Source organism: Carassius auratus, chromosome 21 (genome assembly GCF_003368295.1).
Source record: "Carassius auratus strain Wakin chromosome 21, ASM336829v1, whole genome shotgun sequence".
Taxonomy (NCBI): Eukaryota; Metazoa; Chordata; class Actinopteri; order Cypriniformes; family Cyprinidae; genus Carassius; species Carassius auratus.
In genome coordinates this window covers 21,976,333-22,120,511 of record NC_039263.1, presented here as the reverse complement: position 1 = coordinate 22,120,511, position 144,179 = coordinate 21,976,333, and the positions used below count along the sequence as shown (strand labels likewise).

At 36.5% G+C, this 144,179-nt stretch overlaps 1 protein-coding gene across 2 annotated transcripts; it reads left to right on the top strand.

The window, feature by feature from the left end:
- Window positions 1-35,345: 35,345 nt before the first annotated feature.
- On the top strand, window positions 35,346-119,411 carry col5a1 (procollagen, type V, alpha 1). Of its 2 annotated transcripts, none has more exons than XM_026196762.1 (66): window positions 35,346-35,729; window positions 54,428-54,595; window positions 60,028-60,241; window positions 61,822-61,984; window positions 72,265-72,396; window positions 75,486-75,599; window positions 76,315-76,887; window positions 77,793-78,254; window positions 78,569-78,625; window positions 81,700-81,741; window positions 82,154-82,216; window positions 82,745-82,819; window positions 84,367-84,459; window positions 84,549-84,605; window positions 84,693-84,746; window positions 84,829-84,882; window positions 84,966-85,019; window positions 85,198-85,251; window positions 86,078-86,131; window positions 86,240-86,284; window positions 87,065-87,118; window positions 87,311-87,355; window positions 87,426-87,479; window positions 87,561-87,605; window positions 88,769-88,822; window positions 89,062-89,106; window positions 89,221-89,274; window positions 90,902-90,946; window positions 91,287-91,340; window positions 92,692-92,799; window positions 92,890-92,943; window positions 93,259-93,312; window positions 95,161-95,205; window positions 95,311-95,364; window positions 95,884-95,928; window positions 96,022-96,075; window positions 96,177-96,230; window positions 96,311-96,364; window positions 99,306-99,413; window positions 99,525-99,614; window positions 99,816-99,869; window positions 100,891-100,998; window positions 101,083-101,190; window positions 102,578-102,631; window positions 102,867-102,920; window positions 103,003-103,110; window positions 104,002-104,055; window positions 104,153-104,260; window positions 107,512-107,565; window positions 107,656-107,763; window positions 108,493-108,546; window positions 108,631-108,684; window positions 108,785-108,838; window positions 108,948-109,001; window positions 109,108-109,215; window positions 110,163-110,216; window positions 110,306-110,359; window positions 110,576-110,683; window positions 110,790-110,843; window positions 111,357-111,392; window positions 111,501-111,554; window positions 111,923-112,184; window positions 112,702-112,814; window positions 114,258-114,326; window positions 116,542-116,775; window positions 116,892-119,411. In XM_026196762.1, the coding sequence occupies exons 1-66, from the start codon at window positions 35,627-35,629 to the stop codon at window positions 117,036-117,038; spliced, it is 6,120 nt and encodes a 2,039-aa protein (XP_026052547.1). In that variant the 5' UTR covers window positions 35,346-35,626; the 3' UTR covers window positions 117,039-119,411. The 2 variants fall into 2 exon arrangements, with proteins under 2 accessions (XP_026052547.1, XP_026052546.1); XM_026196761.1 differs by lacking the exon at window positions 114,258-114,326 and adding an exon at window positions 114,137-114,205 and having other exon boundaries at window positions 35,347-35,729.
- The last annotated feature ends 24,768 nt before the right edge of the window (window positions 119,412-144,179 follow it).

The following is a 144,179-nucleotide window of genomic DNA, read 5'->3' as shown; positions in this document are numbered from 1 at the left end:
ACTACTCTATAGGTACTCAAGATTAACAGGATATTGAGTGAAAACGAGCATTTCACCCCCCCTTAAAAAAACAAAAAAAAATCGACTTTTTGTAAAACATCACTCATGCTTTTTTACCCCCAAAACACTGTATGAACAGCCACTTAAAGAATCTGTAAAAAAAATAAAAATAAAGGATTAAAACGTACTTTCCCACATTAGAACATGTTATTGTCACCTTGTTCCTGTGGTGTAGCCCCGCCCCCCGCAAAACCTCATTGGTCTTCATATAGCTGAAATGTGTTCTGATTGGTTGTTGTGGACAGACAATGTATTTGATTCTGGGAGGTTTATAGTGTCAATTTGAAATTAATTTAGAATTTTCTTTCAGAACTCTTGTATAGTTAACATTGTTTTTTTTGTAACCCTTAGCATAGCACCCAAAGATTAAAAGTGGTTTGCATGCAAGTATCAGCAGAAAATTTGCTACTGTAGACCATATTTTTGACATTTTATGTCATATTCTCTGTTAGTGAGATGTGACCTCAGCCTGAAGCCTTCTTTTGGACAACATAGAAAAGATATTAGCAAGTCGTCCAGCTATCAGTTGTAAATCTCAAGATTTGAATGGTCAACTCGTCCAAAACAAACAGCAGAGTTTTGGGGTCCCTTGTTTGTAGCTGGTCTCTAGGCGCGGATGTTTTCTTGTTGTTCTGTATCTGTTTTTGTGGTGTTGTGTGAATGTTTTCTTCTCTTCTGGCTGCAAGAGAAGTTTCAGTGTTACTGGCGCTATTTCTTGTCCGTTCCTGCCAGAACTAGGACCCAGCGGACCCAAACCAATTTCATCATCACTGCGGGACTGAGTCACACTGCTACTCAGCAGAGATAGAGAGAGAAAGATCTACTCGGCCAAAAATACATGAATACTACACACCAGGTGGGAATAAAGTGAAAAGTAAATAACAAAACAGGACGAAGGACAAAGATCTAGAAGGTTCAAGAAAGCTTTCTTTCTGGTCTGACCTGGTCAGACCTTTAGACACAGGCAAGCACCACTCCTGTTTTCTTCAGAATAAGCAATCTAGTTAGTCATACTAACCACATGCGATATTAGCTAATGCAATCTTATCAGTTTAATATGGTTTTAATCAAACCCTTTTTTTTTTTGGTTTCTGGCAGATGGACCATGACATTTAAAATCCCAAGTCTCAAATACTGCCGAGACAAGTTATTTCCAGAGAAGGTGAGGGTTAGAACTGTTTCCCAGAGCAGTGTGGTTTAAAGATTTAAAGTCTTACAAAGCGTACAATATCTTTGTGTGAGCCAGGGCTATTACAGTTAATGAAAACTAAAAGCATAAAAAATCAATGTAAATGAAATCTTATTTTAGTTCAGCTAGCTGCCCAGGCAATATTTTTATTTTAGTTAATTTGATGTACTGCAATAACTAAAACTGAAATAAAAAATGAATAAAAACTGCACAGAAAAAAAAGAGAGAACAAAATTACTGAAAGCTAAAATGTATGCAAACTTAAAATAAAAGTAAATATGAATTAAAAACCAAGAGTTTGTGTGTATCACAGTAATACTAAAATAATGCTGATGTGGGAAAAATTAAGTAATATTTGTATCAGTCTGATTCATAAGCAAATTGTTCAAACCAATATTGTGCATGGATCAATTTGCTGAATCAGACATTGCTACCATTTTCCTGAACATACACAAGCTTAGAGACTAATGAACAAACAACTTTCATCTATAGTAGGAATGAACTACTTTTATGATGCTTTAATTTTTTTTCAGTCATATGGATTTCGATATTTCGGGCTCCAGTCCTTATTGTCCTTAATTGTGTTGAAAACCATGAGCAAAGATCATTTGTGTGATCTTTTCCACAGAAGAATGAAGTCATTCAGTAATGATGGTAATGGTTGTACTATCCCTTTAAGAGGTTAATGACATCGTCGAGTGTTTCAGACCACAGTATCTGTATCATCATGTCTTGCAGTAGACCGTCAGACCACCTCCAGCATACTGAGCGCTGTGGCCAGTGACCGCATCTCCCACCCCCTTCAGAAAGATGGGCTGATGGATGGAAAGTCAGAATGATGACTGTTTTTTCTCAATTTTGCTCTCTCTGCACCATGATCCCCCTCTCCCCTGGTCTTTCTTTCATGTCCTGCCGAAGATATACTACTTCCTGCCCGAATGTACACGTGGAACTCTTCTCATGTGCGTCTTCCTTCTATCCCTCTTATATTGTATTTCCTTCCCTTTCTTGTTCATATATTCACTTTATCTCTTATTAATTTTCATCTATCTACACACATTCTCTCTCTCTCTTTCTCTCTCTCTCTCTCTCTCTGTGTGTGTGTGTGTGTTTTCCTATGTTAATTCTATTCAGGTTTTTGAAACGGACTACAAACTACTAATTTTAAAAACTTCTGTTTTCCAATGCATTTGATTTGACCTTTGGACTGCTATTACACAAAAGCTGTTATTATCGGCCCACAGTCTTTAATATTATTTGATCAGATTGGCAAAAGTGTTTTTTTTTTTGTTTAAAATTGGATTAAAAATGCAAAATAACAGTTTTCATTTTGATTGAAGTCACTTGTTAAATCAACGACATGATTTGATTAAACAATGAGACTAGTTTTCTGTTCTGGAGATAAATTCCTCTACCACTAGTTTTATTGCAATTGCTGCAAGATGTGGCTTTACTGAGAGAATAGTCCTAGTGGTTTCCTTTTGGGGATTAATTTAGGATCGCTATATGATGACACATTTACACTAATGACCTTTTATTCACTATGTACTCTTGCTCTTTTATTTGATGGCTGAGGACTTTCTGGCTCCATCCACGTGTGTGTGTGTGTGTGCCAGACTCGTGCGCTTTACCTCGTCCTGACCGCTCCAAGGTCTCTCAGCTCCACTGAAAGCCCCATGTTTACCTTTCCAGCAATTTCTCATTGATTTCATTAGCTGTGATTAGTTGATGGTTGGTTTGTGTGATTGGTTGTTTGCGGGGGAAATGTTCTGCTCATGTTTATACTGGCACAGATTCGTACCACTTCCAGAACCATGTGATACAGAACTGAGTCATCAATAATTACTGTGTTTATTAGACTGTGAATACTAAAATACAGCATCAATTTAGAAATGCAATTATAATGACATTTTCGGAAGAAAATTGACTGGTGTTTTCCCATGCAGAACCTACGTCCACAATGCAGCGGTGCGATGTGAAGTCGCTAAAGCGTTGTTATGTTGTTCCTAAGTTGGTGTGGGTATTTTTTTGTGTTTTGCTATGTTGCAGTGTGTTTCTAGGGTATTCTTGGTTGTTGCTAACTGATTTCTTTTATTTTCTTGGTTGCGTTGCAGTGCAGTTGCTTGGCTGTTGCTGAAAAGTTGTTATTGTATCTCTATGCAGTCGCTAGGGTTTTACTTTTGCAGTCGCAAGGGTGTTGCTGTATAGTTTTGAGGTGTTCTGAATTGTTAACTGGGTTGTTAAAGCTAAGCTAACTGCTTTTCCACTTCGATCCGACTTCTAGCCATGAAATACGTTTAGAAAAGCAATAAAATCAAGTCAGATGATTTGAGGAATAATTTACGTCTGGAGCACAAACCGAGCAGGGCTACAGGCCAACGTTTATTTTTTAGTGTTAGAGGTTTGCTCAGCTCACTAACACTAAATACTAATGTGATGCTTGACTCCACTAATGAGATGGGTTGATGAGTGATTTATGTTTTGTTTATCAGACTCTTGTGTATTGTTTGTATATTTAAAGGCACATGTGGGAGGCCTGTAAGAAACATCTCAACCTTAGACAGATATCCAGCTCTTACTGACTTTTTAAGGCAGAACCGTATGAATACAGTGGAGCTACAGTAAGACCATCTTGCTGCTAAATCAGGCAAAACCTCCTTAAAAGGTCATTGAGGATACAGGCTTTATGCATTTTTGTTGCCCAGTTGAAATAAATGCCCCCTGCTCACTTGCAAACTATTTTCAAATGCGGTGGAGACTGCCAGTGGAGAAATATGGAGTAATCATCCGTAGTCGTCATTGAGGATGGGCAGTTTGCAGGAGAAAGAGAGAATATTGGCGATATCCTGGAAAGTGTTTGGTGAATATTGGTGTTGGCCGCTGGTTTGGACTCCTGGGTCAGAGTAATGGGCCGCTTTTCTGCAGAACTGTCAATCTTAACTCCATCTGCTTTAATAAATACAGTGTGAGGTTTTTCTGCATGATGCTCCAGTTAGTTATTCCTCTTAAAAAGTGACTCAGAGCTTCAGATGTTCTGATTTTCCCTTGAAATAACATTTGCTTTAACATCGCTTTTAAAAAGACACTTGTTTCAAGCTTGGCAGAGGTCGATGACATCATACGTAATTTTGATTATTAAACTGAAAGAGCTGACTTCATCGTAAGAGACCCAAAAGACTCTTTCTTTTGAATTTTAATGAGTTGATTCATGAAACTATGAATGTATTCATTAATTTATCCACTGACAACTATTTCCTTTAAAAATAGTATGAACAAGAGGAGTGGCTGGCCGCACACCGATCCACTCAAGACTGGATGTCTACAGAAATTATTTTATTTTTCAAATTGCATCGTGCAAAAAGGTGCAAAGTGCATGTGGGTTAAAACAGACTAGACACCAGCAAACGTTTCAGCGCATTGCTATCTTCAGTGCTCATTTAGCAAACAACACTCACCCTTTTCAAGCAAGTCAGCAATTAAGGACAAAATCTCAATTGTCTCAAGTAGAATTACAAACAAGTATACACATTTCAAATGAACAACTTCCAATGATAATACAGCATTACAGACTTGTAATGACCTGTAATGACTTGTAATTACAGACCATTGGCTCTACGTACCTGTAGTACAAGGACCTGCAGTACTAGAACTTTTTTTTTCTGTTTGGAGCGCTACATATTTGTTCCTAGTTTTAAAAATAGTTCTACATTACTACTTTTTATGGTAATACAATAGTACCTTTTTAGGGTAATTCAAATCCCATGGCACACACACACACACACACATATATATATATATATATATTATTATTATTTTTTTTATTTTATTTTTTGATATATGCTATGGTATTCCCAGGAATTATTTTGGAATTATTAATTTTATTACCATATTATGAATTTATAGCTATTTACCATTTTATTGAAATAGGTTAGTTAAGCTTTTTGTATCATAGGTAAGATATTTTCCATTGTTCCATAGTATATTTTTATGATTAAAAATGGTTTAAGGCATATTATTATTCTGTTTATTTGTTAATTGATTTTGTATGCATATAATGTTCACAATGTTCCTGCCACACAGTGAAAATCACAAAAAGATGTACGTCTAAAGATGTACTTGTGTGTTTGTACTGAATGACTTGCTTTGTGCATCCTTCGCTCAGATTTATTTACAGTGGTGTTGCCGAGTGACGATCCAAACACGGCCCCTTCTCCACACAATCCCATCAGTGCTATAAAGCTTGCTGACCCATTTGACTTCACACACACACACACACACACACACACACACACACACACACACACACACACACACACACACATCTGGACTGAGGCAACTCAATGCCTTTGGGATGTCCAGGTGCAGTTGGGAGTTTGAAGTCAATGAGAGAGAGAGAATGTGTCTGCATGAGAAAGAAACATTGTGTGTTGCTACAGTATGCGGTTTCTGAATGTGTTCTACATTGAAAAGAGTGTGTTGTCAAGCAGTCACCGAGATGTTTTTTTTAATGGGTTCCTAGTCATTGTTGTTGTAGCTGCAGAGGTGTTAATGCAGTGCTATGCAGTTTCTAGGGTATTTTGCGTGGTTGCTGAGGTTTTTGAGTAGTTGGGCAGTTGATAAACTGTTCTGGGTGTTCACTGTATGTCTGAATATGAGTAAATCTGAAGATGTTTTATTTTTAAGAGTGACTAACTGGAAGGTCAGTAAAGGGCCAATGGCAACAAACCCTCAACATCTACAAGAGCTCTTCACTTTATTTATAGTCTGTTTGAGATGCTGTTATAGTAGTAGTAGTATTTGTAGATGTAGTGTGGGAGAGTACGTGTCTTCACACCCTTAAAACTGCTTTTCACAACCATCTATCAGTCTTTCTCTTTTTGTTTCCTCCCCTTCTCTACATCCAAGGCAAATGTTCCCCCTTTTATATCTTCCTCTTTGGCTTTTGTGTGTGTGTGTGTGTCTGATTGTTGGATGCAGAGACAGTGCAGGAAGCAGAGCCCATGATGACATCACCACCCCTCTGTTCCAGCGCACATCTGGAAATGCTCAAGTTTCAGAACGAAAGAGAGAGAGAACCGCAAGAACGTGAGGGAAGAGTACAAACGCGCTTGGCATATCTGCACCACCAGCACAGATAGTGAAAGGAGGAGGAGAGAATAGGGAAGGAGAGAGAGATGGAGGTCTGCTGCTGGACAGAACTAGGGTATGAATGATCAGAATCAGAATCAGAATGAGCTTTATTGACAGATATGTTTACAGATATGAAGAATTTGTTTTCATGACAGAAATAAAGAGAATAAAAAATAGAACTAAGTAAATAAGGAATAACAATCTACAAATTGACAATCAAATCTGTTATATTTATCTTATCTCCTGTTATAATCAAATATGTGTTAAATATCCAATGTTTAATGTTTTAACCCCTCCAAAGAAAGTCCAAAGAAATGAAATAATAAACAATCTTAATTATATTACACAGGCTGTGGAATGAATGGTTTAGTGCAGAATCCTGCGGTCTGATTTTCTGTATAATGACAGTAAACCATATAATTAACTGTTGTCCCAAGCAAATTATTTCACTTCTTTAAGATGTTTGGCCAGTGGAGAGAACTATTACACATTCTGAGAAAAAGAGACATTGTGATTGTGTCTGAGGAGGGAGGACGAATATTGACGACTCAATTCCCACAGCTGATTCTGCTCTTTCGAATACAGGCAGACTGATCCGATGGAGATTTCAGGACTAAAACCCGGTTCTGTAGTGTCTCGGACTTGGTGGGTGGGTGGGAATTCTGACAGCTGGCCGGAGGAAATCCTGTTTCCAGTCCACAATTATTATTTTTTTCCGTTTCACCTCCACAGACATGCACAAACACCTCTCCTGCACCCATTTGGAAGCCATTAACTCATGAGGACATCCAGTTAAGGAAACCAGTCGTATCTCCCCTTGTTTCATTTTTGTTATCATTTGGTACTGGTCTGTGTTTGCCTTATTGGCATTTCATTCTGAAAAAATAAAATAAATAATTATCGTTAACAAAACATGAAAAATTCACTTTCAGCCAAAAATACTGTGATACTGTTGTGAATTTGTCATTAAATTTGGATTATTTACAGTATGGTGCAGTTATGTGTTGTGATGCAGATTGAGCAACTTGTGATGTTAAGTATTGTAAAACTAAAGAAAAACTTCAAGTAGTCATTTTCAGATACAAATGGAATTAAATTATTTATGCACGAGTAAAACTAATTTATATAAAACAAAGAAGTGTTTTTTTTTCATATCCCATGCATACCTGTCAAGTTTTGGATTTGAAAATAAGGGAAATTTTCCAGCGCCCATTGCGAGCAGTCCCACCACCCCAACAAAGCTCCAGTATCCCTTACATTTTAAGACAGGTGTTATAGCCCAAATTAAAACACAAAAGGGTATATATGAAGAGCATTTATTTAAAGGCTTATTTGCATATTTTCTGTTAATTTAACATTGCTTGTCTTTACATTTACATTTTATTTTAATTCCACACATTCTTTTCATTTCATATTGCTTTTCTTTAACAGTTTTTCTTTTCATTTCACATAACTTTTCTTTTACTCTTTTAGTGAGTTGTTGTACCAATTTGTTGCAGACTTTGCATTCTTTAAAAAAGTAAATTCGCTGTCCCATTTATCACGGTATTTACACATGGGTTTTGTTTTTTTGGCAGGTGTGCCTTCACTCTCTATTGTAGAATCCATCATCCGTCTCTGTTTTTTCTTTTGTTGTTGTTGTTTTTCCCACGTTATAACTCATGTCATCTGACCTCACACACCCCTCGCGACAGGCTACTACAGGTGGAAGTTATCGCGAGACTAGTGACAGAGCTCAGATTGGGAATGTTTTTATTATTATTATTTTAAAAAAATAAAATAAATAAAAATACGGGAGATTTACGGGAAAATACTAATACGGGAGGACGGCGGGAAAGAAGGGTAAAATACGTGACTTTCCCGGCCAAAACGGGATACTTGACAGGTATGATCCCATGGCGGTGTGCTCTGTTTCTCTGTAACTGTGAGTAAAAGGGTTCGTATGGGGACCAGGAGAGTGTCTGCATGCAGTGTCTCTTATGGCCACTAGTGGGCAGATCTTCCTCAAACTCCACAAGCGGTCACGTGACAAGCTCCGCAAATGAAATCATTACCACACAGGCAGCATCTGGGTTTGCCTTTCTCCCTTTTACTGAGTCTCCCACAATGCATTACTTTGTAAAGAGTACACGTTTTAGAAAAGAACAGCACAGCAAACATAAATGTAATCAATATTTGTAAAGATAGTGCTTTTGACATCTTTTAAAAAAATTATAATCATGCTCTTTAAAAAAAGAAAAGAATTTATGAGTCATATTTTGGTGCTTTTGAATCCATACACAGTGTTAGTCATAAAACAGACATCATCCACTCCCATAGATGATTATATATTTGGAATAGGCCAACAAACTCTTTCATCTCTTGTTCTTTGTTTGTGTACCAAAGACATGGGGAAAAAACTAGAGAATGAAATTAGTCACTGCAAGCATAAGCGACGAATCGGTCCGCGCTGCTAGCATGTAACATTGCGGTGTACAGCCCAGATGACAATAACGTTGCATTCTCTCTTTCTTTCCATCTTTATCTGTCCTCGACCCTCTCCAAATCTGCACGTTTCTGGATAAACTAACTCATTCATTGTTATTTTTCCCCCCTCAAAGGCAACACACAGAGAAACGTGAATGTACACTCACTCCTTCTGTAGTCTGGAAGAGAGATGGTGAAATGATTTGCTTGACCCACGGGATAAGGTGGAAAGAATGTACCACAGATGGTTAACACGTTAAAGAGGAGAGAGGGAAAAAAGAGAAGGGAGCGAGAGAAAGAGGGAGTGAAAGAAGCAGAAACGGCTGATGGGGGGTGGGTTGCTTATTTGTGTGTCATTTTTTCCACATTCTTGTTGTGTGACCAATCCAGCCGCCAGTTCAGATCTCACCCACTCTCTGTTCTGTCTGATTTTTCCATCTGTTTCTCGCTCCAGGGGAGCTCTGTGAAGTCGCCTCTGAGGGGCAGAGCGGTGCCCAGACAAAGTGCTCCAAGCAGGGATTCCCCTGGTCTTTACTTCCCTGATCCACGTTCAGCCTGCTGGCTGTGAGTTCTGCACTTTTCAGGTGGTTGGCTTGGAGTTTTAGAACATTGATATGATTCACTGTCAGAACTTTTCAGAGGGATAAATGTAGGATCCTGGGGTTATACACTCACTATCAGTTTTAGAAGATTCACATGGGCCATTGTCAGTTCAGAAATTTTACGTGGGATATAGTATGTAGGTTCAAGTATTTGCACACTGCCTAATGTTGAACTTTGAGTTGGTTTTTTGTGTTCACAAAACATTCACACAGTTCACATACTTTCAGGGTGATAAATGTGGCTTCTTAAGTTTATACACTTGCTATAAGTTTGGGAAGTTGTGGCCTAGTGGTTAGAGAGTTTGACTCCTAACCCTAAGGTTGTGGGTTCGAGTCTCAGGCTGACAATACCACGACTGAGGTGCCCTTTAGCAAGGCACCAATTTATGTGGAAACCACTTCTAACAGACTTACTGCTGTAGGTTTTTGGGTTCTAGAACATTCACGTGGTTCACTGTTAGTTCTATAACTTTGTGGGAGTTCTAGGGGTTATACACTTGTCATCAGTTCTAGAAGATTTATGTAGTTCATTGTGAGTTCTAAAACTGTCTGTTGGATATATGTGGGTTTTAGTCCTTCATACTTCGAAAGTGAAACTTTCATTGATTTTTGAGTTCTAGAATATCCACATGGTTTACTGTCAGTTCTATAGCTTTCGGGGTGATGTACGTTATAGGATTTGAATGATTGCTCTCAGTTTGAGAACTACAGCAAGCTGTTCAATTGCATGTCACTACCACATTATTGGGAAAGGCGGTTTGCAAAAAATCATTAAAAAACCTTTAAACTCATTTTTGCAGGTGAAGCTGGATCACAAATGACTTGCGCAAAGATTGATGCATTTAGGTAGATCAGGGGCGCATTCCCTTCAAAAACAAATGTAATCCACTGCGTCTTCGTCATTGTGGGGAAGTCGTGTTCTGGGTGTTCACTGTATGTCTGAATATGATAAGCCTAGTGGTTAATAGAGTTTGACTCCTAACCCTAGGGTTGTGGGTTCGAGTCTTGGGCCAGCAATACCATGACTTAGGTGCCCTTGAGCAAGGCACTGAAGCCCCAACTGCTCCCCGGGCGCTGCAGCATAAATGGCTGCCCACTGCTCCGGGTGTGTGTTCACAGTGTGTGTGTGTGTGTTCACTGCTCTGTGTGTGTGCAGTTCGGATGTTAAATGCAGAGCATGAATTCTGAGTATGGGTCACCATACTTGGCTGAATGTCATGTAACTTTCACTTTCTTTCACCTTCACTTCAGCGGCTCAGATATCTGGAGTAAATGATGACTGCTATGTTCATTATTACATCCAACAACAAAACACCTCAATCGCTTAGTCGGAGACATTCTTGTCTACACCTGCTCAGGCGGTGAAGCATTGGCGGACTGATGGCAGGTCTAAGGTACGACACCAATCTGTGCTGAGACTTTGCTAGTGTCAATCAAACAATCGTGGGAGGGGCCTGACTGTATGATGTCACACTGACAGGCATCTTTGATTGGCTCAATTTGAGAAAGGGGAAATGATGTAACAAGATTAAAAAAAAAAACTCTGGGTGTATCTTTGTCATTGGTGGTTGTGTACACAGTTAAAACAACTTGTAAAAGTGCATGTAGCATCCGATGGCCACCTTAAAACATATCTCCAACTAGACAACCAATCATCTTTGGGAGTTTTGTTATGAACAAACCAGCATAGCAAATCAACAAGATTTATTTACAGCCTAGCTTGAGGGGGTAGAGGATGGTAAGGAGAGGCTGGAAGTCTGTGTCCCAGGGTATGATCCCTCTGTCTGGAATGACTCAACAGGAAAACATCCCTACTCAGGGTTCCACATCAGCAGCCCCCCTTTGACATTCACGGGTGATTTCTGAGAGGTTGTGTGTGTGTGTTAGTGTTTACAGAAGAAGCTGTCTGGAAAAAGAATCACCTCTCCATTGCTGTCATCCATCAACACTAAACTAAACACACACATGCACACCAATCTAGACACACTAACCTAGAGACAACCAGCTAAATGAAGCAATTCAGCAAAGCTGGACTGTAAAATAACAATGTTTGGCAGTAAATCAGAACATATCCGGACGTTGACACATCAACCAAAACTACACACATTTACCCCCACATTTCTCCACTATCTCATTGCCTTTCCATATGTTTCCCCTCTTTTCCCTCCCTCAATGTTGATCCTGGGGTTTTAGGAGTCGCTTAATAATGGAAAAAAAAGCCAGAGAATATTTTCCAGCTCTCAAAACCCCAGAGCCCTCAGTGATTTTATGGAGTGAGTCAGGCTGTCTACTGAAAAGAGGGAGAGGGGGGCATGAATAAAGAAAAAATGGTGCGAAAAGTCAATTGTCTTTATACAGCAGGAGAAAACATGAAGAACATTCTCTCCCATGCTCACTTAATCAAATGTTTCTGACTATCTCGTTGAAGTTGAATGTTCCCTCCGTGTTTCTCAATCTCTCTCTCTCTCTCTTTCTAGCTGGACGTTCTCCATGGATTTCTTGGCTCCTGTGGTTCTCAAACCTAAGGACTGAAAGAGAAAGAGAGAGAAGTTAAGACGTATACGGAACAGAAGAACAACTGAGGTCTGATGAAAGAGAGCCTTCATGATCATCATAATTTTGGAAATGTATCATGAATACCATGGTATTTTCTAAAGTACCATGTAAATACATATTTCACTACAAAAAAAGTACTGTAGTGGTGTCAAATGAAATGATTATACTATAGTACCGAATTTTATGTACCATGGTTTGTATGCAGTATTCCAATGGTGCATGTTCAGAATATCCCAATAATATAAGTGACATATACGAAATACCATGATAGTACCATGGTACAGTACTTATCTAAAATATCATGGCAGTATAGGGGTATATATCCAAAATATCAAAATAATACAATGGTACGTGTCCAAAATACACTGGTACAGTTACAAAAAATCATATTAGTACCATTGTCCAGAATAGCATGATAGTGCCATAGTGCTTTTTGTAGGCAAGCTATTTTTGCTACTTCAAGGTGCTTTAGATACTGTAATTTTAAAGAATTACTATATATATATATATATATATATATATACATATGTCTTAAATCATGCTAGCACCATTGTACCTGTTTAAAGTCCTCATTGTCATCTGAGAGTCTTTAATGGCTGTCTATGGTGATGTCAGTCTGGAATGTTCTGTCAGGTTTCACTGAAAGGGAAAAACAGCAGAGGAAAGTTGTACTTTGCGTTAAATTGTCATAAATCATGGTTAATGTCACACCTGCTGACATCCAAATGACACAGGCGTCCCCAGGCCAAGGCTTTTCAAATACAGCAGTCCTTTAGTGAACGTGTGTGTGTGTGTGTTCCCAGGCCACAATCCAGAGGAATCTGTCAAACGGTTCAAAACTGACCTGCTCCTCATCTGAGCTGTGATTTACACTGCTGTTGTGTCCGTGTCTCTGAGTGAGAGGACTGACAGTGACCATTACTGAACCCTAAATGGTGTCCCACCGCACCGCAGCCCCAGCGGAGAGAAGCCAGCTGATTATAGGTTTTAAACTGCAAGCGTGCCGTGTGTTCTTTACTGACGGCTGAGAAGTTTCTGTCTGCACAAATGTGGATGCTGGTTTTATGGTATAGACATATTATATGTTTCAAACTCACCATGTCTTTCTCTTCAATCAGAAAAGCATCACATTCACTTGTATAGGAAGCTAGTGCAACAGAGTTTGAGAAGTGTGAATCTCAGGAAAATTTGCAACATGGTATTATATTTTGTACGGAGCCCCACACATGACATGCAAGAAAAAATAAATAAATTGTGGTCACGATTTACTAATTAGTTCCCTCAATGTACTTAAATGTGCGCACAATTACTATTGCGTTCCCTCGATTTAATAAATTGTGTGCACGATTTAGCAAATCAATGGAACAAATTAGTAAATCGAGCACACAGTTTATAAATCGAGTGAACAAAATATGTATGAATATTTATCAATATACTTCTTTTCACATAGTAATGATTTTTTGCATTACAGTAAAATGAATTGGGCGATGTTAAATTTAGAAATTAAGTTAAGAAATTAAGTTTATGTGTTACTTTGTGGCATTATTTTTTGTAATATGTCTGAACTTTTTTAATTTTAAAACTCAACTTTTTCTCAATTGTGAAAATTCCCATAAAATTGTATTTATAAAACATACAATAAATTATATTCACAGCACAGAGACAGCACTCATTAAGATAAATGATATTCGCTTAAATTCTTGCTTAAATTCTGATTCTGGCAAAATATCAGTGCTGATATTGCTAGATCTCAGTGCTGCGTTTGACACTGTCAATTATTACATATTTCTAGAGAGACTGGAAAACTGGGTCGGACTTTCTGGGATGGTGCTCAAATGGTTCAGGTCATACTTAGAAGGGAGAGGCTATTACTGTATGTGAGTCGAAGAGAGCATAAGTGTAAGTGGATGTCCATGACATGCGTAGTCCCACAAGGCTCGATTCTAGCACTGCTCTTGTTTAGCCTGTATATGCTCACAGCTATGCTGATGATACCCAGATTTAGCTAACTTTATCTAACTTTGAAATTTCTTCAGTTAAACAAGGAAAAACTGCCATTGCATTTGGAAACAAAGTTGAAGTTCTCAAGGTGAATGTACAGTATACCTTGCCTCTAGGGGTCTAACAACTAAGAATCAAGTCAGGAATCTTGGTGTGGTTCTGAAGAAAAACCTTATTTTCAGTAGTCATGTCAAAGCATACTATCATCTTAAAACCATTGGAAAAATTTGATTAGTTTTGTTTCCAGTGAAGACTTGGAGAAACTTGTTCATGGCTTCATCAGCAGCAGGGTGGACTATTGTAATGGGCTCCTCACCGGCCTTCCCAAGAAGACCATTAGACAGCTGCAGCTCATCCAGAACGCTGCTGCCAGGATTCTGACTAGAACCAGAAAATCTGAGCTTATTACACCAGTCCTCAGGTCCTTAAACTGGCTTCCAGTTACATTTAGGATTGATTTTAAAGTACTTTTACTTGTTTATAAATCACTCAATGACCTAGGACCGAAATACATTGCAGATATGTTCACTGAATATAAACCTAACAGACCACTCAGATCATTAGGATCGAGTCAGTTAGAAATACCAAGAGTTCACACAAAAATAGTTATTATGATCCCGCAGTTGGAATCAGCTTCCAGAAGAGATCAGATGTGCTAAAACATTAGCCACTTTTCAATCTCAAAACTCATCTGTTTAGCTGTGAATTTACTGAATGAGCACTGTGCTACATCCGAACTGACTGCACTGTATTTTATGCAACCCCAAATGATTGCACTTTTAAATTTATTTTAAATCAGTTTTTTAATTCCTTGTTTTATTTTTGTGATTGCTTAATAATTTTTTATGATTATTTTACTTTCATGTAAAGCACTTTGAATTACCATTGTGTACAAAATGTGCTATATAAATAAACTTGCCTTGTCTTGCCTATATATATTTAAATATATACATATTGTTTTATATAATTACTTTTAGCACGTCACAGTGATAAACTGGTCAAATGTGCTTAATTACTGTGAAAATAATGTTACAATGTTCAAAATTGGCTTCACCCTGTTTGATTAATGGTCTGTTCTGATGTGATGTAGGAAATGTAGGTTTCTGTTGTAATCTAATCCTGTTTCTCTCTCTCCTCTCATCCTCCTCTTATTTGTCTTTTCTGCTGTCTAATTCTCAGTTTTTCTCCATTTCAGACCAGTTGTCATTTGTCTCTGGAAAAAAGTTTGGAAACTCTCAATAGTTCCAGGAAAGCTCTTTACATTCTCGCCAGAGGAGGGGTGTGGGGTCTATCCCGCACTCACCCACCCCGCTTTCATCACATCCAGCCCCCTGAGAGGAGTCCAGATCAGGCAGAACCAGGTCCTCAGGAGCAGAGCGTGTTATGTGTAAAAAGCTCTGACACAAATTCAGTGCCACGTGAGTCATTTTGTCTGAAGGAATCTTGTCTGTCTCTCTTCACTGGCCGGTCTTTCTCTCGTTTATAACTTATGTGTGCTGCTCTTTCAGCATTTCCAAAGTCCATCCCCTTCGCTGTGATTGGCTGTTTTGGGTGGCTCAGGTGTGCTTTCATTGGCTCGGTTTAACGTTAGGCTCCAGGTGAAATAGCAGAGCTCCAGTCATGCGTAAAGGTCCCAAGACACACACACACACACACACACACACACACACACACACACACACACAGCTAGATCACAGTACATACCACAAACACACAAAGCAATGCAAAAATGGCATAAAATCTGAACCAGTATTACATAGAAGCTACATTGATAAATACACATGTATTGGAAGTTGATGCAAAGTCCAAAAGAAGCACAGAAGTTTGTTCTGTGCATTCACCATGCGTCCCCCACCCTCCTGCTGGACCGTGCAGCGAGCTCAGATGATGTCAGAGAGAGAGAGCACATATGTTTCTGCTGTTACAGCAACTGTATGGGGAAAGAAAGGGGGAGGGAGAGAAAAGAAGAAAGCAGAGAGAGGAGGAAAAAAGAGATATCAGAGACAGGAGGGGCTGAGGGAACTGCTAGGTGGACCCTGTCTGTAATAAGCCACGCCCCTCTTTGGTAAACCACACCCTCTCTCACTGCACTGGATGTTAACGAATAGAAGTTCTCTCTTTTCTGACTTTTCTTCTTCTACAGTGTTAGTAAAGCTACAGTTTAAACTATTTATAATTTGTAGTAGTTAAATATTTTAAAATGTAATATTTAGACTAATAAAATAGCTTTTTAAAAATATGTATTAATTTAATAATATTTAATGATTTCAAAATAAACCAGTTTATTTGGTTACTGATTTGTTAAATTATAAAATGTTGTCCATAATCTTAACTACGCTTAAAAATAAAAATAAAAAGCATACTAATGTAGTATATAAATAATATTATTATTGGTTTATGTTTCTTATCCTGTTGGAAAATAGTTTTTAAGCATAAAAGTATCAATATTATTAAATTAGGTTTGTGCTTAAAAGTGAAATTTACTTATTGAAAAATATACATAAATATACAAATTTCACAGAGACTTAAATGATTCAATGAATCTTTTTTTTGAGTAATTCATTAAAAAGAATAAATGAATAAACTGATTCACTTGCATCTTGGCTGTATGCAATACAATGTGACAAAAACAGCCATGTTGCATTTTATTGCAAAGTGCCATTAAGCCAAATTACATTGCTTTGTTGCATCATCAGCGGTCACTGTGTCATGTCACTGTAATTGCCAGCTCTCATTGAAAATAAATCACTTATAATTGCTTCTTTGCTGCAAATTGGTAAAAGTGCATAACTGTTTTCTGGTTAGTTCTTCCCCAAAACTAGTTCCTTATGCATTCTTTTGTGTCTGTGTTTTGCATTTCTTTCAGATAAACACATGTTGAGAACAAAGTGGGACTTTAACCCTCTCTAAAGTCTTCAGAACTCTCTCTGTATATCCTGCAGTCCATGTTGCATCCGCTCAGGCCATGAGAAAGTTTCAGAAACATGGTCTGTTTGTAAACGTCTTCATGAGTGTTGATCGGATCTGGAGAGGAGCAGCTGTTTTTTTATGGCTTTAAATTTATGGCTTGGTGGTTGTTATGAATTGGGTGTTTGCTATGATAATGATTTGAAGTTCAGTGACTCATTCATGTTCCCCTCGTCATGATTCACCACAAGGAAACGTCGCGTAACGTGCAATGTGTTGCACTATGTTACAATAATTAGTTGCATTAATCCTGTTTTCATTATGCCAACGAAGCATGCGAATGCAGTCGCCTGAAGACTCAATCAGTGTGTAAAGAATTAATTGTTTATAGTTGTGTAATGTAGCATTGATTAGGTTTGCACACGCTGACTCTCTGACCCTGTTTGCATGTTTAGAAGCACTTGGATTGCAGGTTAAAATGATTAAATGTTTCACCGACAGTGACACATGAAATAAAGCTGTTCAGAGCTCCAGATTACAAAGTTCAAAAACCCAAAGGCAATTTTCCTAAAGATTAGACTACAAGTGAGAGCTGGGTGTGTGTGTACATTTGCGTAAGCTGATGTCATGCAGACCGGCAACTTTATGATATATAACTCTTAAAGGGACAGTTTACATCCCAAAATTGTATGAACTTACATTCATGCACTGAAAAACAATTAATTCTTTTTTTTTAAGTATATATTTATATATAACGTGTAATTGTATTATGCATATAACAAATGCATCTAAATATATAATCCATAAATATATATACATATACATATACATATACATATAAAATTCAGAGAATCTGGAACAATCTCTGTGCGTAAGGGTCAAGGCTGTAAAACCATACTGGATGCCCGTGATCTTCGGGCCCTTAGACGACACTACATCACATACAGGAATGCTGTATGTATACTCTATAGGTCAAAAAAGAAGCCATATCTAAACATGATTTAGAAGCACAGGTTCTTTGTGCAAAGGCTCATTTAAAATGGACTGTGGCAATGTGGATAACTGTTCTGTGGTCAGACGAATCAAAATTTGAAGTTCTTTTTGGAAAACTGGGACACCATGTCATCCGGGCTAAAGAGGACAAGACCACATGCTGCATCAATTACAACATCACGGCTGCGTAGAAGAAGGATCCGGGTACTGAAATGGCCAGCCTGCAGTCCAGATCTTTCACCCATAGAAAATATTTGACACATCATAAAGAGGAAGATGTGACAAAGAAGACCTAAGACGGTTGAGCAACTAGAAGCCTGTATTAGACAAGAATGGGACACTTTCCTATTCCTAAACTTGAGCAACTTGTCTCCTCAGTCCCCAGACGTTTGCAGAAGAAGAGGGGATGTCACACAGTGGTAAACATGGCCTTGTCCCAACTTTTTTGAAATGTGTTGATGCCATGAAATATAAAATCAACTTATTTGTCCATTTAAATGATCCCTTTTCTCAGTTTAAACATTTGATATGTCATCTATGTTGTATTCTGTATAAAATATTGAAATTTGAAACTTCCACATCATTGCATTCTGTTTTTATTCACAATTTGTACAGTGTCCCAACTTTTTTGGAATCCGGTTTTGTATATATATATATCAAACGTTTCTTTCACTTCTCATTGGCAGAAAAGAGAGTGACTTTGGGCAAACGTGAAACAGACTTTAAACCTGGTGGACAATTATTTAAGATGAACCTTTCCAAACACTGTTAAAAACATTCATTTCCTGTTTCCACCACACACATAAACAAACACACACACGCGTGACATGACACATGTTTACAAACCAAATTTGATTGAAAGATGCCTGTCCTCATTATTCCTTGGGAAAAGACAATACACAGTATAATTCTCTAAAATAAACACGCACTCAAATGAATCAAGAAGGTTTATTTTTGCAACCGCATTTTATACTGAATGTACATTGGAAATATTACTTGTCTTTGCCAGTTTGAAGTGGTCGCTGGAGCTTCTCTCTGGTCCAAGCTGGCACAGATCTTTGATCCACTGGGCTCCAAAACCTGGCATGACCACCCTAAGCTTGTATGACCTGTTTTTTCCTAGCAGGAACTGCTGATGTGGTTTTTCAGCTGGTGCGTGACATGTTACAGATGTAGTCCCCCTTGCGCAGCTCTGTAACTGGCCTCACTGGGCTCATTGCGGAGCTGCTCTGTGGGGTTCACCTTAACTGAGTGGTGTTCTCCAATCTTTATTCACAAGCACAACCTACAAAGTCATGTATTACTCATATTTCCCCCTCTAATGTTGAATCCAGTGGGGACATACTAGTAATCACACACACACACTTCCCAGCAGCATGAGTAACCAGACCTGAGTAGAAAATCCACTGCAGCTCTAGTACTTCAATATAACCTCATTAGGAAAAATCAACATCCGCACAATGAAATACAGAGACACTTAATCATACTGGAAACCTGTAATGTAATGCTCACCAAGTCAACTGACTAACCTTAAAAGGTCCCCTGTCCAAATATATCCCAACAAGTATGCCAAAAGCAGTAAGTGAAATGTGTATTAGCTATGTAAAATTAAGTTGATTTTGTTTTATTATTTTATTGAGCTCCATAATCTTAATGGAGATTTTATATTTTATTTTATTGAAATTCAAAACTTAAGAAACTTTTTATTTTACAATAAAATGTGTAGATTATTTTACTGCTATTCCATCTAAATGGAGATTTAAAACATAATAGCGTTATTTTTTTTATTTGATTGTATTTTTGCAAAATAATCTCATTGGTGTTATGAACAGGCCAATAAACTATTTATTTTATAGATTTTAAATGTCATTTCAAGACAGATTTTGGTTTTAATGAAAGGTATATAAGAGGGAATGTTTAATTTGGTCTTGAAAGTATAAGTTTTGTATGGAGAATGAGGGATCAAAACTGTTATATGTGTTTTTCTTCTATGCAGTTGTTCTTTGCATGCCTCTCTTGTAAAGTAATGATCAGGGAGAACAGTTATTTTATTTGCCACATCAGACACAGGCCGTCTTTACATCTGCAGTGGGTATGTAGGTGATGTTTGTGTGTATGTAAATGGTTTCTATCCCCTAAGTGTCCTTAATAAATGTTTATTTTGTCTGATCCAGGGCTTTCATCATCATGGGGAGAGCATGTTGTGTTGGTGCACGTGTGCATGAGTGTACGAGCGGCATGTCGTCTTCTTCAATATGACTGTGAAATTGTCATGCAAAATTAAAAAAGAGAAAGCAAGCAAGAATATAATGAGGTAAAATGTTTATTGAGTGACACAATTTTTAATTGATTATTGAACAGAAATAGATTATTATTTATTAATTTATATAGGCAAACATGCTCAAAATGTCCTCTTATTGATCATTACATATCTAAAGGAATAGTTCATCCAAAAATAAAAATGAGCAGAAATTTAACTCGTCCTCAGGCTGGATGTAGATGATTTTTATTTCTTCATCAGATTTGGAGAAATGTAACATTACATCACTTGCTCACCAGTGGATCCTCTGCAGTGAATGGGTGCCGTCAGAATGAGAGTCCAAACATCTGATGAAAGCATCACAATAATCCACAAGTCTTGTAAAGCCAAAAGCGTTGAGCTTGTAATAAATAAATCCATCATTAACATGTTTTTATCTTCAAGTTCTCTATCTGTAATATTGCTTTCTCCATTGGAAAAGTTGTCTTGTCTGAACCAGGGGAGAAATATGCACAGACCAAGCACTGTTTACAGTCCGAAACAATTCTAAAAAACAAATAAAATAAAAATATGTCATTGAATTTTGACGTGAGAGGACAAAAGGTGATGAACTTCTTCACTGGAAGAAGAGGTATTATGGATTATGGATACATATTTTGACCAGAAGTGATGCTTAAAATGCCATGATGGATTTGTTTATTACAAACAAGCATACAAACACTTTTTTTTTTTTTTTGCATGACATTAACTGATGGACTGGAGTGGTGCGGATTACTGTGATGTTTTTATCAGCTGTTTGGACTCACTGCAGAGGATCCTTTGATGAGCAATGATGCCAAGATAAAGTGTGAGTACATTTTAATTTTTGTGTGAACTATTCCGTAATTGTAAATGAATCAGTTGAAAATCCAGATGTGCACCATGTGATGTGGTTGTTCTTATTATTTCATGCGTTTGTTTGAAAGGAGATTCCAGTGTGTTGACAACAGCTGTTGACTCACACACTGGTGGTCTGTAGATCAACACAGCGAGACTAGAGATTGCTGATTAGCTTCACCCTCAACTGTTCTCAAACAAACAAACCAAAAATATCTAATTCTTGCATTTAATGTTTGATGTAAACATCCTTTGAATGGCTGTAGGTGATCTGAGTTATTTTAGGCTGTTGACTACCAGGTGGGGCTGTTTATTTGCCGGTTCCAGTAGCACTTTTCAGTTATTTCGCTAGTTCATATGTTTATGTAATCTGTGACACCAAACTACACACCGCAAGCAACTTCTTAACCAAAGTTTTATTGTGTTACTGGCTTCTAGTATAGACACGGAAATATAATTAGTCTGAATAATGCATTGAATAAAACATCTTTTTGTTTTGAGGCCTAAAATAATGTTAGTGTAGTCATGCAGTTGAGGTTTATGGCTTGGTATATTGTCGTCTTTAGGTAAAACCATCACAATTGCAACCGAACTAGACTGATCACAATGCAGTTTCACTGTATGAAACACTGAAGTTTTTTTGTTCCTCAGTAAACAGCCATGTGTCAAATAGGTTCCGAGGTGAATCAAATGTCCTGTAGAAAGTAAATGACTGAATTTTGACTGATGGTTCATGCAACAGTATTTTAGATGATATTTTAGAAAATCAAATAGCTCAAAATTCACTTGATTGGACACTAACATCCACAAACACTAACTTAACATAAGTACAAGAAGAGGTCAAATGGAGATTGTACCACTTTTTGTCTCATTCTCTCTGGTTATGTATTAGAGAAGATTCTAGACCATATGGCTTTTCCATCATCCCTCTGTACAGAAAGAGAACACAAACCTCCAACCCTCTCCCTTTCTCTCTCTCTCTCTCTCTCTCTCTCTTTCTCAGGTCCATATGGAGCAATCCGAGCCGATCCGGCGTGCTGCTCTGCCCAACGTGCCTTTGTGGGAATAACGTAATCAAAAGTGGGTTTGTATCGGGGGGAAAAACAATTGTGTATGTCTCTTTTGCCATATAATTATATATCCATTCACAAACCTCCAACCCTCTTTCATTCTCTCTCTCTCTCTCTCTTTCTCAGGTCCGTATGGAGCAATCTTAGCCACTCCGGCGTCCTGCTCTGCCCATCGTGCCTTTGTGGGAATAACGTAATCAGAAGTGGGTTTGTATCGGGGGAAAAAACAATTGTGTGAATGTCTCTTTTACCATATAATTATATGTCCATTCAGCGGGGAGAGGGAAACTCTCTCTCTCTCTCTCTCTCTCTGTCTGTGTTTGTGTTTAGAGTTCACAGTTTCTTCTCTTGAGGCTGCTGTATTCAGAATTTCCAAGTGTGAGCGGCCAAAAGTTAACAAGACATTTATCATACATCATACCACACGCTCCCTAACCAACACACATTACATGATCAGAGGGAGAGGTGAGGATGGAAGTTTAGGAACAACCTGAACCTTCTTTACAAATCCATCCATCCATCCTATTTCTGTTTCTTTCTATCTGTCTTCTGTCTGTCTGTCTGTCTTTCTTAATGATACCAAGCATGTTTACACAGATATACAGGATCTCCTGCAGCACGATGGGAATCTTTGGGAGTTTCTGAAAGCGACAGCATCTGTTGGGCACATGTGCTGAAAGGTGAGTGAGTTTGCTAAATTCATGGCCTTTAAAATTGCCCTTACAGGATGGAACCGATCAGTTTTTTAGCTGTAAATCTTCTCGTTATCAGTGTAGTTCCACTCTCAGCTGTTTTCCTGGCCGAGAATATGACCTTTGACCTTCCCCTCTTGAAATTCAGTTGAAGGGTTTAATCTCACCTAGAGGACGAGAAGTTTGTTTAGTGAGTTTTAGCAGCACAAAAGGCTGATGGGTAATTGTTAGGGGAGGACTGTCTGAGCTGAATGACATGAAGGATCTGCGTTTTCTCTGAGTTACAGATGTTCCTCCGAACATCATGTGCTCTCAGTTTATCTGACCGCAGTCTTGGGATGTTACGAAGCAGATGCTCTGAAACTTTTCAACTCCGATTTGTCATTCATCCACTGATCTGCAGAAATGACACAGAAAAATAGGATTTTGTATCTGAATTTGTTTATTTCATTTAAAAGAGGATGAGCTCCTCTTTTGGTGGGTTTGATGTTCATTGAGGAGGTTAATGTCATGATGTCCTGCAGCTTTACAGTAGCTCAGCAGTGCTGAAGACAGAATGCGACTAAACTGTATATAGAAAGCATTTGGACAAAATTTCAAACCAATGTGTTTACAGTACACAAGCAACGGACGATTAAGATGGCTGACTCCACTGTGTTACCATCTCTCACTCTCTCTCTCTCAGGCACACACACACACGCATGCACACACACACACACACATGCACGCGCGATGGGCATGTACTACTGGAAAAACTCCACATTTGAACATTCAATAGCAAATACTTAAACTAATAACAAAACATACTTACAGTAGCTGATTCAGGAGCACCAGTTTTAGGGGGGCGTGGGAGAGTCTTAACTTGGATAAAGAATATCTCTTCAAATTTGAGATGTTAGTCTTTCCAACTTTACAGTTCTTCTTTATGCACCAGGAGCTTGCAACACTCCAAAGGGAAAGGAAAATGTATATATATGACCCCTTTAAAGCAACAAAATTACACAGAAATGAGTTCTTGATGATCACTTTTTGTTTATTCATCACTTTGTATTTTCAGAATTATTCAGCAGCATTTTTTGAATTCTGTGACACTTTTTGGAATCTTCAGAGTAACTGAAGTTGCTGTAGAACATCTCAAATGCTTTTGGAAAACAGCTGAATGAAATAATGCTGACTCAGTCAATGCGTGGCTGTTTCATGTGTTCACGTCCCCCGCGGGTGCTTCCACCGCAGAGATTCCACACCACTCACTGGTGGAAAAACACGGAGGACTTTAAACCAGGTCTGGAGAAACCTCTCACGCTCATTCATGAAGGCTGATGAAGCTCCAGATGTGTGGAGTGCTTTTTATAGCATCTATTACTGGCACAGACATGAACATCTTATAGCTGGAGTCACTTTTAGGAACTCAATGTCCTGTTCCAAAAGACACTCTAATGAGTCCAGCGTGTGTTCTGACCGACTAACAAACTCCACCAAGTTAATGTGCTACTGAAAGACACTCAGATGTGATGGCAATTTTTAGGTCATACAGCAAATTTTAAGTCGGAGTCATGTTGTTCCTGAACACAGTTTTACTTGTTTTCAAGCAAGTTTTCACAGTGTTGACTACGCACAAAATCCCCATCTAACGGGGAACATTCTCAGAACTTTGGCTAACATTCTTGCAACTACAATTTATGAACAAAATTCTTCCAGTCGCATTAAATGGAATGTTTTTTCAAACTTATCCGGTCTTTAATTAAAGTTCTCAATATTAGCACAACTATTCATCATTCATAGATTTTTTACATTTTAGTTAATCTAACACTTTTAAAGACATTTTATTATGTTCAGAGAACCAGATGTTCCCATAATGTTTGCAAGATTATAAATGGAATCTTTGTATAATCAAAAAGGTTATTTAAAAAATAAACTGACATTTGAATTAAGTTTTCGTAAAGGGACAGGTTGTAGGACCTGCCACGAGAGGGCGCAATACCAAAACAATAACAATCGCGTGGTTTGATGACGCTAAGGAGCGTGGAATGATGGGATTTGTTGTCTTCTACCCAACCGCTGACGGCCATCAATCAGACCGAAAGATAAGTCATGGATTTAACGGATGCAAAGACGTGATCAGACTATGGATCAGACGTGTCCTCGTGCGGGTCTAGAGATGCGATGCCCTGCGTTTAGCGTGTATGCCCCATAAAACTAATCTTGTTGATCGTTATTATGGCATATGTTTTCTGTAAAGAAACGAATCAAAACAACTCACCTGTTGAGTAAAACACAAGTGAAATCGGCATCTCTTTCTAGTAAAAGTTTGTCGCAAAGCTCTCTCCATCTAGAAAATGCAACACTGATATTAAACCTCACTCTTTCTCTCCTCTTGTCCCAATCTCTCCTTGGGTCGTTTGGTTGTCCCGTACACTTACGTTTACAGGAGCTGTCCTCGTCAACAGAACCAGCGGCAGACGGTAAACAGTAATTATGTTCCATAAATAAGTAACACAATCCACCATAGAACGTGCAAGAAGAAGTAAATAAGGAACTGCTTGAAACATGCTAGTGGTTTGCTGGACGCTAGACACTACTTCTGCATTTGTCCACGACACTGTTGTCATGTGGTGTCTACGTCAGTAAAGGCAGTAACAAAGGTTAACTAACGTCATTGACAGGCGACTGCACTGCCCCGTGTCACTGTTTAGAATGGGGGATTTTCTCATGATTTACAAGTAGTTGAAAACATTAGAGATATTGTTAGTAATCAGCTGGACAAAATATATAACACTTGCCTAGTGGTTTTTGGATATTTTGCTGCAAATATCTTACAAATTGAACCTTTAACTTAATGGAAAATTTAGCAAAACATTCTTAGAACACATTTTATTACATTTACATTAAATACAACATAAAATAGAACATTCAAATTAGTCTTATTTAGTGTAATTGTCTCTTAGTTTTTTCTTCATTCGAGTCCTTTAGTCTAAATATACTCTGATGTGACTATTCCTGAGAATCTCTTCTTTAATGGTCTCTCCTTATTTTAGAACATGAAGTGTGTGTGAATCTGAATTACTCGACACACAGCCTCAGATCTGCCCTTCAAAACATGCCTTCTGCGACCGCACACAATTAACAGCAACCACACACACTGGATCTGAATCTGGATCAGTTTTAAGCAGCCACACGTATACACGCTGACACATGAGTGCTGTTCTCGGATCAGTGCTGGTGGACACACAGGGAGGAGTGCAGACAGTCAGTGAGACATGTTCAATTAACATCCCAGGCGACAACTTTCTGTGCTTTCATGTGAGAAAGCACTAAAAAAGCAGTTTGACTATGATGCTGATGCTGCTTTTAATTGCAAATTTTACTACGATCTTATTAGCACTTATGCAATGATTTGCAGTCAACAACTGTGGGGAGCGAACATTTAAACAACGAAAATGATTGGAGTCTGATAATCATCAGGTCAATTTTTCAAATAGGGCAAAAAGATCAACTGAGTTAATTCAACTAAAATTAAATATAGAAATGTTTGCAGGGTTAAGCTGTGTGTTCATTTGACTAGAAAAACCAGAGACCAAAAATGTAAAGCATTTTTCCGTTATGAGGCAGATGAGACTTCTGCATTCAGGACAAAGGTGGGTAAGATGTTCTTGTCTGACCCACAGTTTAATACACATGTCAAGGTTTCGGTTAGTTTGGACTTTCAGGCCATGTCCACACATAAACTGAGTATTAAAAAAGTCCCTGTCCACATGAAAATGCAAACACATGCTATGAAGCACTGTCAGGAGCATGCTAAACCAATAGGTAAAGCCATGTTGGCAATCAGAAACTGAAAAAGTTTCCTGTGGGCAGAGAATACAGCGCAGGCTCTGATGTCACAAGCCAAAAACCCTGGTTTCGTCGTCGACATGCTAACACTGCAGCCAGGGTTTTTGAAAATCTTCATCCTGGCAGGCATTTTCAAAAATGTTTCGTTTTCAGTGACCTGTTGAACTTGCAAGGGGTAAAGAGCTAGGGCAAGTTCAAGCTCAAACCGGTTTAAACGATTTGGTTTGAACGACATGTTTCCTGGAAACGATGTGCAACAGGGTTTGAGTGAGTTTTCTCTTGTTTGTTGGGTGTCACAACTGAATTGCCTTGAGGCTAGTAACGATATGCATACTGGAAAACAAGTGTAGTAGAAACGAAAATATGTATAAAAGAGGAAGAGGAACACTTTAAAGAAAGCCAATAGACTTGCAAGTGTGTATAAGATCTCTCCAAGACACTGGGAAAAAACTTATGACTGCTCTCTTGACAACCTCAAGTTTTACAATGCCATTTTTTGATCAAAAAACACTGAAGGTAAATGCCATCAGTGCTGTCATTCTCTCTGTTGCTGAAAAAATGCTGGAACAAGACTTTGTGTGTTCTTGCGATAAGGATTTCAGAAATGTTGAAGTCTTTTTTCATTTTTTGATTCCTATTCTTTTCTGCCTGGTCGTGCTTCATCAATTATTAGCTGAATATGAGCAACAAAGCTACATCGTGATCAAGACCTTCTTATTTTCAGCTTTTTTGTGGATTGTATTACTTCTAATTGATGGTAGATACGTTGCATGTGCATTAATTTCACCACATCCTCCATGTAACAACACAATAGATGTGAAAGTACTTCAATCAGCTCCAGAATTTTTTCTATCTAAGGTAAGTAAAAATACAACTTGTGGCTACACTGCAAAACGGTTTGACATAATTCTGAATGTACAGTGTATATATCTGATCTCCTGATCTTTCATTTAGCATGCATTACTATGGTTAGGGTGAGCTGAAATATCCATTATGATGATTTTCATCAATTAATAGCACGTCTCAAAATCAGCAAATAGAAACATTTGTGAATATCATTGGAGTAATTACCAATTACTATTGCCTTAATAAATATAATGAATGAATATCATGAAACTGATCACATATTTTGGTATCGTCCCAGCTTGTAGGTTTTTGGCTGTTATACACTATGCTTCTACTAGCCTTCCTTACTACAGTTGTTGGACGCGTGAAAAAATGGTGCAACCGGAGGAACAATGCAGATACAGCATTATACAACAGAATGAATCCTGAAAACACTTACGGGACAAGGGAAATAAGCCAGAGCGTGGACAGTTCCTGAACAAAACAATCAGGAAACCACGATTGAAAAAGGCTGTTAAAACCAGATCAGTTATAGTTTAAGAAAAGTGTTACCTGTAATATACAGAGTAAAGTGAAACACCATTGATTTTCGTTGCTTATGTTATTGTTGTACACTAAAATGATTCCTTATAAATTCATCATAAACTGCAAATAATGACACACTGTATGAATACATTGATGCTGTCTTAAATATATGCAAATTCAATTATACTTTGTGACCATATGATAGAACGGGTCGACATTTTAAACCACAGGTTAATGGCTCATTTTTGGTTAACTTTTTTGCAATCTAATGTTTTTTGTTTTTTTTTGAATTATTAGTAGAATCTAACAGTTGCCTAACTGCATTTCTGATTTCAAATTCTGCATCTGTAAAAACAAAAAAACTACTGACTGCTGATAAATAATGTGGTTATATGATTTTAATCTTTCATTTTCTTTACTTGTTGACAAATTGATGCAGACTTATTCTGTGTGTCTTGTTAAAAGCATTGCTGAAGACAACCACATAACACACAGGTAATAAAATAAAATAAAACTTATTCAGTTTGCAAAGTTGAGTTCACATATATAACCCTGCTATAGGTAAGTACGCAGGTTCATTTGAATAAATACAGTCAAGAAATCATTAATTAATTTTGGGATGTTTTGTAATTAGAAAAATACTTTCGCTTTTTGCTTAGTTTATGCAGTTTAATTTAGTCAAACCAGAGGAATTTTTCAGATCATGCTAAAGAAAAAAACACCACAAGTTCTATATCCTACACTGTAAGGCTGATGTTCCTCTTGACAATGAAGGATCCACAAAACCTGCTGATGGGACAATATTGAGGGTCATTTCTACACCTCCCCGCCATATTTCAGTTTAAATATTGGAGGAAAACTTGGTTTAGTGAAATGTTTCAATCATACAATCATAATACAATCCAGCGCACGACTCTTATAGACCGAATGTTTTTACTTTCACTTTCTCTTAACATAAAGTCTATTGTTAGTCTTTTGTAATATCCCTTTAAGACCTTTAATTTGTTAATGACATCATCCTCCAGGAAGTGACATCATTTTGGAGGGAAAACAACAGCACAAACATCACTAAGTAATGGAAGTGATGGATTCTGTGATTTTTGTGGTGTTTGTTGGTTTGTGTTTCCAGTAAGATATTCTCATATTTTTTTTCTATTGTGTAAATAATCACATTTTAATAAAAGAAAAGGTCCCTGAGGCTGACCAGAGCTTATTTGAGACCCCTCTTGTTTCACACTTACCTTCAATTTTTTTCTTTTTTACCTTTAGTTTAGGCATATAAAGTGTGATTTTAAATCTATGAAAAGAGGCTATAATATAAAGAGCATAACAGATTAGTCACTCACTCTAACGGCTCTTTAGAGAAGATTTTCAGTCAAAGATTTCCTCAGGATCCATCTGCATCTCCACAGCCTTCTGCAAACAGACATCGAGGGCTGAGGCCAAGGGATTAGGTCATTAACCGATGACATTTATCAGAAATCTAACAACATTTAGACTAGCCTTTCTGCACTTGGAGTGAATTCAGCACAAAGGACCTGAGCCAAACACGCTGGAGATTCCCTCGAAGGCCCTGATGAATCGCACCGAGCTCAAATGAGAGGAGTGAGCAGTGAAGGGTAAAGGCACAGACGGTTTCCACATGTTCAGACACTGCTACTCTTGACAGATGAAGCTATATTTGATGTTACGTCTTCAAATAGTTCTTCAAACGCGGTAATGAAATGGAAAGAAATGCTATTTTTGACTTGACCTCACCTTTAATGCTTTCTTAAAGTTCAAACTCAGCTGGTTTAGATATCGTTTTGGAAATGCTAAGTCATCAACTAAAAAGTTTTAAAAGTATGCAGGCATTTAGTATAGAGTTCAAGACCTATTTGCATTTTGTTTGCAAAATGTTTGAATTTTTATTCAGGTCAACAATGTAAATAAGACGTATGCTCAGAAGAAACATTTGTGTTTGTGCATGATCAGTCCTGATCTAAAACGGCAGATTCCAAATCAAACTGTTTGTGGAATATAAAATGCATGAAAACTTTGATGGCTAATTCTATAATTGCTCGTCTCTCATTGCTTTGCATGTCCTGTTAAATTCACCTACATGAGTTTAAGCCGTCAGATGCAGATTTATTAATAAGCACTTATTCATATTAGCGTAATGTTGACTGATGACACCTGAGGGAACCTGATGGATGAGCCGCTGATGTTCTGGGCGAAGAGAAATCGCACTTTGCCAATCTTTCCATCACTGTTATTTTCAGTGTTCTTTTGGAAAGTGTTTCCCCTGATCTTCTGCTGTGTTTTTCCTGGACATCTGAGAGCACTAAAGAACATCAAAGTCTTATATTATTACATTTTATTTGTTTCGTGTGAGATGGATGAAGCACCGTTCCAGTATTTTGAGTGTTGTGGATTACTTGTGGATTATTGTGATGTTATTATCAGCTGTTTGGACTCTCATTCTGACGGCACCCATTCACTGCAGAGGATCCATTGGTGAGCAAGTGATGGAATGCTGAATTTCTCCAAATCTGATGAAGAAACAAACTCGTCTGCATCTTGGATGACCTTTAAGTGTTTAACATGTGAAGATTTTTAAAAATCTAGACTGATTGGAAATATTATCCAAGCAAAAGGCAGCTGCCTTAGTGTTTAGCACACTGAATCCAGTGATGAATATTGTTTACATTTATGAGTTTTGTTCTGGCTTGTTTCGTCTGGTCATGTTTAGTAACTCTTGCTTTTCCATAATTAATAATTTCTGGAGTTTAGAACACGTGCATGTGAATCTCAGATTGTACTTTGGCTGAATCCTCTGCATCAGTCATTAACACTGACTTCCTCTTCAATGATTCTTTCCATATTCAAATCACAGGATTTTTTTTTTTTTAGTTCTCTTTGTTCATTTTTCCATCTCCTCCTCTCTGTCTCTTGTCCCTTTGAGTATTCATAATTATTTTGTTTTCCTCTCCGTCGAGCATCTGTTATTAAACCTCAACCACGGGAGCAGTAGAATATTTTCACGATCATTAGAGAAAATTTGGACCAATCACAGCTCAGCTTTGTGCCACGAATTGTGACATTTTGACCAATGTTAAGCATGAATGTTGGGTTAGGGGTTTTTATAGAGGATCCATGCATTTGGCAACTGCATTTCACATGAAAAAGTTTAGAAATTCTGAAAACAGCAGCATGTTATTTTGTTGTCAAACACACGCAATGCATTGATCCGAAAATAATGAGAAACGAGGACGTTTTTCATTTATTATTTGAAATATTTCAAGTGGTATTTTAAAGAGTAAATATTTCAAAGGTTTGGATATGATTATGATTTTTTAAAAAGAAAATTATGAATTTATGCATGCATTAAATTGATCAAAAGTGTGAGAAAATACATTTTTATTTCAAATAAATGTTGTTTATCCTGAACAAATATATCACAATTTTTACCAAAAATGTTCTGAAGGATCATGTGACTCTAAAGACTGGAGTAATGATGTTGAAAATTCAGCTTTGATCACAGGAATTACATTTTAAAATATAGAAAATTAGAAAACAGGTATTTTAAATTATTATAATATTGCATAATATTTATGTTTTTGTATTTTATGATCAGATTAATGCACCTTTGGTGAGCAGGAGAAACGTATTTCCTACACATTAAAAATTTATTTACTTTAATAAATGTGTTTTTTAAAAAGATGATTTTAGGTTAAACTGTGAGACAACTTTTGAAACTTATTTCACAAGCAGTGTCAGAAGCATTTGAATATTTCCCAATTAACCCTTTATTTTATTGTTTAAGAATAAATTGTATTTGAAGAGGCTATCACACATATTAAATCTGTACCACAAATTGGGTTTTTTTCTCAAAAATTCCCATTATAAATCCCAAATAATATAATGCATAGGTTGACATACTGTATCTCTCTCTCTCTTTGTCTCTCTCTGTGTTGGGTGTTTTAGTGTTAATATGTTAATAAATATGTGTGTGAGTGTGATGTTTGCTCGTGTGTGTCTGTGCATGCTTGGGCAGCTGTGAATGGCTGTTCATCAATCTCTGGTTTGAAGGGTTATGTTGGATGGATGAGGAGGCAGCAGTGATTTCTGGCATGCATCTGTATGTGTGTAAATGTGTGCATTGTGTGTAAACGTGGCTCTTGCTGTGTGTGTGGTGTGTACGTATGTTCCCTGTGTATTTGTGAAGATCCATAATCCTGCTGAATGATCGGGGCTTTGATGAACATATAAGAGCCAAGGAATGTGTGCTGGTATGTCCCGGCATGTAACGGAGAGAGATGGAGAGAAGACGTCTGCCATAAAGAGTCACAGAGTGCATTATGAATGCTGTACTGTATATGTCATAATCCAGTCACTGATATCTGCCATGTGTGTGTGTGTGTGTGTGTGTTTAGACAATGATGGTTTGGACTTATATAGCCTTATAACATCTGAAACTCATAAACATTCTCCTTTACCAATTTGCACATACAGAGCTGAACACAATACAAATTATGATATAAGTGTTATCGTTTTTAGTTTCTTTGATTTTTGCTTTGAAATGAATTGAATTTAGCTTAATTAAAATTATTTTATTTTATAGTTTTGTTTTGAAAAAAATAAATAAAATGAATAATAAAAAAAGAAATTATATATATATATATATATATATATATATATATATATATATATATATATATATATATATATATATATATATATATATATATATATATATATATATATATACACAAATCCTATAAACTATTTATTTTGCCTGCATTTCTCATTTTCATTAAGTTACACTTCTTGCACTAAATAAACTGAAACTAATAAATAGAAATTAATAAGACATTTAAAAGAACAGCCTAATCAAAATGGCAAAAATTGCTAAATTACTACAAATTTAACTAAAGTTAAAGTGAAAACAGAACGTAAAAATAAGATTAAATTCAATAGATGAAAATACAAATCAAATAAAGTTTAGTAGATGAAAACAAACAAAAACTAATGTGTGTGTGTGTGTGAGACGGTATTTATATTTACAGACACAAAAAGAGTCTGTAAAAATAGGACCCAGTGTGCTGTGTTAATATGAACGATTTTTTTTTAATCTTTGCATTGTCAGGTTTTAGGGTTAAGGGAAATATAGGCTACACATTTTTCTGGCAGGGTATAATTAAACTGAAAGCTGAAAATGTACAACAAAAATTGTTAAATAGTCAAAATGTTAATAAATACCACAATGGTATATAAATAATAATTAGATGTTCAGAACTCGCAATCACATAGAAATTGAGTATTATTAAAGTAACTCAAAAAAAAACAGCAACAGCAAACTAAATGTTTTATTAACCTAAAGCCAATTATAGTCCCATTTAACATTTAGTGAGTTAATTTTGGCCCTTTTGTCTGTGTGTGTGTGGGCATGTTTTTGTGACATATCAGGACACAACTCTGTATAATGACATGGGTATGACACAGGTATTAGAAGGAGAGGGTGACTTTTTTGAGAAAGTAAAAATGCACAAAGTTTCCTGTGAGGGTTAGGGTTAGGTGTAGGGTTGGTGAAGGGCGATAGAATATACAGTTTCTACATTATAAAAACCATTACGCCTATGGGAGGTCCCCACTTTTCACAAAAACAAACGTGTGTGTGTGTGTGTGTTTTGCAGGCTTGTAGAGGAGTGTGTGCCCCACGCTGGCACATAGACACCCTCCAGAAAAGGATCTGTATTCTTCACACTGGCGTAACCTGAGGTGAAGTGAGACATCAGTGCACACAACACGTGTAACCTGGAGCTCTATGAGTCTGGGATTCTGTCAACACGTCATTCTGTTCTGTAAACCTGAGCTGAACTATCATAACACCGCTGGCACACTTACAGTCAATACAAAATCAAAATCAATGCCATATACTTCCTCAGTAACATCCGGGGTCTTACTGCACTTGACTGATTAGTCCATGTGTTCCAAAGAAAGAAAATATTAGTCTTTGTAATCATTCATCAAAAAGCTCCGCCTCTAAAATGTCTTTCCTTTTATAGATACATATATACTGGTCAGAATTAATTAATTCTTATTATTTTTGTTTATTTATTTTTTGTCACATGGGACAATCAGTTCACAAAGCACAAAATGAATATACTGTACTTGCCATATTATTGCTATGTAATTCATTATTAGATCTCTTTTTTCCTCCTCTTCTCTAGCTTGTTTATTTACATGTCTACTAAACCTGACAATGTATATTATTGAGTTTGTCAATTGCTTTGCATAAATGCATAAGTGTGGATAAAAGCATAATGCAATAAGTCTCATTATATATGTGATATGGGTTGCAAAAGGCTATTCACATTGACTTTATGCTGACTTAATACACTAACCAAGGCTGTATTAATTACATCCAGTTGTAGTATTTAGATTTTATACAAGCAAAATGAGATTTTCCATATGTATTAACTTAGACAAGACTGCAGTTGAGTTTGTCATAATATTGCATGATATCTACATTCATGCACTTATTTAAAACTTGATTGACTGATTAATTGATTTATTTGATTTTTTTCATTTTGTTGTACATGTAACGTGAACAGGATTCCTGTCCCTTCTATACATTCGGACCCGTGTCGAAAGGTCATCACCCTTGTGGCCTTGTGTGCTCCAGCTGTCGCATACGTCAGGAGCTCCTGAATCGTTTCAGCCCTAAAATAGCCTGCAAACTTTAATTTTAGGAACCGACTTGGAATAACCCTGGGCTCCCATTCACAGCACTGTTCCTAGGCTAGAACAGTTCACAAGGATAGGTAAGACAAGAAGATTCAATTACAAGGAATATTGGTATCTAATCAATATTCCAGGTGCATTTACTCATTTATTTCAGAAAGCACTCGTGTTGCAAGCAATTAGATGACCGTTGTTGTAAAAACAAACCCCTTCTGGGTGATGCAAAGTCTATTTTAAGTTATATATGTTCAGTTTTCCATGTGTTTTTAATGTTATAACGCCACTTTCGACGCCAGACACATAAAGAACTGTTTTTTCTCCATAATTTATTTAGGACATTATATTTACAAGTGTCTTTTAACTGGATAATTGCCCTAAAGGTTTTCTGCTGCTGGTACACCCATCAAATTAGACGAGTAAAAAAAATAAAATAGTAAAAGACAGACTGCAATGGACTCAATTCTTGCAGGAAAAGAGAGAGAGTGTCCCACACTGTAAAGTTCCCACCTACCCACAGCGCCAGCCAATAAGAAGCCGCGCATTGTAGGCGCTGCTTTCCGATTGGCCGCTCGCCGCATGACTGACGGTCCGTGTGAATGAAAGTTTTTTTCCCACTTTGGCTCCGCGAAGTTTCAGTGACGGGGGCATCACTGCAGCGCACTGCAGGGAAGGAAAGAACAGAAGGGAAAAGAAGGGAGAGAGGTGCCCCATCCATCCATCTATCCATCCACTGAATGTTCCCGCAGGACTTTATTAACGTATGGCTGCATGAGAGGCTTTGAGCTGTGGCGCTTTCTCTCTCCGGGACTGTTGGGTTAATGCTACTGTCCTGATTTTAAGCAGTTGTCAATAATAATATAGCCGAACTCTTCGCGTCAGGACGGGCGCAGGTGGTCATGGATACACCTATCAGATGGAAAGTAAAGCGGAGGTTTAAGGAGTTGCGGCTGTCGGTGCTCCTAGTATTCCTGATGTTTGTCGCCTCACGAGTCAGCGCAGGTAAGCGGCGAATCAGCTGTATCCAAACTGTTACTTTGTGTCTCGGGCCGCGCTCACCAGGAGCTGTGCTTCTCCACGGTCAAGTCCGCTGTCCCTGGAGGGGATGGTAGGGGCCCTAGAGTGGGGTTTTTTCAACAGGGGACTTCAAGAGTTTCGTTTTTGCAGGGAAACTTTAACGCAGCGGCGAATAACGGAATCAGGGACGTTTTCCGTTCAGTCAATAGAACAGCTGCGCGAGGAGATCGTGATGCAGCATCTATTGTGGCATGCAACTCTTTTATGCTGCTCCTAGTTGGTATAAAACTCACTCTTATGATGCAAATGAGTAAATAAACATAAAATAAAGTTGAAATCTGGAGTTCCATGCGACTGTTTAGGGTTTTGATGTTTGCATTATAAGTTCTTCACTTCATGGTATTGGCTTTGGCATCTGCAAAGCATCATAGATGGTCTAGTTTTCTAGAAGCAGATCAAAAAGTGGATCTGTGGATTGAAACTTGTCAGTTAGAATCAAGTTCCTTTAGAAAACCATTTGTGTAGTGATGCTTCACCGGAATCTTTAGGGTTGTATGACATCAGGACCGATTTTGGTTTCAGACTCTGTGTGATGGGTGAAAATAAACCATGCAATCTAGATTTTTTAGACTTTTTGGGAGATGTTTCACATGCTTTTTAGGGGATCTGGCAGAAAGTAGTTTTCCTCCAGCAGGCGTGCTGACTGCTGAACGTAATTGGAAAAATATGCAGGCTGAGAAACACACCATGAGAGAAAGAGAGAGAGAGAGACAGAGAGAGAGAGACAGAGTGAAGTTTATGTTTTTCCATAGGCTCATAAAACGAACCAATCACTCTGGCACTCTGTTTAGTGAAAAACTGATAAATGCTTGTTAGTCTTAAGTCTTAGCTCCTGGTGGATGGTCTGTAATGAAGAACATCAGTGGGTCAGGGTGGAGTCGCCGCGTGTCTTCTCTAGTAGATCAGAGATGCTCGAGGTGAAGATCGCAATTATCTTGTAAACCACCTATAGAAGGATTTACCCAGGAGACTATGTAAAACAGTTATTGTACATGCATCACACACACCCGATCTCATCTGCAATATGCCATTAGCAAACACCCAAGACTTTTTTTAAATCATGCATGCAATATGCATAAAAATGTCTTTTTTTTTCACACAAGAGCCAACTTTCTATGGTTGCATCAGTTGTTTGACATCTGGTTTTCGTGTCACTTCATTACGAAGCTCTGTGCATCACACTCATATTTGATAGTTTATTAGTTGTGAACGTGAATCTGTGGTTTGTACAGTAACAACGGAGCCAAAGCAGACAGGATATGATCACTCATTCTCATCCTCTTCGTTTCTCCAGCCTGTCCCAGGGAGTACCCCTCTCTCTCTCTCTCTCTCCCTCTGTCTTTTTCTTCAGGCTAGAGGGGGAGGGATAGAGGGAGGGGGTTGGAAATTCTGCTCCGCATGTGTGATTAGCTTCGTGTCTGGTCATGGCCGCTTGGCTGCTCATTATAGTGATGGAATTATTGAGAACATTTTGGTCCAGGAACTTCTCAAGAACACGCTGACTTACAGTTTTTAATAGAGAATTATTCTGGCAATGATACCAAATCTTAGCAGATGCTCTAAGCAAGATTCCAGTTAGAAGAGTTTTATAACCTGATTATATAATCTCTAGTTTTTTTTAAAGAACCCAGAAAGCACAACACTGAACTGAAGACTCTATTGTGAGACACAAAGAGGTTTTTAATCTTTGAGTGAACCACATCACAACTCAAGAGCCTTTGTTAGGTCATGGAAAACCTGGAATCTTAAAACAGACCTGCTGGAAATGTCATAGAAATTAACATTTTCGGGTTATGTTAAGCTCCGAAATATTTCACAGAAATTGATTTTTATAACCCTAATCATGAACATCTGGGAAAACCATGGAAATTCATTGGTCAAATGGTGTGAAAACTTGTTTTAACAGCCAAAGGTGTTTTTTTGCTGCCCTTGAGAGCCATTAATTTTCAGCGTCTGTTTTAACTGTTAAATCACTCCACTTAATCGCTTTTGCTTGAATGAGTCAGGGCTGAATTAATCGGAGTGATTCATCGACTTGATTGATTGTTTTATATATTAAGAACATCTGTCACTGAGCATCTGTTGAGTACATTTCTATACAAACATGCTCATTAGTCACATCAGATTGAAATTTTGCCTATTAGTTGTTTAGTTCGCTTCAAAATCTAGCTTGCTTTGGGCTGTGTTCTAAATACAGCTGTGACACCCTATTTAGTGCACTTAGGGCCTATAATACACACGACGCAATGTGACGCAAGGTGCAGCGCAAGTGTGTTTGCTAGTATCAGTCTGGTGCCGTTCGCATTTTCCCATCCAGTGCCACGTTGTTTAATTAGCAAATGCATTTGCACCAATTTGTGCGCCCATGGGCGTGCTGGTCTAAAAAAGGTGTGATCAGGTGCATTCCTGGGCGCATTGCTATTTAACGAGCTGAAAATAGACTGCTCCATAGACCAACTCAAACCTGGTCAAAGTCTAAAGTCAATGGCGCGATATTTTTTTGTTATTTAAAGAGTGCGTTGGTAGAAAATGCGCCTCTGGGCGGGTCCATAGTGCGCGACGACTTTGCTTATTACACACAGGGATGCGCATCACACAAACAGGACAAATATTAAAAACTAAAGGATTACAGTGTAAAAGAATATTGTTGTGTAGGCTACATAAATATAAAAATTTAATGATCATGTATTCCACCAACAAATTCCGCCATGTAAATATCGCATCTCGCTCTTAAAAGGAATGGGAGATGACACTCAGGCTGGTGTATTGAACGTTACGCCCATTACTCCTTAAGAGAATAGGGACAACCCATTCCCAAAATGCGCACGGACCGTTTTTCCATCGTTAAAATAGCAAAAGTGGATTTGGACACGCCCTGAGTGCACCTGCGCAGCGCGCTTTACACTTTGTGTTTAGATCATTAAAATAGGGCCCTTCATTTCTGTATGCTTCCAATTTTATTTAGAGCACACATGTAGTGGGATAATGCAGAAAAGATGGTGGACTTGATCTGCAGCCAGACTGGCAGGGATACACAGCAACACTCACTGCTTCCACGACATGTGGCCTGACAGTGATGTCATGCAGTGGGCGGGACTAACCCAATGGCATCTGTAGGTACAGAATGATGTGCTGAGTTTATGGTGGGACTAGCGGTGCATTGTGGGATACAGTGGTGCTGTTTAGTCACAGTAGACTGAAGCTTGTAAAGTCAAAAATGGCTGATGGGGATGCTGCTGCACTTCCTGTGTAGGGCCGTTCTGCTTTATTACTCACACTAGTGCTGTTTTATGAGAGTTTTACGAACACTCTCGATGAACCGGCCTCGCTCATTCAGCCTGCTGGGTGTGTGCTTCACGTTTGAGACTAAACAAATTCTTTTTAACAAATGGCATGTTGTTTCGATTGTTTATTGCCCACGTGTGTTGTCTCTGGTTTTGGTTACTCTTGTTGCTGTTGTGTTCTTCAGACCCATGAGAGGAGAAACTCTGGAACGTTTGGAGCTAAACTTTCACACCGTTGGAGCCTTCCAAAATGTTTCTTGAGTAATGAGAGCAAGCTGTCCATTTCAGCCGTCTCGATTCCTCATTCAGAGTTTGATTCAGTGAGAATCGTAGAGAGAAATATTAACATTGAGGAGAAATTAGGTTTGTGTTGCCTTTGGCTCCATGGCTCCCATTAACAGAACAAGCAGTGTCCCCCTTTGGATGTTAAAAGGTACCAGTCAAGTTCCAAGAGGAAGAAGATGAAGGGTTTCCCACCTAATCAAACTCCCAGAATCCCCATTTCAAACTAACTAGTGTGCAAGATTAAGATTAGTACACTCCAAATCACTCCTAGCTGAATGGTGTATTATTGAAGATGGATTTTTTTTTTAAGTATGAATGAGTTTCATGCTCTGAATATTAAATAGTATGCATGGTTAAGAGTTAACTTCCTAAATCTTAGTATGCAGAAAATAGTATGTCAATAGTGACGGGCTGCCATAATATGCAAGTATGCATCTGTTTACATACTATCTCTCTTATATAGCATTCAATATTATAGTGAAGTGAAAATGATATCATAGTATGTCAAAAGTGACTGAATTGCATAGTATTTACAAGTTATTCTTTTAAGTTTGGATCAGTCTCATGTTCTCCATATGAAACTTTATAAAAGATTCAAAGTAAACCACCTAAATCACAGTATGTCAGTAGTGACTGATATAGCATGAAATATTAAAATTAGTGCATATCAAATAATTTTTTTACAAATGTTTTAAAAATTGTATGTCACAGTGACTGGGGTGTGTAGTATTGGCAATGCATTTTATAAGCATGCATTAGTCTCATGCTCTCCATATCAAATAGTTTGCCAGATTAAGGCATATTATGTCAATATAATTAGTATAACACAGTATGAGGTTATGCATCTATTCACATGCTATCTATCTTACATAACATGCAATATTAAAATGAGTGCACCTCTCAGTTCAATTATTCTTATTCACTATGCAAGATAAAGATTGGCTTGTCCCAAATCATAGAAAATGGTCAAATGTGTAACATACTACACACTTCAGAGTATGCATGTTTTCACTTACTATCAATCTTATGTAGTATTCAATATTAGAATGAGTGCATTCCAAGTCATGGTACTGCATGCTGAAATAGGTTTGAAGGATGTATAATGCATAGATGGAGTCTTTGCAAACTTGTGTCAATCCATAATTTTATGGCAATGTAGTGTGTATGCTGTGCTGGCTTGCGTCGTACTTAAAAGCATGAACGTTTCCTTTGAAAGCACAGTATGCACTTTTTAAAGTTGGTAGAAGTATGTGAATAGTTACCGTGTCAGCAGTTATGATTCTGGGTGTGTTACGTAAGACCAGATGAGACCACCCCTTAACCCCGTATAAGCCTTCAGCATGTCTCAGGATCACAGGACAGAAATGTCATATGTTTTGTGCTGTATTAGACAGTGCTGTTTTTGTGGCCAAATGTAGAAGTTGGTTTGTGTGGTTTGGGCTTTATAGTGTGTGTTTTAGAGTCACATTGTTTTATGATTGCAAGCGTTTCAAGTCTCCCTTCAATCTAAAGCCACATTTGGGAGGGTGATAGCTGGTGAAACCTTCAAGGTCTGAGTTCACACACTATAAAAACCAGATATTGCCTCTTTCAGACGTGAGGACCAAACCCTGACCCACATGTCTGCTGGGTTCAAATACACATAAAGTTCACTGGAGTTGTTGGACTCCATTATATATATGAAACACACTGAAGACAAGAGAGCAAATGAGATTTTTTAATTCAATTGTTGTGGAGATAAATACATTATTTACAAAATGCATAAAAACATAAATTATAATATTGTGTATTTTAAAATAAAAATTATAAAAACTTTTATTGTAGTGATTCAGTTCATATTCACGAAACAATGCGATAATTGCAATGATCTACAGATGGAAGATAATGTATTTAAAAAATGTTAACATTGAGCGATGAATCAAATGAATTTAGCGATTCATAATCTGAACCAGTTAACTGAATCGAATCGTGTGAATTGCTAAAATGAATCTTCTAATGTGAAAGGGGGTTGAGTGTTCAGGACTGTGCGTGTATGTTCCTGTTTCAGAGAGAAATGGCAGGGGAAAGTGAAAAAAATGAGCGATTGAGGGGGAAGAAAGGAGGTGAGTTATAGTAGTTATTGACAGCAGACCTACAGGAGATGAGGTCACGAGGTCAGAGGTTAAAGGTGGCATACTGTGGGTGGTGACCTTCAGATTATGACCATCCTTGAGGTTTACAGTGCTCCAGCCTGAGACCCAGCATCTGGAAAACACATCACTTTAAGTGCAGACACAGACAGAGATCCATTTCACACTGTTTTGACATGAAAAGAGATACCTGTACTTAAAGTGTCACATTATAAATGTCTTTACGTCCTTTAATCGAATCCAGCATTTTATGAATAAAAGTAAAGTAAGTGTCAGTCATCCCAACTTTTTGAGCAGTAGTAAATGTAGTGGTAATGATTTTGACACTAACCCTAAGTCTTACAGTTTTTCATGTCAGCTTAAATCATTTAACTTGTCATGAAGAAATATGTGACCCTGGAGCACAAAACCAGTTTAAGTGTTTGGGATTATATTTGTAGCAATAGCCAAAAATACATTGAGTGGGTCAAAATGATCAATTTTTCTTTTATGCCAAAATCATTAGGATATTAAGTAAATATCATTTTCCATGAAGATATTTAGCAAATTTCCTACTGTAAATATATGAAAACTTAATTTTTGATTAGTAATATGCATTGCTTAGAATTCATTTGGACAAATTCAAAGGTGATTTCTCAGTATTTCGATTTTTCTGCACAGATTTTCAAATAGCGTATCTCAGCCAAATATCCTAACAAACCATATATCAATGGAAAGATTATTTATTCAGCTTTAAGATGATGTTTATCTCTCAATTTCGAAAATGTGACACTTAAGACTTAAGTTTTGTGGCCCAGGGTCACATATGTTATTGTGCAATTTTTGCAGATGATAAAAACGGACCAGAACTGTATCTGTAAACCAGAATATCATAGAGACTTGTGCATGGGCCACATGCTAAAAACCTCTCAGAACATCTTAGTAACTGGATAGCAACCACATAGAATGCCAAATAACTCCTTTTGCTACTTGCAACATTTTTAAAACCTCCCAGATCAACTCAGCAAATGCAATAGCAACTCCCTAGAAACCACATAGCAACATTCTAAAACCTCTCAGAATAGCTGCTAAGCAAGCCCCTAGCATAACAACCCCCTGGCAACCACATAAACACCTTAAAAATCCCACCTTTTAGAACACATTAGAAACTGCATAGAATACCCAGAAACCCCATAGCAGCCCTTTTACAGCATTGCAACACCTTATTAAATAAATAGAAGACCCTAGAAAGTTCTCAACCTAACAACATTCTGAAAGTCCTCAGAGCACCGCAGTGGTGAGTTCTGCATGGGTTTTTTATGAAATCAGTCTAGTTGCATTAGGATCGTGTTGGATGGTCAGGGTTTTAGTCTTCAGGATTACACCTGGTCTTGATACAGCCCACCACCCCTGCTGCTCACACACACACACACACATTGTTGTCTGCCATGCATGCGTGCAAGTGTGTGTGTTTAGATCTCTGGTTCCCAGAGTTTTAGAGTTGAAGTTTTGAGTATTGTATTTCTGTCTACTCGGTTCTGTATGAATGGACTCTTTCACAGAGCTTTTAAATGGACGCCATGTTTGGGCTTTGCTAAGGCTTTGTTGTGATTAATTGAGGGGGGTCAGTGTGTGTGTGTGTGTGTGTCTGGCACCCCTCCGAAGCCTGAGGTTCCCCTGGGCTGTTATGAATCTCACACATGTGCACACACTTCCTTTAGAATAACATTCCCTACATACCTGTGCTTGAGCCACTAACTCAGTGTCAGCATGACTAGAGCACCCCAGAGCATCATGGGATAGGTGTGTTTTTGCAGTGAAAAGCCACAGATGGAGCAGCATCGCTGGTTTTCTTTTATTTCCTGGCGTTTGGGATTCGAGCATTGAGAGAGCGAGAGTTTGTGTTCTCACATCTGGAAGCTATAGCCGTCATTGTGATGTCTGCTGATCCCAGAGAAAAAGAGGGAAAAAAGAGCAGGGGAAAAAAGGAAAAATGTCTTCCAGATGTTTTCTTCCCTCCCCTCGCTGTGGAGTAGCAGAGGAATAAAATACTGTTTCATTAAGACAGAAGAAAAATACACGTTCCTCACATAGAAAAAGTGAGATGGAGGGTCGCAAAACGTGCTCCGAATTCACACCAATCACAAAACAGCACAAAGGGCCCATGGAGACCCACTGACCTGACCCGCTTTTTATTTGTAGGTTTATGCTTGCATATCTGTTTATTTGTGTGTTTTTGCACGTGTAAGATGGAAAGAGAGGGTGGGACACGTCCATCTGCTTTTCAAGGTTTTTGCTTTAGAGTATTTGAAATGTTTTTCTAACACAGTAAACAATCTCAAAAAGAATTTGTCATTCTGTTAAGTGTTAACACGTTCTGAATGAAAGGAGTGTTTTGCATTATGAGATTTTATCACTGAAGGTCAGTGAGTGAGTGACCCTCCTGCCAAATGACTTCCACTGCAAAAAAATCATGACCCCACCCCCCCCACCCCCAACCATGATAATTATCAAAACATCTTTAATTTATCTAGATCATTGTACAATTGTACAATTTACTGTGTGTGTGTGTGTGTGTGTGGTGACCTCTTTTGTGGCATGTAAGAACCCTAACCAAGCATACGTTTTGCTATAATACCATAGTTTCCGTACTATTGTTATTGCAAGATTAGGGAAACAGTGTTTATTGTTTGGTGTGTTTTCTTTTTTTTATTCAACAATCGTCAAAAATACCCATTTACCTGAATTACAGAAACAATAACTGTAGTAATGATGGTATTTTGCTAGAAACTATGACTGCTGTGGTAAATGTTTGTAAGGGTCAGTACACATGATCTTTCATAAGGTTATCATTATCCTGTTGATGAGGAATCACTGGAGGGCAGCAGTTGGTCCTGTAATGCTTCATTTGAGCAGTATGCTAAAGGTCACGTGTGTGTGTGTGTGTGTATTTTACAATGCTTTGCCATGCTGTACATATCAAACAACCACTCACACACTCACACGAGTATTTTATTTTATTTTACATGTTAGAGATGACCATCATATGTATCAGATTTTATTTTACTAGGGATGACCATTATATATGTGCCCTTTTAGTTTTGTTTAATTTAAATTAAAAAAATTTTTATTTTTTTTTTATCAAGTATGTTCCCATTGGCTGTGATTTTGTCACTCAATGCACCACTTAATGTGGACAGAAAAATGATGTGTTGCACCTAATGTGCATAAAATGCACAAACACTATAGCAAGCAATTTTGTGCCATGCATCCAGTACAAGACAGTATGACATCATCAGCTCCTGCACACCTGGAATACGTTCATGCAAATTAAAGTTTTTGTGTTCTGTCAATACCTGCTGGTTTTTCTGGGTTACACCGATACGTGGAGTGGGTAATGAGTGATCAATAATGTTCAGTGGGTTATTCATGAGATGTTTAGGGAACCCTGCAGGTCCAGACATGCGAGAAGAACTTTAGGATTCTGGAGTGGTGCGCGGAAAGCTGACATTCCTTCCATTGGCCTCATACTGAGAATATAAAATAGTCTCTCTCTCTTTCTGCAGTAGCACATTATGAACCGGCCACAAAAACCACAGAAACGTTCAGCTCTCTCCAGAAAGAATCAAACACACACACACACACACACACACACACTTCACTCATGCTCGAGTGCAGGACAGAGAGGCTCTTGTTCCAGAGTTGTAATAATCTATACTATATGTCGTGTCGCATATGACTGAAGTCATGTTAATGAAGCTGTGATGATGTCTTTTGATGAGCTGTTTTATGATTCATTATTTTTCAGCTTTTATGATCTTGGTTTTGTGGTGCAGAAATAACTGCAACAGAATATAAACATAAAAGATGATTATGTTAGAGTTAAATGAACATTTTCTTTGTACGAGGTGCCAAAGAAATACAATGTTTTTTATGTTACCCTGGTTATACTATACTTTTTGTGTGGTAATACCTTGTTTTTTGTTTATGATACCATTGTAATACTGTGATTTTAGATGTACCACAATTATACCATGATTATTTGGACATTTATTTTGTGTATTTTGCTTAAAACAAGTGTATTTTGCTTATCTGACGGCAACAAGTAAAATAATTTTATTAAGCCCTACTCCACAGGCAGATCATTTTACTTGGTGTAAGCAAAATTCACTAAATGCTGTTTTTTTCCCACTAGAAACAAGTCTATCTTGTGTCATTTTGCTTACCAAGTGCATTCTAATTTAAGAATTTTTTTTGATATTTTGTCTGGAAACAAGACAAAAATACTAAGTAAGATTACCATTGTACCATTTTAATCATGTGCTTTTACATGTACCATGATTAAACCATGCTTTTTGCACATTTACCTTGGTAAAACCATATTTTCTCTACACAGCACCTTTATCATACTTTGTTTTTACATGTACTATGATAATACCATGTTTTTTTGTACATTTACCACGGTAAAATCATGTTTTTTGTACATGGTACCATGATAATACCATGCTTTGTGTACATGTACCATGGTAATATTGTATATTTGTACATGTTACCCTGGTAATAAATAGATTTTTGTACACGGTACTATTGAATTACCATGTTTAACCATGCTTCTTTGCACATTTACCATTTTTTTGTACACGGTACCATATTAATACTTAATTTCTTTGAACATGTCCTATGCTAATACCATGTCTACAATCATATATGGTAATCATTCAAGGACATAATTTATGTCGAAATCAATCAGATACTATCTTTGTACCGTGGTAGCATCTCAGTATTTTTATTGTGCTGAAGTTTTCTTCAAATCTGTCTGCTTTGATCTTAGCACGAAGCGGGTTTTTATAGGTTTGGATGAAGTTGTAGTTGACTTTGATTATTGTGTTGTGCTTTTAATGTGTGTGTGCGAGGTGACTCTGTTTGCACTAAATGTGTGTTTGATTTCACGGTAAGGGATGCACACTGTTTTCTTCAAAGTGTGCATTTATCCCTGCATGTGCCGATTAAATTGGACGCATTTGTACTTGAATTGTGTGTGTGATTGAGTTGTGGTACAGCATCACATGAGTCATGGTTTCCAGCGTCTAAAGCTCATGCTGAACACCAGCCAGCCATTCAGTCAGAGAACGTGAGCTGTTCAACATGGAAAAACTCTACACAGGCTGTTTGCTGAAATAAAGGCTTTATTAGACAATCAAATCTGATTAAAGTGTCTACGTTTGTGTGTGTGTGTGTGTGTGTGTGTGTGTGTGTGTGTGAATGTTGCAGACAGACGAAACAGTTTTTGCTGAATCAGTCGGTCTTGATTGCTGCTCTAGTTAGTGGAAACCAATGAACACCACAAAGTCTAACCAAACCACTAAACCATACCATTATGGTGTACTTCAAAAAGCCCTCTGAAAGAGCGAGAGAGAGAAAGCAGAATATATATATATATATATACATAAAACATGTTTAAATGTGTGCCAAAGGAGAGGAAATCAACTTAAGAAGAAGTAAGAAGCTCAACGCACCTGGTTCAATACCTGGCTTTTTACCCGTTTGCCCTCTGAGCCCTGCCCTCCCTCTCATTACAGCTCTGTCCATGTCAAAGCTCAGCTGGTGTACAGTGACCTCCTGCATGTGGAAGAAGTGAGGTGGTAATATAAAAGGCCATCAGCATCCGTGCACCCACAGGGCACTCCTCCCACTTGATTGGCTGCTGTTGGTCGAGGAGCTGTCAATCACTCAGATTAACCTATCATTAAACTGTCAGCACAGGCTTCCTAACAGCCTCTCAAAACAACAGGGTAGCAATTCAATACCATTGCAACCATTCAGAACTCTTTAGTAATCATTCAGGACAGCACAGCAACCAATAACAGCCATTCAGAACACCATAGAAACTTTACACTAGAATACACAACCAATAAACGTGTTAGCAACTGCTTAGCAATGCCCTAGAAACACTCAGGCCCCGTCCACACGAAGCTGGAGCTTACCCCAATCCGATCTTTTTTTTCCTCCTTAAGAAATATCCGTGTCCACACGAAACCGCAAAATGATGTAGTATACATGCCAGACCAGTATGTGGCGCTGTAATTCTGCCACAGAGATACACTAAAAACAGAGAAGAAGACTTGGACTATGCTCATAAACATTGCGCGTGGTACACAAACGAACATGGAACAATACATTTATTAATCTGTGTTAATGTTAGTTAATAAAAAGACAATCGTTCAGTGTTTGTTCATGTTTTTGTTGCTGTTACGTGACGTAGAGGTGTCTGACTAGGGGGGAGACGTGGGCTGATGACGTCATCGTTTCAGAAAATATACGGATTAGCCGTCCAGACGAAAACGCTAAGACGGCATTTTAAAATTTATCCACTTTGGGACCCGGTTTCAAAAAATATCGGTTCCACCTTGCGAAAACGCCGGATCCGTGTGGACGAAACGCCTATCCGATAAAATTTTTTGCGTATTCACAGAAACACGTTTCCGTGTGGACGGGGCCTCAGAGCACCAAGTTCAACTTAACAACTACACTGCAACACCCTGACAAACACTCAAAACACCTATAAACCACATAGCAGCATGTTTTCTTCAGAAAATCTTAATAGATGCACCACTGCCCCCACCAAACACACACACACACACACACACACACACACACACACACACACACACACACACACACACTCATGCTCGCTCAGTGTCACTTCAGCTTTGAACAAACAATGTGTTTGATGAGTGATGTGTTTGAGAAAAGGCCTGTAAACTGTTGTCTCATGCAAATCTCTCTCTCTCTCTCTCTGTCTCTCTTTCTGAAGTCATTGCTTCAGAGATCTTACATTTTCCTGAAGTGCTTCCAAACCACTGAAATGTGTCAGAATCAAATGCCACTGTAAAGCTGCGGCCCATCGCCGCATGCTTTCAATCAGCGATTAGCGCCATTTTTAGGGTCTGACTGAGGGTCAGATTCTCACGGATTTATCTGAAGTAGCAGCGTATGTGAGCGGTTCCTCCATCTTGACGGTGTGATGTGGTTTTTGTAGTTTAATGCAGCATATGTTTCTGATATATGGAACATTCTAGGCATCCTGGAACACTCCGAACCCATCTCGCTTCAGATTCCGTTGCACAGAGCCGCTGTAACCATCAGACGCTTCACTCGCTCCAGATGTTCTGTAGATACACACAGTCAAGTTTTGGGAAGCAACCATGCTTTTGGGTCTGGGTGAGAATGTTGCATTGTGGACATTTCTTTCAAATGGTTGTGGCTATTAGTGTTAATACTTTATAATAACTTTAATGCTAACTTTAATGCTAACTCGTGTCTGATTGTGTGTTCAAGAGCAGCTACACAGCTGGACTCCAAACTGTTTCCCAACCCTGCATGCAGATTGAAAGAAACGTGCATGTCCTGCTCAAGCGGAGGTCATGAGGATTCAGTTTAAACAGAATGACCTCAGTGACCCCGGCGGAGCTGAAGCTCAGAGCCAATCGGCCGCCCTCCGCTGAAACCAAACATGATTCTGGGCTGAATACTGAACACTGGTTTGATTCTGTGATGGAGATCTGGGCTGGCATCATGTGATGGGTTCGTCGTTAATTACCCGTCCTCAGCGAGAGGTCAACCTCAGAAGAGGTTTAGTGGGAAAGAAATTACACACTGCAATTTTTAAGCTACAGAGACTTCATTTTGTCTATAATTTCAACTTTAGATGTACTTCTTATTTTAGTAGACTTTATAACCTACATCTAAAGACTGCATAATAACTGCATATGATATTACCATTCATATATTTCTGTTTAAACTGTGTGCATTAAACTGATCAAGAGTGACAGTGAAGATATGTTTCAAAATATGTATTTTTCAAATAAATGCTGTTTATTTGAAAAAAATAAAATAAAATAAAAATAATATGAGCAGCACAGCTGTTTCAACTTTGATAATAAAGTTTCTTGAGCAGTAAAATCTGCATATTAGAAGACTGGAAAAAAATGATGCTGAAAATTCAGCTTTGATCACAGGAATAAAAAACATTTTCAAATATATTCACATAGAAAACAGTCATTTGAAATTGCAATAATATTTCAAAATATTACTGTTTTTTATTTTATTTGTGTTTCTGATCAAATAAAGGGAACTTATTTTGGTGATCAACATAAAAAAAAAAAAAAAAAAACTTTTTAACAGTAGTGTATATAATATTCTTATGTGAATATATGATTGCATTTAGAATTTTGGTATGTCTTTTTAAATCTGCATTCATCTGCATGCAAACCAAATTTCATTCATACAAACTTAACAAATGTAGACTTGCCTGAAACGTTCACATTTTTCTTGCTGCTTTGGCAGCACAGTCATTTCCTTCAGGAAATTCAGATCAAGTATTAGCCTTACAGTAAAGCTCTTTAATTCAATATGATTTGGTTTAATGAGCTTCTGAGAAGCTTAAACGTTTATAAAGTGATCAAACAGTCATGTTTTGACCTGTTATGATCTTTTAGGCATGTTCAAAAGAGATTTGCTGTTTTTCTTTTTAATTATTGTACATTATATGTGCATAATTTCAGTAGTTTTTTTTTTCAAACCAATGTTAATTTATTACTTTTTTGCTTTACAACTATTTTTACATTTTAAAGCAGAAAGTCTCTAACTTTTAATTTGAATGTTTATATCTAGAACAGGGTCAGATTTCTGAAAATAGGAGTTGTTGGTGTGTGTGTGTGTGTGTGTGTGTGTGTGTGTGTGTGAAGCAGTGTGTATTTTGTGTGGCATGCGGTTTTGGATCCGGTTGTTTTGATGTGTTTTTCTGTTTGGGACTGTGTGTGTGTGCGTGGCATCTGTTATGCTGTCAATATGTAATTCAAAGTTGACACTGAAGCCCAGCACGTTTAATGCTGAGACAAACGGAGAGATTAGTCATTACATTCATTTGATTTATGCTTATTTCCTGTGTATTTGAATTGCTGACATTTTTGTCTGATTATAATAATCTCAGGAAACGTGTGTGTGGCGGCTGATGTTTAGGAACAGGAATTGGTCTTTCTAATAAGTGTGCTTTTATGAATGGGAGTGTTTGCACACACCTGAGTTGCGGTCTGTAGGGTGTTTGCTGAGGGAAATACTGCGGTGACGGAGTAAATCTCTACAGGTGATGTTTGTGTTCCCCTGGGACGGGTCTTTAAGAGGGCAAACACACACACACGCAGTGTAAACACTCCTGCTGAGTGACTGTAAGGTGAACCCGAGTGCGTCACCTGAGCAGGTCCTGTATGTGCGGGTGATTTTAACATGACATTTTACAGGATGTTGAGAGATCCTACTTAACCTGAGCTGTAAAACATGTTGTAAAACATCAGATTTAATTACAGTCTAAATATGTAGATAATAATACAAAATTCTATATCTGGTTAATTTAAAAAAAGTGGCTAAATGGTAAAAAAAAACATGAATTTAAAGGAAAAAGACTGTAAAAATGCTACAGTAAAAACCTACTTCTACTTCTTATATACGGTGAAAAACTGTAATGGACATTACATGTAATTTTACAGTAGTATACCGTTTTTAGGAAGTGGAAAAAGACTGTATAATTTACAGTGAATAACCGCAAAATGACATTCCCAGAATTCCCTGTAACATTTCAAATTCAATTTGTTTTTTAAATAATTATAATTCTTCCTATTTTTTGGGTTGGTAAATTAACATTATAGCAGTTAATAAAATTATGGTATTTAACTGTAAATTTAAGTTAAAACCGTAAAATGTTCTACTGTATTTTTTAGAGTAAAATTCCAGCAACCACAGCTGGCATTTTTATAGTGTAAGTCACTTGTGACAGTGTGCTACAGTGATTTATTTATTTATTTATTTTTATCATAGTAAGAGGTATTTTAGACCTGAAACCCTTGATCCAGTACGAATTAGAGTCAGAACTCAGAATGTCATTATTCATTCATAAAGATAAAGGTTCCAATTAGAACACACACATTTGCATCTCAGGGATACGTGACATTCTACAATATATTCAAATAGAAAACACTTATTTTAAATTGCAATAATATTTAGCAATTTTACTCCTTTTACTGTATTTATAATCAAATAAATGCAGCCTTGATGAGCAGAAGAACTTCTAAAATAATAAAAAAATCTTACCAGTTTATAATGAAACTGTTTAAGCTTTAGAGAACCATACAGCGAAATGTTTTAGAGAAGCACTGTATTTTAAGAGTGTTGGTCTAGATGTGTTTTCTGGGTTACTGGATCACAGTGTGTCTGCAGGTCATGATTCTCTGCTGTGGGGAAAAACAGCTGCAACATCACATCCATTTACAGCTCTCCCACTAAACATCCTTAACAATATATATATATATATACACTTCTGTACGTGTAAATATTGGAGTAAATATTAGCTCTGCCTGCAAGCTCTCGTGCCCCCCCACCCCCCAAATGTTGATACGAGCAGCATCTTGTGTGTGTTTACATGATAGATAGTTCATTATATACACTCTATAGCAAAGCATTTGGGAAGTATATGTGCGACAAAGCTTTATATTGCCAACTATTACCACATGTATTTATCAAACCATCAAGTTTGACCACAATTGTGAAGTTCAGGCATGGTTTTCATTTCCACAGCTTGCTAAATGATAACAAAATATATACCATTATTTTGACTGACACAACATATTATCATCGAACTGTTAAAGTGTGTCATTTTAAGTCCTATTTATATATATTTATAAAAGAGCTCATTTTGGGGAAGCCCTCAGTTCGCCTTAAAACATTCCTTTATTGTTAAACCCTAGCAGTGTGTTTTACCTTGGCAAACCTCATTGCTACTTTGACAGGGACGGCTGAATAGCTTTGGCTAACCGGAGAACCTCAATGTGGTAACGGCGGGTTTCCACAGGTGCTTATCACAGCTCAGAAAACGAAGGAGAATATCATTGTAATCAGTTGAATTATCGCAGTTGCTGTGTAATTTTAGTATGTGCGCCTCAAACTGCAAGCATCTCTGATTATAGTGTGCTGTTCTTGATGATGTGTGCTAGTTTAATGTGTTTACATGATCTCGTCTGTTGATATTACATTTATTCTTTTATCTGACTGCTGCCAAAGTCAGTTACATGAGATTCGATGTCTGATTTACAATTGCTGCAAATGAATTCACTCGAAAATGAAATGATCTGAAGTCTTTGGTAATGTCTGGAAACATTAAAAGCTAACTCTGCTCTGAATCACTGTCTTGTTGAGTCTATGTGTTTAAAGTGAATTCATTTTGTAATATTGCCAATTATATTAGTTGCATAGTTTATTATTGTAGTCATAATGTGCATTATTTTTTTGTTGTCTTTTATACCAATCCTGAGTATTTTATAGGTTGTTCAGTAGCACTTTATTATAACTTTCATTTAAATTATATTATGTATTTGGCAGGCACTTTTATACAACTTATGGTACATTATATAATCAACTTATGTTGCTTTCATGATTCATATTTTATCAACGTTATGTATTTCATGGGAATAAAATCCAGTATTTCAGCATGACAAATGCCATGCTCTACTGTTTTAGCTACAGGAATGCTATAATACAACAAAAAATATTCTAAATGTATTTTTTTAAATAAACAATAAAGAAATTATTAATTTATAATTATTTATAATTTGTATTTTACAAAAAATATATTATTTTTTATTATTATGTATTATTTTTTATTTTAATATAAAATATTTTATACTGTATACTAGATATTTTTTCAATATAATAATATTAAAAAAAATGTTTATTTATTTTTATTTAATTAAAATAGTCTGTAATGTGAAGTACGTTTGAGTGAAAAAAAATATATACATATATATCTGGCTGAGATACAACTATTTGAAAATCTGGAATCTGACATTGCAAAAAAATCTAAATACTGATAAAATTGCTTAAACTTTTTCCAATTTAAGTCTTTAGCAATTCGTATTACTAATCAAAAATGAAGTTTTAATTTATTTATAATGGGAAATTTACCAAATATCATCATGGAACATGATCTTTACTTAATATCCCAAATATTTTTGGCATAAAATAAAATTTTATACTGTTGCCCCATATAATGTATTGTTAGCTGTTGCTACAAATATACCCCAGTGACTTATGACCAGGATCATGTTTGGTTTCATGGTGCCTTAAATAAATGACACACTTCAGTTTTAAAGTTGCTCATTTTAGATCCAAATATTTTTTTTAGTCGCTCTTCGCCAGCAGCAGTGAAATGAACAGACGGACTTTAATGTAAATACCTCAAGGAACAATGTAAATGCTGTGCAGCATCTCAGCGCTGTCTTCTCTTAGACCACATCAGACTGCACTGATCAGAATCACAGCGACTGCTCGTGATAAACACTGTCACTCTGACTTCATGGAAATAGCAGAGGAACTGTGTGTGGTCTGCACTCCATATCTCCACTAAAGAGAGTGGAAAGGTTGTGTGTGTGTGATTTGGAAGACTGTTCGTATGGTCAGCTGACCTCTAAATTTGTCGTTCTGTGGTCGCTTGTTTTGATGGTGCTTTAGGTTGCTAATGACACGTTTGTGGTTTTGTATGACTTAGGGCATTATTGCAAACAGCACACACAGTAAACAATGTATAATGCATACTAGTTTTAACTTGCATCATATTGACATGATAGTATACTAATTTGTTGTCACATTTTTTGTAAAGTTTATTTTGCATGTTTAATGTATTTATTTGTTTTTAAGAGACATTTACATTTACCTTAAATAAAAACAATAATGTAAAAAAGTACAAATATATGAAAATGCTATATAATAGAATATAATGTGTTATAGCATGAAAGCTGTTTGAATGTGTTACAGGTTTTGAGGGAGAGTTAGTGGTTTTTATATGTGTCTTGAAATGGCTGTAAACTAATTTTGTGTCTCTCTGTCTCTCTTTTTGCAGCTGAGCCAGCCGATCTTCTAAAGATTTTAGATTTTCACAGTTTGCCGGAGGGTGTAACGAAAACTACAGGCTTCTGCACACACCGGAAGTCGTCAAAAGGTCCTGATGTCGCCTACAGGGTCACAAAAGATGCACAGCTTAGCGCTCCTACTAAACAACTCTACCCCTGTGAGTACACACACACACACACATAAACACATGCAGGTGCACCTGTTTACTTTTCTTCCCCATCTTTCCAGTGTTTGGGCTGCTGCTGTCTGTTCAGAGCACACAGACTCTCTGTCCTCAATAACTCTTTCAGAAACTCTTTCATCCTCCCATCCTCACAGACATTCTGGATAATCTATTTAGGAAGATGAGAGAGATGACTCAGTGTTCTGTTAATGTGACCGCATTGGGCCAGAAACGCTGAGCCAATGCATGGTCCCATTGCATGTACAAATTTATTTGAACATTTTAACATAATTTTTTTTAAATTGTGATATAAATTATTTAATTGTAATTTCATTAAATTTAATGTCATTAAATATTTGTATAATTTTTTTTATTTTATTTTTGGCCTTTATTCTATCTGTCGCTCTCTGACCTGTCTGTGTGTAAAAATAAATTAATAAATTAAATTCAATGAATTAAGATAAAAAATTAAATAAAAAACATTTAATTTAATTTAATTTACTTTTTTTTTGGCCTTTACTCTATATGTCATTCTCTGGCCTGTCTCTGTTTAAAAATAAATAAATTAATAAATGAAATTAATTAGATAAAAAATAAAATAAATTAATTTAATTATTTTATTTTATTTTTGGCCTTTCCTGTATGTGTTGCTCTCTGATCTGTCTGTGTGTAAAATAAATAAATAAATTCAATTCAGTTCAATTAATTAAGATAAAAAAAAAACATTTAATTTAATTTAATTTACATTTTTATTTTATTTTTGGCCTTTACTCTATATGTCGCTCTCTGACCTCTCTGTGTGTAAAATAAATAAATTAATTCAATTTAATTAATTAAGATAAAAAAATTAGATAAAAAAACATTTAATTTAATTTAATTGACATGTTTTATTTGATTTTTGGCCTTTACTGTATGTGTCACTCTCTGAACTGTCTGTGTGTGTCTGAGCACCTCTTCACTACACAGTGGGCCGTAGCCACAGTGCCCTACACTCTCCTTTTGGCAGGGACTCTGAAAATCTGAAGAATTTGATGGAAGGAGGGAGAGGCGAGGCGAGGCAGACAAGCAGAGAGATGCAATACCAGCATTATGAGACTAAACTAGATGAGACTAAATCACACCGACTGTGTTCCAAACTCTAGTATGCTGCCTACGTAGACAGTATTTCTAAGCTTCCTAAGTCTGTTACTGCTACAAAGGCTTTTCTAAATATATATATAGCATATACATACAGTATAAAAATACTTAACGGCCCAATATTTGCAAAAAACTAATGCATCATATAGCAGTTTTCTTATTGTAGAAGGAAATATGTATGTAATGCTGAACATAAAAAATAAAACAGTTTTATGTCTTACATTGCCACTATATGTATCTTTCTGCTTAATGAAGTTTTAATAAAATGTGGACTTTTTCTAGGTGTTCCCTTCCGTTAAGCTTCATCCAGCAATGTCTGCCCTTAAAAGGCATCTGAGTATAGTTCGTCCAGTGTTTACACGTTTGTCTAGCTATTCAAAGCAAATTCGATTTGTAGCTGACTTCTGTTGCATTTGGTTTCTGCTGAATATGCTTGCTCATTTTTTTTGTCTTAATTCTAAAAAAACACATCCCTTCGTAACACATTTTACCTTTGAGGACGTCCCCAGCTGTCCCTAGAAGGGAGGTTTTGTCAGATTGAGCTCACTTCTGGGGATGATTTTGTCCCTTAAGTACAGCTAAGAAAACACACACGCCTGACTGCTTGAGAAATGTACAGGGTGAGTGAAAGCATATGGAAGAAATGAATCATCTGTCGCTCCAAATACAATGCATCTGTTCTTTCTCTCTGTACACTTTTGACTTAGATGCTCAAGATTTACTTCATGCACACACACACACACACACACACACACGTAGCGGACTAAGAAAGGCTCTCTTTGCCAAGAAGTTCCTTTTCTTACTCTTCATCTTTTTTTAACTCCTCCTCCTCATGCATACCCATAAGGCCATTGTCTTCCTCTTCCTTTTGTGGCGTGTTTCCAGGGTAACAGAGAGGGGTCGTAGGTCACTGGAGTTCTGGTGATGGTTTGTAAACCTGCAGGAAACCTCTATCAAGACGTCCTGAACAACAGAGCCAGGTCACAACAGTACAGACAGAGATGATTGTTCTAGATTTAGACATAGATATATTTCAGACTCTAAAGAGGATATGCTCCAAGTCTGGTCAGATTGGCTGATTTTAAAGGGGCTTTGAGAACTTGGCCAGGCTCGAAAACCAGTTTAAAGACCAGTAAGGGGCTAGACTACACTGTAAAAAGGAAATTAGTTTTTCACAGATGTAAATAAAACAAAGCTTACTGGAGTATGTTTTACAAGAAAATACTATTTTAATCTTTCTGCTTCAAAATTTCACATTTAATACTTAAAAAAAAGATGTTTTAGAAAATGTAATTAGAAAAACTTGCTTTAATCTAAATAAATAAATAAATAAATAAATATTTCTTATGTAAAGTTTAATTTTTTTAAGATACAAAAATATGATAATTCATTACATTTAATTTAATTCAATTTTATTTTATTTTAAGATATAACCAATGGAATTTTATTTTATTTTAAGATATAACCAATTGAATTTTATTTTATTTTATTTTATTGTCAGTGTATCAACTTTTTATTTTCAAACATTTTCAAAATTTGACGTTTTAATGCTGATTCTAACTTATTTTAATCTAATTAATTAATTATAATTATTCATAAAATAAAGAAATATTTATGTATCCATTTATTGATTTATTACTATATAAAACAAAATAAGATAATTTATGATAATTGTTTTTTGTATTTTAAAATATAACCTTAGGAAGCAAATTTATAATTTAATTTAATTTAATTTAATTTAATTTAATTTAATTTAATTTAATTTAATTTAATTTAATTATTTTATTAAATTTTTTTTAGTGTGCCACTATGTGTAATTGAGTGTGTTAATTTCTGTTTCTTTATAATTATTTATTATATTTACTAGCTTTTTTTCAGTGTAGTGGCTAATTCACATCTTTTCAGTCATACTAATGGGCATGACCAGCAGGATGATCTATAATAGAGGATCTTGAAATCAGGATTCAGGAGTAATGTGATTCCCAAGTGTCCGTAGACTCCAGCATTCCTTTAGGTTTCTGCATAAAGACCTCATTCTGATTGGAGGGGAAGGGAGAGATGAGACCGTAGATATGACGTCCTCTCTGAACTCTGGTTTTGTTTCATATTGCCCTGGTGACGGGCAGACCTCGTCTCCGGAGTGATGGCCCTTAGCTCTTGCCCTTTGACCTTCAGTCTTTAACACAGGAAACCAGGACAAAAGCATCTCTTGTGTGAAGCTGGTGCTTGTGTGAACATGTAACAAACCTCATGAAATCACAAAAGCATCATGTAAAGTTACATCACACACATGCACAGATAGATAACTGCCTCCCTTGGATTTAAGAAATTTCCATTTCAGTCAGACGTTAAATCTTGAGGTTCGTCTGGTGGCTTTATTTTTTTGACATTCATACACACAGTGTGTGAAATGAAGCACTTAATGTAAACGAAAGCAGAAACGAACCTCTCTGTTCTTGTTCTTGGACAGCTCCGATTATTAACATTCAGAAATCTGTGCAGATCAGACCTCAAATAACCTCATCAGTGTTTTATGAGGTTTTTAGAGATGCAGACTGTCTGTAATGGTGTGACTCGAGCAGAATCACATCTGAAGACTCAAAAAATATCCCCAGACATAAACAGAGGAAAAAAGGAGGAGTTAGACGATGGAGACGGGATTCCAGGAAGGCCGTTGTCTGAGAGATTTTAGTAACATGTTCTCTCTAAATCATTAGAAACTTTGTGAAATCCAGTACTGGAGTGTAAACCTGTGCCGTTGATCAAATAATAAACACTAAACACTGCAGCAATCATCAGGTGTGTTTACTGCACTTATGTATGGATAACATGAAAACTCACTTCCTGTCCAAGATTTTCCCAGAGGTCTTGGCGAAGGGCATCTGTTTGGCACATGTTGTGTGTGTGAGAGAGAGAAGTCATGTCTGTTCTTCTCGTTTTAGAAGGAGACTGTTTGATTTCGCCCTTTTTTCCTTCTCTTTATTTGTTTTTTTCAAAGTTTGACTGGACTTAAAGTTCAGTCTTAAAGGAACAGTTCACCCAGAAGTGTCAATCTAAAAGCTGCTCTTTTCCAGACAGGAACAAGGAGTTTCAAGCTTCAAAAAAATTACCAAAAAAAAGGAACATAAATGTCTTGTTTGCTGTCAGGATAAAATGCAAATACATTATCTGGTTAAAGGTGCTGTCAGAAAGTTAGCATTTTTAAGCTAAATAAAATTGGGTCTCTAGGATTTGTAATGTTTTTAAGTCTCTTATGCTCACCATAGCTGTGTTTATTTGTGTAAACAGTAAATATTTGTATTATACAGCATAATCTGCAGTGTTGTGAAATATCATTACAATTTAAAATAATTATTTTCTATTTCAATTTATTTGAAAATATAATTTATTTCTGTGATGCAAAGCTGATTTTTCAGCATCATCACACACACATGATCCTTTAGAAATTATTCTAATATACTGATTTGCTGCACATGAGGCATTTATTGAAATTATGACTGTTGTAACAATCTTTTGTAACTTAATTAATGTCTTTACTGTCAGTTTTGGTCAATTTGTTGCATTCGTGTTGAATGAAAGTATTAGTTTCTTTCAAAAACAAAAAAACTTCCTGACTCCAAACTTTCTTCTGAAAAATATAGTGCACAAATCAAATGGACCACTTTAATGAAAATGTAATGATACTTTACTGGTGTTTTTGGAGCTCGATAGTCCTCATTCACTTTCATTGTGTGGAAAAGAGTCAACTCTGAGATTCCCTAAAAACAGATCATTTTATGTTCCTCACAAGAAAAAAAGTCATAGTCTGGACTGGTATTATGGTGAGTAAACAGTGACAGAATGTTCATTTTTCATTGAGTTGCTCCTTTAAGAATGTTGCCGTATATTTTCCTCTCTGTTTGTACTTGTGATTCTCTCTCTGTTTGTTCTCTCCACCTCTCTCTGCTAGATGAATTAGAGTAATAAAATGTCTTTTAGGGAACAGCTGTTCTCCTCATTACTCTGTCCATCTCTCTCGCTCTCTATACTCCCTCCTAGAAGATCCAAGACTCTTATCAACACACACACACACACACACACTGTTACAGAGTTTCCCAAAGATGCGCCAGAGCTCCAACCGTTTTCCATTCTGCTCTTGTCCATGTCAAACACTTTATCTTTGTTACCTGTCAGCATCTGTCCGCTCACGGACGTGATGCAATGCTCTGTCACACACTGTCCTCAATATTTTGTGCCAAGTAAACCCCCTAAAACACTGGATTTTCAAAAATAACTCTCTCTCTCTTTAGCGTCCGTGTTTCCTGAGGACTTCTCCATCTTGGCGACGGTGAGGCCGAACAAAGGCAGTCAGTCCTTCTTGCTGTCGGTGTATAACGAACAGGGCATCCAGCAGCTCGGTCTGGAAGTGGGACGCTCCCCTGTCTTCCTGTATGAGGATCACTTGGGCAAACCCGGCCCGGAGGACTACCCGCTCTTCAGAGGCGTCAACTTGGCAGACGGAAAGTAAGAACACGTGCACAAGCTGTGTATTGATCATTTGAAATATGGTGTGTGATTTTGACACGGTATTTAACTGTCAGGATTTATTTTCTTGACACTGGACACTTTATGGCTGGTTACGTAACGTGTGGTTAGGATTTAGTGTGTTTGGTTTTGATGTGCGACATATTTAATCTATCACACTGCTGTAGAGCCAACACCTGCACAGGTGAGCAGACACAGGTGTGACGCCCTGTTTGACTACATAAACACTGCAGAAACACATCAATAACACATGTGCAGATGGGACACTTCGGGTAGATAGAGAGATAGATAGATAGAGAGATAGATAGATAGATAGATAGATAGATAGATAGATAGATAGATAGATAGATAGATAGATAGATAGATAGATAGATGGATCTATGGATAGATAGATAGATAGATAGATAGATAGATAGATAGATAGATAGATAGATAGATAGATAGATAGATAGATAGATAGATAGATAGATAGATAGATAGAAAGATAGATAGATCGATCTATGGATGGATGGATGGATGATAGATAGATAGATAGATAGATAGATAGATAGATAGATAGATAGATAGATAGATAGATAGATAGATAGATAGATAGATGGATGGATGGATGGATGGATGGATGGATGGGTGGGTGGGTGGATGGATGATAGATAGATAGATAGATAGATAGATAGATAGATAGATAGATAGATAGATAGATAGATAGATAGATAGATAGATAGATAAATAGATGGATGGATGGATGGATGGATGGATGAATGGATGGGTGGGTGGGTGGATGGATGGATGATAGATAGATGCATAGATAGATAGATGGATGGATGGATGGATGGATGGATGATAGATTATAGATGGGTACAGTAGATAGATAGATAGATAGATAGACAGACAGACAGACAGATATATATATAGATAGATAGATAGATAGATAGATAGATAGATAGATAGATAGATAGATAGATAGATAGATAGATAGATAGATAGATAGATAGATAGATAGATAGATAGATAGATGGATGGATGGATGGATGGATGGATGGGTGGGTGGGTTGGATTTATGGATGGATGATAGATGGATGGATGGATGATAGATAGATAGATGCATAGATAGATAGATAGATAGATGGGTGGGTGGATGGATGGATGATAGATGATAGATGGATACAGTAGATAGATAGATAGATAGATAGATAGATAGATAGATAGATAGATAGATAGATAGATAGATAGATAGATAGATAGATAGATAGATAGATAGATAGATAGATAGATGGGTGAGTGGATGGGTGGATGGATGGGTGGATGGATGGATGATAGATGGATGGATGGATGGATGGATGGATGGATGGATGGGTGGGTGGGTGGATGATAGATGGATGGATGGATGGATGGATGGATGGATGGGTGGGTGGGTGGGTGGATGGTTGGTTGGATGAAAGATAGATTCATAGATAGATAGATGAGTGGGTGGATGGATGATAGATGATAGATGGATACAGTAGATTGATAGATGGATGGATAAATGGATAGACCCTGATTGGTGCGTGTGTTTCTGTCAGGTGGCACCGTGTGGCGATCAGTGTTCACAAACAGAGCATCACTCTGGTTTTGGACTGTAAGAAAAAGGTGACACGGACGTTATCCAGAAGCCCTCACCCCATTATCGACACTAAAGGCATCGTGGTCTTCGGGACGCGCATCCTGGATGAGGAGGTGTTTGAGGTAAGACGCAGCTCCAGAGTCTTTCCTACAGAATATTAGTCAAAAAGTTCTTCACATCTCCTCAGAGCAGGGATCCTCAAATCTGGGGCACGACATCCACTTTTCTAACCCCAATCAAACAGACCTGAGCATGCTAATCAATGTCTTCAGGATCATTAGGAAATCACAAGTATGTGAGTTTGATCAAGGTTGGAGCTAAACTTTGCAGCTCATTGGCCCTCCACGACAAGATTTGAGGAACCCTGCCTTAGAGGCTTCTTTATTGCTCTTTCATGGGTTATCAGTTTGATGAGAGTAAGAATTGAGATACAGTAGAAGATATATTTCATTTGAACTGGGCTTCTTTGTACTTGTTGTAAGGGTCTTTAGCAGGGATTTGTGGACATGTGTCTGTGGTCTTCACTGAGTGATGAAATGTTTCAGCATCTTTCTGTGACTGTGTCCAGTGGAGATGTGAGAAAGGAACGTGTGCATGTTTGTTTAGCACCTAGTTGTGGTTATGTAGTGCTAATGTAAGATTGTAGGGTTAACCTGTGGCACAAGGGTTTATAGACTGTCGTGTGTGCTTGTGTGTGTGTGTAATGGTCAGGTCTACCATAAATGTTTAAAATAAGTATACAGTACATGTGCAGTGTGGTTAGGCTTGTATTTGGTCAGACTATTTTGCTCAGAAAGATATATCATAGTACTCATGTTATTTCTGCAGTCAGTGTGCCCTCTAAAAGACATAGTGATAATTAAAAATGAGATGGGATAAAAAAAAATATATTTCAGTTCTTTTGTGTTTGCTCGCAAAATGTTTGCATTTTCCTGAGAAATTTTAGTTTTGCTTGCAAGACTTTTGTGTTTGAATTAATATGAGGTGGTGGGAGGAAAAAGGATATTTGTGTTTTTTTGTAAGAAATGCAACAATTTTGTTAGCGAAACCAAATATTTTGTGTGTAAAAGCAAAGTTTTGTAAGGGTATTGCAAATATTTAGCAAGAAAACGCAAAGTTTCTTGAGAGAAATGCAATACATTTGCGAGGGAATGCAAATATTTTGTGAGAAAACGCAACGTTTCTTGAGAGAAATTCAGTACTTTTGGGAGAGAACGCAAATATATAGTGAGAAAGCGCAATGTTTCTTGCGAGAAATACAGTACTTTTGTGAGATAATGCAAATATTTAGCAAGAAAATGCAACGTTTCTTGAGAGAAATACAATACTTTTGTGAGAGAATGAAAATATATTGTGAGAAAACGCAACATTTCTTAAAAAGAAACAATACTTTGGCTAGAGAATAAAAAAATATTTAGGGAGAAAATGCAACGATTCTTGAGAGAAGTACAATACTTTTGCAGGAAAATGCAAATATTTTGTGAGAAAATGCAATGTTTCTTGAGAAATACAATACTTTTGCAAGAGAATGAAAATATTTTAGAATATAATTGTTTTGTTATGTTAGATTAGTCAAAAGTTAAGACGTTTTTGCACAATATTGGACAAAAAAGCAAAATAAATAATGCAGTGCAGTATGCAGGAAGCAGTTCTTTTTATAAACACATGCAAATCCAAAACATCTGAGAAAACTGAATTTTTGCTGTTTGTTTAATCTCAGTGTCTTGATAGCAAAAACTGAAGGATTGTGGGATTGGAACGGTCTGTGAGTGGATGTGAGTCATTCAGAAGGACTGTAGGTAATGTTAGTGCTCATCCCGAGGGTTTTGACCGCAGACGCACAGGGTTCATGGAATGTTGATGTGTCTTTAAGGTTTGGTCTACCTTTCTGTTTGAAGTTCAAGTGTTTGGAGAAAATGGAAAGAGGTGCGTGTTTTTTTTCCACAGAGCGAGACACAGAGTCACCACAGAACCTTAACCAAACCCCTGTCGTATACACACAGAAAATATATTTCATATTTCATTTCAGAGCCTGCACGTGTAATTCAATTCCCTTAAATGCTGACACATTTTACTAAGATAAACAGAAAGAGAGAGAGAACAAAAGACAGAGAGAAATAAGAGGGAATCTCAAAATCAAGAGAGGAAATGAACAAAAAGCATACATTAGATGTTGTGTTATTTGCATTAAGTTGACCTGTTGGGTTTATTTGGATTTACTGTAAGTGCTTAAATTTACCTAGGTGTTTCTTTAAAATGATATAAAATACTGCATGTTCCAAAAACTGTGTGAGCTTCCTACTTAGACAACTTTTTTTTTTTGCATCATAGTCACACTTTTTCTAATTATACCTTTCATTTTGGATGAAATCGACAGCATGTATACTTTATAGATAAGACAATCCCAGAATGCATTGGGATGAGCTCAGTGATTTCATCTAACATGGCAGATGAGTCATTTTAACTGTAAATAATAAACTTAATTTGTGGGGCTTCAATGGAAAATACTGATATACTGTTAATAGTTCTGTTTAGTTAAAAATGCACTCAATATTTAATATGTTTTCATACTCATTTAATGCTACCATCATAATAAAATGATAAATGATACCCTTTAATTGTAGCAGAGAGTTTTGCATAGGAAAGCACTGTTTGCTTCATTATTATTATTATTATTTTAATGTAAAAACTAAATTCTTGCCTTTGTTGCACAAATAATTACAAAGAAACAGCAAGTAACACATTAAATGTGACATTTTGAGGTGAAAATATATATTTTTTTATAGTGAGTTTCTGCACTGTAGAGCATTCTGAATGTAGACTGTGAAGTCTCCTGCAGCATCTCACTGTTATCAGTTTTAGGTTTGTATCAGATGGAAAATATCTCACTCACGGAGGAAAAGGTGATGTTTTTGTGGAAAGTTCTGGTCAGAATGAGGAGTTTGAAGCTCATGTGTCATGACATCATTGAGGGGGTTTCCACAGCACACGTACAGGTCAGCAGAAGTGTGTGTGTGTGTGTGTGTGTGGGAGAATTTCTCAAATCTTACAGACGTGTGGTTGACATCAGCATGATTCACATGTCACCCATTGCACTCGTCTGCTTGATCTGTATCATCATTCTGTCTCACCTTACTGAAAGAGAAAATGAGAGAGGAAGAAAAGTATTTAAAGAAAGAAATGCTGAATGTTTAGAGTTTCTCTTTTAAAGAAGGACAACAGCAGCTCTAAAGTCAAGAGAGATGACATGACATAAATCTGCATTCACTACACATTTAACTTCTATTATGTGCTGCATTTCTGAGTGGAATGAAATATTGTGTAGAAAATAAAGTGGGCGGGACTTAATAGTCAGGATGCATTAAATTGATCAAAAGTGACAGTAAAGACGTTATGTTGCAAAAATTCAACATGGTTTGGTTTTTCTAAAATTTTATCAAAGAACCCTGAAAAGAATTCCGCAAAAATATTAAGCAGCACAACATTATTCAACATTGATAATAATAGGAAGTGTTTCTTGAACAGAAAATCAGCATATCAGAGTGATTTCTGAAGGATCATGTGACATTGAAGGCTGGGGGAATGATGCTGAAAATTCAGGAATTTTTTTTATTTTAAAATAGTTTGAAGAAAAACATTTATTTAAAAATATTTCACAATATTACTGATTTTACTGTGTTTTTGATCAAATAAATGCTGGCTTGATTACAATACAGTAAGAGACTTATTTCAAAAATGTCCAAATAGTCAAGTAAATTACATATTTGTTTACATATTTTGCCATTCAATTGGGTGCTGCTTAAATTTCTAATTGCACATTTAAATATGATTTTGTATGTAAATAGGTGACTAAACTTTCTCAGGCTGAATGAGGGAGAACATTAAAGAAACACTGCACAGATTTTTTGGTTCAGTAGTTTCCGGCATTCCAAATTAAACTTTATAATGGTTCCTCGTGAAAACATAGTTTAAATAATCCATCATTCAACGCTGCAGTTAAGGAAGCTGAACATTTCAAGACCAAGAAACTTTTGCTGTAGGGCCAGATATGGCATTATAATCAAATGGAGAAGTGAAAGGGGAGTTGAATGATGGAGAAAAGGAGAAATGAAGGAGTGAATGCTGACGGAGGGTTGGTGGACAAAAGGAACGCAGGGAAAATGCAGTGGTAGACATGCTTGTTGCTTTTGGCAAAGATCTTAAAGGTCTCCAGACGCTGCCACTGTGTGTGTGTTCACGTCATTGGATGGCTAGGTTTCTGTGGTTGGTTTTTTTGACTCTTGAGAATGGCCAGACACTGCCTGGATCTGTGTGTGTGTGTGTGTGTGTGTGAACACCGTCACACGTGTGAGTGTCTGCATGTGGCGATTGCGGTTTCCGCACGGATATTCCGTCGCTCTTGTGGAGCGTTTCATGCAGCTTCGTTAAAATCTTCCGCGATCGCTCCCACAGCGTGAGTCCGTGTTCTAATGCGGATCACATGCGGCCTGATTCCCGTGTCTTGGGCTGATGAGGTCATAAGCAGCTGCGATTATGTCATTTTTAAACAAACCTAATAAGTACAAGTCCTCGAGGTTTGAAACTGATTAGACCGGATCGAGTGTGTCTGTGTGGCTCAATCAAACACAAACTGTCATGAACATGTCTGGGTCATATTAAACTCCAAAAAACTGTTTTTAACATGTTTAACCTTTTCTGTATATACAGAATTACACAAAAGACTGCCATGAAAATTATGTCACCGTGCTAATCCAGAAATAAAATGAAAAAAAAATGTCAAAGACCTATCATACAGGTTTCATTTTCTTTAAGCATCATATGTAAGTAGTATTATTAAATTTGAATTTGAATATATATATGTGTGTATGTTATAGAGTATAATATGTATGTGTATACATTATAGATTATAATATGCATCCTTATAATATTATTATAATTCTAATAATTGTATATGTATTATTATATTATTATTGTGCCTTAATTCTAATATTATTTGTATATACACTGTTAATATATATTATTTAATATTCATCAATGTAATAAAAACATCCTCTCACATTCAAAGGCTTTTATTGCAATCAATATATAAATCATATATATATATATATATATATATATATATATATATATATATATATATATATATATATATATATATATATATATTATATATATATATATATATATATTATATATATATATATATGTATGTATTATATAATTTGTGTGTATATAAAACATGATGTATAAATATAAAGCATATGTATAATAATATGTATTTAATAATATTATACATTATAATCCTTGTAATTTCTGTATTTATAGTATTATATAAATAAGAGAATAATTTAATTAATAATTTATACAAGTGACTACAGCTGTAGTATGAGTCAGACATGTTTTAATGAGATTCATCCAATGCGTGTGTGCAGTACATGCACTTGTGTGTGTGTGTGTGTGTGTAAACATGCAAAATGAAATATGGACAGAACGAGGAATCGAGATGTTTTCAAGTACTGAAGGGAACGTGTTGTACTCTGGGCTCCCTACCAGAAGAAGTCTGGGATCCTTCCTCCATTTTTGTTCATTTGCAGCAGTGCTGTATATCGCCCCCTTCTGTTGACTGGAGCCATTTGAGACTAATTTTTGTTAGAGTGTTGTTTTGAAACATTTCAAAAGTGTCTATGTGTGTGTGTGTGTGTGTGCAGTGTTTTGGCTGTGCACGTCACCACAGGCAGCTGCTCAAACAGTTAGTTCAGACTCCAGAGAGAGATGTGGAGAGCTTTTGGGGAAAAAGACGCTCGTATTTCAACGCTGCTGACAAAGCAATGTCTATTATTCTCTCTCTCCCTCTCTCTGTCCCACATTAATGTGATCAATTTCTCTCAGACACACAGAAATCCTAGAATAGATTTCGTACACCTCTGTTTCTTCTTTCCTCTTGTCTGTTCTGCTCCTCTTCTCCTCGCACGCTATGCAAACAGAAATATTGTGTGTTCAAATCTGGAGTAATGTGGAAAGTCCAAGGGATCGGTTTACAGACCTGATTTATTCCCGTTTCAAATATTTGCAGATGACGGAGAAATAAGTATTAGAGAAGACAGCCGGTTCAGTTTGTACTATTTTTAGATTATGAGCAGAAGAGGATGAGTGTGATTAATAATCAAGGGATTTATAAAGGACTATGTATTGTCTAGAACTGCCAAAAGTTTTATTTTAAAGTTAGGGCTCATCTGAATGTGTTTGATGGTGGTGAAATAATAATTAAAAGCTTACTTGTCAATGTAATTTGCTTCGGATAAGAGCTTGTGCTCAAATTAGCACTCAGTGACTATATTTAGTTTATGTTAAGAATAGTAGATTTGTCTGTGTGTGTGTGTTGGGCCGGTTTGAAAGGGTTGAAGTGTGTGTGGATTAAGCAGACTCTGGATTTTGGATCTGAATCTCGTGTCAAGTTCAAACACATGTTTACTCTGGCAAACAATCCAGAGCAACAGCCAGCGAGAAATGACTGCAATCATTGTTCCTACAGTAAAGCTTTAGGAAAATGTCACGAGGGACAAAGAGAACAAAAACAGGGAATGAAACCAGGAAAGACACTGATGCTACTTACACTGTTTTTTTTTTTTTTTTTAAGAAGACTCTTATGTTCTCCAGTGCTGCATTCACCTGATAAAAAAATCCAGTGAAAACAGGAATATTAAGAAATCCTATTCCAATTTCAAATAGCTGTTTTTTATCTAAATATATTTTAACATTTAATTTATTTCTGTGATCAAAGCTGTATTTTCAGCATCATCAATCCAGTATTCAGTGTCACATGATCCTTCTGAAATCATTTTAATAGGCTGATTTGTCAAAAACAGTTGTGCTGCTTCATATTTTTGTGGAAACCATGATGCTTTTTTTTTTTTTTTCTTGTGGATACTTTGATGAATAGAAAAGAGCAGCATTTTTGTGAAACAGAAAGTTTCTGTGTCATTATGTCTTTACTGTCACTTTTCATCAGTTTAATGCATCCTTGTTGAATAAAAGTAATTTTTACAATAAAAAAAGCCAAACTTTTTGTGCAAACACAAGAACGAAATGCTAATTTCATTTTACATGCATTTTTGAATATAAGCTATAATTTAATAATCTAATTTGCAGGCACTCATTTGCATGCAAAGTACATGCATAAAGATTCATAATGCAGGCCCATCTGTCTCATTAAAACAATTGTTTTTATTAAATTAAAATCTGTTTTTTGTTGTTGTTTTTTGTTTTTTATTTTTACACAAAGTGTAATATAATGCTCCATGTTGCATTTGTTTATTAAAAAAATATATATATATTATGTCTCCTGGATTTCCCATGTTACGTTATATGGCTAAAGGTAATTGTCATAAAGATAATTCAGTTCAAAAGAACAGCATTTATTTGAGATAGAAATGTTTGTAATGTTATAAATATCTTTACTGTCACTTTTAGTCAATTTAATGCATCCTTGCTGAACATATTTTGCTTAAAGCAGAACTTAAAGCATGTTACCCTGCACCAACGTTTCCCTGAGAACAAAAGTACCCATAATTCTCTCTGTTATGCAAGCTCTGTGGAACTCTGTGTTCAGCTGTTTGCTCGGCTCCAGAAGCATTTTGTTCTGCAGTATTCTCTGTGGCTCTTGTGTTTGCTGTGCTGACTCTGTCTGGTCACTCTCTCAGCCAAATCTCCACACAGCCTGGAGAGCCTTCTGCACGACTCTCTCTCTCTCTCTCTGTCTCTTTGTCTTGTCTTTCCGTGATGATTTCGATCTCCTTCATTAGATAATCTGTTTGTGTCCTCTAGTCTCTTCATGTTTGACTCTAAACTCGTGTCAGTTCCAGACATTCATCTTCCTGAGTTCACACTCACTTTGCACACATTTTCTCCGCCTGCTTGTACAAGTTTCCTCAGATCGCTGTGGGAAAAATGTGTATTAGTGCGTGTATAACAAGGAAGAATCACCGATTAGACTGATATATGAATCTGACTGGTATAATAAATCAGTGCCATTTAGAAACGGATTGAAATAATAGTATTTTGAAAGTGATGATGCAATGTCAGCTCTTGAATAAATCACACTTTATTAATTCAGTTGCACACACACACACACGATGAGTAGAAAAACTCTTAACCCTCAAAATGAACTAAAAATATCACTTCAATTAAAAATCGCTGAATATACCAAAACCAATTGCTGTTATAAACACTCTAACTATAATAACAAGCATTAACAATCAACTTGGCAGTGCATTATGGGAAAGAGTCATTTGTTCATGAAGCAGATTATTGTGGTCATAACTGAATGGATTGTGTACGTTTTTGTGCATGTGGAAATGAGAGAGAAATGCTCACAAATTATAGTAATTATGGACAAGTGGATTATTGTTTTGCAGTGAGCACGTATTGTAAAGTCAGTCAAACACGAATTACCTTTTCAGATGGTAATGGAATGTTTCTCTCTCGTAGTGTGTGTGTGTGTGTGTGTGTGTGTGAGTGTACAGGTGCTGGTCATTGTGCCCTAATTCAATCAGACAGTTTTGGCGTCTGCTCAGGTTCTGACTCAACCCTCTCCTCCCAGACTGTGACCCACTTTCACTGTGTGTGTGTGTGTGTTTCCTGTCCTATTGCAACAGGTGTTTCATCCCTTTTCCATACTGTATTCATTATTTTTTCAAAACCCATGGTTATTGAATGAAAGGACACAGCTGTTTCTCTCCTGTTTCTATGCGTGCTTTGAATTTTAGATCAATTTAACATAATGCTGTTTTGACTCTGCTTCATATGAAGACTCATCATATTTGTGCGATTGTTGTAAATGTTTCTTCATGCATTAGTATACAGTTCAATGGTAGGTTTGGCAAACCAAGAACAGCTCTTATTCTTTTCTTCTGTTAACAGTTCTTGGACCTTTCCAAAAACTTACGAATCGGTCTGAGCAGTTGCTGAAGTAATCGGACTCACTTACTCAACTGCTATATAAAACGAGAATGACTAATTAGTGAACCATATTCCTGCTGACTCTGTTTCATTAAAACATCATTACAAATCATCATTTGGCAATATAATGAGAACAGAAACATTTATGAATAATATTTACATAATTAATTATATTCAAATTTATGTTTTAATGAATTATAATTAGAGCTGCACGATGTGTCGTTTAAGCATCGATATAGCGATGTACGAATCCATGATAGTCACATTGCAGGAGTTGATCCGTTATTCATTAACTGTACGAGCCAGCTGCTACCCGGCCCTTGACGAATGTGATTCGCGGATTAATTGCACAGCTTAACCATCATAGAGTGAAAGTTTATCATTTGCATGTGTTTTTAAGTCCTGTCAGTTTAATAGGGCAGAGAGAGAGAGCGCGCGCGACAAAGAGAGAGAGAGAGAGCGTGCAAGAGAGAGAGCACACGAGAGAGAGAGCACTCAAGAGAGAGAGAGCGCTAGCGAGAGAGTGTGCGCGCGAGAGAGAGAGCACTCAAGAGAGAGAGAGCGCTAGCGAGAGAGTGTGCGCGAGAGAGAGAGCACGCAAGAGAGAGAGAGCGCGAGAGAGAGTGCGAGAGAGAGAGAGAGAGACAGAGAGAGAATGTGCGAGAGAGTGCGAGAGAGAGAGAGAGAGAGAGAGAGACAGAGGGAGAGAGAGAGAGAGGCCGCACGCTCACCGTCTTCAAACAACACGAGCGCTGTCTTTCTCTCTCTCCCTCGCGCATATTAATCAATTGACACGATGGTGTCGATGTTTAAATCATTTAAAATGAGAATGTAAGTATGCTCACCCCATTTTTATTTGCAAGAAAAATTTGATTAGATTTCATATCACAATATATATCGCAGAAAAATAAAATATCGCAATGTCATTTTTCCCCAATATCGTGCAGCCCTAAAATCAATTAACATTATTTTATAAATATATATTTATAATTAATTAATAAATTGTGTGTGTGTGTGTGTGTGTATATATGTTATTTTTTTATTGCTAAAATTATAGTACATTATTATGTAAATTATACGTTATTATGCATACATTTTTGGAATTATATAACTTATTTTTATCTAGCTCTTTTTTGATACCCTTGCTCTTGCTGGCTCCTTAAAACATTATGGAAAGTAAAAGTAAATCACAATACTTAGTAAATGTTAGTAAATTGTAAGCTGTATAAGATGTAACTCTTTATTAAAGGTGCATTGAATGAACTCTACTTCTTTCCCTCACAGCATCATTGTCATTTGCATCAAATGAGTGGGAATTTTGCTCGCTCTGCTGGTCTTATTTGTCTCTCACATGGCCTGTAACAAGCACAAGGATGTTTCAGTCCTTCATATTTGTTTGTGCTATTTTTACAGAAGTTCTAACAGTTGATTTCTTTGTTTCCAGGGTGACATCCAGCAGTTGATGATTGTATCGGACTATCGCGCTGCGTTTGATTACTGTGAGCACTACAGCCCCGACTGTGAGGTTCCTGCACCTGAACAGCACCAGAACCAAGACCCAAACACTGATAAAGATGTAAGTTCATACAGTATACTGTTCTTACTCCAAGATTCATTTCCTTTAGCGCTTGAAGAGCAAACCAGCATAGATTCACCTCTGTTGAACTCAAGAACATCTTATCAAAGCTCTTTTAAATCTGAAATCAAAAATAAAATCAGCAAAGTACTTAACAAAGATCCCTTGCCTAAATGGTCAATGATTTAGTGCCAGTGCTGCTCACATTCTCTTCTGTAAATATAGAATCTGGTTTTGGTGTTACAGTTGGCATATCTGACAGCACAAAGCGCTCACTGTCTGAATATTAATACATTTATTCAGCTTTCATACAGTATTTGGAATGGAGTAATAAAACATGCCTCTACTCGTGTGCGTGTTTTTCAGGCGTATTAATTCTTTATGGCTCTTTCCATCTCATCGGAAAAGACCCAGTTGCATGCTGTCTGTTTAGAGTGTATTTTTCCAACCGAACGTATGAGCTCATCAGTCAGAGAAACGAAAAGAGAGAGAGATAGAGGGAGGAGAGGACCTCTCCTGTGCAGTATTGCTGACATACTGTATTAATAATGTACTTTTTTTTTTAAAGAAAATACATTATTTTGTCTCTAAATTAAATGCTAAAGTAATATTCAAGTCTTTCTGTTAAAGTACGACAAGCAAAAAAAAAAAAAAAAAATTCACATTTATGTGATGAATTAAACTAAGATTTTGCCAGTTGTGCTTTTCTAAGGGATTCGGTGTTAAATCGTGCAGATATATTTAAAAAAGAAAAAGAAAAAAAAAAGGTACATTTGTACTGCATTTGAAAAAAAAGTTTTTCCAAATCTAATCTTACATTTATATTTAAAATGTGAAAAATTTAAATAAATTAATTAATTAATCAATTAATAAAAAACATTATTTTATTAAATAAAATGCTTATTAATTAATATATATATATATATATATATATATATATATATATGTCTTTCCGTAGAAATATGAGAAGACAAAAATCCCATTTCACATTTATTTGACAAGATAAGATTTCAAAATTAATGCTTTTCTAGTGTTTTTGATGCTTAAATCACATAGATACTGTATATATCTATATCTAATTCCAGTTAATTCAGGCTGGGTTAACAAAATTGTGTGTTAATAATGTAAAAATATTTAAAGAAAAGTCATTATTTTGTCACTACGTAAAGTCTGTCTTGTAGAAATATTATACATTTAAAATGTGTCAAATGAGTGTTACAACATACAGATGAGAAGAGATGGACTAAAACCCACAAAAGTCCCATTTTTATTTCATGGGATCAACTGAGTGCTCATATTCTCCATAGTCTCTGTCCATCTGGGTTCACTCAGATGCCAATATCCTCTGAGAGATACGAAGAGAGGAATAGAAGGCATTAAATGAAAGACTGAGAGATTTAGCATGTGAAACAGACGAGAAAATAGTTTAAGCTGAATAACACAGAGATGACCAACCGTTATCAATTGATTCTCTATGGGAGCCGAGCAAAAGGCAGGCTGAAGGGAATTGTGGGATTGACCACGGGGCAAAACAAATGGTTAGAATGTCAAAAAGTGGAGAAATGCTGAATTTAATGCAGACGACAGGTGCAAAATCACACTTTATATTAATGTGACCAATTACACTCTTTGTTAACAGTGCTGGAGTCTCTGGTGGATTCAAAGTTTGCTGTTTATTGGCAAAAACTTAGTTTTTCAGGCACTGGTCAATTTTGAGATTTTTCATGATGTGCTGTTTCAAACTAGTAGAAATAAAACATTCAAAATACTTTTAAAATACTGTTTTATTGCACTTTCTACAGTATATTTGTGTCTTTTAGATTTCACTTGCAGTACATACTGTATCTTTAAAGGTTGTTTTCTCAAAATATAAAAGTTTTTGTCCATTTAGCAGCACTTACATACACCAAACTTTCTATAATCTGAAAGTTTTTACTAAGGGGTTTGTTCATATACCATGTGCCTGATTTATACAACACGTATTCCTAAAAACATGGAAAAAATTCTTAATTTTTAACAGGCTGTGATTTTTTTCTTGCATGCACCGCAGTTTACAGCTTTAATCCTAACCATAGTCTGAAGGTTTTTACTGAAGGGTTTGTTCTTATATTATTTGCCTGGATTTATGCAATATTTTATTCTCAAAAAACATGGTGAAAATGGGGATCTTTAAAGACTGCGAGTTTTTTACACATCAGGAGTACTTGCATGCACCAAAATGTACAGTTTTTTTAAGGCTGGGTTCACAAATGTCTTGAAATGTTTTCTCAGCTCTAACTCGAGCCCATGACTTTGCTATTGCTAGCTTCATGCTTTACCATTTGACATTCAGAAACATAAATGAACAAAACATCACCAAGAATCGAAAAAATAAAACAGTGATATTCGTCAGTAATATTCGTAAAAAGCTTTTCGATCGTAAAAACTGGTGTGGCCAACATATGGTAAAGTTGTGTCTGCCTGTAAAATGTAATGATATGCAGGTGACTGCAGCATGTGGTGCGTTCTGGACATCTTTACATCTTTCAGGGCTTTGATGTCAGCATGCTGGCACAGAAACAGCCCTCTGCTGACCTCACGTTCTCCTTTTTCAGTTTTGTGTGTGTCAGGAGCTGTAAATCTGAGTGTGGGCGGCAATATGAAAAAACCCTGATGCACCTTTGACCAGCCCTTCAAAAGCCAAGTCTGCCGTTTAACTATCAGCGAAACCTCTTTACAGATGAAAACGTGATGAGTTATCTGTTGCTAATGTGTGGGAATTAGGGAGAGAGAGGCAGAACGGTGAATTCCTTGCGTTCTTCTCTTTCTCGCTAGATAAGAGAGAACATGGATTTCCGCTGGACTCAGTCAGAGGGAATCCCTCCTTTCCTCAGCTCTTTCTTCTCAGAGAATTCGAGTCTATTAAATCAAGACAGCTGCTTGAATGGTTAAATTAGCACGCTGTGAGAGTACCGTGTATGATCATATGAACATTGTGAACTACCAATGCACACTTACAAAAGAACTAAGAAAGCTGAAAAGGACAAAATGCATGCAAACACACAGTATTTTAAAATTTAATAACACTTAGTTTCTACATTTCTCTTCAGAACACAGAGGATGACTACTATTATGAATATCCCTACTATGAGGACATGGACAACGAAAAGAGGGAAGAAACGACAACCGATGAAACGACTGGAACCGAAACTGAAGACCTAACGGTCAGTCTTATTTAAGGATTATTTATGTACTATTGTAGTATTTATTCTTTTTAAATTAGCTTTTATTTTTTAGTTTAAGTTTTGCTTTTGTCATTTTTATTAGTTTTATATACACACACATACACACACACACATATATAAATGTATATATATATATTTCTGTTTATATTTAATTGATTGTATTGTAGTTTTTTAATAAATTTTTATTATATTTTGAGTTTTACTTATTTTACTTCATTTTCAGCTTATATTATTTCAGTTAGTTGCCTAGGCTACATCTGTAATTTAATTTTTTCAGTTTTACGTTAATATTCTAATATTTATCTAATATTTTAGTATTACTTTATGTCCGCTTTTTTAATTGTCAAAAATTTAATTTTATAACAAAATAATTCATAATTCATAATAAGGCTAGGTCAAGTAAATATTTTACATTTCATATTTCTAATCCAACATTAAACCATGTCCGTAGCTTATTATTTTCTTCCATAATATGGCATAATTGCTAAAATATATTATTTGATTTTAAAATGTGGAGTGGGACAACAACTCAAAATAAGCATCAATAGTTCAGTTCCCAGCATTAGTCTGTAACTTTAATATTCCTAACTGGGATTCGGTGAATTGAGAGTGAATCAAGAAATCAGTGCATTCATCAAATCATTCATTTTCAACTATTTATTCTAAAGAAGTGTCTCTTTCCTGTGATGACCAGGTGTCTGTTCCGGATAGCGGTCGTGTGGTTACATCGGTTATCAGTGGTGGAACAGGAGGCTCCAGCAGTTCCTCGAGTAGCTCCTCGTCCTCCTCTTCTTCATCCTCTTCATCCTCCAGCTCTACCACGACTACTGGCGAGGAACCGTACGACGGCTACGATGGATATGAGACTGGATATGACACATATTATGACGAGTCGACCTCGGCGCCTGACGGCTCCCGGACCATCAGCATCACTAGCACAGGCACAGGTACCGGCGGAGAAGTGGAGATCGGACTGGGCGGTGAGGTGGATTTGGGACTGGGAGGAGACCTGGACAGGCGGATCATTACATCATCATCATCGTCGTCGTCGTCGTCGTCATCATCATCAGGAGGAGGAGGAAGTGGAAGAGTGCACTCAACTGTCACAGTCATTCACAATGGAACGTCTGGCTCTGTTTCCAGCTCCGGCTCTGGCACCGGCTCTAGCACCAGAGTCATTACTAGCTCCAGCTCCGGCTCCAGCTCCAGCTCCAGCTCCAGCTCTGGAGTCAGCACCGGCTCCAGCTCCAGCTCTAGTTATCCCACGGTGAGTTTAGTTGGAACTAGTTATCCCAAACAGTTTCACTTTTATGTGAGAATTAATAAAGATTTATTAATAATATTATATTATATAATAATGAAGGGTTTAGTATAATGTAATAAGATCATGTTTTACAGGGATCCAGTCAAATTCAGATATAACAGACTTATAATATATTTTTTTAAATGATATTTAAATGATCTTTTAAAATATTTTATGTATATTTATGTATTTTTCTTATTATTGCAGTTCCTGCATTGTTTTGTTACTGAAGTTTCTGAAGTTTAGTTAATGTTTTTTACCGACGTGGGATTGAGTCTAATTCAGATATAATAGATTTTATTGGTAACATTAAATAATACCTTTTATTTTATTTAATATATTTTATTTTTACTATGTTTTAAATATATTTTCTACGTTTTGCAACAAGTTGTTCTTATTACTGCAATTACTGCATTGTTGAGTATTATAGTGCATTAATATCCTTTTTACTGAAGTGGATTTTACTGAACTCAGGAGTTAAGTCGTGTCTTTAATAAAGTTTTGCTTATTATTGCAATAACTGCAACATTCTCTTTTAATCAGAGCCTGTCAGGAACATGTCCAAGTTATAATACATTTCAATTCATAAAAATAGACAATCACCACTTAAAATACTGGGCAAAACCCTAAAAATAAACTATATGTGCTTTTTGGTCATAAAAATAAAAAGTAATCTTACTTTTCTTTGTTTTTGTGATATTCCCACATATGAGAATCAATTATTACACACTATTTTCCTATTTAATATTGTAAAGCTGCTTTGACACTATCCATATTTTTAAAAGAGCTATATAAATAAAGTTGACTTGACACACATGGAGTCGTGAATGGTTATGATGTCTGAAGCCTTGTGTTTGTCTGATGTGTAGGTGGATGGTGGTTATGATGATACCCACTACGGCGAGGGTCTTGATCTGACTTATGGAGAGGGATATGAAGAAGGATACGGAGAGGGAGATTATACCGTGGAAGGAGGCGCTAGCAGCAGCAGAACTTCAGTGTCCGTCGAGGGCGGGTCTGTTTCTGTAGGAGGCGGGTCTGTTTCTGTTGGAGGCGGGTCTGTTTCTGTTGGAGGCGGGTCTGCTTCTTCAAGTGGCTCAGTTGGGGGCGGATCCAGCAGTGCTGGGGCCAGTGTGGGGGCGGGGTCTGTTGCCTCCGGTGGACAGGGAGGAATCGGTGGAGAGGCAGATTCCGTCGATATCGACAGGTTCAAGGAGGAATCCATCACGGATTACACTGACGCAGAACTGGAGAAGATGTATGACTATGATGACCTGTACACCGACGGTGACAAAGCACTGCCCGCAGAGACCGACGAGGGCTACGGACAGGTGATCTCCAGCTCCGTCCCACCTCTGTGCTCACCTCATCCAAAAAATTGTCTTTTTTTATTCTTCATGTTGTTTCAAACCTGTATGGCTTACTTTTCCGTCCCGTTTAACACAAAAGGAGAATGTACCTCCCACTCTTTGCAATATAATTCCCCACTTTGGGTTTCAGACAGGCTTTGAATGACTTGAGGGTGACCTATAGTTTATTTTTTGGTTAGAATTGTTCGTTTATTACCTGCTCTATTCCATATTGCGTTTACACTGATATCTACACTGGATCTGGATTGAATTAAATTGAGGTTGTGTTTCCAAAGGTGGATGGACTGAGGGGAGAGAAAGGCCAGAAAGGAGAGCCTGCCATCATTGAACCCGTAAGTGTCACTTACTATATGATACATATGTACTATCCTTTCAAGGTTTTGGCTCAGTATTTAACATGTTCACACCGGGCCTGCATCTACTTGCATTCTGGATTTTTTTCCTGAAGTGGTTTGGCATATCGACAACCCTTTATTAACACAAACCCAAGGAAGTGTAGTCTTGCATTTATTGCATCTTCCGCTCACTTTCACATCCGTCCAATTTTACATTCATGCACCTGTTCGGGCAGCTCAAAAACACATCTTGAAAGACACCTGGATCAGTCGTCTGTTCCGGATGAATGTGGATTCACCCCTGATTTGCATTTGCACTTCAAACGGAGCGAGTCACTCCTGTTTCAAACGCAGTGCTATTTGCATGATGGGAATCATCATCTGTCCTTGCATACGGTCTCTACTGCTCACATGGCTCTTGATCTCTAACATCTGTGAGTCTTCAAACAGATGTCACTGCAATCTCAGCGGGAAAGAATGACATCTGGGTTTATAATCAATGAACATCAGGAAGGAGAAAGAGACAAGATCAGGCCATATAATATCATATTACGGACTATTAAGATGCCTGTACACTATGTACATTATGATATATATATATATATATATATATATGATATCTATTTAAAAGTGCATCAAATAGCTTTCTTATGTAAAACATAAATATATAAATAACACTAGAAAACTTTATAAAACCCAACCACCCATTTAAAAAAAAAAGTTCAAATACCTGTTACACAAAATTAAATAAAAATTCTACACTCAAATAAACCATATTGTGAATTTATATATTCTACAGGATAAACAAAACCATTAATTGAGCTACAACACAAAAATACCTACCATTTCATCTCATAAAAAAAAAAATTACCATTAAATCCAAATAAATAAATAATAATAAAAAAAAAAAAAAAGCTTTTTTTCGGGATATCTCCCCTTATATCTTATATTTAAGTTTGATGGAGGTGTGCTTTTAGACAAACTCAAGAAAACAGATTTAAACTAGAAACCATGACTTTTAGATATATTCTTAATATAGACCAATATTAAGAATACACTTTTAAGAATAAAGACACGTTTTTTTCAGGGTAGTGTTAGTTCAGAGATACAAGAACAGATCAATGAGAAGATCCGAGTCAAGGAAAAGCACAAACATGCAGATCAGAACAGCTGCTTTTAATGAAGGATGACCATGTGGTTTGCAGAAAAAAAAATGGCCAAATCACATGCTTCTTTCTGCGAACGCCCACATTCTCTCTCGTTCTGCTCTCTCTTTCACACACACACAAACAATATGTCCACTCTGTGTTTTTTGGCATGAAAGGAAAGCACCAAAAACAAAGCGAACATGCCCACTGCCACGACGGCACACTCGGACGATGCCTTCGGGACGGAGCCAAGACCCACAGCATCTTTAAAAAGCACCAGATTAGACCACGATGTTATGACAAACCAATGCCATTTGTCCTTTTTTTATTGAAGAGTTTTCTGGATCTACAGAGAGGCTGAGCTCTTGTGCTTTGGGCTCTGGACCTCTCAGTGACTGCAATTCAATCTTCACAGGCCTTTTGTGGTTATGATGCAACTCATGCAAGCACATTTTGATCATCACTGATGACTTCCAGACAAAACAGCTTGTATGTCCTGATACAGATCACAATATTTGGTTACAGTTGATCTGTTTTAATATAATTTTCCCTAACATATGTGCAATGATGAAAATCGTGTGCATGTTTAAACAATATGAAGTGTTTTAAACACCCTCTAACTTTGACTTTTAGCCTCCTCTATGACAGTGTTATGCACCAATGTTTAATAAACACAGTATTTAATAAACACATTTATGCATTTAGCAGCCACTTTTATCCAAAGTGACCAACAATGTACAGTTCTTTCACAAACTAATATATTTCATTAGTTTAACTGTATGGAGTCACAGTTTTGTCACACAAGTTTTTGTTACTGGCTGAAAGTCCTCCTTTTTCTTCCAATATCCAATATTTTTGAGGTATGATTTAATAAACAGCTATGGTTTTAAATCCTCTTTCAGTTGACTCTTATGAAGAATATACAGTAAAATATAAATATTAGATCAAAAAGCTTAAAAAATAACTAAAATAACTATGTATAATTCGTTAAAAATAATTGAATTATATAAAGCTGTATATAAATATTAAAAGGCTACTTCGAAATGAACATAAAAACATTATTTATTTATTTATTCGTGACTATATATCAGATTACTGCATGTAGTCTAAAAAGAATTCTGGCACAAAACAATATTAATTCTGAATTATTTTAGCAATATTAATGATTGATTATGAATTATTAAACACCTAAATAGAACTAATAAAACAATACTGAACTAAAAAAACTAAAAGTAAAACTATCACCAATCTTTTCGTTTTTTTTATATATATAAAATAAAATACTACTTAAATATTAGAAAACAATGTCATCTTAAAAACTTCTAAAACAATTAGAAATAAATTAAGTTGAAGTTGAAGCACTAAAATTCCAAAAACGTAAATGGAAAAGAAAACAATTAAAGTTATATAGAAATATTTTATTTAAAAAATAAATAAATAAATAAAATGATAAAACCACATACCAAAATTACTTAACTTAATTACTTAACTTACTTAAATGACTTAAAACAAAATTAACTTAAATGAAAATAAATGCCAAAAATATAAAAACACGTGCTATTTCAAAATAAACTTTAAAAACGTCCCATATTTTTTCCCCTCATCACATTATGCTTCATTTGAAACTGTTTTCCTCATTAAATAGCAGTAGTCGATGGCATGGCATTCCAATCATTCAGTCCGATTCTAGCAGTGGAACTGTAACTATCAGATTAATTCCGGAAGTTCCGGAATGTTCAGTCAGCTGTGCTGCAGTCTGAAGATCATCTCACATGCTTCATAAACTCGAGAGACTTCCTGATGTTACAAGCACACATCTCACACACACAGTCCACAGAAATCGAAATGATTCTGACTCTCACGCTTCAGATCTTATGCTTATGCTGTTATTCTAATGCATTTGTGTTCTTCCTGTTCTTGTAGGGAATGCTGGTCGAAGGCCCACCTGGTCCAGAGGGTCCCACAGTAAGTCTGCTTTCCTTACAAAACCAAACAGTTGAGTCCCAAAAGACTGTGCTATACTTTGCACCGTAAAAAATGGAAAACTGAGCTGAGTAGCTGAGTTGCTAGGAAGCTGATCTGTTTTCTAGGTCCTGTGTGTGTTGCTGACAATGCTAAACAACTGTATGTCTGTTTTGTTGCCACAGTTTCATTCTTGACCTACTTATTTCTAAGGCAACTCTTCTCTCAGCTGGAGTATTGCTGGATCTGGTGGCTCTTTAGGGACTAGAACAACACGAGTTTGAGAAATAGAGCAATGGAAGGAGTCCAGCAGTGATCTAGAGTCTGAGCTCACCGGACCAACACCCATGTGTTTGTGTGTTTGTGATGCCTTCATGCCTACATGTTCCTCACAGTACCCTTGTGTTGTTTTTAGGGCCTCCCCGGTCCTCCAGGTTCAACGGGACCCCCAGGTGGTGCTGGAGACCCCGGTGAGAGGGTAAGTAACCGTGACAATAAATACAAGATACTCAATATGTTCAACAGCACTGGAAATTGTGTTGTGAAACATGGTCTACACCTATCTATCTATATAAAATTATCAAAAATTATATTAGATTTTAAATATTCGTTTATTTGTTTATTTATATAATTTTAAGGTTGCAACTTATTTAATTGTCAGAAATAATGTTAGACACACACACTCACACACACACACACACACACACATATATATTTATGATTTACAATAAAATCTAAATTTCCTAAAACGTATATTGTAATATTTATTTCCTATTTCTTACACAAATATATATATATATATATATATATATATATATATATACACATTTATTATTATTATTATTATTATGAAATATGACGTTTCTTAATGTGATTGTGATTCATCATACTGTATAAGATTACATTTTAACTTTAGAGAGCCTGATTACAATGATTGAAAGCGATTATATTATAGATCACAATGCTGTTTAATGCATTACCCATAATGCTTTGCTTTTTTTGACAGGGTCTTCCTGGTCGCCCTGGTCTGCCTGGAGCTGACGGTCTTCCAGGACCTCCAGGGACTGTCCTGATGTTGCCTGTATGTAAATCTGAGCACAATCTCCAGATAGACACTTACAAAAACTACACATTAGAATGACACAGATGATACACGTTTGCATGTCTTTTAACTTTTACAGTTTAAAGCCCCTTTTCACTGTACTGAGGTCAGTTTTAGCTTGTGCATCATGATGTATGTCCAGAGGCGTTAGATGATTATTATCAGAGAGATATCAGAAACATAATGCTCCCTTTGCTGCTGTGATTGCTCATCAATCACACACTGGTTAATGCAGTGAGAAATATCGCAGATTCCACATCGTACTCTCAGACTTTCCAAACGTCCTCTTTCCCAGCTGTTACTCCAATACAGGTTTTTTACATTTTTTATTTCGGAACGTGTATCGACTTCACTATGTCAAGGGTTCTGGAATGCTTCCATGGCAAAACCAGATGTTCTGAACAGCACATTACAAATGATGTTGTCCGTGTTGTATATGTTTTTGTAATTAAACCGCATCCTAAACACTACCTCTTCTCACCCATCAGTACAGAGCCATGAGGCACAGATTCGCTTTGAAACTAGTGGTCATACTCTTGAAAGTGTAGTGATTGAGCTCAGCCACCAGATGGCAGTGCTGAACAACTTGACTCCTGAACACAGACAAATGCACAGAAACACTGCATACTGATCCTACCATACCAATAGTCATATTATTTCTGCCTTATCTTTACATGGAAATATGAGTAGTACACTAGTCTGAAATTAGCTGAATAACATGCTACCACACATTTTGTTTTCATGTATGTAATTTTTATTTATTTTTGCAGTAGGTAATGTACACTACTTCAATTTCCAAAAAAAAAACAAATTTTTTATTTGAACATAAAAATGAATATTTAACTTTAGAGCTATTTTATTTTATTTTGATATATACTGAACAGTAACAACTAGGTGAAACACTTTAGATCTATTTTATATTATTTTATATTCAAATACATTATTTTATTTTAGTTTATTTTTAACATACAATACATTTTTTATATAGATAAACACTTTTATTTTTAAATGCATTATTTTATTTTATTTGAAGACAAAAATACTTATTTTTTTTAAATAGATGAAACACTTTAGATCTATTTAATTTTAAACGCATTATGTTATTATTATATATTTTTATATGAACATATAATGCATATTTTAAAATTGGTGGAATTGATGTTACTTTATTTTATTTTAATTTATTTTATTTCATTTAGTTGTATTTTATTTGATGATACTGATATTTTTTAACTAGGTGAAACACTTTGAATTTTATTAAAATCTTTAAAAAAATGTTTAAGAGGAATTAATTTTTTTTTTGCTATAACTGAATGCCATTCATTGAATATAGCATGCAACTTGTATTTTGAATTCCACAAAAAAAAAAAAAAAAAATTATAAATAAAATCAAAAGGTTAATGTTAAGTTAATTTTGATATTAAGATAAAATAAATGTTTATATTTACTTAAAAATGATGAATTTTGAAATATGTTCTTTTCAAGTGATTGTATGTAATGTTGATGAGTTGGTTCTGTCTCTGTAGTTCCGCATGAGTACAGGAGGCGACAGCGGACATAAAGGTCCTGCAGTTTCTGCCCAAGAGGCTCAGATGCAAGCCATCATGCAGCAGGCCAGGGTAAAAACACACACTTCCACCAGTACACACTATATTTCACACACACACATCTCGATGCAAGCTAATTCCTCCGTGTCATTGTTATATAGCTGGCGATGAGGGGTCCAACCGGACCCATGGGTTTGACGGGTCGTCCCGGTCCTCTGGTACGTCTGTGTATCTGTTTCCAGCCTGTCGAAATGATGATATTATGATGAGTCTGATGTGTTTCAAGCTTGGTTTGATTTCCCCAGGGTCCTCCTGGTGTTCCTGGACTGAAAGGAGAGTCTGGGGAATCAGGACCTCAGGTAGGCATCACGGATTACCAACAATACAGCTATCTGACAGTATTTGAAGAGGCTGTTGTGAGACCTGTGTGTGTGTTTTTAGGGTCCTCGTGGTCCACTGGGATCCCATGGCCCTCCTGGAAAGCCTGGTAGAAGGGTACGTTTGCGTTCTGTTGTTGTTATTATTAATCTGATCATTCTGTAAAATAAGATTTATGAAGAAGAATCGTGTTGGTTTAGGGTCGACCCGGCTCAGATGGAGCCCGAGGGATGCCTGGACAGACGGGACCTAAGGTAAAACGAATGAGAGGAACCAATCTATTTTAGCATAACACACACTAATACATTGTGCACAATAAGAGGCTAGAAAGTAAACATTTTGAATTCATGTCGAGAAAGTCCAGTAGTTTCTTATTTATAAAACGCTCATATCCTGTGGTTCTGAACTGTTTCCTGTCTGTGTGCTTCACAGGGTGACCGAGGATTCGATGGACTCGCTGGTTTGCCTGGAGAAAAGGGTCACAGGGTAAACGCATTCAAATTAGTCTTATCTGAGTTTAACTGAGCTCAATTATACTTCTGTTTTTATAGTTGTAGTAAATTTCTTATGTGTATGGAAGCCCGTTTCCACCACTAAATAAAAAATAAAATGAGGTAATTGCTTTTTATTTCAGAATTGCAACTTTATATCTCGCAGTTGTCCGAATTTTGAGTTCTAAAGTCAGATTTGTGAGATACTTTAAAAAGTTGTACCTTGTTTTATGTTTCTTGTATCTTGTATTCAGTGGCGGAAACGGGCTTCCATATCTGTGCTTGTCTTTTTTAATATATGTCTATATTATTTTTATTCATTTTTATTTCAGTTATAGTTTTAGTTTCTTTAGTATGTCAAGTGAAACTTTAAAACTCTAATTAAAATAGACATTGAGCCAAAAAGGTGCTTTTTTGTAATTTAATTTAATTTTATTTCAGTTAACAATATTTTTAGTTTCTGTTTTAGTTTTAATTAATTATAATAACCCTGCTTTGATTGGCAAGTCTTAACAAAATTCTTTCAGTTGAGAGCGACATTAAATGTCCATTTGTTACATTTATAAACACATTTATGAACATTTTAAAATCACTTCAGCTGAGCAGCTATTTAATTAAATATTAAATTTTTTCAAAAACATTTGATTTTATTTTATTTTTAAATGGCTTTCCGCAATACATGATTCATGATTTGGCCAATTGTAATAAAATGTAATACATTTCAAATCTAATTAAATGTAATATCTGTGTGTTTGTTTGGCAGTAAACATGTGAAAAGGAGGATGATTCGGAGACTAATGAGTGTGTGTTTGTTGTTGTAGGGTGAGACGGGTCCTCAGGGGCCACCTGGGCCTCCAGGAGAGGATGGAGAAAGAGTATGAGCTTTTTATTTTAACCCTTTCCTGTTGCCTTCACCATCAATGTTATTGCTATATATCTAAATTTATATTAACGTCACGATGACATCATTTCCTGTATCCCAGGGCGATGATGGTGAGGTCGGACCCAGAGGTCTGCCCGGAGAACCGGTGAGTTCATGTTTCCTCCAGTATCCCAGCATTATCCTCTCTGTATGTGAAGTGAGACACATTCAGAGACAGAGAGTGTAGCAGAGATGAGAACATTCAGTCAATTAACCAGCGGTTTAAGACTCTGTCCAGCAGGTGGCGCTCCATGTTCAACACTGACTTCATCTGCTCTTACATATTCACATAAACACAAGCAGTAGTGTGTAAGGCTCCTGCTGGAAAATGTAGCACATCAGATGAAGAGTCACTTAAGTGGCATAGAAAACTGTGTTTTTTTTTTCATGTTGACATCACACGGGCTACCACTATTTTATTTTATATTTAATAGTAATATGTTAACATTTATTAAACATTTAAAAAAGGTGGAACACATATCTATTTGATCTTGTTTCTAAATGCATTATTTTATTTTTTATTTTATAAGATAACACAGCTGGGTGAAAGTTTTATTTTATTTATTTGAATTTATTTTATTTGTGCAAATATTGAACATTTCAAAATAAATGGAACACTTTAAAGTGTTTTTATTTTTTAAATGCATTACTTGAACATGAAAGTAGAACACTTTGTTGTTTAAATACATTATTTTATTTTTATTTCATGTAAATAATAAAAAAGTATTACTTTAGGCGAGTATGTTTAAAACGAATGACACAGAAAAAAGCTGTTTTATTTATGTTTTGGTCACATGACCGGGCGAATGCTAGCCACTTTATCCGTCTATTATCAGACACTTTCAGCTGAACACAACTCTCTGTTTCTCCGTCTTCTCTTTTTCAGGGTCCTCGTGGTTTGTTGGGCCCCAAAGGTCCCCAGGGGCCCCCAGGCTCTCCTGTGAGTTCAAACTTCATATTTATCTGAATTAGTTTGTTTTCATCTTTATCAAGTCATTAACCTTCATGCTATTTATTTACTTAGAGCTTTATTAATGTTTTAATATATTTATTTTATGTATGTAAATGTGTAAATATTTTTTAAACGTTAAATTCGTTTTCATTTATTTTGATCCCTGTTTTATTGTTTTAGGGTGTGACTGGTATGGACGGACATCCTGGACCTAAAGGAAACATTGTAAGTCTGAGACACACACACACACACACACACACACACACATTATTATGCTCTTGTTTTCACCCATCAGGGGCCTCAAGGTGAGCCAGGACCTCCAGGACAACAAGGCAACCCCGGAGCTCAGGTATTCATCAAGCCACACCCACTCACCCATCACTGACTTCATTAACCAGTCAAAATCCTCTAATTCTGTCCTCTTTCACAGGGACTTCCTGGTCCTCAGGGAGCGATCGGACCTCCAGGAGAGAAGGTGAGATAACATGTGTGGAGGAGCGATGGAAGGATGCTTCTTTTTCGTAATGGATTCATGTCTTTATATAGAGTTTGTGTGTGTGTGTGTGTGTGTGTGTGTGTGAAGTGTTCTATTGATAAAGTTTATGTTTTATGACAAGAAAGTTATTGTTAGTGATGTAGATTATAATACATTTAACAAGTTTTTTTTTTAAAGAAATTAATCATTTTATTAATCAAGGATGCATTAAATTGATCAAGACAGTAAAGACATTTACAGGTAACTGTATAATGTTACAAAAGGTGTGTATGTCAAATAAATGCTGCTCTTTTAGCTTTGATTATAATAAGAAATATTTATTGAGTGGCTAGCAAATGAGCAAATTAGAATGCTTTCTGAAAGATTATGTGACACTGAAGACTGGAGTAATAATCAGCTTTATATCACAGGAATAAATTATTTTTTTAAATATATTGAAATAGAAAATATGCTAATAATATTTCACAATATTTTTGATTTTACTGTATCTTTGATGAAATAAATGCGGCTCTGATAAGCATAAGAAGCTTCTTTAAAAAACTAAAAATCTTACAGATTTTAAGCCTTTGCATTTCAAAATTGAAATTATATATATATATATATATATATATATATATATATATATATATATATATATACATATATATATATTTTTTTTTGCTGGGCTTAAAGATTGAAGATTATAATATAGAGTAAAAAATATTTTATTATTATTTATTATTTACAGTTTTGTTTTATTATTATTATTATTAGTAGTAGTATATTATATTTAAAAACAAAAAACATTTGACTGCCACATCAAAGCCATTTTACTGTAATGTGACAAGAAAACCATAAAACAAGGAACTATATTATTTGAAAAAATACACCACTCAATATTTTTTTTTATTGTCGTTAAAGTAAAATATTGATTGAAACTGATTTTTAGTTTTCAACTATGCATAAATGCAAAGCTTACAATATTCGAGGATGAACATTGATAATTCTGGACATTGATATTTGTCATTAACCCTTCGACACACCAACCACGTTAACTTATTGATCGCTCTACTGGATGATCTTCATGCGTGTGTGTTGAATCAGGAAGTGTGTGTGCTGAGTGTTAATGGACTGAGTGCTAATGCTGGTTTTCCTCTTCTCAGGGTCCCACTGGAAAACCAGGCTTACCGGGAATGCCAGGAGCCGATGGACCTCCGGTGAGTCTGGGAAATGCACACACGCTTCACGTCTGATCATCTCAAGCTCTTTAGTTTGTGTTTCAGAGAGATTTCATTGTATTAATAATTACAGTGCAGTGATCTGCCTGGCACTTCTTCACAGACACACATTGTTCGCATCGATTCTCAAGGCCTATTCTCTCCACATTTCATGCTTCTACATCTAATTACTGCAGCATAACATGTCATTTCTCTTTATCGTTGCGTCACAAACACAGGGCCACCCGGGAAAAGAAGGACCATCCGGAGAGAAAGGAAATCTGGTATGTTCATCCTTCATTCTTCTCTCTGAAGAGTTCACTTACAGACAGTTCTCTTGTACAAATGTAGCTTCAGATGTGATCAATAACTCCATCGATAACTGACTTGTTTTACAGGGACCTCCTGGTCCTCAGGGGCCGATCGGATATCCTGGGCCTCGAGGTGTAAAGGCAGGTGTTTTTAAATCCTCATTGGTCATAGCAGAACTCATAACGATCTCTCATTGGTCAGCGGGTATTGCAGTTCTGTAGTAGTAAGACTTCAGTGAAAAGTCACCCAAGTTATATTAGACGGCACCCTGCCAGTGTTTCTGATACTTTCCTGAGGCAGAATCATCAGAAATTTATAGCCATCTTCCAAAATGTCCAAAAAATGCGTTTCTGACAGCATTTTAGGCATCAAAAACGACTTCTGAGTTAAGTTGTTTTGGCCAGAATGTAAGGCACTGGAATGTGATGAGGATACATTTCTCAATTATTATGTTATATTATATTATGTATGTATATTATTTATTGTTAGAAATGTTTAGTAGTTTTTTTGTGTCCTGACCCAATTAGTTAAAAAGGTATTGGTGTATAAACTTTTCTGCAACTAATGAACCAAATGAAAAAGTCATAGTTAGATTTAATTGTTCACTGAAGTCACATGAAGATGAATTTCTGAATTAAAGTGAAATTTATATATATATATGTATACTGTATGTATGTAGTTTAACTCTCATGCGATCATATAAAAAAAACTAAATAAAAAAAGTGTAAAAAGATTATTATATTTTATTATACCGGGCTGTCAATACAATATAGTCTATACTATAGGGCTGTCAAATCAATTATTCATAGTTATATACGATTTATATTATATATAAATTTAAATATAAATATATATTAAATGCAGTTTTTATTTATGTGTGTGTATTTATATGTACATATGTACACACAAACATATATTATGTAAAAAACGTTTGTTTTGCTGCGAATAATCGTGGTTAATAGATTTTACAGCACTATTACATTATATTATTTTATGTTTTTTTTATGCTATGTTATATTGCTATGTTATATTATGCAAAGAAACTTTTGTTTTGGTGCCATTAAAAGCGATTAGTAGATTTTACAGTCCTATTATATTTTTTATGTTATGTTATAATCTTATATTATATTATGTAAACAAACTTTGTTTCGGTGCGATTAATCGCAATGAATAGATTTTACAGCCCTGTTATATTATGTTATGTTATGTTTCATGATATGTTATATTTTTATGTTATGTAAACAAAATTTTGTTTTGGTGCGATTAATCGATTTTACAGCCCTTTTATATTATTTTGTTATTTTATGTTATGTTATGCTATATTGTCATGTTATGTAAACAAACTTTTATTTTGGTGCGATTAATTGTGATTAATCGGTTTTAAAGCACTATTAAAATATATTTTATTACATTATGTTATTGTAAGAAGATGCATTGTGAAGAATGCATTATCCAAAATGGCAGATGAATCAAGATAATCGTCTAGTGTATAAATATATCTATATTTCATACCAAATGATTGCATATAATAAAAAAAATTGCAATTGAATTAAAATGCACTATTGTAATCCACTGTGAGTCCGTTTGCTGCCTACAGTATATAGACGGTAGACTGTGATGCAGCTTGCTAGGGTTTGAGAGCTTTTATCACCTTCATGGTTTCTAGTCAGTGTTTGTGATACAGTGAGTCAATCGAAAGGTTTTCTGAAGTTTAGATGGAATCTTTTCATCTTTTTTCTTTTGCTCTTTCGCTCTTTCTGTCCGCAGGGTGCTGATGGAGTCCGCGGGCTGAAAGGAGGCAAGGGTGAAAAGGTAATTTCAGAGTGTGTTTGTGAGTTGTGTTGTGCTGTTGTGTGTGTGTGTGTGTGTGTGTGTGTGTGTGTGTGCAGAAGGCTAATGCACTGCTCCTGTGTCATTAATGTTTCATTTCTGTTTCTGAATATGGAAACTGCTGTACTCCAGGATGCATTTTTGACCTTCCCGCTTTGGTCATTAAAAAGTTGTATCCTGCGAGAGTGCAGCAGGAAAATAAGATCAGGCCCCGGCAAATAGCAGAAATAGCAGTTGCCATGGAGATCCGTCCCTCGGTATCATGTGCGAGAGGAAGTTTGCAACACTCTCAGTGTCAAATCTTCATCTCTTTCCTTCTCAGGGAGAAGACGGATTTCCGGGATTTAAGGGAGATATGGGCGTCAAAGGCGACAGGGTAAGAGACTTATTCGCAGGTTGAAGAGGTTATTTGTTTTTGGCTTTATCTCTGGAGAATTATGGGATATGATTTCTCTTTTCACTCGGGTCGATCTTTAATTCTCAGAGCATCTCTGAAGAGGCACATAAATCACACTGGGTCTGTGTCTAGTGGTGCATCACTATTACTTTTCCTCATACTTTTTGGGATTTGAACAAATATAGACATACACAGAAAAAAAGACCCCGAGGACCATAACCTGGGAATTCAGCCACATAGAAATGTGATAAAACACCTTAGTGATCACATATCCCCAGTCTATTTCAAAGACATTTTACACACAAAATGCAGAGAAATTTGGTCATTTAGGACTCCAGAAGTCGGTCGAAGGGCATGTATAATATTCGTTCAGCCTAATTGATCAGATTTTTTGCTGTTATATAGTCTGCTGACTCAGCTGCGGTGCTGGGTGAATGTCTGTAATGAGCAAACGCGCACCGCTTTAGGTTATTAGGGACAAATATGCACACGCTTCTGGATTTAAGTGGGCGGACATTGTCCCAAATTACCATTTACTCTTGTTAAATGCCACGCACGCACACACTTGACTATTCCCATGCTGCTCTTAAGTGGCAAAAACATTAAACACACACTAACTGTACACACAAACTTGTTTCTTTATTAAGTTCTAGGATCGTTTATTCAAAGATGTCCACCCAAAAACATTCGAAGACAACTCTTTTTAATTTACAGCAATTAGGAGATGAAAATAAGCAATATTAGTAATTAAAATTGAAGTTGTAGAATTGTAGGAGGTGGATTAAGAAATAATTTTTAGTAAATTTTTTGGGGGGGTGAATTAAATTAGTAAACATTGTATGTATGTATATATATATATATATATATATATATATATATATATATATATATATATATATATATATGTATATATATAATTTTATTTTTTTCATTTTATATTATTTTAAAGCTTGTTTTGTCTTAAGTAATCAATGTCATAAATAAAATGTAAAATGTAATTGTTTTTTAAGTGTTTTCGCTCATTCTAAAGCTTGTCTTATTTTAACATTTGAAGTCATCTTGAGGTCCCCTTGGAAGTTTGCAGAGGAATTTAAAGGGACTTTACATTTTTAATGCATTTTTCCCCTGAAAGCAACTTTTATTATTTATACATTCAATTATTACATCAGTCAATGTAAATGTAAATGACGTCTTCTCTGATATGATTGGCTGGCATACAGATGTAATTTATCGTATCATTGTATGTATCGTTTATCGGAACAGACCTAAAAAAAATATCAAAACTCTAGTTTCTGGGTGAAATGTCTCATATAAATCCTAATGTGTTCAGGGAGAACTTGGTGCCGCCGGACCCAGAGGTGAAGACGGGCCTGAGGGACCCAAAGGAAGATCGGGTTTACCTGGAGATGCTGGACCGCTCGGGCCGACCGGAGAGAAGGTGAGTGGATATCTGTACATGCATCGTCAAGTTTGTCAGTGTTTTGTCACCACTGATTAGTTAAGTTTCTTCTGTGTACTTTGGTTTTAGGGAAAGCTCGGTGTGCCCGGGTTGCCAGGTTACCCAGGAAGACAAGGCCCCAAGGTAAATACACCTGCGATTACCCAGCATCCACAGCAGCGAGTGTCGAGTGTGTGCATGTATTGATAGAAGGACAAGGTTGTGTGTGCGCGCATGCATTAGAGTGGGACTGGAAGGCAGACATGTTTGAACTTCTTGATCAAAGCTAAGTGGATTTACCCATAATGCCATCTGATGTCAGCCTTCCGTTTGACCGTGACCCAGCATTCACTGCTGCAACAGCACTTTTCTTCTCTTCTTCTCCTTTTATCCCTCTCTCCCTCCTCGCTTTGATGGACCTGTGAATTAATCCCTCTCTCTCTCTCTTTTCCTCTTCAGGGTTCTCAAGGATTCCAGGGATTCCAAGGAGCCAGCGGAGAGAAAGGCACGAGGGTATGTAAAAAAAGTCTCATTTTATTTCTCTCACGCACCCTTTATCCGCATCTTATTTTATTGATGTGCTTTGAGTAGTGAAAAGATATACGCTCACTGGTTTTTTCTCAAGTTTGTGGATTTTGAGAAAGAAATGCAGGGTAATCATTTAGGCTAACATAATGCAAAAGATGTGAAGAAGTGCGCAAGGACATGAATTTAGATCTATTCCTGTTCGATTTTTTGATGTTATTTTAAGATATTCAACACAATGCAATTCAGAAATTCAGATGCATCATTAGGGGAATATTTAACTTTATCGAAAACTGTTAAAAACATTTAAATTGAAATAAAGCAGAAGTAAAATAAATTATAAATATTAGAGGGAAAAACTATAAATTATATCTTGTCTTATCTTTGCAATAGAAAATAGCCCAAATGGTAATATTAACAATAATTATAACAATAATAAATTACAAAAGAACATGAAAATACTAAATGTTCAACTAAAAATAAATTACAAATTTAATATAAATATATATATATATATATATATATATATATTTTTTTTTTTTATAAAAACAAACAAAAAACCTAAAACTGAAATAAAAGTGAACCTAAATAGTAATATTTAAACAAACAAATTAAATAAAAATTTAAAAAGAAAACTGAAAATCTAAAAATAATACTAAAATGTATACAAATAATACTAAAATAACGCTGGCTGAAAATGAAAATTGTCATCTTTTACTCACCGTCATGTCACACTATTGGCAGAATAAATAAAAATGACAAAAACACAGACAAGTAATGTAATAAAAGTAATCATTTCAGCTTGTGCTCGCCATTGTCTCGGTGTATGGAAGCTAACAGTCTCTGAGCTGTAGTGTGTGTGTTATCAGAGCCTTTATGGCCAAGAAAAGCTGAGTAAACCCCCAGCTCTCCGCACGGATGCTTTATTGGCTGTATATCATCACATTTGAGCTGAGAGCAGCAGCCGGCTGCCATTAGAAAGACAATGCAGTCTCCCATAAACACATTATAATCCAAAACCAAGCCATTAAACAAACACACACACACACACACTCAGACTGCATTCTTTTGTTGATGCAAAACTTTCTTTGTTTCTGCATAACTATATCCATGAAGTATTCATGAGATGGAGAGATGCTAATATAATCTACAGAAAAATCTAATTAATCACAATGTTCTACTAGGCTGAAAGGAATATTGCTTTTGGTTTTGTTTAAATTACTCAAATAATGGCCATCATTTTTAACGACTGAATTCGCTGAAAAGAGCATATGAACAGAAAGTGATATATTTAATTATCTCTACTTCTACTTGTAAATGTTTTTATTAAAACAGAAGTAGTATGCAATTAATAATTGTGTATACAGTATAGTTTAATTGTTATATATTTTAATTGCATTTATAATATTTTATATAGTAATATTTTAAATATAGCATACCTTTTAAAAATCAATAATTTGAAATTAATCATTATTCAAATCGATTGACAGTTTAATTATTATGTATTATTGTTCACTTGAAAAATATTTATATATTAATTTTACTAGAATTTATTCAATAAAACATAGATTTCCTTTAGGAATAAATCATATTATATTGATAAATTATTCACGCTGTTTTTAATGTTGATTAAAAATATTTATATTATCAGAACTTATTAAATATAACAAATATCTTTTAAAAAAAATGTATGGGTATCCTTCTTATTTTATTAGAGTGTATTCCTTATAATATGTTTTAAAAAAATAATAATAATAATAAAAGTAATAATAGGGAACTAAGATATAATAGTTTTTTATTTTTCCATTAATTCGCGTTATGTTCTCTCACGAACAGGGGACAGCAGGAAAGCCGGGACCCCGAGGACAGAGAGGACCCACGGTAAGGCAACAAAGTTTGGACAAAAACAAACAAGACGTGATCTTTTTGCTGATCAGTTTAGGACTGTTTTCACACACTGCTTTCTCAAACTTCTTGTGATCGTAGGGACCCCGTGGTGAAAGAGGACCGAGGGGACCAACCGGTAAAGCGGGACCAAAGGTGAGACTGTGCTTTTTCATCACTATTCTGCATTTGTAAGAAGCTTCTCAAGGTCTTCTGTCTTAGTAAATAAGTAATATGACATGCAAATGTAAAATTATATCATGCATGCATTCAAGCTTACACAAAACAAGTGTTTGGCACATAAAAATTCAATTCTGAAGAGCACATCATACCCTGACTGACTGAAAGAAAACATCTGGGGCTTCAGGATATCTGAACCCTCTTTCATCAGTTGTTGTGCTTTGAAAGCTAAACGTGTTGACAGGAGCAAATGCTGCTCCTATCACATTTCAAAACGCAAGCTCAGCTGGAGCCAATCCAAATGCTACAGGGATTTTCCCCATCTGCAAATCAGTCAAACAAATCTTTAATGGCACTCATAACCTCGGGCAATAAGCATAAGTTTTACCATATTATTAATATTTAATCGCATTTGCATGGACAAACATTCTGAAATATTAAAACGTTCTGTTTAATTTCCCTTTTCTCCTTTATTTCTCCTTCCCTCTTTCACAGGGCAACTCAGGAAGCGACGGCCCCCCAGGACCACCCGGTGAACGGGTACGGTTTAAATAATAACCGCATCCTTCCAAAGTATTGATTTTTGCTTCAGAGAGAGAGAGATTTCACGCTCTTTTCTGTCCTTTCTCACAGGGTCCGTTAGGAGCAGCGGGACCTACTGGATTCCCTGGCCCTAAGGGTCCACCGGTAAGTGATGTCAACACTAGAAATAACTGTAGAAATCCTACTTTCATCCAATCCAATCTGTCTTGATTTCCCCTCTATCACTCCCTCTCTCTTGTTTTAAGGGTCCTGCCGGAAAGGACGGGCTGCCCGGACACCCTGGCCAGAGAGGAGAGACTGTGAGTGGCGTCTGATAGGAACACACACACTTTTATTCACACACTTGTGCTTAAAACTCACTTGTATTTTCTTCTGGCAGGGTTTCCAAGGTAAAACTGGACCTCCCGGACCCCCAGGTGTAGTCGGACCTCAGGTAAATAGAGCACAGAATGCTGAAGTTCAAATTTTCACATTTTCAAAATGAATTACACACTAAATAATGCCTTTAGTAAAACTCCAATAAAATGGATTACAAAATGGACGAAAAACCTGAGGATGGACATCATGAATAATGTCATAAAATGTTTGGCCCATTAAAAATAATAATAATTATATATATATATATATATATATATATATATTTCAATATTTCAATTGAAAATATGATTTTAATTACTGTGTTAGTATTTTTTATAGTTTTATAAAAAGTATAAAAAATTGTAATAATTACAAAGAATGGCAGAAAACATAACTGTCATCAAAATAATAAAGAAAAATAATTTTTATTTTTTATTTGATTTTTGGATGACAGTGTTGTTATTGTAAACTAAAAGTATAAAATATATAAATATTACATAAAAAATGTAAATAAAATTAAACTGAATTACTAAAATTACTAAACCCTAAACATTTTCTAAATATTTTCTTTAATTAAAATAAAGTTCAAATATAATTAAATATAAATGTTAGATGAAAAACTAAAAATAATAGTAATACAATTATAAATGAAGCCTTGAAATGAAATAAGTGAAATAAATATGTTAAGCTGAATTATAAAAATTAGACAGTGTTGTTTTTGTTGACTAAAACTGTTAAAATTTTCTGGAACAAAAATAAAGTTGAAATAAAATTAAATATAAATATTAGATGAAAAACAAAAAATACAATTAGAAATGTTGCCTTGAAATGCAAGTTGTATTATCAAAATTACTAAAACTGAAATTAAAAACGACTTTTTTCTAAAACACCTACAAATGACAACAAAAGCATGTAACAAAATTACTAATGTAAAAAAAAAAACAAAAAAAAACCTTTCAAGCAAATTCAAAACATGAATAGAATAGTATATGAATAATACTAAAACAACATTGTCCAGACATTTCATTAATCCAGGATCAAAATATTTCAAAACCTGTGATCTTTTGACCTGGACCAGTAAGAAACCACCTAGCAACCACAAAGCTATCCTCGGGTAACCGCTAACAACAACCCAGTGAAGTGACGTGCGTTCTGAACGATCAAGAGCCCCTCAGGAAATGTAAAAATCTGCTTTCCAGTGCTATGCTAATTTGGGCTGTTTTCAAGCATTTTGAGCTACTTCTACACTCTGTTGTATCTTTAATACTCTGGAGGCATTAGACGCGCTCCACTCTGGGCTGCATCTACCATCCGCACAAGAATCAAACTTTCTAAAGCTTAGAAAACCACACACCCATGTGTTTATCCAGAGTGGCTACCACAGGCAGAGGCCAGAGACACGTGCTACATATTCATGAGCCATCACTTGCTCATTAGATTATCTTAAAGGTGTCCTAGGGTTGTCACCCGGGAATCAGAATGGCTCCATTAGGTTACATATGAGCCGTTTGTTGGCCTGCCTGTGCTTTGTCTCCTGACATGCTTTTGTTTATGCGGTTAGATGTTGGCGCTGACTGGGTAATGAATTATTTATAAGCAATCATGATATTCTGCTTTTTATGCAAATGTTGAGGTGGGCACAGGTTTCAACAGTGCCACACATACACACATATGGATGTTCAAGTGCACATGCTCAGCCATGCAAATGGAGGCATATAATCTGATTTTCTTTCTCCCGCTCTTCGTGTTGCATAATTTGCATAACCGCTGATCTTCCTGAAACACCTGTAGCATCTTTATTAATGGATGTTTTCCAGAGGTTTCCGTTGCTTTCCTTGATTATGCTGTTCAAACACACTTTTGAACAATTAAAGAACTAGGAGTACAGCCGTTCATTGTGTTCCAGATGCATCGATTTAAAATCGACCTTTAAATATGACTACGTAATAATGAATTATTTGTTTTGCTGTAGATTTAAAATGTTAGCATTTGAATTAATCTTACTTTGTTAAAGTAGCAAAATACATAAATTAATCATTTGCAAACTTTGCAAACTGCTTTGCTGAGGTGAATTAAACTATTCTGGAAATTAAATTTGAATTGAATTGATTCAGCGACAACACAAAGATTCATCTACCCCACTTCAATATAAATATATATAATTTTTTTTTTTATAAAATGTTTTATTTCAATATTAAGTACTATATTTAATATTAATGCTAATTTTTATGTTTATTAATGACTTATTTCTTTAAATAAAATCTCTCTCTTTAAATTTTGTAACTTTCAGGTTTTACAGATATCTTATATAATTTATAAGATATGCAATATGTATTATTCATTTTTAATCATAGTTCATTTTTTATTTAGATTTAAAATGTTATAATTTAAATTAAGTATTCTTGACCTTGGACCACAAAACCATTCGTAAGGGAAAATTTCTCGAAATTGAGATTTATACATCATCTGAAAGCTGAATATATAAGCTTTCCATTAATGTATGTTATTAGGATAGAACAATATTTGGTCGAGATACAACTATATGAAAATCTGGAATGTAAGAGTGCAAAAAAGTCAAAATACTGAGAAAATCGTCTTTAAAGTTGTTCAAATGAAGTTCTTAGCAATGCATATTACTAATCAAAAATTAGGTTTTGATATATTCACGGTAAGAAATTTACTCAATATATTTATGGAACATGATCTTTATTTAATATCCTAGTGATTTTTTGCATAAATAAAAATCTAGAATTTTGACCCATACAATGTTTTTTTGGCTATTTCTAAAAACATACCCCAGTGACTTAAAACTGGTTTTGTGGTCCAGGGTCATATTTTGTTAAAATAGCAATATGCATCAATATATCACATGAAAACTTGTGAATTAAGCCGTTCTGAAATAGCAAATCTGTTTTTAATTGATTCACGAGAAATCGTCAATTGATTTGATTCATAATCAACCTAAAGATGAATCTACTCCACTACCTTACCCATAATCCATCTCTCTTTCTGTTCAGGGACCAACAGGTGAAACAGGACCAATGGGAGAGCGAGGCCACCCTGGACCCCCAGGACCACCTGGTGAACAGGGTCTGCCTGGACAAGCAGGAAAAGAGGGAGCAAAGGTGCGAACAAATTCAGGCCATACACACTTCAACATTTACACACAATACAGTTACAAATACACAGATCCAAATACATTTATCAATTCATCAATTCATATCTGGTCTTGATAGGGAGATCCCGGTCCTGCAGGACCCACTGGTAAAGACGGACCTCCAGGACTGCGAGGGTTTCCAGGAGAGAGAGGTTTACCAGGCCCTGTGGTGAGTATCACGAACAAACCCTTTACCCCTAGAATAACACTCGGTGTAACTCACCCTTAAATTCTGCACGGCCAGCATCTCTCTTTCATGTTTTGAGCTTTTGGTTTGTTGTTCAGTATAAGCAGCACATCTCTGTGTCACCTCTACCCATCAAATGTGTGGTGTTTGTGTGCTTCAGCAGTTTTGTGTGTGTGTTTGCAGGGGTCTGCAGGTTTGAAAGGGAGTGAAGGACCTCCAGGGCCACCTGGACCTGCTGTAAGTAGACATGCTCTTTCTTTTTATCCATCTCTTCTCAAACTGCTTTCTTATTCGCTTGTTTACCTTGTTTTCTCTTTCTCCTTTTGCTCCACACACTGGTTTTCAGTGAGTACAGTGATTCAGTTTGTGTGACATGGATGATTTACAGTATATCTTCAGTATCAGGCAAACATTAGGACTTATCTGATTGAGTTCATGTTTACTTTTTGATACATGTGCTGGAATATTGCAGAAAATGCATCAACGAGGGTTTAACACACACTACCATTTAAAAGAAAAGAACACTCTTGTTCAGCATGGATGCACTGAATACATCAAAAGAGACTGTAAGGATATTCACAGTCTTACAAAATAATAAACACTGCATTGTTTAAACGTCCTATTCGCCAAAGAACAAATTTGTTTAAGGAATGTATCACAACATATTTCAAAATATTACTGTGTTGCTGTATTTTTGATTGAAGAAATAATGCCTTGTAAAATTCATAAAATAAAACTTTCAAAACCATTACAAAACCTTAAACTTTTGAATGGTAGTGTACATGTGAAGAGTGTTATTATTAATGAATATGAACATTTGTATTTAAATGTTAGATACTAAATGTAATAATATATTCAATATGACATATTTTAATATATAATAATGAATGCATTTTTTTAAGAGAAAAAAAATCTAAATCAGACTGGTGCATGTTTATGATAGATGATTAAAAACGATTTATCTGTTCATCTTTTCTCTCTCTTTTCATGCAGTCTTGACTCCAGGATTTTGAATATTCAGATTTACTGAGATCTTATATAATGCCGGAATATGCATAATTATATAATCAGTAATTAAAAAAAAAACAGCATTTATTTCTGCATTAAAAATCATATATGCATGCCGGCTGTCAGTATACACCTCCATATGAATCTTTTTCAAGAACAAATGCATAATTAATCAAACAGATCATCAAGCTTTCATTAGCAAATGGCAGCTGGATATCAGTTATGAAATTTCTAATTCACAAACTCATAGGGTTCTCCTGGTGAACGTGGTGCTGCTGGCCCTGCTGGTCCTACCGGCCTCCCGGGCCGACCCGGACCTCAAGGACCCCCGGGACCCTCTGGAGAGAAAGGTGGACCTGTGAGTACTTCCTCAAACACGACCCGTCTTCATGTCTCAGCTTCATTTCACTGTCAAATCATTCAATATATCCTCTCATATTAGGGCGAGAAAGGACCTCAAGGCCCAGCTGGTAGAGACGGTATTCAGGGACCGGTGGGACTTCCAGGCCCAGCCGGACCCATCGGACCCCCGGGAGAGGACGGTGATAAGGTACAGAAGAAAAAGAAGTGATAGAGGAAGGTTGAGAAGAGAGGCGAATGAATTAAAGACAGAGAGATGTGGGCATGAAATTGATGATCATGGATGAATCTGATGGGTTTGCTAGATGATTAAGTGAAGGTCACACACACACACATACACACACATATAGATCAAATGACTCCACTGTCTGATCAATATTTTCTCTAGAGGAATGGATGGATGGTTCAATATTTGCTCTGCGCAATATTTGAGAACCAAAAAAAGCCTATAAATACTAGAGTTTTTAATTTAAAATGAATGTTTAATCACGATTAAACTCAATTTATTTATACCAGGTGTTTTCTGTGTATAGTTTGTGTTTATTAGAGTATCAAACCGTTGGATTAGCAGCATAGCAATGTCACATTCAAATAAGAAATAGATGTGATACTGAAGTAGAATCAAATATGCAGTTAGTCTTATTGGAAAGGATCTCATGTAACACTTGTCAGGGAAATGACATCACCGTGACACTCTCACTCTCACCTACACAAGCAGATTTAGGGTGTGTGTGTGTGCGCGCGTGTGTGTGTGATACCAACATGTGTTTGCATTGGCAGTTTTAAGGTGTGAGCGATATTTGAAGGATGTACGTGTTGGATCTGCCTTGTGTGACAGGTGCAAAGGCTTCTGGGAAATATAGTCAGAGGAGTAAATAACAGTGTTAGTTAAAAAAAAATAAATAAATAAAAGTATTATTATAAGAGTATTATTGCTTACTCTGGCAATAACATGTTTTTTAGGCATGTACCATGTTAATACCACATTTTTATTTCATCATATACAATGGTAATATCATTGTGTTATTTGATTGTCCTTGGAGTTTCATGTAAATACCATATAAATATGAGTGCATTACTGTTCAAAAGTAGATTTTTTTAATTTTATTTTATAATTTTATTCTTAAAGGTTGTATTAAATTGATCAGAAATGACAGTTGTTAAGACACTTAAGATGTCACAAAAAAATTCTGTTCTTTTGAACTTTATGTTAATCAAAGAAAAAAATAAAATCATTATATCCATAAAAATGAAGCAGCATGGCTCTTTTTAACATTGCTGATAATATAAATGAAAATTCAGCATTACATTACAGAAATAAATTAAATTTTAAAATATATTAAAATAGAAAGCAGTTATTTAAAATTGCAATAATATTTCATAATTTTACTGATTTTACAATATTTTTCATCAAATAAATGCAGCCTTGGTGAGCAGAAGCGATATGTGTCCCAAAAAACAAAAACTGGATTTGTATAATTTGTATTACTGTATCACGTGACGTTTTTCCTGTATTTCCTAGATATTATTTTAGATATCAGATATTTGCACATGTAAATGCTGTGTTATTGTGACAGGGCGAGCTTGGAGAGCCGGGACAGAAGGGAAGCAAGGGTGACAAGGGCGAGCAGGTGAGTCTACATTTCCATTCCACTTGAGTCTGAAAACATCATTTCTTCAACGAGTCCTGTCTGGATTCATCTGTTTGTTTGTGTCGTTCTCCCACGACCATCATTCGTTCTGTTATTACCACTGCACCGTTATGAATATAGATGTTGTCTTTGTTATGAAAATCAATGACTTGTGCTCGCTTGCTTTTTCTTTCTCCTCATGTCTGGTTTTCTCCTTCTTTCTGCCGTTCTTCAGGGTCCTCCAGGGCCCGTCGGTAGCCAGGGTCCTGCAGGTCAGCCGGGTCCACCTGTGAGTATATAATGAAGTCAGCCATTTCTTGTACACTTGTACTTGTGTAAGCGGTGTTAGTGATGTCACTTCCTCCCTGCAGGGTGCTGACGGAGAGCCAGGTCCCAGAGGTCAGCAGGGTCTGTTTGGGCAGAAGGGAGATGAGGGTTCACGAGGCTTCCCAGGACCACCAGGACCTGTCGGCCTTCAGGTTAGAGCTTCAGGGTTTGGTTTCTGCTCGTTTAAAACACTGTTGTTTTAGTATATTTGATGTCAGAGTTTGATAGCATGTTTTTTTATTCATTTTTATTAATTGATTAAATTGGTTTAGATGTTATCCTCATTTTTTTTATTGCAATCCTTATATTTACCACTCATATTTTGACAAATTTTAATTTGAATAATATTTTAATAATTCAGCATTTTTTAATTTAATTTTATTATTTTTTAAATGTCTATAGCTTTTATTCATTTTTATTTTAGTACTTCAAATTAAACTTAATTAAAACAAAGTTTTAGTTATTGCATTGTTTTTGTCAATTTTGATTTATTTTCTACTAAGCCTATATAGTTTTTATTAATTTTTATTTCAGTTTTTATTTTCAGATATTTTAGTATTTAACATTATTATTTCAGTTTAAGTTAGAAATTGAGATATTATGCCGAAAATTCAGCTTTGCATCACACGAATAAATTTCAAAATATATTCAAATGGCAAACAGTTATTTTAAAATGTATTCATATTTCACAGTTTTACTGTTTTTACTGTATTTTTGATCAGATCAATGCAATCATAGTCAGCATAAGAGACTTTATCAAAAACAATAAAAACTCTTACTGACCCTCAACTTGTGCATGGAGTTGTATGTAAATATGATAATCATTAAATACCATGATATCACCATCTAAAACCATTACTGCACCATAGTCCACAATATAAAATATTTTTTTAATTCATCAGCAGATTTATTCCAGGTGAGTAAAAGTCTCACTTTGGAAATATGTCAGATTGTGGAAGTAAAATGGACTGCAAATAGCATTTAATATGGACTGTAGTTTGTACAGGTTGCGAATGCTTTTAACATGTTGTGTTTGTGTGCAGGGCTTGCCTGGACCCCCGGGTGAGAAGGGAGAGACTGGTGACGTCGGTCAGATGGTACACATCCACATCCATACAGTCATTCTGATCAAATGTTATTGTATTTTAATAGAAACTGAGCTTTCTTTCTACACTTTCTTGACTTTTCTTTCAGGGTCCCCCCGGTCCTCCTGGCCCCAGAGGCCCCTCCGGACCCCCAGGAGCCGATGGACCACAGGGACCCCCGGGAGGAATCGGCAACCCAGGAGCCGTGGGAGAGAAGGTGATCCGCATCAGAGCCATGAACAAATCACTATCATTTCAATTTAATTAGAAACTGACGTCCTTAATGATCTGAGGGAGAATGTGCCTGCCAGTAATGATCCCAGAGAGTGTGTGTGTGTGTGTGTGTGTTTCCTGTAGCTTCTCTCTAGAGTTGAAGCTCTGTTTGTGTTTGCTCATGTGTCTGTAAGTTAAATACTGACTGTAAGGAAGCCATTCATTGATTATTATCCTCAGAAAGTGTAAGACGGTGTCTCTGAAGCTTGGTTTGAGCTTCACGATCAGCAGCATTATCCTAACCAGAGATTTGTTCATTCCCATTCAAATGATTTCATTTTATTCAATGATTAAGCAATGACTGTACACCATTTAGATGTCAGTAGATTTGCTCATTCAAATTAGTGTGATTTGCAGTAATATTACATTTGTATATACAGTTTATTATAATATTTTTTAGGTAGTGACTATACATATATAAATATATCAATAGTTTTTTTTAGTTCTAATTAATTTATTAATACAATTAATAATAAATGTATATCTAGTATATAATAATTATAAATAATATTAATTAAATAGTGACTATACAACAATTTATCAGTAGATTTGTTCATTATAATTAGAGTAATTTATTGTTATTAATAATAAAACAAACAAATAGTAATAATTTCATTTTTTAAGCATATGTACTATAAACCATGTAGATGTTTCAATAGCTTTGTTAATTCTTATTAGAGTAATTTAATAATAATAATAATAACAACAACAATAATAATATTAAGTAGTAACTATACAAGAAAATGTATCAATGGCTTATGTTAATACTTATTAGATTCATTATTATTAATAAAAATAAATATGTATATATGGCATATAATAATTATATAATTTTTTTTACATTTAATTAGTAAGCAATGACTTAATGAGCAAATGCATCAGTAAATTTGTTAGTTGTAATTAATGATTTATTACTTTTATTAATAATATAATAAGAAGATTTTTTTAAATACTATAAACTGTGAAGATGTATTCATAGCTTTGTTAATTCTTATCTGAATTATTTAATGGTAATAATAATAATAATAATAATATATCTGAAAATATATTATGGTATTTTTCTTAGGTTTGTCTTAAAAATAGACATTTTTAACAAAATACATAATTAAAAATGTTAATGCAAAATGTTAAGAGATATTTATGGTCAGTGAGTTTCTCAGTTTATTCGTCTGTAGCAGATGTGTGAAGTTCATTTTAACCCGTGTTACAAGATTGTTTTTAAGCTTGCAGTAAACGTGCTTTACTTCCAGAATTCAACAAGTAACATGTTTGTTTACTTCAGGTTTGTGCAGTGCAGTGATCTTCAGTTATATCTCTGGAGTGTGTGTGTGTGTGTGTGTGTGTGTGTGTGTGTATGTCTCAGCAGAGCGTGTGTTCGCATGACTGTGCTCCATCACCTCTGTCAATATTATTTAATACGGTGCTTCAGCACTATTGTTCTGCCCCGGATCCAAGGACCCGTTTCAGTTGTGCTTAGAGAGCCGGTTTGCCCAGAGAAACGACCCAGAAAAACACAGACGAGGGGAGGACTTAAAAAGAAAACAGATAAAGATGATAGAATGAGACCTGGAGACAAGGCTTTCTGCTGTTAGTCTGGAGGATTTACCTCAGCTCTTCTCTCTGACAGACCTCTCATCCCACTACAGAGAGACAGAGACACACACACACTCACACACACATGAATGAAGCAGTTCAGAGCGGCTGAGAGACTCTTAATCCCTCAATATGGCAGACGTGCAGAAGTATCCACACACACACACACACACACACACACACACTTAGCCTCTAAGAGCACAGAAAATAACTCCTAAACATGTTTATTAGCAAGCATGAGAGAAAGCACAGGGAGAGGATGGACGAGATTGAATGTTTAGTCACAAACTGATCGATTTAATAGTGTTTTATCAGTGGTTTGCTAAGGGAAGCATCACTATTATTTCTTTTTGAATCAGTTCATATTGGGATATTTAATTGTGCCGGCTCATTTTACTTTACTGGTTTTACCTTTCGATTACCTTTGCCATCATCTAATGCTCCCTTTAAGTTCATCTTTGAAAGCACTGATCGTTTAATAAAACTTTAAAAACATAATTTAACAACACTACAATTACTAAGTGCATTATAATGTTGTGATGCGTTAATTCACTTGTTACATAAAACAATTGTTTTTATTATTATTATTTTTAGATAAAATACTATTGAATTTTAATTATGGTAATTTGTTTATTTACATGTTTATTTTGGTTTGTTTTTAATCAGACAAAATAGTGGAGAATTTAAAAGTTATCTACTAATATATTTCATATTTTTGTACAGACAAAAATAGTACAGAATTGATTAATTTTAAACTTTTTTTTATTTAGACACAATATCATACAACTGTAATTTCAACCATTTACTGGCTATCAGTCATTGCATGAAAAGAATTATTGAAATCAAGCAAAATAGAACAATAAAATGAAATGGAATGTTTTTTTAATTTTTTATCTAGAATTTAAATTTTAGTCATTTATTTACTTAGCTGTTTATTTGTATTTGTTATTTAGGCAGAATAGTATATACATTGTATAAATTTATTTAATGTATTATTTAATATTTAAATTTTATATATATATATATATATATATATACACACACACATTAAATAATTCATTAAATAATTATTTAATAATTAATTTACAATAAATAGCATAGAATTTTATTTTCAGCCAGTTATTGGGAATCAGTCATAATATAATTTGCATTAAAATATTCAGCTATACATATACCAGAATATTATAGAAACCTGTGGATGGGCTCTTTTGACTTATGCTAAACAATAATGTTAAAACAATCACCAACAACTCTCAAGCAAAATGACTAGTTTTTCATGAGTATCACTCACTTCTTCAGAAAACGTCAAAGTCTAGTTCATTTTTCTAAATGTCATCGCTCCAATTCAGAAGCGTCTAGATACATATAAAGTTTTCCATTCTCCACTGGTGTCTGAAGGAACTGGTCATCATCAGGGAGGTTTGTGGGTCTGAATATCAAGGTTGTGCAGATTTTGGTGCTAGAATGTGGCATTCTGCAGAGGAAAGCAGATTTGCTGAGGAGACGGTGAATAATGATGTGGATGGGCGAAATCTCTGCAGTGTTGAGGAGAAGAAAGAGCCCTGCCATGCTTTACCTACACCTCTCTCTGTTTGTCTGCAGGGAGACGCTGGTGAAACAGGAGAACCAGGCCCACAGGGAGACGTCGGCCCTCCAGTACGGCAAACAAACCAACACTCATATGCAAAAAATAACAAGTCTCAGAATAACACACTCAGATCTCGTGTGTGTGTGTGTGTGTTTTAGGGTCCAAGAGGAGAGCGAGGAGAGAAGGGAGAATCTGGACCCGCTGGTTCTGCTGGGCCCCCCGGACCTAAAGGACCACCAGGAGATGATGGTCCTAAAGGAAGCCCTGTACGTTCTTATCATTAATACACTCTTAAAATTAAAACTCCCAAAAGGAGGTTTTTGCAACAATGCCATAGAAGAACAATATTCAACCAGCAAAGGTACCTTTCACTGATCTCTGCCATCATCTAATGCACACTCAAAGATAATCTTTACAAACACTAATCATTTAATAACACTGTTAAATGTAATATTTGGCAAACCACATAGTTAAGATTTGATACCATACATCATAATGTTGCGAGGCATAAATTCATGTAATTGTTTTATGTATTTACTTAGCTATTTTTTAATTAGAAGAATATAGAATTAAAATTTTGGCCATCTATTTACTTATTTGTATTATTATTGTGTAATTATTTATTTAGATAAAATAGCATAGAAAATAGACTATTGTACTGTATATTATTTATCTATTCTCTTTATTATTCTTACAATAAACTTGCCTTGCCTAATATGATAAAAAAATAAACACTGCAATATATCCAATAATATACAGTATACTGTATTAAAATGTATGACTTTTTATTTATTCAAATATTAAACAAAAATGATAAAAGATATACTTAAATGTGTTCTAAAACCTTTATTTTTGAGAGTGTATTCTAGGTTCTGTGTGCTAATTGGTGGATGAGCATAGCTTGTGGTACCTTACTCTTGATGCTGATGAGACCTCACAGTCACCGGGTTTCTGATCAAATATTAAAATGTTCAAATGTTCTGTGTGATTTTCAGGGTCCAAGTGGTTTCCCTGGAGATCCTGGTCCTCCTGGAGAGCCTGGTCCATCTGTAAGTACTATTCATGTCAAATGTAGTTATTAAAGACCTTTTCAGATTTGTTCAGGAAGTGAGATGTTTTTTCTCGTCCTGCAGGGTTTGGATGGTGCTCCTGGAGATAAGGGTGATGATGGAGAGCCTGGTCAGCCGGTGAGTATGATTTAAACACTATCATTTGACATCTCTGCTGTCGGCTGCATGCAAATGTGTTTTATAATGTTTGCTGCTTCTGTAATGTTGTTTCTCTCAGGGATCCCCTGGACCTACTGGTGAAACTGGCCCCACTGGACCCCCAGGAAAGAGAGTGAGTAATGCTTAGAAACATACTTTTTATTAAAAACATTTATCAAAAATATTTCTGTAAATATTCCCATATATCCATATGGCTCTCAACTTTCATCCTTTCTCTTTAGGGGCCTCATGGACCTGCAGGACCTGAAGGAAGACAGGGAGAGAAGGGTGCCAAGGTAATATGCAAATGTCGTACACACTTTTATGAACTCATGTGCTATTACAGTACAGCAACAAATTCATTCCAGCAGTGGTTTCAACGGTGTTGTGTCTCTGAATCAGGGTGAATCTGGTCTCCTGGGTCCACCTGGTAAGACCGGTCCAGTTGGTCCTCAGGGAAGCCCTGGAAAGCCCGGCTCTGAGGGTCTGAGAGGTGTTCCTGGACCAGTGGTGAGGGCTAATGGAGCAGCATCATGCAATGTCACATTACATGCCAAATCTATTTGTCAGTCTCACAAAGCCTGTATATAACCAACCCGGTTACTACCGCATAAAAAAAAATCTAAACCAAAATATATAAATATATAACTTTCTTGCATCTAGAATGTGACAAAGATCACTTATTGTAAAAAAAATAATAATAATAAAAAAAACACTTTCTTTTAGAATGCAAGAAGAATGACTTATTTTAATTACTATTAGTAATTCACTATTTTAGTAAATGTAAATACCTTTTTGTACCATTTTAAGTTACAAATAAATTAGCATTAGTATTTGTATTAGTACTACAACATAGCATTAAGGAATGAAACTTCAATTAATTATTAATAATTCAATTCAAAATTAAATAGTATTTTAGCATTTGTTTATTTTTGTAAGATTTATAGTTTAAGATCAATGAAACAACTTTAGATATGTAAATCAAGAAATGGGAGCTGCAGATTAAAGACTACCAAGGTTTAAAGATCAAGAAAATGCAGTTTCTCCAATGCATTTAAATTATGTTTTATTAATGATTAAAACCTATTTCGTAACATAAAATTACCAAAATTATAATATATATAAAATCATTTATACGTGTGTTTGTGTGTGTGTGTATATATATATATATATATAAGTATATATACAGTACACATCCTAGTATGATCATTTATGCTACTTTAAAAACTAAAAAGCCACAGTGCAAAAAAAATTTCGGTACCTTTATTCATAATATATAATAGAACACTATAATAAAACATTACTATAACGAAAATACAAACATAATACTATAATATTTTTTCCTTTTGGTTGAAATAAGAATTATAGTAAGGATCCCCCTTTGAACCCCCAGAATATAACCCCAGATCTCATATACAGTTGTGTCTAAGGCTTTGATCTGTTTGATCCTGATGTAGGGAGAACAAGGACTGCCCGGTGCTCCGGGACCCGATGGACCTCCGGGACCCATGGTATCCACACCATATTCCTCTGAGAGGCAGTTCATTACTGTCTTAAACGACAATCTCCAGTCCTCACTCTTCTTATGTCTCTCTCTCAGGGTCCTCCTGGACTGCCTGGACTGAAGGGAGAAACCGGGATTAAAGGTGAAAAGGTGAGAGAAGCAGATCCATCTCTAAGTGATACTCTTAATGAACTGGATTATGACTTACTGCTCTGGTCTAGGAACAGGTGACACTCTAGTGTTTGGTACACAGCTGTAGTAATGACTTTACACGTCCAGAACATTCACTGAGCTCTGGCTGGCATTGATGTTATCAAGGAGTATGTTCATTATAGATGAGTTCAGTAATCAAGCGGCTCGTTTCAGGGTCATCCTGGTCTCATTGGACTCATCGGACCTCCAGGAGAACAAGGAGAGAAGGGAGACAGAGGGTTGCCAGGTCCACAGGGAACTGCAGGACTCAAAGGAGACACTGTATGGAAACATGTTCACATACATACAGCAATAAAAACCTAGTATAAACTTTCCAAATCCTTTGTATTTTCATAAAACAGTCTTTAATATCGGTCTTTTTCTACAGGGTATTTCAGGACCAGCTGGACCTATTGGACCCATTGGACCTCCTGGTCTCCCGGTAACATTTCTGATGTTTCTTTAAAATCATTTGTTATCTATATCTTCATTGGTGCAGCAAATAACTTTTTTATTAATCAATAAACATATTCCCATTTGTTCTATGAATCAGTATTATATTCTACAAAAAATAAATAAAAATAAAAATAAAAATAATAATAATATACATATATATATATATATATATATATATATATATATATATATATATATATATGTATGTATGTATGTATATTATTATTATTTATATATATATATATATATATATATATTTAAGTAAAATTTAAAATGGTATAAAACATTTTTTTGAGTAATAATAAACCTTTTTATTTCTATATATATGTGTATATATATATATATATAGAGAGAGAGAGAGAGAGAGAGAGAGAGAGAGAGGGAATAAACAGGTTCTCCATATTTTTGGTTCTAATTATAACCTTTTTTGTTTTTAGACGATACTATATGTATAAACGTAATTCATAATGATTTATATGTATGTTTCACTTCTGTTCAGGGTCCTCCTGGTCCTAAAGGTGCTAAAGGATCATCTGTAAGTTCATGTTCTTTTTTAATTATACTGGTTAATTGAATTAGCATTTTGTTTAGTCGATTGGTTTATCATTTTTTCATAAGTCTGTTTCTGGTTCTGTCTCTGTAGGGTCAGACTGGACCGAAGGGAGAAAGTGGAGTGCCAGGACCCCCTGGACCTCCAGTACGTAACTACACTAAACCAAACCTCTGTGAGATAAGCACATATTTAAACAGATGATTCTGCAGTAGATGTTACGTAAGTGTAATTGAGCTCTATTATGTGGTGGAAAGCAAATCTGAGGTTCCTCTGAGAGAACCCCTGATATATCACACCTACAGACTGTGTCGGTTGCTGAGTAACCTAGAGAGAAATGCAAGTGTTTAGTTAATGTCAGTGTAAAGGTCTAATTGTTTAGATGGATAATCCTAGATACGGTTATTTTTCAGCTCTATTACAGTAGTTTTTATTACTGAGCTTTTTTATGCCATTTTTTCTGTGCTCTAAATAAAGCACTGTATGTGAATATTAAGGGTTGTTTTCTCATCTAGGGTCCACCTGGAGATGTCATCCACCCTCTGCCCATTTTGTCCAGCCCCAAACGGGCAAAGAGGAACATCGACGCCAGCCAGATGATGGACGACGCTGGAGATGCCAATTACAAAGACTATGAGGACGGCATGGAGGAGATATTCGGCTCACTGAACTCGCTCAAACTAGAAATTGAACAGATGAAACACCCGCTGGGCACACAGAGTAACCCTGCCCGCACCTGCAAAGACCTGCAGCTGTGCCACCCAGACTTCCCAGATGGTGTGTATCTCTCTCTCTCACACACACACACACACACACACACACACACATTTCCAAGGGTGTTAATGATTGTTTTAAACAAAGCAGCTATCCAAACTGTTCAGGCATCACCCAAAGTCATGATGCGCATAAAAACAAAACAAACCTAGAAATATAAAATGTAATACATTTAAAATAAAGCATTTAATTAAAATTAAGGAAAAAAAGCAGCAGAAAATATAAGAAAAATTTTCCAAAAAATGTAAAAAAAAAAAAAAATAATACTCGAAAGTTTACAAAAATTCTGTAATGACTTACTTTTTCTGCCACATTGCAACCTTAATTAATATTTGTCTAAGAATTATCTTCATTTGGAGGCTTTAATTGAATGCATGGTGACATACACAATTAATTACAATGAATATGTGCCAAATCACATAATTAAAATAATCCGATTTTCAGCCCTGTATTAAATGAGCCTCGTTTGAAAGTATCAGCAGTACATAAAGCTTACGATGACCTTTTTTTCTGCTTTCAGGTGAATACTGGATTGATCCGAACCAGGGCTGCTCCAGAGACTCTTTCAAAGTGTACTGTAACTTCACAGCAGGTGGAGAGAGCTGCATCTTCCCTGATAAAAAGAGTGAAGGGGTAAGAAATGCTCTCCTGAACAGAACACTTTGGGACGGCTTCCCACAAGTCCACATCAAGAGTAAAACAGCTTAGATGTCAGAATCACTAAAAGCAGCACCACTTTAAAAAGCATCACTTATCAAAATTAAGACAAACACACACTAGATTTATCTCACAGTTAGCAGTCCACAGATTCCTGAAAATCCTCCAGAGAGGACCAGAGGTACAGTCTGTTCAATATGTCACACTCTCTTAAGGTCACATCTGATTTAGATGGTTTTTTTGCATTGGAAACCTATGGGAAGTCATACTCTGCACATCACAATGAATGACATATTGAACCACCTGTACTTTTTTTCACATCAACCTGAATAAGGTCTATACCAGCTATTCAACTGTTCAAAACACTATTCCTGAATATATAACGAGGGTTCTTGTATCCTAGTCTTTAATGATAATTGTGTATTAGATTCTGCACACAAGTGTGACGAGTTATTTGGTTTAATGAGTCTCAGAAGCATCACTAATGGAGGATCACTCAGTGGGGTGTGAAGGTGACTCTCAGCACTAATTCAGTTCTTCCACAGGTTCACTCTTCACACCAGCAGATGCAGACTACAACAAGAAGAAAAGAAAAACAACAACACTCCTTTAGGCTTATTCTCTCCTCGCACTAATATTAACCAGAGCAAGCTTTAAAGTCAAATTAAATTCAGACCACTCCGAATGCGAAAAAAAAAAAAAAAAAAAACTGAAAATGTTTTTGTTGGTCAAAATTTGAGTTCTAGGATTTTTCTTTTATTATTCATGATGGAAACAAAATCTGTATCATTACTGAAATATTGAATTGCTATCATATAATTATTTTTTTACAGGCATTTTTAAAACAACTTTTTAGGTTTTCAAGTGGCACTTTTGAAGTTTGCATAAAAATTAATTATGTTAAAATGATACTATTCATTTAATATCAATTTTGTAAACCTTTTTTAGAATATGTAGTGATTTAGTTTGCTCAGCAAAAAAAAAAAAAAACTAAGATTGAATATTATTATTTATTTAATTATAATTAGATTTGATTGTGGTTATAAACGGTATAATAGTTGTGTAAAGCTTTCATTGTAGGTATAATGCGTTCATTTACGTATGATGTCAATTGATATGTACAAGGCTATTCAAACATTGTGCAAACTGTCTGCTAGAACAGGTCTTATGTGAAAGCCTCTGCCTCGGAGAGATTGACAACTACACTGCAAAACAGATCAAAATAAGTCCCACAGGCAACCTGTAACTTCCTTCTGTCTGTCTGCAGTATTGACTCTAGCTGACTCTCTCTCTCTCAGGCCAGATTCACCTCTTGGGTGAAGGAGACTCCAGGGTCGTGGTTCAGTGAATACAAACGTGGTAAACTGGTAAGAGTGACTCCTCTTTCTTGTCCTCCTGAAATGGTCTTCTATTTTACAGAGCAAAATGGCTCGCTGGCCCAAAGACAGTCCAGGCACATGGTATAGTCGCTACAAGAGAGGGTCCATGGTAAGTAGGAATGCATGAGAGAACGGGCCTGTACCGAGGGTCCACGGATCCTCAGTGTTTCTGGAGAATCGGTCTCTTGGCAGCCCGTGCTTATGCATGCTTCTCGGATCCCTTCGTGGATGAGCATGGTCATCATCAGAACGGCGGAAAAAGTGTGTTTGCTCAGACTTATGGGTCATCTGAAGACTGTGGGTGGAGACGTCAGGTCTGACTGATGGAATCCAACCCGTCTTCTGTTGCTGTAAGCTTGAGGAAATCACCTTGAAGTGACTTGAGTCCACTAACACATGATTGCCGCTCTGCTCCAAACGCTAGTGAGATGCAAAAGGTGTTAAGAGTAACCTTATTTATAAAGGAAAAAGGCAGTACAAGAAGTCCTTGTGTCATGCTTCATGACTATTTTGATTATATTTAGTATAATTATATTTATTATATAAATTCTGGCTAATGAAGTTAACCAAATCAGTCACTATGAAGCAGTGTTAGGTATACGACTGATATACTATTATAGTTTTTGTTCATATTTACATTTTTTATATAAAATATTAAGATATTATTTTATTGTTTTCACTTTATACTTAAAATATGTTATGAAAACTCAAACTACTAAAACTTTCAAATTAGTTTTTATAAATTTTATGTTTTAGATTTATTTATTTTAGTACATCAAGGTACTGTACCTCGATGAAAATGAGAAATGTTGGCAACTTGCTGTAGTAGGTTTTCATACATATAGATTTAGTTAACTGTAATAAATTGAACATAAGCTGCGTTAGAAGAGAGACAGTAGACATTCACCGGTGTTTGGAACAGAGCCAGATCTTGTGTCCATGGCAGATCTCAGTCACTGAGCTTTGGGTTCAGTCTCTCTTGACATTCAGCTGTGATCATGAGGTAATGTGGTACTGGGCAGGTGTTTATGGTGGGTTGCATGCATGCATGCATTCAAAGTCAATGCATATGACTGTGTGAGAAGACCTCCTAATCGTAAGTATATAATAATGTGTGTGTGTGCGTGCATGGAGCATGCGCTCGCTCTCTCAGTCAGTCGCATATGTGTGTGTTTGTGGATCAGAGGAGATGGAGTTTTCTTCTAAACATGGGTTGGTATATTCAAGAATGAAAACAAAACATTTGCATATTTCCGTAATGCAAATGTTGCATCACACCACAAGGGGAGAATTTGCATATAAAGCAGTACAACTCATTTGAATATATTAGTGATGTTTTTCAGTGGAGTCGGTAACAAAATGAGTTTATCTTCTATGTTTGAATGTGAAAATGAAATTTGGTGTTTAATACATGCAGAGCGGATCTATACTGGGAAAAGAGTTTCCTGCTCTTTCCTGACTGATGAAACATAAGTGCTTAGACATGATAGACAGATCAATGTTTTAACCACATCAACTTGTATGAGGTGATTTTTCTTTTTCTTTTCTTTTCTTTTTTTAAAGATGCATTTATTTGATCAGTAATGACAGTAAAGACATTAATAATGTTACATAAAGATTTATTACGCATATAATAAATGTTGTTGTGTTTAACTTAATACTAAACATGATCACGGTTTCAACTAAATATGAAGCAGCACAACATTGAAAATAATGTTTCTTGAGCAATGAATCATATTAGAATAATTTCTGAAGGATCATGTGACACTGAAAACTGGAGCAATGATGCTGAAAATGCACTTTTGATCACAGAAATAAATAACATTTAAAAATATAATCAAATAGAAAATCACTAATATTTAACAATATTGCTGTTTTTACTGTATTTTTGATAAATAAAATGCAAAATGCAAACTTTTGAACAGTACCATATATACATAACTGTTATAGCTGTATTTAATCAAAAAGATTGACAATGGTTTCTGACAAATAATTGACAACTAATTTCACTGCAAAAACAAAAAAAATTTAAACAAAATAAGCTTACTTGAGAAGAATATAAGAAGTTCAAGTCTTGCTTTGAAATAATAAATCTAATTTCCTTAAGTCTTAGGCCTTTTTTATTTTTATTATTATTTTCTATCACTTCACCTGAAATTATTTTCTTTTTGCCACTGTAGAGTTTTGAACCCAAATGTAAAACAATAGTGATCATAAAGTAGTGTAGGATTGGAGAGGTGTGATGTGTAGTTTTCAGCAGAACCTCTAGGGGGCGTTTGTCCAGCAGTTATCTTGACCACAATGGCGTCTGATTGTCTGCGCAGCTCTCATACGCGGATGCGGAGGGCAATCCGATCGGAGTGGTCCAGATGACGTTCCTCCGTTTACTCAGTGCCACGGCTCGGCAGAACCTGACATACAACTGTTACCAGTCGGTGGCTTGGCACGACCAGGAACAGGACTCTTACGATAAAGCCATCCGCTTCCTGGGTTCCAACGATGAGGAGATGTCTTACGATAACAACCCGTACATCAGAGCCGCCGTCGACGGATGCGCGGTAAGAATTCAGAACTGCATACTAATTACTATTTCCACCATAAAAATACATCGTAATATGCAGTTCTGAACTCTCACAAACGATGTTCTTAACTCTTCTTTTCTTTCCTCTCGCAGTTGAAAAAGGGTTACGAAAAGACTATTCTTGAGATCAACACACCGAAAGTGGAGCAGGTGCCATTTGTTGACGTCATGTTCAACGATTTCGGCGGAACGACGCAGAAGTTCGGCTTTGAGGTCGGACCGGCCTGCTTCATCGGCTAAGACTGCTCAGCGAGCAAACGCGAACAAAACATATTCATTTTCTCCGAATACAAAACACACAAAAGAAATAGGACGACTTATTTGTAAAGTTTTGTGTTTTCAAACAAACCCAATAGATACCAAAGTAAGGATAAAAGAAATTTGAAAAAAGAATGGATTTCCAAACAATGGCTTCTTATAACAGAGCAACCTTTTTAACCTCGGTGTACCTTCTGCATCACATGCAAGTTTTGAAACTGGATGAGGTCATCACTCATGTCTCTCCAAGCCCCGCCCACTTTACGCTCATCCAACTCTTCGCCCCTCCCACAGGCTGTATAGACCGATTAGATCCATCCTTTTATTTCACCTCCTGTTCTTGCACCTCCAGTTCGGCCTTTCTCATATGAGAAATATTTTCTGTTGGTTTGTTTGCTTGGGTTTTATGTTGTTCCTCTTTCCACTTCTAAACTTTGTTTTTTGTGCATACTTGTCTTCCATTCCTTGGAATGGTGATTATATATATAAATATATATAAATAATTTTTTTTCTATGTTTGTAAGTACTTTCTGTATATTTTTTTCAGGAGAAGTGTTTTTTTTTTTTTTTTTTGGTTCTGGCTTCAAAACATGCATGTGAACCCATTGAGCGAATAGGACAGAGGTGCTAGTTATTGAAAAAAAAAAAACGCTTTTTAAAAAATAAAATATCCCCCCAAATAAGAGCCTGAGGAATTTTCCAGTGAATCTGAAGAAGAGAAAATAAAGGAAATGATTAAAAAAAGCAACTGCAACAGCAACCAAATGTTTTATTCCAGTTGTGAACAGCGTCTTTTTGTAATTTAAACAACAAAATGATAATAAAAGTAAGAAACAGCCGTAATGTGAGCATTAATTTGCTACCTGTCGTGTTGAAGTGGCTTCCGTGGGTCTGTGAGATCGCGACCCGCATGAATGAGGATGACGTTCATGAATCGGTGCTTCCCTGTATCAGAAGAGCACACCATCACACTGAGGAAACACAATATCGGTAAACTAGGTGCTATTTCCTTCTGTCTGTGGTGCTAAAAATATATACCTTTTTTCCTGTACTTGTTTGTTGTAATTGAAAACGGCTCTGCGGTGATGCCCAAGCGGTTCCACGTCTTCACTCCTAGCTTTACTTCCCGAGGTGGGGAAGTATTTTTATGCATGCCGTTAAATCATATTCATTTACTGATGAGAACATGTTTTTCTTCTGTTATCATTCCTCACCACGTTTGACAAATGTCCAGATTGTCATATGGAGATCATTTATAGTCCTCTAAAGGCTTTAGCTCACACTTAACATTACAATGTTCGGATCACAGTCAATTCACACGATCTGAAATGGTTAAACGGAGCACAATTACTGTTAATTCTGTTGTGATTGAGGTATCACGTCTAACATGGACCCTGTAATGTAAAGTGTTCTCTACTCGAACTAACAGAAGCGATGGAAATGAAGCATTTAAAACAGCTCTGGAGAATTAGCTTGGGACCTTTCCATTAGATCTTTTTCAAGGGTTCTGTGAATATTTTAACCAAAACGCTTAGAGGAATGAATAGTTAACTCGACTCCTTCCAAAGAGATTTCTCTTAATTTAAGAGACTTGAAGACCAAGAATCAGATTGTCTTGTGTGATTATTCAAGTGTGTTGTACATTACAAAATTTCACAAGCATATATTCTTTCACCTGCCAGAATTTGTTGTCATTGGCTAGAGCCATCTTGATATTCATCTATCACACCTTTTGCCACTAGACATTTTCCCGCACTCTTTTATTCTGCTTTTTGACCACTAGACTTGCTCTAAGTTTTGATTAAATATGACTTGAACTGTTTCTTTTAAGAGGATTCAACATGGAATATGCGGTTTTGACACAATTTTAACAGTACGAAACAAATTGCAACCGATTCTTCTGTAAATTCCAAAACCAGCAGTAATGCTGCCAATAAAGTTTATTCTGTTTTATTATTTTTATTTTTTTGTCTTTGTAATGTTTGTTTGTTTGTGCGGTCGTGTCAAACCTGTGTACGAGAAGATAGAAGAGATATTGGTTTTGTGTCAATAAATTCAGGTTTACTGTGTCCTCCCACCCTTGTATGTCTTTTAAGCATTAAAACTGAAGCATTAAAACTTTCCTGTATGCATGAAAATGTTAAGCTTTCTCTTCATGTGTCTTCCCACAGCCACGTTTCTCTTTTTTTTATCAGCCGTATGAGACATCCTCTCAGTGCTCCGATGAAAACAGGCCTGTCCTTCATTGTGAAATGGAGAGAGAGCGATGTTTGTTGTAACTCTCTACCAAAGCCCATGTTCCTTTGTAGTATATTTATTGTATTATTTAAAAATAATAAATGTTAATTGATACCAGTAGTGTTCTTGATATCTGATAAATATATATTTGATATCAGATATACACCTTTATATCTGATAACTGTTATCACTGTGATACATTATGTAGAGTTGCAGAAGAGGAGACGCATTGGCATGTGAGATACTCAAGTGAAATGAATTTTTAAGGCTATCACTGGTTATCTGGAACAAAGACTGAAAATGCTTTTCTTAACATATGACGTATGCGTATGCATATTTAAACAAACCTAAAGTGACTTACTTGGAGCTGGAATGACCCTTGTATGATATTATTTTGGTGAGTATTTTGATATTTGAACAAACCTGATGATCATGTTCTGCAGCATGACTTGAGATGTTCCAGTGAGGATCTTCTGCTTCAACGGGACAACAACATCTGACCGCTTGTACAAAGAAACTTGATTAGTAACATGATAAAACATAATCTTCTCAGATATCTTGGACACCACCATTGAAGAAAAATTCAAGGATGTAAAAAATAAAAATGGAGTTTTGACAAACAGATCATGGATCAAGTCTTGATTTGTTTTTAGTACAGCTGCATCTAAATATATTAATTCAGGTTAATTTGAACATTTTCCCCAATCCTCTCCAATTAAAAATGTACCTGAATTGACCGAAAAAATTTTTTTTTTCAGAAATATGTCTTTTTAAGTTTTAAAATGGCACAACCCTAAAATTGCACTTTGGAATCTGGACAATGAAAGAGCTTAAAACATATTTTTATATCTATATTTTAACTATATCGTTATAAAATGAGCATTATGCAAGCATGTCCAAACATTTGACTGGTAGTACAGCTTGTCCAACCAATGTAAAACTTGCTCTAACTTCAGTCCATGTCTGAGAAAAAAAAAAAAAAGATTTATACAGGTTTTTTTTATTTTTTCCTCTTATTTGCCCAATATTAAATATAAATCGAATCAAGATCTTTGTCTACAACTGAAGGCAGTAAAGTGCACACAGACAGCTGTAATAACCCAGTCTTTTTCTCAAGAGCCCCGTGTCACTGGCCTAGATCCATCTCAAACAGCCCCGGGTGCAGGACGGGGCACTGGAGCAGGGAATATTAACATATCCGGCACATCAGCCCACCTCAGCTGTGAGAGACCACACTCACACAGCTCACTACTTAAGGATCCAAGCAGTTTAACATTGTAAAGAAGACAACTTCATCTAACTCCTCTTATTGCTGACAAATCTGGTTCATTTAGTTTTGTCTTTAATGAAAATACCCAAGGTGTTATTGTTTGGTAATAAAATTCATACTCTATACTAATTACACCAACAAAACCAGCCCAGAACTAACATATTCTACACCCAAATCAGTGGATTTGTTCAAATAAGTATGCGTGTTATTAGCCTGTTATTTTAAACTTAGCATATGTGTGACGTTATTTGTGTACAAATGTGATTATAAATAACTTTAGGGTTTGGGTTTTATGTTATTTTTGGTCAAAACAAAGCCTTAGCTCCCAAATAGCCTCAATTTTATCAATATCTATAATTTTGCTGTCTTTAATGTGGCGAGATACAGCGCTCTGTGTTCCTTACTTATCATCTTTCGCCTCTTCACTAGTAAATATTGCATGAGATAAAAATAAATTAACATAAGCGAGTATGTTCAAATACACAACACAACTTAACGAAATGTATAATCTTGTTTAATCGCTAAAACGCGTGTTTCAACTCTGGAAAGACTTACAACTTGTAAACAACATGTCACGTGACGTTACTTTTACCTCAGGAGGACACTTATCTCATCAGTTCCCCAGAATATCTATCTATCTATCTATCTATCTATCTATCTATCTATCTATCTATCTATCTATCTATCTATCTATCTATCTATCTATCTATCTATCTATCTATATATATATAGGGGAGAGCAGGGGCGAAAGTACCATTTTTCAGAAAAACTTCATTTTAAAAGATGATGTTGTATACAGAGATATATTTCTGCTGTGGCCAGTAACTCAGAAGTGTGGTCTAACAATACCAGGTGGTATTCTGTAGAAATGTAGAAAGACTTCAGTATAATTTCACTTTGAACATAAGTTGAACATTGTTACTTTCGACCCCATCGGTTGGGACGAAAGTAACACACAGGTGGGTCAAAAGTAACACAACAATATAAGCTAGATTTTTTTCTGTTAGTCTTATTTTTCTTAAGTATACCTGATTGTGACCTTGTTAATAAATAACTGCAAACATATTTTGTCCTTTATCTTTGCAAAAAAATTATGAAATTAAATTTTCATATTTTCATTTTAAATTTAAGTTTAAGGTTCATCAGATGTCTTAAAATGTCTTAAAACTGTAGCCTATGCAGTATACAATAAACAGTATGCCAGTTTGTTCTGAACATTCAGCTACTGAAATACTGTGTTCTCGAGGTTGATAGACGGCCAGTTATCTAAGCAGCAGAGAGGACGTCATGAAGGACAGCTACAGAAATAAAGGTTCCTATCATTTATGTACAGCATGAATGAAAGAATAAAGCTGTAACGGCAAACATGGCCTTTAGGAGTGTTTGAAATGAAGGCGCACAGCGAGGACACTGGGGTGCGATCACTCTCTCTGAGAGACAGGAAAGCTTTGAAATGGAAAGTGCACCTTTGACGATATTACAGACAGAAGTATCTGTGGAAGTGAACTGAAGGAATGTGCTCCACATTAACAGAAGCCAGAGAACATTTCTCTTTCACAGCCTGTGGAAGGAGGGATGAACTCACAGAAGAGAGAGATGCAGGGGGAGAGACGCGTCTGATGTGTAAATTCATCAGTCTCTGTGTGATCTTCATCTCTGGAGACTCAGGGACTCATTTACAATCAAACCACACACCAATAATCTCATCTATCCATCCATCTATCTATCAAGAAAAAGTCCATCAAAAATATTGATATAATAGTAAAGTAAAATACAGTCTCTATGTTAGAAGACACCTTGAATTTCCTCTTTTCTGCTTTCTTCTATATTTCTATTGTACATAATGTAATAAACTGTCATTTACTTGGCAAAATAACAAATGATTTAGTCATTTCATGGATATTTTCATTATTCAAGTACATTATTTTTAGCAACCTGGCTGGTGGGGATTTTTATTTACCAGTTTAAGTTAAACCAGCTCTCAGACACACACACACACACACACACACACATGTTGGTATATGTGGTTTATGGGGACTCTCCATAGGCGTAATTGGTTTTATTTTGTACAAACTGTATTTTCTATTGCCCTACCCCAACCCTACACCTAAACCTAACCCTCACAGGAAACTTTGTGCATTTTTGGATTTTCAAAATAACTAATTCTGTATGATTTATAAGCGTTTTGAATTACGGGGACAATTATGTCCTCATAAACCACCTCCTCATTGTAATACCGGTGTCATTATACAAATTTGTGTCCTCGTTAACCACATAAACAAGCTCTCACACACACACACACACACACACACACACACACTTCCACTGTCATATACGCACATGCTCTCGTCTCATTATTTCACACAGAATCACACTCTTCCTCTCCCTGAAGTATAGAATGGAAAAGTAATTGAACAAATCAGGAGTCTGATGGACCGAAAATCCTGATGCTGCATTTCTGAACTTTCAAAGTCTGTGAAGGCAGGAAACATCGAGAGATGAAGAGGGATGTGATCTCACTGGGAGAGATACGTCCGCTGTCTGGAGGATCAAGCCACATTTAAGGATCCTAACACGACATCCCGATGAGCCCTGGAGCAAGAACAAAAAGATGAATTATTACCGAAGCAGAACCTGCCGTTAATGACAGGTGAATGAAAGGGTGCATTTGGCCCCACTTTGATCAATCTGTTTTTTAATTATTCATCTGCAGATGAGGTGTCATCTCCTCTTCCTTTTCCTGTTCTTGTCATGTCGTACAACAAATGTTCCTCACGGAGTGAAAGATCACTTGATGAAAACCGAAGGCTCTTTGTGTCAAGGAGAAATTGCATCATCAGAAGATGAGAGACGAATGGAAGTTTGTCTCGATCACAGGCCTGAAACAAGGCAATAAACAGCCGAACAAACCTGAATTAACCTGACGAGGCAGGACAAGGGGTTTAGTGAGTGCTGACAAGTCAACATTACAACATAATAGTTAATGCTTCTTGAGCATCAAATCGTCAAAGTAAATAGATTTCTGAAGGATCACGTGACACTGAAAATTTTAACATTATTTTTTTTACTATTTGTATCACATTGTCAGTAACTTTTCTGCAAGTAACATCGATTAGCCAGAAGGTGGAAATGAAAGCCTGTCTTGAGTCCTACGCCCCATTTATTCAACCGATTCATTTAAAACACTAATTCATTCAGGAATGAAACAAGTGAATGCCTTTATGAGCGAGTCATTAAATCACTCACTCAACCAATTCATTCAAAAACATTTATTAATCCAAGTAATGAAACAAGTGGCTACCTCTATGAGTGAGTCATTAAATGATTCACTCAACTGTTTTGTTCGAAACACTAACTCATTCAGAAAGGAAACTAGTGACTGCCTTAATGATTGAGACATTAAATCATTCATTCAACCGATTGGTTCAAAAACTTGTTGAGGAACGCAACAAGAGACTGTACTCATAAGTTGCTGAATTGTTCATTTAATAGATTCATTCAAAACAAGAGACTGTCATTATGACTGAATCGTTCAGTCATTCATTCATTCAAAAGCAATTAATCATATAGAGAAAAAAAACTATTACTGTGTGTTGCAACAGTTCAGAAACTGGCAAGTAACTGGAAATATTACATTGGAAAAATACTAAAAAAAAGATCTTCTTCTGTATTGAACTGTTGTATAAAAGCAAAATCACACAAACAACTGTCTCGGTGTCCTTCAACTTCTCAGAAACAGCCCAAGCTCTTGTTACTGACGTTTCGAATTAACAGAAAAAAATATTTTACACTTTTGTTACATTACAAAATATATGAGACTAATAAAAAAAATTGTTGGGCTACTCATTTGTAAATTCTATTCGCAAATTCATGCAACTGATTAATCATTAACCGACTATTCAATAACAAAACAATCTAGTCAAAGCTACACGCTCTTCCTCTCTCTCTCTCTCTCTCTCTCTGATTGTTTGCTCTGAGAAGAGCAGCCGGAGGATTAGAAGACGTTTAATCGCAGCAAACAGCCCACCTGATCCTCAGCACACACAGATGGTGATGCTGACCATGTTTTCCACTTCAGCACGAGAGAGTGAATGAGGACAGAAAGAGGATGCAGCAGCAGATAGATGGATTAAATGGACCTTTATAGCAGCTGAGCTCCTGAAATGAGACACACTAGCTTTACCACAGAGAAGGAAAGAGAGGACAGTGAAAATAGAGAGATGCATGTACCGCGAGGTCAACAAACTCTCACCTCAGTGCCATTAATGTTGTTGATTAACAAAATGACATATTGCAGAATGTGTTCACTGAATGTTTTAATGAGCTTTTAACAGTCCTGTCAAGTCAGGTTTAGTCATCCTCCAACTTTTAAGTTTCTTTTCTCATATCTTCTGTCGGATACAAGAAGAAGAAAAAAATCCTGCACTTGTTTTTTTGTCAAAAACTCTAGAGCTCTACCTTACAAATGAAGACACAAGACAAGAGACCTAAAAAATTCATGGCATGTCAAAATCAAAATCAGACGTGAATCAAGAAACAAGCAAACTGAGGACAGACAGGAAACAATGGAATAAAAAACAAAACCATTACGAGAGGCTGGATTTGAACTCGATTATATGATATGCTAGTCACAATTTGATAATTAAATATACATAAATTTTTTGCTGAGAAATAAATTAAGAATTTATGACAATTGCAATTTTTTGTATATGAAATATTTCCTTTATAATGAATATTTATTTATATTAAAATTAAATAAAAGAATTAAACATTATTAAATAACATTCTTTAATACTTTTAAAAGAAATCTCTTATACTCATCAAAGCTGCGTTTATTTGATAAAAAAACAGCAATATTGTAAAATATAATTACAATTTAAAATAATATTGGTCTATTTTAATATACCTTAAAAATAATTTATTCCTGTGATCAAACTGAATTTTCAGCATCATTACTACAGCCTTCAGTGCTATGTGATGTAATGGATTATTCATTTAAATATATAAAATATTGAAGTACATTACCCATCCCTGAAATATATTATATATACATCTAATGCTTAAACTAGAATTAAATCAGAATTCTCCTCTCATACAGGTAGTGTAAGCTAATATCCCTCCAGGATAAGCTCTTATGATATCTGGTATCACTCCATCTCTTTCTCTTTTTTTATCATTTTTTTTTTTTGTCAGGAATACTTTTCTCTTTTTTTCCCGTTAAACTGACTGTGATTGTGGGCGGGTGGATGAGTGTGCCATCACCCTCTACTGACAGGTTTAAACTTAAACCTCTATACTAATGAGCACGACACACACACACACACACACACCCGGAGAGAGAGAATCCTGACAGTCATGATCAACACTCCATAGCGTTTCCCTTCCAATCACACCATTCCACCCGCACTCCTCCAAAAGCGATCCCTCCATCACCTTATCAACACAATCTCAGCGCCTCTCTATCCGTCAGATACATTTCTTACCTTCATAGTGTCGTTCTCTCAGTCATTTCTCAAGTTTTCTTTGTGCCTCTTCGTTCTCTTTGTCACTCCTCCCTGTTTTATCAGTCATATGAGCCTGTGAAATGATGAGAAAGATGCTGGTGAAAATAGTCTACAGAAAAGTTTAAAAGCAAAACAGTCTTGCCCGTGGCGCTTTTCTCCGTCTTTCAGTCTTTGTTTTCGGTTTTTTTAGAAAGCGACGTGTGGTACAAACATCATATGTGATGTGATGATATACAGCAGCTGTTTCTGGTTTGTATTCGGATGCAAAAGATCAGAGATACAGTTCAGAGATCATACGGAAGATGAGAGGGAGTTCACATGTATTTGCTCCGTCACGTAATATGTTCTAACACTCCTCAATCTAGACTTTCAACCTTGAAAACCTTTCTTTTCAACCTTTTTTTATATATAGCATAAAGAAATAGAACAGTGGAGGAAATTCTAGGTCTAATTCGAATAATTATTTTGAGTTATTTGCCAATAACATTTCCAAATATACATACATGCACCATGCCTAATAGCCTATGTGAAAAATTGAAAATGTTTTGTGACCTGTCACATTCAGGTAATTGCATGAATCATGTAAACTATATCATATTTTCAATTCAAAACAGCCATATTAGAGAAAAATGTCGATTAGTTTGCTTCTATAATGAAAGAGTTTTTAATATTAAATGATTTGCTACTTCCATCTTCTCTTTCAACATTAAAAGCGACGCTTCACACTGGAATTATGGCAAAACATGCTTTTTGGTAGTGTTTTTAATGGTGTTGCCAATATTTCCCTTAATACACATACAGAAGCCTTGAAAAATGTGCCTGAACTCCACACGGCGGACTAAAAGAAATCCTGTTTCTTATTTAAACAACAGGGAGAAGGAACAGCGGAATAATTCAGTTAAAATGGTTCATTCCCGTCTGCTGCGATTCCTCAGCTGGTGTTCAGAGTTCAGGGTGACAGCTCTGAGACGGGACTCATTAGAGAGGGTCTGTGTGTGCGTGTGCATGTGTGTGTGTGTGTGTTGGTGGCTGTGCTCACCAGCTGTTCTCAAACAGGCCTCATTAGAGTGTTTGTGTTCAATGCTGTTCATGTTTGGTCAAAAACATTAGAATAATTTCAAAAGGTCGCAGGTTCACTATGAGCTCTTAAGGGCAGCTGTGAGTGTGTGTGTTTGTGTTTGTGTGTGTGATAGTGTCGTGTTTATGTGTTAACGGAGGTGAATCCCGATGGAATCCAGAGGAAACACTCACTCCCTCATCCAGCAGCATCTGAATGATCGTAATCTGTCGCCGAGAGATTTGAATCCAGGTCAAATATACATAAACCCTTCAAACATGGAACACTGAAACATTCAGAGGAACTTGAAATTCATATGTTTTTCAGTTGCTATAGTATGGACAAATTCATCTAAAGTCGGGATCACCTGATAATGATATCGTTTGACCAATACCAGTTGATTGTAAGTGTTGCATGACCCATACTGTATGTATATTCTTAATAATTGTTTTGATAATTAGACTACAAAAATGAAACCATTGTATACATTATTATGATTACTATATTATAATTGTTATATGTTTGTTATATATTTGTTGTTGTTGTTATAATAAATATCCCATATTCATTCAGAGAGTAAATTTTAGAGAATATGAACATAAATAATAACAATAATAATATAATAATAAGTAGAATATCCATAATGTATGCTTTATTCGAATATTGATGAATATTTTCCAAAAACAAATATTCCCTTATTATTATTAACAATAATAATAGTAATAATGATCATTATAATAAATATAATAATAATAATGCAATTATGACTATTGTTATAATCTAATAATATTTAATCATTATTAACATTCATGGATGTTCACATCCTACAAATTAAAAGATTCTCTGTAAATTAATAAAGGATCTAGTTTGAATAAATAATAATGATGATTATGATGATAATAATGCTATTATGGCTTTCTTGTTGTAATCTAATATTTAAATTAATATTCAAAATGCTCAAAATGTCAATATTCTCCAGATTTAAAACATTCTTTCTAAATTAATCTGGCATAGCCTTTGAAGCAGTAGAAACTTTCAGAAATTTGTAAAATATCCAATATTTGATTTTGCAATAGTAGTATTAACAGCTGTATCAGATACTTCAGTGTTAATGAAAGAACTTAACTCTTAGTTCATGCTGAATGCAACTGGTTAGGGATATGAGGTTGTGTGTGTGTGTGTGTGTGTGTGTCGCTCCACAGGTGTAAAATGTCCTGTGCTGTATTGATCGGTTTCCTTCCAGACTGAATGAATGAATGAACCCATATCGATCTCAGCCATTACTCAATCAGTGTGTTGTTGTGAGTGTGTGTGTGTGTGTGTGTGTATGTTTCTGACTGTCCAAAACAAATCAATATAAAGCAGGATGAATGCGTCATGGCTGAGAGATTAACTGTCTCACACTTCATTTGACACACAACACACTCCTTTAGCCCCGATGAGAATATAAACCAACATGGACATTTACAACCTCACGGCGGCTCATTAGGCACATCTCTTAAACAACGGGATTTTTTACAGCAATAATTACGAAATATATTTAATGCTACCATGAACAAATAAAATAACTTATGAAATGACATGAGTCATATCACCTCGTGATGGCCGTCATGTTGAAGCCCATGCATTGGCCTACTGTAATAAACATACAGTAAGAATACATTCTTACAGTAGATATATTTTTATATCATTCTTCATTAAAATTGCCATTTTTCTCATCTTAGACATCATGGATGAATATTTTCACACAGCTTGTCACATTCTGGGATTTCATATCTAAACATACACCCAAAATCATAGCATTTGATCATTTATTACTAATTTGGAACAGCTTTTGCGCTTATGATGCTCAGTTGTCTAGTTAGGGAGCTCATAGGGACTAGAACAGAAAGAGTTTATCACGGTTTTTCTTTGTATTTGTCCCACAGTTAATGAGAGAGAGATCGAGGTCCACATAAACAGTCATTGATTGAGAGTTTTGAATGTTTTATTTCCTCGAGCAGGCCTGTTTTTCACTGCGGCTCACATGACTTATTCATGGAGACAGAAAACAAAAGACATTCGGGTCCCCAAAGAAAAAGAGAAAATCTTTACAAAATCACTATCACCAATAAGAGCGCAGAACACACACGCACACACACACACAGTCTGCTGGGTTTATATTGTCCTGTCATTTCAGTTCAGGTTTTTAATGCCTCTTTTCTCTGTCTGAGTCTTTGTTTATTGCACATACTGACAATAAAACACAGAGAATTTAATTTCCAGTATATTCCCAGGGGAATGAAAGGCAGAACTGTGTGTGTGTGTGTGTGTGTGTGTGTAAGTTGTGGAATGGGGTCGAGTGTGAACCATCACCGCATCTGTCCGATGTGTTGCCCATGGCAACAGCTGAAGAAATCGTAGTAATTGAAAGCGCCGCAGACACGAACACAGCGAACACATTCACACAGAGACTTCGACAAACCATTTGCTCATTTTGCTCAACATCAATTATTGAACACACACGCATTCCCGCTGCAAGACAAAACTGGAACACACACGTCATTAATCAACAAAGACTGCTACAGTGCAAGTGAGAGAGCTGCTTGTTTCACATGTGGCCCTAAAATCACTCACATCTCAAGGAAAATAGTGAAGAATATTCTGTATGAAAAGAGGATTGTGTCTCACGAAATGAAGAGTATTAAGTAGGTACTGTATAAATGGAGAAAAGTAAAGCACGCTTCATTTTTATGACAACAGTGTTAAAAACCAGAAGAGAATTATACTGTAGCATTTTTAAGCCATGTGTTTCTTCAGAAACTGCAAGCCGAGGTTGTAAAAAAGGTCTGTGTTTAACATTGTTTTAACATACTCATACAAACCTTCATTTTGAGGTAGCTATATGATCTTAAAAGCATAAGTTAGAACCACAAAAACAGTCTGATCTATCTATCTATCTATCTATCTATCTATCTATCTATCTATCTATCTATCTATCTATCTATCTATCTATCTATCTGTAGCAATTCTGAATCTATATTTTAATTAATATATTTATTATATTTAATTTTGTAATATAAATATTTATTATTGGTATTATTAATTATTATTGATATAATTTAATGTTTTAAACTATTTATGTGGTAGTAATAGCAAATTACATATTAAATAGTCAATTATATATTTTTTGCATTTATTAATTATTTTATTACATATATTTATCCATCCATCCATCCATCATCTTCCGCTTATCCGGGGCCGGGTCGCGGGGGCAACAGTCTAAGCAGAGACGCCCAGACTTCCCTCTCCCTAGCCACTTCCTCCAGCTCTTCCGGGGGGACCCCGAGGCGTTCCCAGGCCAGCCGGGAGACATAGTCCCTCCAGCGTGTCCTAGGTCTTCCCCGGGGCCTCCTCCCGGTGAGACATGCCTGGAACACCTCCCTGGGAAGGCGTCCAGGAGGCATCCGAAATAGATGCCCGAGCCACCTCAGCTGGCTCCTCTCGATGTGGAGGAGCAACGGCTCTACTCTGAGCTCCTCCCGAGTGACCGAGCTTCTCACCCTATCTCTAAGGGAGCGCCCAGCCACCCGACGGAGAAAGCTCATTTCGGCCGCCTGTATCCGGGATCTTGTCCTTTCGGTCATGACCCACAGCTCATGACCATAGGTGAGAGTAGGAACGTAGATTGACCGGTAAATCGAGAGCTTTGCCTTACAGCTCAGCTCCTTCTTCACCACGACAGACCGGTACAGTGACCGCATTACTGCAGAAGCTGCACCGATCCATCTGTCAATCTCACGTTCCATCCTTCCCTCACTCGTGAACAAGACTCCAAGATACCTGAACTCCTCCACTTGAGGCAGGAACTCTCCACCAACCTGAAGTGGGCAATCCACCCTTTTCCGACTGAGAACCATGGCCTCGGACTTGGAGGTGCTGATTCTCATCCCAGCCGATTCACACTCGGCTGCAAACCGTCCCAATGCACACTGAAGGTCCTGGTCTGAGGATGCCAACACGACAACATCATCCGCAAAAAGCAGCGACGAAATCGTATGGTCCCCAAACCGGACACTCTCCGGCCCTTGGCTGCGCCTAGAAATTCTGTCCATAAAAATTATGAACAGAACCGGTGACAAAGGGCAGCCCTGCCGGAGTCCAACATGCACCGGGAACAGGTCTGACTTACTGCCGGCAATGCGAACCAAGCTCTTGCTCCGGTCGTACAGGGACCGAACAGCCCTAAGTAGGGAGCCGCCGACCCCATACTCCCGGAGCACCCTCCACAGGATGTCGCGAGGAACACGGTCGAATGCCTTCTCCAAGTCCACAAAACACATGTGGACTGGTTGGGCAAACTCCCATGAACCCTCCAGCACCCTGGAAAGGGTATAGAGCTGGTCCAGTGTTCCACGACCGGGACGAAAACCACACTGTTCCTCCTGGATCCGAGGTTCCACTATCGGCCGAATTCTCCTCTCCAGTACCCTGGCATAGACTTTTCCAGGGAGGCTGAGAAGTGTGATCCCCCTATAGTTGGAACACACTCTCCGGTCCCCCTTCTTGAAAAGAGGGACCACCACCCCGGTCTGCCAGTCCAGAGGTACTGTCCCCAACCGCCATGCGATGTTGCAGAGGCGTGCCAGCCAAGACAGCCCCACAACATCCAGAGACTTGAGGTACTCGGGGCGGATCTCGTCCACCCCCGGTGCCTTGCCACCGAGGAGCTTTTTAACTACCTCGATGACTTCAGCCCGGGTGATGGACGAGTGCCCCTCCGAGTCCCCAGCCACTGCTTCCTCAACGGAACACAAGTCGGTGGGATTGAGAAGATCCTCGAAGTATTCCTTCCACCGCCCGACGATATCCCCAGTTGAGGTCAACAGGTGCCCATCTCTACTGTAAACAGTGTTGGTAGGGCACTGCTTCCCCCTCCTGAGGCGTCGAACAGTTTGCCAGAATCTCTTCGAGGCCAACCGATAGTCCTTCTCCATGGCCTCACCGAACTCCTCCCAGGCCCGAGTTTTTGCCTCCACGACTACCCGGGCTGCAGTCCGCTTGGCCTGCCGGTACCTGTCAGCTGCCTCCGGAGTCCCACAAGCCATCCAGGCCCGATAGGACTCCTTCTTCAGCTTGACAGCATCCCTTACTTCCGGTGTCCACCACCGGGTTCGGGGATTGCCGCCTCGACAGGCACCGGAGACCTTACGGCCACAGCTCCGAGCAGCCGCAGCGACAATGGAGGTGGAGAACATGGTCCACTCGGACTCAATATCTCCAGACTCCCTCGGGATCCGGTCGAAGCTCTGCCGGAGGTGGGAGTTGAAGATCTCTCTGACAGGGGGCTCGGCCAAACGTTCCCAACAGACCCTCACAGTACGTTTGGGTCTGCCGAGTCTGTCCAGCTTCCTCCCCCGCCATCGGATCCAACTCACCACCAGGTGGTGATCAGTTGACAGCTCCGCCCCTCTCTTCACCCGAGTGTCCAAGACATATGGCCGAAGGTCTGATGACACGACCACAAAGTCGATCATCGACCTCCGGCCAAGGGTGTCCTGGTGCCACGTGCACTGGTGGACACCCTTATGCTTGAACATGGTGTTCGTTATGGACAAACCGTGGTTAGCACAGAAATCCAATAACAGAACACCGCTCGGATTCAGGTCAGGGGGGCCGTTCCTCCCAATCACGCCCCTCCAGGTGTCACTGTCACTGCCCACGTGAGCGTTGAAGTCCCCCAGTAGAACAACGGAGTCTCCAGTCGGAGCACTTTCCAGCACCCCTCCCAGAGACTCCAAGAAGGCCGGGTAGTCCGCACTGCCGTTCGGCCCGTAGGCACAAACGACAGTGAGAGACCTATCCCCGACTCGAAGGCGCAGGGAAGCGACCCTCTCGTTCACCGGGGTAAACTCCAACACATGGCGGCTGAGCTGGGGGGCTATTAGCAAACCCACTCCAGCCCTCCGCCTCTCACCATGGGCAACTCCAGAGTGGTAGAGAGTCCAGCCTCTCTCAAGAAGTGTGGTTCCAGAGCCCAAGCTGTGCGTTGAGGTGAGCCCGACTATCTCTAGTCGGTACCTCTCGACCTCCCGCACAAGCTCAGGCTCCTTCCCCGCCAACGAGGTGACATTCCACGTCCCTAAAGCCAGATTCCGTGTCCAGAGATCGGGTCGTCGGGGGTCTCGCCTTCGACTGTCGCCCGATCCTCTATGCACCGGCCCCTTACGCTCCCTCCTGCAGGTGGTGAGCCCACAGGAGGGCGGCCCCACGTCACTCCTTCGGGCTAAGCCCGGCCGGACCCCATGGGGGAAGGCCCGGCCACCAGGCGCTCGCATACGAGCCCCAACCCCGGGCCTGGCTCCAGGGTGGGGCCCCGGCTGCGCCATGCCGGGCGACGTCACGGTCCTTGATTTTAATTTCGCCATAAGGGGTTTTATGAACTGTTCTTAGTCTGGCCCTTCACCAAGGACCTGTTTGCCTTGGGAGACCCTACCAGGAGCATATAGCCCCAGACAACATAGCTCCCAGGATCATTCGGGTACTCAAACCTCTCCACCACGATAAGGTGACAGTTCAAGGAGAGGACATATATTTATATATTATTTAAATAGTTATATAATTATACATTGTAAAGAAGGAAATATATTATATATATATATATATATATATATATATATATATATATTATATCATATATTTTAATTTATTTATACATTAATTACATTGTATAATATATTATATTATTTGATTAAAAAAAAACTATTAAATCTTGCTCCTTTATAGAAGCGAGAACTTGAGCTACAGCAGTAGAAAAAGAGATGGGAAGAGAATCAGATCATCCAAAAATGAAACTGATGTTATTATTTCTCACCATCATGTCGTTCCACACGCGCATGACTTTCATTCTTCTGTGGAACATTTTCATTTCCATTTCTGGATGGACTGTCCCTTTAATTACATTTTCTTGCACTTACACAAATCTTTCTGTATTTTTAGATTTTCATTAACAGGTTATTTAATGTTCATGCAGCTGTTTCCTCACTGGGACTTTGGCTGCTTTCCACAAGGTGTGTTATTTTAGGTTTCACTCTTGTTTGGGAACATTTGGTCCCCAGAATACAAAAGCTGACCTACACACACATACAGCGTGCAGCAGTGATTCGTCCTCATATCACTCGGCTCTTTGTACCTGAGAATCCCTTCGGACTCGTTCTGGCATCTCAACATGGAGACCCTTTCACACAGACCCTCTCCGGCCCAGACGCTGAACAATCTGGCAACCTGTCCGCGAGGCTCTGTGAGGGTGTAATTAAGAGACGAGTGAAGACGGATCCCAAGCCCCCTGAGCACAGAGAGTGTCTTTACTCTCTACCATCAAACACCAACACATGCTCCCCTTAAACCAAACCAGCGTAAAGCCTGAGGGTGTTTACAATCTGTCCAAAAAGAATTAATTCAGCCACAAATTTAAATAAAGACGTGTCACAGCAGGTTTATCATTTTCCATGCTCATTCAAATCCCAACAATGGCTTTTAAATGTTACAGCTGAAGACTTCCAGTTAGTTTGGTATTCTCCATGCACAAAAATCTACTTGGTTTGAAAGTGAAATTATTATTATTATTTTTTGTCATCCCAGTGTCCATCCACATTTATTAATCTATAAAAGAGCAGCGTTAACATTCTCTATCCTTGACAAAATGCGGACGCGGCCATTTACAGTTTGAATGTGCGAGACTTCCACTCATTATGCTGCTCAATAAAGCAAACTGGTGTTTCTTATCATAATATTTTAATGTATTGTCTTAATCATAAACACACTGGTTTGCAGCACAACTAGTTTTAAAGTTAACTACCTATACCTATAGTGGCTAATGATTTAGATCTAGAAAATGGCGTAGCCTTCTTTGGCAGAATAAGGTGATGGATAACATCTTTTGTGTTGCACAGAGGAAAGTAAGTCTTATGGGTTTGGAATAACATGAAGGAGAGTGAAATTAGGCCATAATTTTCATTTTTGGCTTAAGTATTCCATTAAGGTTTCCTCATCTTTTACAGTCTAGTGTTTTATTTCTTCCTGATCTCATTCTCTCTCCATAACTGGGAAGCCATCAGTGACCTACATACACCCCGGGCATCAATACTGCATGTAGAAGAGTGTATCTCACACACACACACACACACACACACACACACACACACACACACACACACACACACACACACACACACACACACACACACACACAAAGAGTTCTCTGGTTTTATATGGATCCAGCCCAGAGGAACAGTTTATTGCACTTTTAGCTCATGAGACTTAATTAAGTTTCATCAACTTTGACTCTTAAAATCCTTCAGGAGGAAAAAACGGGCACATTTACGTCCGCAGCTGTCATTAAGTTATGTGTAAAGAGCTATAGAATAAATATGGAGCAGCTCAGATCACTTGGAGAATGTCATTAAATGCTTAATATGCAATCAAATATGGAAATCAGGATAAACATCTGAGAATCAGACTCCTCATTTGGTCTTCCTATGCTCCCCATTTAATCTCTAATGCAGTCCAGGAGAGCCGGTTGAGATATTAAAGCTCTCATTCTGATTTTCCCTCCTGTAAGAGATTGAAGTGTGCATTTTCATCTAGAAACTAATCACATACTCGTCTTTCCCAGCTCCTCCCTTCCACTCGTTCTGTGTAAAAGAGACGCGGTCGCACTCAATCTTCAATCCATGCATGCTGGAGATCTCCCAATTAGTTTCTTTAATGACTATTGAACACCAACATCAAGTAAATTACCGGCGAGGCATTTCTAATCTGTGCCCGAGGGCAATCCCAGCCTCTGTCCAACACGAATGAACAATGGTAAAGGTGCGCTAGAGTTCAGAGCCACGCAGAACAACCAGAACATTACAGCATTCACAGCTTTAAACGAGTGTGGAGACTCTCCATAGCAAAGAAATGAAGAAATGTGAGCAACCTTTACAAGACATGGCATGATCTTATATAGAGGCTAATTAGCTGTGGTTCAGTGTGAGACAGAAAAAAAGCAATCATTGGTTTTTGTTCATGTTCTTAAGACATTTCGCGTAATCATTTAAACCGAAGTTACATTTCGGAAAGTTTCACATATAGTGCAGACATGGGTTTGTTGATTTGCTGACAATCGCCTCTGATTATGAGTGTGATTCTGCCGCAGATAAACACGTGCTCATCATGATGTTTGTTTGCGATTCACCAATAAAACTGAACTGTTGTTTCGAACTTTTTAATGACTGGACATTAAGAAAACATTAGCGAAAGAGTTGCGAAACACAATATCTTAAAATAACACTCAACAAGCACCAAATGCAAGTAAAAATGGACTTTGGTGAGCAAATAAAATGGAGTTACTGGACGGATGAAAAATTTACCGTCAGCAGTAAAGCAGCAAACCAAGCGTTTTTCTTTTTCATTGCCATAACCACAGAGCACCATGTGCTGACACATTTGCGGCGCCAAAACAGACATATAAGCAAGTAAATTGGGATGAGACTGGATATTTTTGTGACTGAGAAACTCACTAGTGACTGCGGGAGACATGATGACCTGTGCTGTTTGTTGCAAATATGCAGGCTCAATAAAAACAAAATCATTTCTTTGTCTGAAACAATATATTCTTAAAATATTACACTGATTTATTGTAACGCAACAAAATGTAAAACATTGGGGATGTTAAGATTTGAGTTTAAAGTCTATTATGCTTACAAAGGCTGCATTTATTTGACAAAAAATACTGTGATATTGTGACATTATTATAATGCAAAATAACTGTTTTCTGTTTGAATATAGAGTAAAAGGAAATTTATTTCTGTGATGCACAGCTGAATTTTCAGCATCATTACTCTTCAGTGTCACAAGATCCTTCAGAAATCATTTTAATATACTGATTTGCTGCTCAAGAAACATTTTTATTATTATTAATAGTGAAAACAGTTCCGCTTATATTTTTAGAAATTATATTACATTATAAATGTCAATTGAATGCATTAATAAATAATTCAAAGTAGGCTTCACATGTGGTTTCCATTTGAAAAGGAAGAAAGAAAGAAAACTGAAAAGATAATGAATATGGAATGGAGGAAACTGGTGGAAAGAGTAACGGTGAAAGATGGGGAGGAAAAATTGGGAGATGGGAACAGCTAAAAATAGAGCGAGAAAAAAGGAACAGAGTGCGGTGAATGTAGGCCAAAGATTGACAAGTGGAAACGAGAAAGACAAAGAAGATTCCAAATTCCAGAATATAAATCCAGATTCTAGATCTCATCCTAAACTCACGATAACATTGCTTTGGCATTTTCACCTGACGCAATAGGCTTGTAGTGTTGAGAAACACAGATGCATCATTTCTCACCGATGTCTCGGCCTGCATCCGTCGAGTTTGACGAGAGAAAGTTGGGCAAAAAATAGATATGGAACATTCTGGATCATTACGAATATGCATGAGGGCCACATGACATCAGGACGTGGGTGTCGGCATACAGCCGTCAGTGACTGGCCCTTTTTCATCCATAAATAACGGATCTCTCTGACTGCGTGTGTGTACATCTGAGTGTTTTCCCAGCACTGTCAAGGTTCACATTACAGGGATCCTGACAAGGTGAACGGCCTCATTAAGATCTCGTCAGATGTGTTAAACTCCCCCAAGCCTCTTCTAATCAGCAAGGTCGAGTGCACTACGCTTAGACTGTTTAATGCCTGCTAATGATTGACAGCTCTGGAGGCCAATCATGAGCAGGAACATCAACATGAAGCGCACGAGCTCCAGCGGTGTATGCTGTAATATTTATCATCTGCTAAATCATAAATACAACTAGATTCTGGTGGAAATGTGGGTGGTGTTTGTCAACGCAAAAACTTGCCGCCACAGTGAGTGTTGTGGATGAGTCAAAAGAGTGGGCCTCAAACTTCCTGTGACATCCTGGGGAAAATCGGAAGAAAAGTCTTTTACGAGAAATTCTAGGAAGGTTCATAAAAGAGCAAAATGTTCTGTAATATTTCTTATTTAATGAATAAAAAGACTTCAGGCTTTATCTGTGATGATTTAAGACAAGTTTGGCGTTAACTAAGAATTCTAATTCCAATCTTAAGGAAAAGAATTCATCAGTGTATGAATGAGATCGTATGAATTCACCATAACAGAAAAAAAGCTGTCATTCATGTCTGTAGCAGGATTAGTTATGCACCAAAGTTTAGGATTGGTGGTTTGTTCAAATAACTAACCGTACATGAGCGATAGCAAAGGTGATGCTTGCGCTGGGAGTCAGGAGGAGCCTGTACGAAACCATTCCAATGATCAACACTCTCTGACAGGCTGAGAATCCCTAAAGCTCAGCATAAATCTTTTGGAAGTTCAAAGCAAACCAACTTTTAGTTGAGTTATTATCCACACCTCCGTGTTTCACTGGTTTTGACAAGAATATCAGGTCTCGTAAAGAAGCGTAAATGTCAGAGCGCTGCCCGTCTGTCGGCCGGAGGACACTTAATCACACGGTAAGGCTGAGAATTACACAAGAATGGATTGAGCCACCAAATCACACATCATCTCCACACCTGCCTTTCCTGTTGCATGATGGGTAGCAATATATATCCCCACCACTTTATCCCATAGCTGATTTTGTGATACCCAGTGCTGGGAAACTACTTTAAAACTGTAGTTTGTATGTATGTAGCCAAGAATGGTGTCCCATACTCTGAACTAATGGGCCTAATGGATTGTATATAACTGAACTGAAAACAATGTTGAACAGCAGGGTTTAACATGAAAAGACACAAAGACACTTCTGTGTAGAATCAGCAAATTATTTCTTTATGAACTGGTTAGTTTACATATAGTCTAAACATCCGATCCAATATAACAAATATAAAAGAACTTTCCAGTAATACAAATGCCATAGAGAGGACTTTTTGGAAGATGCAATGAATTATTTATATAATTTTTTTTTTATAAAATAAATGTATATTAATAATTCATTATTAAAGGTGTGTGCAAAAATGCTATTTTGGGAGAAGGGATTACGTTTATTATTTAAAAAATGACTAACTAGCTTTAATATTATTGATTAGTATTAGTATTTTTGATTAATAATTAATAATAGTTTATTGAAAAATTAAACTGTGTGCTATGAAAATCAGAGGACATTTTAGAAGGAATTTAAATAATATAATATTAGTAATTCATATTTACAATTAGTTATCATCAGAATTAGTAATTAGAAAACTAATATTAATAATGAATCATTAGAATTAATCATTCGCTTTAATAATTATGATTGATTAATAATAATTATTAATGCAGTGTGCTACGAACGCCAGTCATGTGACATTTAAATATAAAAAAATTATAATCAAAATAATCAGTATCAATTAAATTTGTTCATAATTGATAATTAGTGATTATTATTTTAGTAAAAAAGCATTTTTTAAGAAAAATAATTATTATTATATTAATTGCTAATTAGCAGTGTGCTGATTTTAGTAGTGAGATGTTTTAGAATGCATTTAATTATTCAAGATTAAATAATCTAAAAAATTATAATTAATAATTAGATTAAATAATTAATAATAGTTGTTAAATGTGTTGTTGCTGTACATTAAAAACATTTGCTATTATTAAAACAGTCAAGCTACTGAAAAATGTAAAGTCAGTAGCATTGCAGCTTTTATCTGGTTTTTCCTCAAACCCAGTCAGTCTGGTCTGAACTCTGCTGCTAGTGTCTGCACAGCCTTCTGGATCTAATCAAGCCTGGCCTTTGTTTGTTATACAGATTTTGCCCTGTGTGTGGATGTTTGTATATTGACCTCCATATTGATCTGTTAATTGTGAGTGATAAGCTCTGGGATAAGTGTGTGTGTGTGTGTGTGTATGTGTGCGTTCTTGTTTTTGTGACATATCAGGACACAACTTTGTATAATGACATGGATATGACACAGGTATTACAAGGAGAGGGTGACTTATGAGGACATAACCCATGTTCGAATTTTTCAAAACGCTTATAAATCATACAGAATTAGTTTTTTTGAGAAAGTAAAAATGCACAAAGTTTCCTGTGAGGGTTAGGGTTAGGTGTAGGGTTGGTGAAGGGCGATAGAATATACAGTTTGTACAGTATAAAAACCATTACGCCTATGGGATGTCCCCATTTTTCACAAAAACAAACATGTGTGTGTCTGTGTGTGTGTGCGCGCGCTAGATGAGTGCTGAGATTAGCTTTAATAGGCAGGACTGATCTTCTCTAAAAGGTCAGGACTCAAAACACTGCTCACACTTGATGCAATTAATCACTTTTTCCGTTCTCTTCCACGAGTGAGGGAACATTTGTCCTCTCACACAATGATTCTTCTGTTCCTCATTCTGTCCAGTTCTTCCGAAACCGATTTTTTTCCCCTGTTGCGGCCCATTTAAAATGCAGATGTTAACACTAACTAGGTCACCCCATCTCATGATGTCTGTCAAACCATAATTAGAGATATTTTTAAATCTGAGGAAGTAAATTAAGCCCCTGACAGACAGCGCTGAATCCGTAATGGATCTCTATAGGGAAATGCTTCTCACTTGTACAGAAACGTTTGATCTCTAGCACTGATGTAACCACATCAGAATAGAGAGGGACCAAATATAATCATTTAAAGTGATAGATCACTCAATCATCATTTATTCATCCTCATGTCATTCCAAACCAGTATGACTTTCATTCCTCTTTGGAACACACAATAAAAAAAGGAATATGTTGAAATCAGTTTTGTTCATTCATAAAATGAAAGTCAGTGGAATCCAGTATTGTTTTGGACTTTCACTGACTTTCGCTGCTTGGACAAAAACAGCTGAAGCTTTCTTTAAAATGCCCTCTTTCGTGTTCCACAGAAGAAGGAAGTCAGTACGGATTTGGAGCATTTCTAAATGCATATCGGGTCTTGCATCATCCCTGATCTCTAGATGAACACCTCTGCTTTTCCCTCAATGCCTCAGACTCACAGACCTCTCAGATTATATTATTCTGTATTTTCAACCAGATTCATGCCAAAAAATAATAAATAAATAAAAATCCTATTGATCCCAATGATTTCTGAAGGATCGTGTGATACTGAAGTAATGATGCTGAAAATTCACCTTTCATCACAGGAATAAATTGCATTTTAAAATATACTGAGATAGAAAAAGTTATTTGAAACTGAAATAATATTTTACAATATTACTGTTGAACTGATTTTTTTGATCAAATAAATGGAGCCTTGGTGGGGAGAAGGGATTTTAAAAAACTTTTTAAAAAATTATCTTCCCAACCCTTTTAAATGGTAGCACAAATATCAGAAATATTAAGATCATGTTTAAAATCTATAGACTAGAAGCAGGTCATATGTCAGTTATTAGGGTAAAACTGACTTTGGGGCCCAAAAGTACACATTTTTGTGCAAGGAAGCTCACAATAAACAACACTGACTGTCATGTCAACAGCTAAATCTACGGTGGCAGCCCTTGTGAACTCTAATGCAGAGGCATCCTATAAAAATCATGCACAATTAGACAAGCTTGCCTATGAAAACAGCAAACACCATGTAAGCTCAAGATTTTGAAGCAGATTTCCTCTCTTTTTGCCTCTGGCTAAACAGAAAATTAATGTTCAGACCTCTTTGAGAAGCAGCAGAGTGACACAGTTTGTGGGTGGCTATGTTTGTCTTTATCTGTGCGACCAATTCAGGATGGCATCAAAACACCCAGGTTACATAATGTCTGGCGGCTACAGTCCAAGCAAATCACAGAGAGTCTGAATAAGAATGAGAGAGAGGAGCAGAAAGCCTATAAACACTATGTGAAACAGAGCATGTAACATACATGCATGCATGCACACACACACACACACTCAACTTAACAATGTTATATAAAACATTCACTGCCATACATAGACATGTGAGCGAAGATAGAGCAAGCATTGGTGCCGCCTTTATGTCATTTCATTAAAGCATCCTATATGCAGTTTCTCAGCTTGATCAATGCTCAGGACACGGCGTGCAAAAACACACACGCATAAAGATATTTTACGAGTGCTAATGTTCATAAACCAGCCGGCTGAGATGAAACCAATTAGGCTGTGCTCCCATGAGAAACATTCCCAGTGTGGAGATCGCCACAAACACGCGGAGAGTCATAGAGTATAAATTTAAAAGCACCCAGACAAGTTCTGTTCCCTGTGTCAGGACAGAATAAACTGCAGCGAAGCAGAAGGATCTGAGGTTTTCTGTATACGGAGTTCATATTGACATTTCTGCAGGGAAAAATCAGTTTTATTAAATCTTTCAAAGAGAGAGATCATTACAGATTTTCTGTAGCATGGTGAGACATCAGTAAAATAGTAAAAGCATCTTGGTTAGTCCCATTTATACGATAAAAAGTGCTCCAAAGTCATGCTTTCCAGAATGATAACTGCTGTCAATGTTAAATGGCGTGAATAAAACTGCACAAGGGTGTTTTAATAAATAAGGTAATGATGTCTAGTCAAACCCAACCCTTCTGTGACATGAGGTTGCATTCACACTCCATGAATTGCTGATGAATTTCAGCTGGCCTTTAAAAGCAGAAACCAGATCCCTGTGCACCTCCGTGCAAATATAAAAGTGATTAAAAGCATAGTTCATCCAAAAATGAAAATTGCTGAACATTTACTCACCCTCAGGCCATCCAAGATGTAGCTTGTGTCTTCGTCAGAACAGATTTGGAGAAATTCATTATTTCTTCACTTGCTCCCCATTGGTTCATCTGCAGTGAATGGGTGCCGTCAGAACGAAAGTCCAAACAGCTGATAAAAACATCACAATAATCCATAAGTAATTCACATCACTCCAGTCCATCAATTATCATCTTGTAAAAAGAAGTGAAAAGCTGTGTGTTTGTGAGAAAGAAATACACGTTTTTTTTATAAATCAGATTGCTTTTCCAAGTTAAAAAGTCAACTTGTCTGAATCGGGAGAGAAATATGCACAGATTAAGCACCGTTAACATGCAAAAAAAATAAAATAAAAAAATAAAAATAAAAAACATTTTGGTGGATTTTTATGTGAGTGGACAACAGGGGATGGGGTTTTTTCACTGGAAGAAGCATTATAATTAATTATGGCCAGAAGTGATGGCTTAAAAACATGCAGCTTTTTATTTTACAGGACATTAACTGATGGACTGGAGTGATGTGGATTACTTGTGGATTATTGTGATGTTTTTATCAGCTGTTTGGACTCTCGTTCTGACGGCACCCATTCAATGCAGAGGATCCACTGGTGAACAAATGATGCATGGCTTAATTTCTCCAAATCTGAAGAAGACTAAAACTCATCTAGATTTTGGATGTCCTGAGGGCGAGGACATTTTCAGCAAATCGTTTTTAGGAGAACCAATTCTTTAAACCTTCACACTGAATCACTGATAATTCATGTGAAAGGTCTATAAACCGCACTGGATATATTTGACCAGAGTTTATTAATGCAATATAAGGACAGTGATTTCCTTGGCTCCTAGTCTCAGTCTGGAAAGGCTCATCTTATGGTCAGTGGGTTCTTATCAGTCCACCAAGAAGCAAAATCTTTTAAAAAGACGGTAGAGGGATATCATAAAACATTTCTGTGGACAAACTAATCATCATATTGATGTTCAGCATAAAATCTTTAATGTAGCATACAAACCAGAGATCCATGAGCAGAATTGTATATTGTTTCTGTAAAATAATAATTGGTACTTATTACTTTTGGACAGTCTTTATACAGTATGTGTGTGTGTGTGTGTGTGTGTGTGTGTGTGTATATATATATATATATACATATATGTATATGCGTGGGGATAAATTTAGGGATAAATGGCTTTGATATATTTAATAAGGGTCTCCTTATAATAAGGGTAGCTCTTATAATACTCCATAACACAGTATGAGATCTGCTATTGCATATTGCTTTCCCGATCTGGGCTCAGATCTACTACACAGATCTTATCCTGAAGACAGCAGACATAAAGAGAAACTCATAACAGAGACACTTTTAATATATATCCCACT

Coding starts and splice junctions, on each gene's coding strand:
- col5a1 (XM_026196762.1), top strand. CDS start 35,627: ATGGATACACCTATCAGATGGAAAGTAAAGCGGAGGTTTAAGGAGTTG. Junction 102,632..102,866: donor AGGGTGACAAGGGCGAGCAG/GTGAGTCTACAT, acceptor GCCGTTCTTCAG/GGTCCTCCAGGGCCCGTCGG. Junction 102,921..103,002: donor CAGGTCAGCCGGGTCCACCT/GTGAGTATATAA, acceptor TCCTCCCTGCAG/GGTGCTGACGGAGAGCCAGG.